The 140,995-nt window shown below is 33.2% G+C and overlaps 17 protein-coding genes and 1 long non-coding RNA gene across 27 annotated transcripts; 12 read left to right on the plus strand and 6 right to left on the minus strand.

Moving 5' to 3' along the window:
* Positions 1–3,237: 3,237 nt before the first annotated feature.
* Positions 3,238–21,335, plus strand: LOC130625439 (receptor-type tyrosine-protein phosphatase F-like). Its single transcript, XM_057440538.1, has 24 exons — positions 3,238–4,317; positions 4,441–4,884; positions 6,741–7,010; positions 8,114–8,395; positions 8,704–9,033; positions 10,654–10,766; positions 10,842–11,076; positions 11,377–11,499; positions 12,024–12,185; positions 12,618–12,827; positions 13,156–13,250; positions 13,327–13,417; positions 14,173–14,384; positions 14,574–14,878; positions 15,358–15,493; positions 16,032–16,181; positions 16,787–16,880; positions 16,986–17,062; positions 17,569–17,703; positions 17,816–17,953; positions 18,298–18,452; positions 18,806–18,944; positions 19,071–19,151; positions 19,326–21,335. The coding sequence occupies exons 1-23, from the start codon at positions 4,269–4,271 to the stop codon at positions 19,140–19,142; spliced, it is 4,017 nt and encodes a 1,338-aa protein (XP_057296521.1). The 5' UTR covers positions 3,238–4,268; the 3' UTR covers positions 19,143–19,151; positions 19,326–21,335.
* A 34-nt stretch (positions 21,336–21,369) lies between these two features.
* LOC130625442 (uncharacterized) lies at positions 21,370–26,673 on the plus strand. 2 transcript variants are annotated; one of them, XM_057440541.1, is made up of 12 exons: positions 21,370–21,412; positions 21,792–22,035; positions 22,257–22,376; positions 22,466–22,609; positions 22,685–23,075; positions 23,252–24,581; positions 24,658–24,822; positions 24,951–25,141; positions 25,230–25,295; positions 25,379–25,825; positions 25,909–25,941; positions 26,029–26,673. In XM_057440541.1, exons 2-12 carry the CDS (start codon positions 21,796–21,798, stop codon positions 26,421–26,423), a joined length of 3,522 nt encoding a protein of 1,173 aa, XP_057296524.1. In that variant the 5' UTR covers positions 21,370–21,412; positions 21,792–21,795; the 3' UTR covers positions 26,424–26,673. The 2 variants fall into 2 exon arrangements, with proteins under 2 accessions (XP_057296524.1, XP_057296523.1); XM_057440540.1 differs by lacking the exon at positions 21,370–21,412 and having other exon boundaries at positions 21,437–22,035; positions 26,029–26,672.
* Positions 26,674–27,557: 884 nt separating this feature from the next.
* Positions 27,558–29,096, plus strand: LOC130625115 (uncharacterized). Its single transcript, XM_057440188.1, has 2 exons — positions 27,558–28,055; positions 28,119–29,096. The coding sequence occupies exons 1-2, from the start codon at positions 27,558–27,560 to the stop codon at positions 29,094–29,096; spliced, it is 1,476 nt and encodes a 491-aa protein (XP_057296171.1).
* A 9-nt stretch (positions 29,097–29,105) lies between these two features.
* On the minus strand, positions 29,106–31,750 carry LOC130625444 (uncharacterized). The gene is made up of 3 exons (XM_057440543.1): positions 31,609–31,750; positions 31,321–31,483; positions 29,106–31,007 (listed from the first exon to the last, which is right to left on the minus strand). Exons 1-3 carry the CDS (start codon positions 31,673–31,675, stop codon positions 29,189–29,191), a joined length of 2,049 nt encoding a protein of 682 aa, XP_057296526.1. The 5' UTR covers positions 31,676–31,750; the 3' UTR covers positions 29,106–29,188.
* Positions 31,751–32,913: 1,163 nt separating this feature from the next.
* Positions 32,914–43,578, plus strand: LOC130625446 (uncharacterized). 4 transcript variants are annotated; one of them, XM_057440547.1, is made up of 4 exons: positions 32,914–34,552; positions 34,651–36,507; positions 37,925–41,830; positions 43,255–43,578. In XM_057440547.1, exons 1-2 carry the CDS (start codon positions 34,042–34,044, stop codon positions 35,070–35,072), a joined length of 933 nt encoding a protein of 310 aa, XP_057296530.1. In that variant the 5' UTR covers positions 32,914–34,041; the 3' UTR covers positions 35,073–36,507; positions 37,925–41,830; positions 43,255–43,578. The 4 variants fall into 4 exon arrangements, with proteins under 4 accessions (XP_057296530.1, XP_057296531.1, XP_057296528.1 ...); XM_057440548.1 differs by having other exon boundaries at positions 32,914–34,356; positions 34,432–34,552; positions 37,925–43,578; XM_057440545.1 differs by having other exon boundaries at positions 37,925–43,578.
* Positions 35,407–35,943, minus strand: LOC130625116 (putative ATP-dependent DNA helicase Q1). The gene has a single exon (XM_057440189.1). It carries the CDS (start codon positions 35,941–35,943, stop codon positions 35,407–35,409), a length of 537 nt encoding a protein of 178 aa, XP_057296172.1.
* A 2,431-nt stretch (positions 43,579–46,009) lies between the features above and the next one.
* LOC130625448 (pituitary tumor-transforming gene 1 protein-interacting protein-like) lies at positions 46,010–49,357 on the plus strand. Its single transcript, XM_057440549.1, has one exon. It carries the CDS (start codon positions 47,101–47,103, stop codon positions 47,596–47,598), a length of 498 nt encoding a protein of 165 aa, XP_057296532.1. The 5' UTR covers positions 46,010–47,100; the 3' UTR covers positions 47,599–49,357.
* Positions 49,358–56,031: 6,674 nt separating this feature from the next.
* LOC130625498 (ras-like GTP-binding protein RHO) lies at positions 56,032–57,049 on the plus strand. The gene has a single exon (XM_057440605.1). It carries the CDS (start codon positions 56,078–56,080, stop codon positions 56,654–56,656), a length of 579 nt encoding a protein of 192 aa, XP_057296588.1. The 5' UTR covers positions 56,032–56,077; the 3' UTR covers positions 56,657–57,049.
* A 1,710-nt stretch (positions 57,050–58,759) lies between these two features.
* On the plus strand, positions 58,760–65,050 carry LOC130626136 (uncharacterized). The gene is made up of 4 exons (XM_057441242.1): positions 58,760–59,490; positions 61,366–62,662; positions 62,802–63,052; positions 63,397–65,050. The coding sequence occupies exons 2-4, from the start codon at positions 61,377–61,379 to the stop codon at positions 65,046–65,048; spliced, it is 3,189 nt and encodes a 1,062-aa protein (XP_057297225.1). The 5' UTR covers positions 58,760–59,490; positions 61,366–61,376; the 3' UTR covers positions 65,049–65,050.
* LOC130626138 (uncharacterized) lies at positions 65,050–68,453 on the plus strand. Its single transcript, XM_057441243.1, has 5 exons — positions 65,050–65,866; positions 66,001–66,267; positions 66,349–66,404; positions 67,055–67,536; positions 67,857–68,453. Exons 1-5 carry the CDS (start codon positions 65,319–65,321, stop codon positions 67,869–67,871), a joined length of 1,368 nt encoding a protein of 455 aa, XP_057297226.1. The 5' UTR covers positions 65,050–65,318; the 3' UTR covers positions 67,872–68,453.
* LOC130626139 (ras-like GTP-binding protein RHO) lies at positions 68,045–69,343 on the minus strand. Its single transcript, XM_057441244.1, has 2 exons — positions 69,201–69,343; positions 68,045–68,912 (listed from the first exon to the last, which is right to left on the minus strand). Exon 2 carries the CDS (start codon positions 68,909–68,911, stop codon positions 68,333–68,335), a length of 579 nt encoding a protein of 192 aa, XP_057297227.1. The 5' UTR covers position 68,912; positions 69,201–69,343; the 3' UTR covers positions 68,045–68,332.
* Positions 69,344–71,829: 2,486 nt separating this feature from the next.
* Positions 71,830–76,593, minus strand: LOC130626142 (ras-like GTP-binding protein RHO). Its single transcript, XM_057441247.1, has 3 exons — positions 76,433–76,593; positions 75,240–75,776; positions 71,830–72,415 (listed from the first exon to the last, which is right to left on the minus strand). The coding sequence occupies exons 2-3, from the start codon at positions 75,773–75,775 to the stop codon at positions 71,989–71,991; spliced, it is 963 nt and encodes a 320-aa protein (XP_057297230.1). The 5' UTR covers position 75,776; positions 76,433–76,593; the 3' UTR covers positions 71,830–71,988.
* A 1,581-nt stretch (positions 76,594–78,174) lies between these two features.
* On the minus strand, positions 78,175–87,842 carry LOC130626140 (mitochondrial-processing peptidase subunit beta-like). Its single transcript, XM_057441245.1, has 15 exons — positions 87,691–87,842; positions 84,358–84,411; positions 84,179–84,268; positions 83,522–83,608; positions 83,166–83,204; positions 82,912–83,002; positions 82,745–82,836; positions 82,130–82,236; positions 80,446–80,635; positions 79,894–80,198; positions 79,635–79,720; positions 79,490–79,520; positions 79,301–79,358; positions 78,720–78,795; positions 78,175–78,317 (listed from the first exon to the last, which is right to left on the minus strand). Exons 1-15 carry the CDS (start codon positions 87,757–87,759, stop codon positions 78,253–78,255), a joined length of 1,440 nt encoding a protein of 479 aa, XP_057297228.1. The 5' UTR covers positions 87,760–87,842; the 3' UTR covers positions 78,175–78,252.
* A 921-nt stretch (positions 87,843–88,763) lies between these two features.
* LOC130626141 (interleukin-1 receptor-associated kinase 1-binding protein 1-like) lies at positions 88,764–96,663 on the plus strand. Its single transcript, XM_057441246.1, has 4 exons — positions 88,764–88,922; positions 90,894–91,081; positions 94,598–94,878; positions 95,655–96,663. The coding sequence occupies exons 1-4, from the start codon at positions 88,901–88,903 to the stop codon at positions 95,914–95,916; spliced, it is 753 nt and encodes a 250-aa protein (XP_057297229.1). The 5' UTR covers positions 88,764–88,900; the 3' UTR covers positions 95,917–96,663.
* Positions 96,664–96,717: 54 nt separating this feature from the next.
* LOC130626192 (uncharacterized) lies at positions 96,718–107,380 on the plus strand. Of its 3 annotated transcripts, none has more exons than XM_057441294.1 (10): positions 96,718–97,080; positions 97,725–97,826; positions 98,138–98,256; positions 99,283–99,403; positions 103,763–103,947; positions 104,141–104,274; positions 104,357–104,394; positions 105,044–105,078; positions 105,761–105,884; positions 106,715–107,380. In XM_057441294.1, exons 1-10 carry the CDS (start codon positions 96,801–96,803, stop codon positions 107,116–107,118), a joined length of 1,542 nt encoding a protein of 513 aa, XP_057297277.1. In that variant the 5' UTR covers positions 96,718–96,800; the 3' UTR covers positions 107,119–107,380. The 3 variants fall into 3 exon arrangements, with proteins under 3 accessions (XP_057297277.1, XP_057297278.1, XP_057297279.1); XM_057441295.1 differs by having other exon boundaries at positions 105,761–105,881; XM_057441296.1 differs by having other exon boundaries at positions 97,069–97,208.
* A 6,771-nt stretch (positions 107,381–114,151) lies between these two features.
* LOC130626191 (supervillin-like) lies at positions 114,152–126,440 on the plus strand. 2 transcript variants are annotated; one of them, XM_057441292.1, is made up of 22 exons: positions 114,152–114,287; positions 114,436–114,521; positions 115,369–115,543; positions 116,549–116,633; positions 117,140–117,313; positions 117,553–117,689; positions 117,898–118,045; positions 118,431–118,603; positions 119,092–119,200; positions 119,648–119,853; positions 119,936–120,038; positions 120,167–120,319; positions 120,478–120,671; positions 120,983–121,059; positions 121,669–121,761; positions 122,501–122,638; positions 123,069–123,184; positions 123,325–123,480; positions 123,722–123,889; positions 124,192–124,369; positions 124,816–124,912; positions 125,095–126,440. In XM_057441292.1, exons 2-22 carry the CDS (start codon positions 114,460–114,462, stop codon positions 125,179–125,181), a joined length of 2,829 nt encoding a protein of 942 aa, XP_057297275.1. In that variant the 5' UTR covers positions 114,152–114,287; positions 114,436–114,459; the 3' UTR covers positions 125,182–126,440. The 2 variants fall into 2 exon arrangements, with proteins under 2 accessions (XP_057297275.1, XP_057297276.1); XM_057441293.1 differs by having other exon boundaries at positions 114,261–114,280.
* Positions 126,441–128,060: 1,620 nt separating this feature from the next.
* LOC130626194 (uncharacterized) lies at positions 128,061–130,324 on the minus strand. 2 transcript variants are annotated; one of them, XR_008981820.1, is made up of 2 exons: positions 129,352–130,324; positions 128,061–128,884 (listed from the first exon to the last, which is right to left on the minus strand). It is a non-coding gene; the product is annotated as an uncharacterized LOC130626194 (long non-coding RNA). The 2 variants fall into 2 exon arrangements; XR_008981821.1 differs by lacking the exon at positions 129,352–130,324 and adding an exon at positions 129,039–129,227.
* A 147-nt stretch (positions 130,325–130,471) lies between these two features.
* Positions 130,472–137,444, plus strand: LOC130626193 (5-hydroxytryptamine receptor 1B-like). 2 transcript variants are annotated; one of them, XM_057441297.1, is made up of 3 exons: positions 130,472–130,931; positions 131,084–131,118; positions 136,170–137,444. In XM_057441297.1, the coding sequence occupies exon 3, from the start codon at positions 136,217–136,219 to the stop codon at positions 137,426–137,428; it is 1,212 nt and encodes a 403-aa protein (XP_057297280.1). In that variant the 5' UTR covers positions 130,472–130,931; positions 131,084–131,118; positions 136,170–136,216; the 3' UTR covers positions 137,429–137,444. The 2 variants fall into 2 exon arrangements, with proteins under 2 accessions (XP_057297280.1, XP_057297281.1); XM_057441298.1 differs by lacking the exons at positions 130,472–130,931; positions 131,084–131,118 and having other exon boundaries at positions 131,197–136,926; positions 137,010–137,165.
* Positions 137,445–140,995: the final 3,551 nt, after the last annotated feature.

A 140,995-nucleotide genomic window follows, 5' to 3' on the forward strand; every position in this document is an offset into this window, starting at 1 on the left:
ACTCTCCATCATTGATGTTACTTCACTACTTCACACATTTTGGGGTCAACATTCCTCTCAAGATCTTCTCCTTTATCTTTCCTTTCTTCCATGTTCAGCTGTAACACCTTTTTTTTATTTGTTGTTGTTGTAAATATTGTTCCTTTGTTATTAAAATAATTGTTTTTAAATTTATACAAATATGTAATATATATAGCTAGCTAGCTAGTTGGCAAAGCAAGCTAGCTTTTTTATAACTTCTTCTGTCAGAGTGGAAAACTGTCCATCAATTTAATGAGGCAACTACTTTTTAAGAAAGAAATACATACAACTATCTGCCTGCAACAGTATATAGCTGGAATTCCTACATGGTATTCCTTTTAAATATAAAATAATTTTGAGGGTAAAGATGCCAAGTTTTAAAACAAACTTAAAAATTCATTTGTTTTACACTACAAAGGTGCTAACTATAGGGCGAGCTTGGACGACTTGGCCACAAAAAAGACAACATTCAAAGTATCACAGAACTATGTGACTTTATTAACTATATTTTTTACCAAGAAAATTGTATCAAAACCTTTTTGAGCACTCTAAAACCTTTCAGCATAGTATGTTTGTTAACCATTGCAGTATTATGTTTGTTTTTAGGCCATTAAATTTGTTGTCAAAGTTTTATGTGCATGACTTTCAAGATACTTAGGAGGCTTGACGGTTTCCATAGGGTTCTAAGATAAAACATTGGTGTTTTACTACAACAAAAGAGTGTTTTTTAATTTTTAAAATAATATGCAGTTTTTTTGAGTGAAACCTTGTGTTTGTTTGGCAAATTGATACCCTCGTTTTAAACTTACCTTTAATCTAAGGAAAATTTTCTTTTTCTTATCCTAGACACATTAAAAAACAGGAAAATTTTTGTATTTTATTTGCAGCCATCTCTTTCAATTTTTTTATTAAAGGAAAATTCAAAACATTTTATTTTTAATTTAGTTCTTTAAATTATAATTTTTAACTTTTTCTGCCTTGTACCTTTACTTCTTTAAAATACCTTTGCTACTTTTGTTATATTAAATCACTTGCAGGATTTTTTTCTGCAGACACAATGTCAGCATGATATCTAACTATAGCTCAATTGCCACATGCAACCATCATCCTTTTACAACTCAGACAACAGTCTGTATTACTCTGTTGCCTGTATATTCAAGTTTTCTTTTCTAATGTTTATATAATTTTGTTATCCTTATATATTTTAGCAATCACAGTGTGTATGATAAAATAAATTGTAGCAATGGGAGGGAAATAGTTGCAATTGCAATTAATAATTAAGTCCCGGCCACTAGGTTGTGAAATAACACCTAGAAAAGATACTTATCATTCTGCTCTATTACTAGAAGTAAATCATTTCAATGTGCTTAATGTTATTGTGAAGCTATAGATTAGATTAGCATAAGACAAAAGGAAAAACGTTGGTCTGGATTGTTTTATGGAGAGAGCATGGAAATATTAATATATGTGTATATATGTGATCTCTTTTTGCAGTTATATTAATGTATGCGTTTAACCCATTGCTACTATTTTCTTTATTAAGAGGCCTGCATTAATGCAGAAATATATTTTTTGTCTTTGATTCACAAAAAGTCTGTTTTATAATTTAACAATTTGAAACAATTTTAAAATTAATTTTTTTATAGGTTTATCTCTCCAAAAAAATTACATAAAAAATATGTTAAAAGCGATTACGTCGTGTTAAGAAACACAAGGTTGTACTTTAAAAAACTTATGTGAGTACACTTATGGTTAAAATAATAATATTCATTGAGAGTACGTTTTGCCAAACATGCAAGTAATATGATTTTAATTTTGCTCACATTGTACTCGCACTCATATTTTAAGTGCTCAACGATTATCTATGTTTCGAAAATCATTTAAAGGCTTGGTTTCAAACCTTCGTTACAACAGAATAGAAGTATCTATTAACCCACACCTGGGTAGTAAAGGTTTATTAGCACCCTACAACCACACCTTACCTAGCACCCTTCATATTCTGAGAGCTTCCCTACTGCCACTTCATTGGGCAAAATTATAAAATTGCTTGCCAAAGGAAATAAGAAAATGTAAGAAATGCGATGTTTCAGTGTTAAGAAGCTGCTTAGATAGTTTTCTGTCTACAATTCCAGATGAACCCCTAATCAGCAAGTAGAAGGCTAACAGTTTTACATATGGCTTGCTGTTTGGAAAGATGAGATTTTGATGATGTGTGTCCCCTTTTGTACTCTTATAGGACGGCATGCTGGTTGATGAAGATGATCAATTTGGATGATCATCTTGAAGCATTGCTCCAAAACCTAATAAAAATCCAAAATCCAGCTTAGTTCAAGGGCATATATTCACTTTTTGCTACATCAAACCAGGTCAAGAATTTCAAAAGTAATGTTTTAATTTGTATAGGCGACTCCAACTTAATTACTTGTTCTACGCGCAAAGTTGATAGTAGCTTACAGTCAGTCGATCAGCGAAATAAAAATAACTTTATTGAGAATGTATGGTCGCAACAACAACACCAACAACAACAAAAATTACAACGGAGGAGGCATTTTATTCTATGTATTTTCACATAACGTACGAAGTTTATATCTTTAGTTGCGAAGGAAAAATAATAATTTGTCTCTACAACAAGAATTATTCTTGTGCTGTTTTGAAAGTTATTAGAATATACTTTGTTGTTTCGAAATTTATACAGCAAGGTAATCTTTTCCCACTTAGAATAATGAAAAAAACAAGTTATTTTCATAAAAAAAATGTTGTTTTTAATGTTTTTTGCAGTCATATGAGAAAATCTAAATTTAAGTGAAAAATCTTTTTACAGACTATAGTTTAGTTGACAATATTTGAAGTCTTTTGCAGCATTAAAATTTTTTAAAATTCATAACGAAGGAGGGTGTCACGACAAGCAAAATCTACCTTGTTTTTGTTATTTTTCCTTAATGGTATCAACTTGCAGTATTACATTTTAGCTAGCGTAATTTTAAACAATATAATAATCTGTTTAGTTATTCACTTGTATTATAACTATAGCAAAAGTAGCTAAATTTTTGTTAAAATCACAGAAAAACTTAAACTTCTGTTTAACCACATAACTATTTTTCTGATTATATACAAAATTATCTCAATGCGCATTTTAGTTTATCGCAACAAATTACCATGAACAAAGAATCAACTGCAAGTGGCCTTACCAATGGTGGTCTAAGTAACGTTATTGATTCACTTTGTTTAGTATAATTGTAGATTGACATTAACCAACAAAAAATAACATCTTGATTTTCTTCTATGCTCATTATATTTTACGAGACGGGATGAGATTTTTTTTTTTTATTTCTTTTTCTTCAAAACTTTTTTGCTTGATATTATTATTTTTTCGTTTTCGTGAAAATTAGGGTCGGTTGAGCCTGTAGAACAACTAATTAAGTTAGAGTCGCCTAATATTTTATTTCAAACGACCTCTATATATATGATTTTGAAACAAATTTTAAATTTAATTTTAACAAATAAATCGTTTCAAATACGTTTCAATTTAATTCAAATCTCTCTTTTGAATATTTCCTAAATGTTTCAAGAAAATTAAAATTAATTCATCACAACACATTGTTTAATTCGCTTCAGTGCAAATCACTTCTAATATAACAAAACAATGTTTATAACACATTGCCAATTTCTAAAGAAATCTAATTACCAAAAAATTATGTAAATATCTTTACTATAGCATTCTTGGTCACAAAACTACTAAACTGGATCATACAGAAAGCGAAAACACCATCAAAATCAATTGTAGAAAGCAATAACATAACTTTAGATCGTAGATTGTTTTAAAACTCTCGCAAACAGAGTGTAGGGTGTAAAAACTTCCCTGTATATTGTTTCAAAAAGTCTTACAATGAGATCTACAATGGAATCAGAAAAAGTTATACCTTTGTCTTGACCGCTTAAAGATCATCAAAACAGTATCATGAAAAAGCAAAATGCTCAGTAAAACATTTAAAAGCTCTCACATCAGGGTTGTAAAATAATAAAATTGACATATATACATAAAACACTGAGTGAGTAATGCAGCTGTATTGACAGCTAAAAAAGGGTTCTGCCACCTAAGTATCAAGTTAATATACTATCAGTATTTTATGTTTTTCTGTTTTATTAATCTAAGCACAATAAAAAATTATTACGAAAATTCAAATCACTTACATTGAACCCATGGTAAAGCAGAAATAATTAAGACAGTTTAACTGACCTGTCAGAGGATGATTCTATCCTGTTGTTTTATCTATTGTATCATATTGGTTATAAATGGTAAGTATGTTCATTTTGTTTATTTTTTAATTTTTATCCGTCTTACGACAATGTTAATTTGTTAATCCAAAGACATTTACCCTAATCTTAATTTAATATCTCCCTTTAAAAATTACGTTTTAGTTTTCCAAGTGTCATTTGCAATTAATGAAACCACTGTTGCTGCTCCTGTGGAAACAACACAATCACCTTTTATCACAACCACTACGACACCTACTACAACCACACCTACTACAACCACAACTACTACTACACCAAAACCTGAACATAAGAGTATAACTGTTACTGCCCCCAATCCAGTGACTTTTGATCTCCGGATTTTAAATAGTGAACAAAACATAAAAGGACTTGAAATTAAAAAAGAGGATACAACATTTTTCAACTTAAAAGTTGTGGTGAGCAAATTTGCATACAACAACAATACATTTAACGTACAATCTTCACAAAATGGTATATCAGTAACATTGAAAGTTACATCATTAGCAGACCAAGGTGAATATGTGGGATATGTCGTTTTAACAAACAATCAACGTAGAAAGGATCGTTCATTTTCTGTAGATGTGATTGGTAAGTTATTTCCTTTCTTTTTTTTTTTTTAAATTTGTTAACAATTTTTTTCCTGTATTTGAAATTTAGCCTAGCAACCCCTAAGCAACAGAAAAATGTAACACCCAGACACGTAACAAGCCGCGTCAGGAAGAAAAATGCTGGCGTGCAAATAATACTTTTCAATCATTTTGAGGCATGGAATGTTTGCACAGCATAATTTTCAATGGTGTACGATGGCATATGCTCATTTTTGTTCCATTTTTTCTCGAGTAATCATAGAACTCGCATACAGCAACAATAATTTTGCCATATTTTAATAAACAGGTAATTTGTTGCGACGAAACTAAAATGTGCGATCTGTTTCATTATTTTCGTAAAAAATTTATATGTTAAGAGTATTTTTTAACTTAAACAAAGAAAGAGCTGCAAGCGAAAAATATTAGACGCCAACTTTGTAATCATAAAAGTAGTTTTATACGTGGTTAAACAAAAGTCCTAAATTTTTATGACGATTTATAAAAAATTTGTTGCTTTTGCTAAAATAGACAGGAAAGAAAGTTTTCGTCTAACACCCTTCTCCATTATAAAAAATGTATACATGTTTAACACAGCAAGGCTTTCCGACAATACCATTCATGAAAAATAATATAAACAGGGTGGGATACGGTTATTGTAACGCCCTCCTTCGTTGTGAATTTAAAAATGTAATTTTAATGCTCCGAAAGACTTTTGAATATTATCAACTAAACTCTAGTCTGTATAAAGATTTTGTACTTACATTTAGATTTTCTTATAAGACTCCACAAAAAACATTAAAATAACACTGAATTTTTTATAAAAATAATTTATAAAAATAATTTCAAGTGGGAGGAGAATAACTTGCTATCAATTTCTAAACAGCGCAAGTATAACTTGCTGTATAACTTTCAAAACAACATTAGTACATTCTGTATAATTTTCGAAACAACAAATTCTTGCTGCATAACTCTTAAAAATAAATAATTACAACTTATTCGTCTAAATATTAGCATGCATGTTTTGCTTGTATATTTTGCAACATACCTGTTTCTTTTTCTTGTCATTTAAAAAATTTTATTTCAAAAGCCACACAAATTCCAATTCAATTTAGGAAGAAAAGAAATCTTTAAAAAAATAGAAAATTAAATAAATAGTCAAAATAAATTATGCTTCCCTACATATACTATTCCCCTACACCTTCATTGAACAGAATATTAGTTATTTTGGTTTGTGATTAGTGCATGACTGAGGTAATTAGTGTTTTTTTTTTTTTGGTGTGCGAAGATCGCACAGGAACATTCAAACATGGTGTGCGTAGGTGTGTGCGCGTGCGATCGCTCACCATTCCTGACGAGGCCTGCTTTTAATATTTGCGCTGCATAGACACATGTTTGCTGACATTCCAAAATTCCAAATTATGTTTTTCTTTCCAAAATGCCATAATCCTCTCATTAAAAATGTTTCTTTTTGTATATCAGGCCCACATTATTAATCTCCTAAAGAAACATAGTGTGACCCCTCCCCCCCCCCTTCCCCTTAATACTAATTGGGGTTAATGATTTTGAATTTAGATTTAATGGAGGTACTTATTCCAAAGGAAAAACTAATAGGTTGGGGTATATACATGATAAATTTGCAAATCGTTTCAGCTTACGAAAATTTAGTAGGAATTTTTTATTATACATGCTTACTCATTTATACTCTGTGTTTTCATTTTGTCCTTAACCTTTCCCATGTGATGGTGAATATTGTCTGATCAAATATTTCTACTACTAAGTGTTTGTTTATCGTTTTTAAACATATATTAATAAATGGAGATACATTGTTCTATTTAAATTTATCTCTTTTCTTTTTAGGATGTCCGAATGTTACTCTCGCAACTAATACTATTTCTTTTAAAAAGTTTCAAGAAGAAACATTGGAAGTTTTATGTACTGTGTCAATGTGGCGACCCTCTGGTGTACTTTCCTGGAATGGAACATTTACTGAAACGCAAAAAGGAGCCATGTTAACAGTTGTTTTAAATACTATTCAAGTTTATGTTTTCACTTGCACAGCCAATAACAGCCAAACAACCTGTCATAATAATGGAATTGACCGCAAATCCATCTCTGTGCAAGTACTTGGTATGTACTAACAAAAGAGGTTTAAGGATGACCCTTTTGAAACATGTTTATTATATTAGAAATATCTCCTTAACATGTCCCTTTTTTAAAAACATTTTTATATATTATTAAACATTGATAAATTCCCCACAAGTATATAAGAAAATAAATTTGTGGAAAAAAACTGGAATAAAGAAAAAAAAATTCCAAACAAAATTTCCAACCAAAAAAAGGCCCTTCCATGTTAAAACTTTGGTAACTCCCCTCCATCAATTTTATTTTCGTTTAAAAATACATTGTAGTATTGCTCTTATTCAGCTCTATAATATCTTACTACATCTTTTTAAAAAAATTATTCCTTCTCAAGTTATAATGCATTCTACATAAATCCACGAATTTACCTCGTTTGATGAATCATTAGGCGATACCTCGATAATTATTTAAATTTCGAAATAAAAAAAAACAAGAATTTGTAGCCAGACGTGTAATTGTATTAAAAAAATTGTTTTCTTGTTTCGAGAAAAAAAGGCTTGAAAATGTTTTTATTTGGTTCCTGTGCAAAAGTGTAGCATTAGAATTTTAACCTTGTTAATAATTAATGAGTCGAATCATTTTCAGTATAAATTAAAGTAAGTTAAACAAACAAAAAGAAATACGACAATAGAAAAATAAATATTAAAAAAGCAGCATGTAAAAGAAAAAGTAAAACTGTATAACTTCACAGTATTTAAAAATTTTGCGGGTTAAAGTTTTGTATAACTGATTTGCTAATAATAGTATAATAATAAAATTATATTTCTAATACTTTAAGGTCTTTAATCTTAATACAGAGTGTGGTTGTTTAAAATTAAATTTAATTTGTGACTCATATTCGGAGCAAGATCAAGGATATTGTTATAAAGAAATACATTTTCCTTGTTTTATTCCACCAAAATAACACTTTTTAGTATACTTTTCCTAAAACTTACTGGAAGCTTAGCGTTAAAGTTACATCCGTGAAAAAAAATTTGAAAAATTTTAACTTTAAGTGTCTACCGCATCTCATATTCTAATAAAATATTTTTATGCATGTGTTTGTTTTGATGCAAAGTTTTATTGTTCCTATCCTTTACATTATTGTTTAGACCCACGACCAAGTCTACCAGGGAAGTTTAAAGCTACCCCTGAAGAAAAAAGCATTATGTTAAATTGGACTTTACAGCAGTCAGGAAGTTCTAATTTAAAAAACTATACTTTGGAAATATTCAATGGGACTAATATCTTAATAGCTACTTTACCACTAATGAAAGAATATTTTAATCACAAAAATTTACAACCATTTCATACGTATACTTACAAACTTAAAGCATGCAATTCAAGATATTGTAGTGAAAAAGTGAATGTGACAGTTCGTACTCTTCGACAGGGTAATTATGCTGCTTTTGGATTGGTTTTATTACTTTCTTGTTTAAATTTGAGTACTTTTTATTAACAGTTATGTTGCTATGATAAACAGAAACAACAGTAATATAAAAGGCTACCTGAATAGGGCAGAAATATTCGCCCATTTTCATTATCTTGTAGTTCCTAATTCTTATTTTTTTAATTCTTGCTGTCATATAACTAATACAGTATTGTTATACTAGTTGGCAGCCTGTAGATGAATCCATCCAATAAGACTTTTTTTTTATCGGTTAAGAGATTTTTATGACTTTGAAACATTTTTTTCTTATAGAACGGCCATCTAAACCAACAAATATTTTATCGACAAAAGTATCACCATACGAAATAAGCATGACGTTCCAACATGGTGCACACTTATCTAATATAAGTATATCATTTACACGTTTCTGTTGGAAATTATTTTTGAGTGGAAAAACAGACAATGTTGACAATCTTATGAAAAACCAAAAACAGTCTTGTGCAGAAGTTAAAGTTAAAGAAAGTTCCTTTATTATGAAGAGTTTACGTCCGTTTAGTAATTACACGCTCACTGCACAAACTTGCATTGATAACATTACATGCAGTAACCTTGCTTCAAAATTGGTCAAAACATCAATGACTGGTAAATATACAGCATTTTTTAATCCTGTGTTTAGCTAATAGCCTTTAGTAGTCTGGGCCTAAAACAATTTATTTCTTCTTTCTACACCTCCCTCCCCCACAAAATCAGGGTTGTCATGCCTCCTTAAAAATCCTTGATTCTCCTCAATTTTAAAGTCCTAAAAAAACTCCTTAAACTCCTCTGAAAGTAGACTTTTTAATAATTTCCCAAATCCTATCAATCTTAATTTTCCAACCTGTCTCGTGTTTTTATTTTCAAAATGCATAGAAATGCTATATATACTTCTGTACTACAGCAATAATTTTTATCGTTAAACAAGGTGGCAAATTCTCATTGAAAGTCCTTGAATCTCCTCAAATTTGAGTGATAACCCTCAAAATATATTAAAAAAAGCCAGTTTGTCTGCACAAGTAATTTTATAGATCTTTGTTCCTGCAATTTGAACTTAGGGTTTCTATTAGGTTACATACAAATTCATAAAATGTGTTAAATGTCGCTGTCATCAGCATGGCCATTTTTCTAATGTGGATTGTTTTAGACATCAGACGTATTAGCAGGTGCAGTTTAAACACTACTTATCGAACCTACCCATTGTGGATGAATTGATGCTTATTTCCAGTTTTGTAAATTTACAGTAAAAATTGCCATTGTCTTGATATTTGGTTGTAGGTTTATCTATTTTACGAACCTATGTAGCATTTCTTATCAAAGCTTTTACTTTAAAAAAGTTCATTTCATATTACTTCCTTTCTTAGCATAAAATTAAAATTACTGTTTTGTTTGCCTAAACATAATAGCACCTAACTAACATAAAATTTGGCCAAAAATGTGTCCTCCTAGAATCTCCTAGAATTGTTTACGCTGACACTTCTTTTGTAAGTTGTACCTTGTTTTTTATGTTTGATGTGATAAAAAGTCACAACCACAAAAAACCACAAAAGTCTTCTAAAATATCATCTGAAAACCCCCTAAAATAAATGTTTTTTAATTGTTTTGTTTTGTTTTAACTGTTTTTTCTTGGCCTTAAACATTCTGCTTCTGCAAAACAAATAAGTCCTGGTTATGCTGAATTGTTTATCTTGATACACAAAATTCAAAAAGTATAATGCTGCCGATTCACACCCCCTCTTCCCTTCCCTAACTTTTGTTTAGCTTCAATTTTCTAGAAAATTGTTTTAAAAAATATGCCGAAGTGTTGCCATTGCAACCAATTTTTTCAAGTTAAGTGATATTTTATAAGCTTTAGGGGAATTCTCACTATATATCGATACATTATTTTTTGTTTGCCTTATCAGTGTGACTAAATACAAAGCAATATATACATATATTTTAAAAATTTTAAATTTAAGCTAATTTTTACCCACTTCAGGAAATTTGATGATGTCATTAGCAAAAATGTTGTCATCAGCAATTTTTTTGACCAAGTTGTTGCATAAACACTGGGCAACACTTGTGGTATGTTTCATGTCTCCTAAACAACAACTTTTGAAATTACAGAGCAGGGAGGTGACTCAGCATCTTCCAGAGTTCAAATAGCCCATTATGAATGGGGTTAAAGAAGTTAGGTAGAGTTTATACAGTATGGTAGAAATTTAACTAAGTTGAATATCTTATGTTTAGCGTCAACTGCAGTTAAAAAATTAAAAGCAACAAATGGTGCAAATAAAAAAATAGAAATTAAAGTTGTATGGCAGCGTCCAGACAAGTTGAACTCACTTATCGTATACTATTGGGTATGTCTAGTTTTTTTTACAAACTCAATGTTTTCTCATACAACACCTTTTTTAATACCCTTGTTATATTTTAAGATAAGTTACAAATGGAAAACAAAGGATGGAAAGGATCAAGATTTCAAAAATGATACTGGATATCAAAGTAACTTTTCTTCTACCTCCCGTTATCGTCGTGATACGAATAATGATTTTATTTACACATTAACCAACTTGTCTGGCAATACACAATATGAGATTAGTGTATATACCATTAATCCTGGTTACGAGAAATCAAGCACATCGACCGTTGAGATTACAACCTACCAAGATGGTATGTGTAAATATTTTTTATGCGTAGATATTTTATTGTGGGGAAATACATTTATAATCATTTATAGAGCATTTTTCATTCCTTAGCCAGTGTTAAAATATTTAATATTCACCATCATGTTGGAAAATGAGTTTTCTGGTTAGGGAAATCATTTTTCTTATCAGCCTCAATAATAAATCTGCCACACTACTTCAATTGTTTTAATTTTATGAAAATAAGAATATGTGTGAAAAAAGATCCTAAACTTGATTATTGATTGCATTTTAATATAAAAGAATTAATTACATCATTCAAATTTAGTTCCATCTCCACCAAAGGATTTGGTGAAGACTAGTTCATCTCATAGTAGTCTTTCGATAAAATGGGAACCACCAGCCGATGATTCTGTTGTACATTCATACCTTGTTGAATATCGAAAAAAAGGTGAGTCATTAAATATTTTGATACTTTTTTTGGATTTGCAGTATTTTGCAGACATTTTATTAATTTTGACTTTTTTAGTCAAATTTTCTATATTTATTGTTTTGTTTGTTTGTTTCACACAAAGTAAAAATAGTAGGGAATTAAACCAATCATGTTCAAAAACACGTCCTGCAAGTAGTGCAATATTTTGTGTATACTAAAACAGGTATGAATGTTGAATTTATGCACACAAAATAGCCTGGATGAAAATTTAATAAAAACTAGTCGTTAGCCCGTGGAAAATCCACGGGTTCGCTCGTACTTTTTATACCGCATTGCGTGCTTCTCGCTATTGCGCAGCTAAGCTACCATTTTGCGTGACAGACAGACAGACGTATACGGGTATTATAATATAGAAGTATTGCTAATATCTTTTTTTTATTGACAAAATACTGTAGCACAATTGTAAACTCGAGATACTGCTGCTCATATAAATTCTTAATCTTATGATTAATATAAAGATTACATTTGTCTTGCTTTTATAGGTCATTCTAATATTGAAAGGATGCAAGTAGAAACTAAAACAGCAATTATAAAAGATCTGACAGAAAGTAGCCGCTATGTTGTTTCTGTGAGAGGACAAATAAAGAGAGAGGAAATCGGGAAAGTATTTGCTGGCGATGAAATCAGTGATACTTTTGCCACTGGTATGTATTGTTTTTTTAGCACTGTACCATTCTTGTAGTCACCCCGTTTCAATTAATTTATTAATTCTTTTTTGAATAATACCATATATTATCAACATTTTTTTTAATCGATTTTTATATTGGGAATTAAAGGTGTTTACCTTGTGCGAAATATAATGTGAGAAATTGTAGTATAAAGCTATAAGAAATACAATACTTAAGTCAGTGTATTGATTAAAAAGAATAAAAAAATATGGTATATAAAGCTGTCGGGAGGAAACCGATGCTTTAGTGGTTGCCATGATACACAAACTAATCAATGAAAAGCTACAGGGAAATGTTGCAAGACAAATTTTATCATTTGTGTAACAACTGTTGCACAACAACCATGGACGTTCTTAGAAACCAAATTGTATTTTTGTTAGTTTTAATGTTCTTATTTTGTTTTCATAGTAAAATATGTACCCCCAGTGAAAGAGACAAGTAAAGCGCTTCTCATCGCCATTACTGTCACCATGTTGATACTTCTTATCCTTGTGATCATCGCTGCTGTGTTGTATTGTCGACGTCATGGCTTGTGTGATGTTACTTTCAAACCAACGTTTTATGGAGATAAGGCTGGAGGAGTCCCTTTGTCTTTGCGTCAAAGCCTTAAAACGATTGGTATGAACGGAATTAGTTATTCTCAATTTTGTTTAATGATTTTTTTAAACAAAAGGTGATGAACAGATGATCGACCTGTCGAATTCGCTAAATAATTGTCAGTGTGAGTGATGATAGGGAAAATATTTTGATAAAGAAACTTTCGTGTCACTCGCTCTGTTTATTAAATATGTCTATTATAGGACTGATACAAAGAAAGAGAATTGAGCAAAGTGTTTGTTGGTGATAAACTCAGTGAAAATTTTGGCACTAGTAATTTAATTCATGAAAATAGATTTAAAAATTGAGTATTTTGGGGTATTTTGCATTTTATTCACTTTAAATTTAGAGACTAAACGTGGACCAATGACTTTAAAACAGCTCGAAGCACACGTAAAAGATATGCATGCAAATTCGGATTATCTCTTCTCAGAAGAGTATGCAGTAAGTAGAACTTCGACCACCTGTCAAACGTCATATTTTGTGTCACCTTTTATATTATCCTCAATTTTTATTCTAGTCTTTGGGCCCAAATCGTCCAGATCGTACTTTTCATTCTGCGCACGCTGCTGAGAACACATCAAAAAATCGTTACCGTGATATTGCAGCCTGTGAGTGTCTTCGAATTGATTGTTGGAACAAGTACTTATATCTGCATATTTCATGAATTTTTCATTTTTTCCATATTAAATTATATTAACTAATTATTTAAATCAGAGAAATGTTCATTTAAAACTTTTTAAAATTTACTGCCTTTATCACAAAACAGTTTGTTGTTGAAATTTTAATAAAAAGGTACTGAAAAAATTTTTATTTACTTTACCTGTAATTTACAGCAAAGCAATTCCACACCCTGTAATTCTACACGTGTTGCAGTAAATTTAATTTAAAATACAATAGCTAACGTTCATTTTATCACATGATTTGTTCCATTTAATTAAAAAATAAACAAAAGTTTTTAAAAATAAAGAATATAGTTTTTTCATACACGCTTTAAAAGAAAATAGGAAAAATCTAATTGACTTTTCCTGTCACAGAAAGAGAGGCTGACGGAACTGCAGAATTAGTAAAAAAGTTGTGTAATCTGTCAATAAAGGGGGGGGATACTATTCCTTGCAAAGCATGGTAAATGTCAAAGCTAACATTCCAGTTCCTTCAAAATTTTCATGTTATTTTGAGCTGATAAAAATTTCCTATGGCCGTCAGTCTGTCTGTCCGTGAGTCAAATGTTAGCTTACTGTGTGTGGACATGCTAATTATTTTAAATACTGAATTGCCTGTCCTGTATAAATACTTAGAAAAAATAATAATGATTATAAATATTCTAAATTATTTTTTTTTCTTAATGTCTTTTTTCTTTTTTTAGATGATCAAACACGTGTTCGTCTAATGTCACTTGACGGTGTTCCTGGCTCGAATTACATCAATGCAAATTTTGTGGACGGCTATCACAAAACTTCAGCTTATATCGCTACTCAAGCCCCATTAAATCATACAATATCTGATTTTTGGCGAATGGTTTGGGAGAATAATAGTCGTATCATTGTAATGCTAACAAACCTGGTGGAGAGAGGGAGGGTGTGTATTATGCAGTTTTTTTTTCTAACGTTATAGGATCTAAGTCTCGTTTTTTGTTTTGCATATTTAATTTAGTTGAAGCATAGGCATATTTTGTAATGTTATTCCTGCGACATAATTATTAAAATGTAACTTTTAATAAAGTGACTTTTAGCTTACGTGTAATTGACATATATATATAATTTGTAGATAAAGTGCGACCAGTATTGGCCATCAGAGAGATTTGCATCTTATAAAGGATTCGATGTTACTCTGGAATCAACACAACAATACGCTACTTACGTTGTGCGGGAGTTCTCTGTAGTTAAAAAAGCTATTACCCTGCCATCTGGCCTACTCACATCAGAGGGCGAGCCACGCACAATATGGCAGTATCATTACACAGAGTGGCCAGATTTTGGCGTGCCGCGAGAACGCACTTCTATTTTATCATTTATATTAAGAACAAGGGAACATGCAGATGATTCCCCTGCACCTCCTATACTACACTGCAGGTAGATGCAAGTTTGTTTGTTTGTTGTTGCTGTGATTTTGTTGTTGGTTTTTTGTTGTGGGTGTTGTTGTTGCTTGTTGTTGTTTTTTGTTGTGGTTGTTGTTGTTACTTTTGCTGTTGTTTTTGTTGTTGTTTTTTGTTGTTGTTTGTTGTTGTCGTTGTTGTTCACGTTGTTGTTGTAATTTTTGTTGTTGTTGTTGTTTTTTGTTGTTTTTTGTTGTTGTTGTAAACGTTATGGGCTCTGTTGATGTTGTTACTGTTGTTTTTTTACTATTTTATTAGCAAAAGCGCATGTTTTTGTGTTATTTTGTCAGTGTATTTGATCATTGTTTGGTCGTCCATCATGAATTGTATTTTGTTGTTGTGCAGAATTGATTTTTTAAATTAGACTTAAAGTTTTGAATTCTGCTTTTCGTTTAATAACAAAAAAGCAATATGGTGGTTTTGATGTTTAAGATTACATGACATCTTACTTTTTAGTGCAGGGGTTGGGAGAACAGGTACATTCGCTGTTCTCGATGCCCAAATGAGACGATTAGACCATCGACAGGATATAGAAATATATAATTTTTTGAAAAATATTCGTCAGCAGCGTAGTTATCTTGTTCAACAAGAGGTAATTTTTCATGAAATTTGTTTGCTTATATATTTTTATCGAAACCGCAGAAACTGCCACGAACTTTAAAAGTTTCTTAGAGTAATTGTAACAAAACATCAAGGCTCTAAATTTGTCTCTGTGATTCAACCTCGAGTAGTTTTACGAGAAAACGTTAAACTGGCCATTTCATCACCATGGAATGTTAAATGTTTTGATTATTTCGCTTGTTTTAACAATGTGTACCTAACAAGACTGTAAGAAGGAAAGGTGCATGAGAGGCAAGCATAACAAGATCCACCTAACTGAGATGCCAGAGTTGCTGTAAATGTAGAATTAGTAGTTTTTTTCGTTTCTATTCCTCAGTTTGAACCAATAGTTTTTATAAAACTCAAGAATCTAATTCAAATTTTCGCCATGAGATTGGAAAGAATCGACTGTGCACTCACATTTAACTAAAAGTAGCTGCGATGTATTTGTCTTATATGCTTAGATAATAGCTCTATTATCTGTTAAAGTTTTTTGTCATAAAATTAACAACCCTATTTCTCTTTCACAGTGTCAATACATCTTTATTCATGACGTTTTGTTGGATTATGCGCGTGCTGGTCAGACGATGATACCTCTCATGGATTTAGAGATGGTTTTAAATCAAGATTATTGGTGTGCGGATGAAGAAGTTGTCACAAAGTTAAAAAGAGAGTGGCAGGTAGGACGATTTGTGTGCATTGATTTCCGGAAATCGAAAGTGTGTTATGCACGAGTGGAAAGTAACCATATTCGTTGTTATTTTTACATGGATAATTTCCAAACTTCAACGAAACCGATTCGATTAATTTTCGCGAATCTCAATTTTCCTATTTTGCCCCGAATTTGCAAAATTCACGTGTAGAATCATCACGTGCGAAAATAAGAATACATTTAATATAATAAACATAATAGTGTCATTTGTTACAAAAAATTCAGTAAGTGCGTGTCAGTCAATTGTCATCCTCTCCTTATGTGAGCTTTGATTATCAGTCTATAGCTAATCGGCTGTCATTCTATACCACTTGATCTTTGCTACACCAACACTTGCCAAGGCGTAGTTCAATGACTTCATAGACTAACAAGACAGTTGATAATTTAACGAAACAGTTAAACAATCTATCAAATGTTTCTACAAGAAGCATACAATTGGGAGAGAAGATTGAGTCTTTAACCTAAATGGTAAAAACCAAATTATACTGTACTTATTTTTTTTGATGAGTTGAGTAGGTCCCATAACAAGCAAGCAACTATTTTTTATATAACGACACTGCTTTTTTTATTCAGTTGCATGACCAGTTCACCACAGCATCGCATTTACAATCAGCTGGCCAACGCCCATGTAACCGCCCTAAAAATAGAGAGCAAAGTATTCTACCAGGTAAATTTTTTTTGAAAAGTTTATATGTTGTAAATATTTTTTTAAGGTTTTCTATTGTTACGGTTATTTTGTTCTTTTTTTTACATTTTTATGTTTCTACTTTAGTGGATTCCACTCGCGTTCATTTGTTGATGAAGGCTGCAATAGAAGGGTCTGATTATATAAACGCTTCGTTTGTTGATGTAAGTTCCTTTGTGTTCGTCTTGTAAGAATAGGGTTGATGTGTCCAGCAGCTATCTAGCCGAGTAGTTACGTATCCCAACTGAGAAGTCCCTTCTCTCTCAACTGAGGGTTCCATCCTCCCTCAACCGAGTACTCCCTTCTCCCACAATTGAGAGCTTCCTCCTCCCTCAACTGAGAGTTCTCTCTTTCCTCAACTGATAGTTCCCTCCTCCCTCCGCTGAAAGTTTCCTCCTCCCTCAACTGAGAGCTTCCTCCTCCCTCAACTGAGAGTTCTCTCTTTCCTCTACTGATAGTTCCCTCCTCCCTCCGCTGAAAGTTTCCTCCTCCCTCAACTGAGAGCTTCCTTCTCCCTCAACTGAGAGCTCCCTCCTCCCTAACTGAGAGTTCCATCCTCCCCCAACTGAGTACTCGCTCCTTCCTATACTAAAAGCTCCTTCCTTTCTTACCTAAGAAATCCCTCCTCTCTAGATAAAGGTTTTGTAATAGTGATGCAATTTTCTTTCAGAGTTACTGCTCAAAGAGAGCGTATATTGTCACACAAACACCGTTGAAATATACGATAGAAGACTTTTGGAGAATGACATGGGAAAATAATGCGCAAATTATTATCAACTTGTTAACATTCGAAGAAATGAATGAGGTAACAGATACGTTTTGTTATTGTTTTGTTATTGTTATAATATGGCAACTTATTTTGAGTGCGATTTAATGTTACATGTAAAACTAATTCACACATCCTTTTAACGTTTCAGGATGATTATTTTGCCTACATGCCAGCCAAGCTGAAGGAGAAAATGAGTTTTGGTAAAATTGATATCGTTCTCGTCGACGAGAAAGCTATGAACAATTACGTTAGAAGAACATTGAATGTGAAACATGCAGAAGATTCTGTAAGTTCTTTTTTTGTGATTTCGAAATAGTGTTTAAAAATACGAGAAGTGTCTTGCGACAGCGTTTTATTGATAGTAAGATGATCCTGGTAGTAGGCTGCGGGCTTATTAGGATTGGGCGTGTATGCAAATGCAGGCTATTTAATGCGGTTAAACACGTTTTTAAGTGTGAAAGACAGAAATACCATTTCATGGTACTGGTTGGTGTATGTGACTTCCCATTTTGTGGTTATTTCTTGCTGGAATGTTATTGATCTTTTATAAACAAACACCTTGCGCTTTAAAAAACACATTTTTGAGTGTGAAAGACAGATGGTGTATGTGACTTCCCATTTTGTTTTTAGCATATAAGTGAACGTCAAATTTATCATTATCACTTTTACAATTGGGCTCACGATTTCTTTCCAAGAACTGCTTTTCTCTTTGAGTTGATGATGGACGTGTTAGAATGTAAAGGAAGTCTTCCAAAACCGACTTCACCGATTGTTATACACTGCAGGTAACTTTTCAGTTTACTTTTTCTAGTGTACGTATTTTATTTTGTTTTATTTTGCGAGGTTGTATTTAAATACAGTAACTATAATTTGTCTAGCCTTTTTTAATTCCATTTATGTCACGTCAGCAAAAAAATTGTCGACGTGCATGCCATTTGTTTTACGTCGACAATTTACATTTTGTTTTGCGATCTCATGCTTTCGTATATGAACAACAGTTAAATTAAGAGAGAAGTATTTGTTTATAACTTTAACTTACATCTAGCTTAAAGAAAAACCACGTCGGCAAGGTCAAGGTTTTTTGTTAACACGTCGGCAATTCTCCATAAATCAGGAAATTGTATTTTTATATTTTTAGGTGTGGTATTGGCCGATCTGGATTAATTTGTGCCCTGTTTAACTTAAAAGAACAAATTGAAGATAGTAAAAAAATCATCGATGTATTTTCCGTTGTTCGTATGTTAACTGCCCAAAGACCCTGCATGATATATAACGAGGTCCGTAACTTGTTTCTGCTCTATGGCCATATTAACCATGCTACAACTTTGTTTCTACTCTGTGGTCACTTTATCATACTTAAATTATCCACACCACGCTAATAATGTTCTTTTATTTTATTCTAGACACAGTATGATTATTTATACAAAGCCGTGGTCGCTCTTAAACATTTTTTGAATGAAGACTCATCTTCCTGAAACAGTTTGGTAATTATGACCATATTCATCCACACACTTCGTTCAAATTTTTTGTAAATATCAGAAATTTAGCATGTTAATGTGCATATTAATGGTTACCCGCATTGAATATATTGGCTAATTTCAACAAATTTTTTCTACAACCTAGTTCCAGGGAAATTTACAAATTGTTTTAAATTTTAGTGCAAAATCAAAAAATTGCTTTGGAAAAAAACGAGAGAACATTTCATCTGTTGAGGCACGTTCCATTCGACAGCATTTTCCGCTATCGCGCAAGAAGCTAACGAGTTTTTTTGTTAGCGCATGCGCACTTAGACGAAATCTCTAATTTTAAAAGTGTGAACGTGCTAACAAACAAATTGTTAGCTTTCTGCACGATAGCGAAAAATGCGGTCGAATTGGAGCGAGCCTTTGGATTTAGTTTCAAGACATCAGACAAATGTTTTTGTGTACATATGTTGAGTAGTCTGTGAATGGGAGATAAGTCAAATTTATTTAAAGTAAAACTTTTGTTTTTAAGAAATTTTAAATATTTTTATAGCTATATATTATATTTTTTATTATTGCAGTTGGTTTTTGTGTACTGTTTAAACTAAAAGTCTAGATATAAAATCTCAGCACGCCCTGAATAGGATTTTCAGCCCCATGTAAACGTTTCACGAAAAACGACACTCGTTATATTTTTAGGCTAATGTAAGAGATATTAGCTGTCTTTATTTTAGTCTTTGTTTTATGTTTGATTATCAGCCTCGCTTCCAAGCGTTATTAAAAACGAAATAATAATTCTTCGAGTATTTTGAGAACTTTTAATCGGGTTAATAATGTATGTTCATTTTGTAGGTAATTTAAACTCTCCCACCCAACTTTCAACCCAACACGTCTAGGTATAAATTTGGGGTGGTTAAGTCTAATTCGACTCAGTGAGACAAATGTCGTTTTGTTTTTAGCGTGCTTATGTGTGTTGCCCACTTTTCTGTGTAGAAATTTTTTTCTTTATTTTTTGTCCATTGTGAATAAATAGTTTTTTAGTCACTTTTTTATTTATGACAATTTTTAATTACATCACAGATTAAATAAATGTCGATTTCTCTTTTTCCACTCTACAGCAGGTAGACAATTTTTACACCCGTTACACATGACTTACTTCCAGTAGCGGAGAAGATGTAACAATCACAAACGATCCACCTCGTTCCCAGCGCCTGTTGTTTCTTTTTTTAATTTCGAAGTCAGAAAAGAAAACTGATTCTTTCGATATTGTATCTCGTATTGCACATAATTATTCGCACTGTATGAATAAGCAAAGGAAAGTATCAGCAGACACGAAACATCATTATTTGGGGCGTTATACTACTGTTAGAGATGCGGTTAGTTCTGCCTGAGGCTAAAGGCTTTTTGGCGCGAAAAATGCAAATTGAAATTGGAAATCGAACGGCGTTCAAATTTTATTTTCTAAAGGAAGAGAAGACGAAAGAGAACGCAAGCAGGAAAAACTGCAAAGGAAACTTATAAATAATAAAGTTTTGTCATTTTAGCATAGCAAAGGGGAAAAAAGAATATTAATAAAGTTTATCACTTTTGTGTGTTTTATAACGGTTTGAATTAATTTCCTAGCTCCCAGACAAGAAAATTTTTTGGAGATATTTTTCACGGGCATGAAAGTTTTAATTCATAACAGCCACCATCTTAAATGCAATGCTTTTCACAATTTCCATCAATGTTTATACCACGTGATGAATTTCACGCATTTTTATTAGCCGAAAAAAAAATTACTGGGAAATCTCTAAAAATGTTGAAATTTTTAACTAACTTAATTTCGTCCAATAGACCTTTTCATAAATTATTGCGCAATAGTATGCCTCGTATTGAAAACGAGACAAGCGGTGCTAAACTTTTTTGTAAACAAAATGTCGGAGGGGAATACGAAGAAAAAACATAAAAGATCTCAAGGAAAGCAATGTGCTGTTCCGTACGATGTCATTCATTGTACGAAGTTGGGCTTTTTTGCCGTAGCGCTGAGAGTGACCATCCTCGTACAAAACTGACCATCTTCGTACAGCGGCGAATATCGTCAAAAAATGAAACTTTTATAATAAAATAATAACTTTTTTGAAATATCTTTTTTTCTTTTAAGTCATTTGCAAAAAAAGACATTTGTTTTACGATTTGGATGCCTCTTTGGAAAAATGCTAATATGTATATATATATTTATACTTTGTTTTATATTAACAGGGAATAAACAATGATGTTTTTGAAAAATGGTACTAGTGCTCGTAAGTATAAATTTGATCTCTTTGATTCAAATAAGGTTATATCAGGTATGATATTGTTATTGATTTCTTTTATTAACCTTATGGTAGTGACCTTTGAATTCTAATGCTATATTGAATTTTCGTGCGAAAAACCTGTAAATCACCCTTGTCCCCAGTGCCTTTGCGTGGCTTGTACGAAACTGTTTTTGTAAACATAGTTTTGTTAATAATTGAGTGAGAACGGAGAAGAACACAAAAAATTTCAATATTATTTTTTCTAACCTTTTAAGTTATTTCGATAAAGGAAAAGGTAGGTAAATTTCGAATCCTTTTTGAGTGCTTTTTCGAACGCACATTTTAAATTTACATTGAAACTTTTAACGCGTGTTTTTATGTTCAGCACAATGGAGACTGAAAAGAGATACATGGAAGAAAAATTTCAGGAATGGTTGGAAGTTGAAAGGACTAAACGGAATTCCGTAATAATGCCCGAACAGACTTATAAAACAATGGTAGATTTTCTATGTGGAAGAATAGACAACGTTCCACGTGCTATGAAAAGAAAATTGCGAAGAAAAAAATTCCAAGTGATGAGTTATCCTACACTTGGTATATCGGATGTTTTGTGCTCTCCATTTCCCGATGTAAGAACATTTTTATATATATCTAATTTTGGAAAAACTAAAGTCACAATTATTTTTTTTATAAACATTTCTACTTTTAAGAAATTTTGTTTCAGGCTCGGCATGGTCATATGGTGTTCTCAATTTTTGGATAGCTTCGGTCTAGATGTTCTTATGAGCTTAAGTTCTTAAGAAAGAAGGTTTATAAAATTGCCAACTCAAATAATTTTACGGCATTTTAGGGCGATTCTCCTCTGGGAAAATATCGTCGCGTAGCAACAGACCGACAGATGTTTCACATTATCAATAGAGTACACCGCCAAGAAGTTGGTCACCAAGGGGTTCATAAAACGTTTGAAAAGGTATTAGATTCTTCGAACAAACCTCGTTTGAAAGTAAGAGTCCACGGAATATGGGTGTGTCACTGATTTTTAATTGCTAACAATTTTAGATAGCACGCACCTATGATAACGTTACTAGAGACGCTGTTGGTGCTTATATAAAGCTTTGCACAACTTGCTGTCTGAAATCCAGTCAAATAAAGAAAGCTCCATTGAAGCCGATTATCACTACAGGATTCTTACAGCGTGTACAGGTATTTTTAATACTTTTTCACTTTGTTTGTGCTAGTTAGTAGTTTTTTTGTTACATTATACATGTCTTTCTTTAGATCGATCTGATTGCTATGTTATCCAAACCAGATGCCGATTACAACTACATTGGCCATGTCGTGGACCATTTTAGCAAATTCAGGATATTATTTCCAATGAAAGGGAAATCAGCAAATGAATTTGCTTCAAACTTTTTTAGAAGTTTTTTAGCGACTTTTGGGTTACCAAAAATTTTGCACTCTGATAACGGTGCCGAATTTATCAATCACGTAATGGATGCTGTAGCCGTGATATGGCCGGGTGAGGTGTCATTTGTTCATGGGAAACCGCGCCACTCGCAATCTCAAGGTCTGGTTGAACAAGGAAATAACACCATCCAAGTGATGATTAGTGCAAGAGAAAAAGAGTCCCAAACTTCAACGTGGTCAGAGTGGCTTCCAGAGATTCAATGTAAATGTAGTTATATATCATTCTCGTCCCCAAATATCTTCAAATTCATCTCAAAGAGCTCTCTCTGGGGTCAAGAATTATATTTATATGTCACGATAGTCTTATTATGCCGTGTTCCCAAATAACTTTTCTTGAATCTTGCAGCTATTTTATTCACGCTATTACTTCTGTTTTAGTTATCATGAATGCTTCAATGGTGAGGAGTGTAAAAAAAACACCTTACGAAATTGTTTTTGGCCAGAAGCCAAATGGTTTGGGTCAAATTTCTTCAAGTGTACGGTCAGTGGAAGAGGATATTGTTCAAGATATCATAGAAGAAATGGAAGAAAATGGTGCACAAGATTTTGAAAATGCTGAAACTGTGGATTTTTTAAAGCACCCAAGTACAAGAAAATTATCGGATTGTTCGGAAGATGAGTTTGAAACAACATGTCCGAAAAGACAAAAACTCAGACAAAATGTTGTGGAGGAGGGTGTAAGAAACGCAGAAATGATGCGTAGAAAGTACAGCAATGGAAAAAGAATTAAAGTTGCTGATTTCCTGGAAGGGGATAATGTTTCTTTGACAATTCCAAAAGGTCTTAGAACATCTTCGGATTTAAAAAGATTGCCATGTGTGATTGTACACAAATCAGGTGGTAACCAACCAACATATAAACTCCTCTGTAGTGAAGGCACAATTCAACGGCGTTACACGGCATCCGCGTTGCAGCTGTACCCTCAACCAGTAAGATGTAAGTATCCTTCGGTTGATGAAATATCTTTGTCAGAAGCTGTTCGGAAAATCAACAAATTTCCAACAGTATTTTGCAGATGTCGAAAAGGACAATGTAAGAACAAGCAGTGCAAATGTTTTTTGGCATCACTGGATTGCACTTCACGTTGTCATCAAGGTGACTATTCAACATGTGTGAATCGCGGCATGCACAACGACAACATATCTGAGGAAAACCAGATACTACACTCAGACGGAAGCAAGTTACGTCAACTTCTACCTAACTTTGGTGGTTCAATTAAATACGAGAACGAAACGATCACATTCCATAACACTTGCGCTTTAGATACGTGGATGGCAGTGTTAAAAGCAGTTATAGTAACGAGACCAAGTATAACAGATGAAGTTACCGACAAAAACATACAACAGCTTTTTACGTTTGTGAAAAACGGTGCTTATGAAGCTGCTAAACTTCATACTGCTATTTATCGAAGAATAACACCAACCAACCAATGCTTGTCATTTTTTGGCGCAGAATACGAATGTATAATAAAAAACTTCGTTGCGCCATTCATGGAACATATTGTGGAGTCAGCTTGCAACAGTCCGCATTGTAGCATGAAACAATCGAGAGCCTGCTTCAACACATTTCCTTCGGCAACGGTGAAAAGTTCATTTGTCCATGATGTCCAAAAGTGGTTTCTTGAAGCAACAACGTCAGTTTGTGGAAAGAAAGTAAATCAGAACATATCTGACGAGTTTTCTTTCGTCGACGAAAACATAACAACAGGGTATATAGTACGCCAATATGTTCGTATTCGATGTTAAAAGTTATTAATTTTTTTAATTATGTTATTGTTTCCATAGGATAAAGAACAGATATTGTAATGGAAACAGAAAATACAAGGCCCGATTTTTTAAAAAGCTTCCTCAACTATTAGTTGTTGATGTTGCAGGCGATATTGACCCAATAGACATGGCTACCATTCCCGAACAATTACACATTCGGTTTTCCACAAATCAAGGAAATAGGTATTATCGAGGCCAAAAAATATCTTAAGTTCGGTTTGGATGTTTTTTAACTTTGAAAGAGGCCTTCTGAACATTTATAGAATGAGACCTATATTGATATATCCTTTAACCACGTAATTTTTTTTAAGATATGAGTTGGTTGCAATCACACTATGGAAGGGATCGCATTACACCGCAAAAATCAGGTTCAATGGCGTATGGTTATTCTATGATGGTATGTTGGATGTTTTAGGAAAAACTTCACTCAAAGAATGTTTTCCGGGTTATACCCCAACATATTGCTTGTTCCTTGCGACACAACAACTCGCAGATATGAAAGGTATCTATCCTAATATCAATATTTTTGAAAGGATTACATTTATTTTTAGTACAATTTATACCTACTATATCCTTTTTTTTAATTTTAGCACCAACAGCACCAACGGACGAGCTTGAAAGTAGCCAAAACGATAACATACAGTTACCCGAAACTGGTAAGACATTTTTTTCCGCAAACAGAGATAAACTACAAAAACAGACGACAATTTCATTATATCCTTTTTTTATATAAAAATAGCTACTGTAATGGCCGACGAATCAGAGGACGGTGCTGAACCAGTTGCGTTTAAAGATATGAATGATGAAGAAAAATCTATCTTCATATTATCATGTTTTACGCAAATTGAAATTGCTAAAGAATCTGTGTATGGAAACAGCTCGGTCCAATTGGATAATCTGAGATCTCCGTCTGAGGTGCCAGAAACTGTGGTGGATGAGTTGGTTGATATAACGCTAGTTAGGGATTTCTGCTCCAAAAAAGCATACAGCAAAATGGCAGCAACGATACAGGAGAAAAAACATGCGCCTTTGTGGAAATGCAGTCATTGCAGACGAAAAATTGGAAAAGGAAGATCAATTGCATGCGATCGCTGTCTTGTCTGGTGTCATTTTAAATGCTCCAAATTGGCTGTAAAACCCTTAGGGGACTGGTTTTGCGATCTATGTTTACATATTGCAAAAAAAGGTCAGTAAAGCTTCCCTGAGTTCCTACACAAAATTGTATAATTAACATGTACTATCAGTTTTCTTTTTTAACTTATATTCCAGATTTCCAGCAGCGTCAACAACAAAGAGAAGCAGGTATTTAAAAATTAATTATAAGCCTGATCGCAAACAATTTCATAATAATAATGAGATAGTTATACAACGATTACTTACCTTTAATAGAGAAAGAAGTAGAAGACGAAGAAGAAAGGGAGAGGCAATGGAGGAGAGAGTTATTGCCATTATTATACAAAAACGGTACCCTGGACTACCTGGTACAACAATCGAAGCTGCCTGAAGTAAATCCACTACTTTTGATTAAACGTTCTGGTAGCAAGTATCAAGCATTTTATAACGAAATACTGGCGAAAAAACATCCTCAATTTTATCAAAAACTGATGCGTCATTCGAACATTGCAGAGCCAACTGGAGTCATCACCAATTACATTCGGATGAAGTACCCGTGCGAATTCGATGTAGGGAGATTATCCTTAAACCGCATTCAGTTTTTGTTGGTGGAAATTATTGATAGAGTAAATAAAAAAAGCGATGTAAAGACCATAAATGATAATATATAGTAGTCTTCATCTGTTTCTTGGTGTTTTAAGTTGTACGGAGTTGGTATGGATAAAAAAAAATTCAAGTTAAGTAGAAGAAGTGAAGTAGGCCCAACCTCGTACACAGTTTTTTAAGTTGTACGAAGTTGGTATGGATAAAAAAAAATTCAAGTTAAGTAGAAGAAGTGAAGTAGGCCCAACCTCGTACACAGTTTTTTAAGTTGTACGAAGTTGGTATGGATAAAAAAAAATTCAAGTTAAGTAGAAGAAGTGAAGTAGGCCCAACCTCGTACACAGTTTTTTAAGTTGTACGAAGTTGGTATGGATCAAAAAATTCAAGTTTAAGTAGAAGAAGTGAAGTAGGCCCAACCTCGTACACAGTTTTTTAAGTTGTACGAAGTTGGTATGGATCAAAAAATTCAAGTTTAAGTAGAAGAAGTGAAGTAGGCCCAACCTCGTACACAGTTTTTTAAGTTGTACGAAGTTGGTATGGATCAAAAAATTCAAGTTTAAGTAGAAGAAGTGAAGTAGGCCCAACCTCGTACACAGTTTTTTAAGTTGTACGAAGTTGGTATGGATCAAGAAATTCAAGTTTAAGTAGAAGAAGTGAAGTAGGCCTAACCTCGTACACAGTTTTTTAAGTTGTACGAAGTTGGTATGGTTAAAAAAAAATTCAACTTAAGTAGAAGAAGTGACGTTGGCCCAATCTCGTACACAGTTATTTAAGTTGTACGAAGTTGGTATGGATAAAAAAAATTCAAGTTAAGTAGAAGAAGTGAAGTAGGCCCAACCTCGTACACAGTTATTTAAGTTGTACGAAGTTGGTATGGTTAAAAAAAATTCAACTTAAGTAGAAGAAGTGACGTTGGCCCAATCTCGTACACAGTTATTTAAGTTGTACGAAGTTGGTATGGATAAAAAAAATTCAAGTTAAGTAGAAGAAGTGAAGTAGGCCCAACCTCGTACACAGTTATTTAAGTTGTACGATGTTGGTACAATCATCAGATAATTGTCAAAAATTAACGTTCAGAGAATATTTAAGATATTATCATGTTTACTGAATGTAATTAACAATGTTTAGATATTCATTTCTAAACCAAATTATTCGTTGCCTAATTTTTGTACAGCAATTGTAATGCCCATTTTCGTACAAAAATGCCCATCTTCGTACAAGCGCGAAAAGTGACCAACCTCGTACAACGGGTCAATTTCGTACGGAACAGTGCTGCCTGGGGATGCAATAATCGTAGCCTGGTTGAATTTGAAAATGAATTAATATCTTCAACCATAAGTTTTTTTAAATTTCCGAAAGATTCAGGAACAAGGAAAGTGTGGTGCAGCCGAATTAAACGTATTGATGGACAAGACAACTTTAGAGTAACCAGCCATACTGTGCTGTGCGAAAAACACTTTGCAAAAAGTGATATAATAAAAGCCCCTGGAGGGACACGCCGCAGATTGAGAGATGGAGCCAAACCTACACTATTTGAAAATGTGGAGGATTTTAGCAAAAGAAAAGCTCCTGTTAACAGACCATCTCCTCGAAAAAAATTTAGAGAAACATCCACTCTAATTCCTGATGAGACTGATATAGGGGATGATTCCACTGAATTTGTAGCTGAGCCAGACTTTATTATGAGGGAGGAACCAGACGCAATTTTTTTGTCAAAAGAAGTTGAAAAGCTTACAGAAGAAAAAAAGAGTTTGTGTAAAGAGATAGAAATGTTGAAACACAAACTCATGGAAAAAATTTCTACAGTTAAAATAAAATTTGTCGAAAATGTTTTGTCATCTGATGCATCATGTAAACATTACACTGGCATACCAAACATCGAAGTGTTTAAAGAATTATTAATTTTTTTAAACCCAGGACAAAATGGAGAAAATGTTATTCTTTACAATAATCAAGATGTCAAAGGTTTTAGTGATAGAGGTAGACCACGTACGCTGTCCCCTCTTGAAAGTTTTTTATTGACCCTTGTTAGAATGCGAAGAAACTTTGATGTTTGCCATTTATCATATTTGTTTGAAGTGTCTGAAGGTACTGTAACAAATACTTTTCAAACGTGGGTAAATTATATGTATGTTAAGCTCGGAACAATATGCATTTGGCCTTCCCGCAGTCAAGTTCAAGAAAATATGCCAGCTAGTATGAAAGAAAGATTTGCAAACGTACGATGCATTATAGATTGTGTAGAGTTTAAAATTGCAGTGCCTTCATCTTTATATTTACACAAAATGATGTACTCAGAATACAAAAGTCACACCACCGTTAAAGTACTTGTTGGCATTGCTCCTGGTGGAGGTTTCACATTTATATCGAGTGCCTACCCCGGTAGCATCTCAGATAAAGATATTGTTGTCAAAAGTGGTTTATTATTTCCAGAACTTTGGCAGGCAGGAGATGCTATTATGGCTGATCGAGGTTTTTTGATAGAGGACTATGTAAAACCTCTTGGTGTGGAATTAATTATGCCATCATTTTTGAAAGGACGCGAGCAATTTTCAGAGTCTGAAGTAGTCAAAAGTCAACAAATAGCATCAGAAAGAATTCATGTGGAAAGAATGATTCAACGACTCAAATGTTTTCGAATATTCGATCGAGTTATTCCAGTAAACATGTTGAACTCCCTGAATCAAATTATTTCGGTATGTGGTATTCTCACAAATTTTCAAGACCCTATTTTAAAGTAAACAAACAACTTTAGACTGAAGCAATGTTTTAAATCAAAAATATTTACAAAAAGAGTGATATATATACATTACAAATATATACAGGTCTTATTTTACATCAATTTGTCCTGATCTTTCTCTATGATTTGTGGTAGCATATATGTAAAGTAAAACCGTAAAATGTTTTTTTGTAGTTCTTGCCAGTATTTCATGTCAAATGGCACTCTGTCGATTACAAGACCTTTTGAGGTATAAAAAATAAAATCACACCATGTTTGACATGTGATAGCCAATTGCATTTGTATCTGATTGTAATATGTGTGATCTTTATTTATTTTGATATTTTCTGTATTGCTGTCATAGAGAATGCAAGGGTTTTTCGCCACAGAACACACTAACTTTGGATCTATGTCTCTGTACAAGTGACTGCATTTTACCTCAAGGATGCCATAAAAGCCATTGCAGTTAACTCTTCCATCTGGTGTAGCTCCAAGCACATAATTATTTTGATCTATTGTTAAACCATTATTTTCCACAACAACTTGGAAACCTGCAATCTTCATGTATCTTTCATAATGTGCAATGGCTATGGGTTCATGATATCGTCCATACTCAAATTTAACTTTTAAAAACTGTTGTGGTACACAACCATGCACTATATTTCGTGCTAAAGTTTTTAAGCCTCTTTCTGTTTTGGGTCCACTGTTTCCAAGTTTGTTGCACAGTGAGGCAGTAAATCTGTTTTCTCTATACTTGAACCAATTTGGATTGTTAGCTTGGTCTCGTGTATTTTTTTCGATGCTGATTGCATCAGCTGCCTGCTCTTTTAAATTTTGTAGTAACATTAGCTTTTTTTGCTCAACTAAATGAATTTCATTGGCATAATTATCGATAACATTGTCATTTTGTTTAAAAAAGTGGTCAGTAAAATCTGAAAACAAAACCCGGTCGCCCTTGTTTCCATCCTCCTTAATGTTACAGTAAACTTTAAAATCTGGTGGCATTAAGGCACATTGGTAGCTCAGAATAGATCCAAATGGCACCGGCCCAAATTGTGTTTGCGTGTATAGCTGAGGATTTGTGTTCATAATTTTTGGTGCATGTGCTTTGCCATGAAAATTAGTGACGTTGTCAAGCAAAATTCTCAAACTGTCACTACGTGTGTCTCTGTTATGTTCAGATCTTGGCTCGTACAATGAAGATGTAATTCCTTTTTTAGAAGCTCCTTCAGTATTTGTGGCATTCCTTTTTGAATCTGGTGATTTAATGGTTAGTTCTGAGACAGGTGGCTTTTGCATATATTCTCTTGCCTGCGGTACATTCCAAACACATGGCATTGATGTGCATGCTTTAGGCTCTGGAATCATACGCAATTCATCAACTACCCATTTAGCTAACAGTTTCATAACGGCATAGCAATGCGAACATGTGCCGGTTTTTCCGGCTGGACATTGACAATGTGCAAATACAACTTCACCATTAATTTTGTTAAGTACAATAAACACCCATCTATTCATTTTTTTTAAACTTGCAGCAGCTATACCTTTTATACAAAATATATTATTGTCTTGTTTGACATATATTGTGCTGGTATCAATGTATTTTTCTTCTACAAATTGTTCACCTCTTGCAAAATGTTTTTTAATTGTTTTAGCCTTTTCAACAAATGTATTGTTTACTTTTGTGTGATAGTCTGTCATTTGCGTAACGGTAAAGACAGGTACACCTTGCAAAGACTTTGACCAGCCAGTGAGGTCCAATGGATTTTTCATATCATTTTGTATTGCTGAGGGTGCTTCAGGTAGTGAGCCTTCTTTCCAAAGCGGTTTTAAAATTTTTCCTAGCTCCATTGCTTTTTTCCTAATCCAAAGCTTATCAGGTGTTGGATCAACAATCTTCTGATTGTTTTTATTCTCAAAGTAGTTCCATACTCTAAAGTGAAGAAAAATACATTGAATACAAATGTGTTGCTTTTTATGCATACAAAATCTTGAATTTAGGAAAATATTTTTTTAGAATATATATTATATATAAATAGCTACATACACATATGATGGTAAAAAAGCATGTAAAATAATTTTCTATGAAAATATTATAAAATCCAAGTTTATTGAGGTTGCTCTGACTTCTGTTGTGAAATTGTAATTACCAACATTCCACTTTTCTTATGTTTCTAGATTTGTGTTTGCAATATAATAAAGCCATAATTCTGTTCAGCTTCTCTCTACAATTTAATATCACTTACCTAACTTGGGCATCTTTTAGTGTGTGAATACCACGTAGAGTGTCTCCTCTAAATACTAACCACTGTTTTAAATGTTCCATAGGATATTTTGAAAGCATTGTAACATTTAATTTTACATATGGGTTGTCAATATCATCTTCTGTGAGAGTAATGGCATCCATATCTACATAAATTTAAAAAACCTATATATATACATTTTTTATAGTTTTCGTTTTCCTAACAATCACTTTTTTCCATTAAAACGTAAATTTCTCTTGCTAGCTAGCTTAAAAGTTTAAGGTTACTTACCAACCATGTTGTTTTTGAAATAATCATCAAAATCTGGTATCTCCAACTCGTGTTTTTTAAAATCCATATTGAGCTGAGATTTAGCTATTAAAATAACTGTTTTTTACAAATTTTAGATATAATATTTCTGAAATAAAGCTTGTCACAAAACCAACACTTCCACAGATCTTGTCTTCAAACTCAGAATGCCAGCGCTTATTAATGTCAAAAGATGCGTAACTTTATAGAGATAAAGCCTTTTATTAAGGAGTTAACTCGTTTTTATGTAAATATCGCCCTCATAATAATGTATCTCCGCAGCATTTTGAATCTGTTGTTAGCGTAAACAAAGAATCATATTGGAAGCAATTAGTAAAGAATTTTAAGCACCGCTTGCCTCGTTTCCGTGCAACGAAGCAAAGTTACGCAATCATTTATGAAAAGGTCTATCCATGAAATAAAATGAAATTTTCTTGTAATGCCGTAAAGTTTTTTTAATGCGCATGTCCATGTTAGAAATTTCTTTTGCTCGGGAACTATTACAACAAGTGGAGATCACCCTATGGATTCACGACTTTTTTATCAAAACTTGCACGGGACGGAGCAAAAAGGGCTCTGCACCTTTACCCCTGTTCTAAAAGGAGATCCTGAAGACCGCCCTAATGAAAAGTCCCTTTCTCTTGTTTGATTACACCTTCGAGTACAAATTCTGTAACCCTTATATCTTTCGCCTGAAAATCGTTATAAAAACTTTGCAAAGAAGTAATTTATTAAACTAGAGACACTAATCGTGTAAAGATAAGAATTAATATATATATTTATTGCGCCCCGCCGAAGGGGCGCACATTTAGTGGACCGCGGGTATATAGTGTTTGTTGCGCCCCGCCGAAGGGGCGCACATTTAGTGGACCGCGGGTATATAGTGTTTGTTGCGCCCCGCCGAAGGGGCGCACATTTAGTGGACCGCGGGTATATAGTGTTTGTTTTGTGTATGGGAGAAGTTTTTTTCTTACTCTCAACTTCGCGGGGGAACTTCGGCTCGAACATTAGTCTAGTAAACTAAACTCATCATTTTTCCCTTTTTGATATTTTTGATAGAGAAGAGAAAAAAGAGAGTTTAGAATAACCTACCTTGACAGTTAACATTCAAACTGACAACTGATTTCAAAATCAAAAATATTAGCCACTTAAATTTCACAGTATTGTTCTTAAATATTCGCATAATTATTTTGGAAGTCACTTTAAAACATGGCGGATTAAAAACAAACATTGATTAGCTTAAGGTAGCTAGCTAGCTATAGCTGCGACTAAAAGACAAAAAATTCTAGCTTTAGTCAAATAAAATCGCTAGAAATGGCTTAAATACTAAAAAAGAATAATGGAGTTACCGCATAATAATTTTTAATATGTTTGAACATTTAAAAGTATCCCACCAAACTCACATTTATTGAAAAATATCAGTCAACGCACATGCAGCTGCCTGCTTGATCAATCGCCATTTAAAACACCTTTTAAGCGATGACATTTAGATAGAACGTTGTTTACAGTTGCTTGGTTGTCTTTTCTAAACAAGAAGGAATAGTATCTTATTCGTGTTAAGCATGGAAAAAGCATCCACATCTCGAAATCTTGATAGATTATTTTTCCTCACAGCACTCTCCTTCTGTGATTAAAAGTTTGAAAAAAATATACAACTGTATACTGTAATAAGGTTTTAACCACCGCGAGTGAGTGGACTAATGTCTTTAAAGTTCAAGCGGGAAATTTAAGAAAACACATGGAGCGCACATGTACAAAAAACAACACTACGATATAAAAAAACCCTTGTGTCTGGAGTTGAAAGAAGTATGACTTCATGTCGTCTTTGTTTGAAAGAATATAAAAACTGAAAGGAAAGTAGACATCTCTTGTGGCCTATGGAGTTGCAGAGGCTGCACAAAATTGGCTTCCAACTCCTTAATCGTGATATTGATAGTGTTAATAATGACGACAGGAAAAAAAAGAGTGTGTAAATGGATCGGTGTGTGACAAGTGCTATAGAGGAATAGGAGTACTGGAGAAAGCAGAAGAACTCAGATTGAGGTGGAAAAACTGTAGATTTAAACGAAAATGTAAAATTGCTGACGATCAGGTAATTCATGAGCGATTTTTTTGTGTTATTCTTTTCTTTGTATCGTTGATACTATATACACTAGTTTTTTTCATAGAATGCTTCAGAACTAGATTCCTTAAATATCGTAGTTGAAAACGAGTGCAAACAGGAAATGGCAAGAGTTGAGCGTGACAATTTAATGACAGACGTCTCTGTCGATGCTTTAGTCAATTTTAACGACGCGAAATTCTTAGAGAGGATGGAAGAACTTTGCCCAATCCTGTCGGCTGCCATAAGAGGTGTAGTAGCTGGAGGGAAAGGGTAAGATCGATGACTCTCCAAGAGATACGGAGAGCAACAAAATGTTACGAATATGTTCTATACGCTTAATATTTTACAGGGTATATATTGGACAACAAGTGGCGTGTTTCGGAATCCTGTTCAAAGCAAGATATCATAAAAGCAGAGCCTGTATAGTCTCGCATCGCAATGACCAGCTGTTCATTGCCGCTGGTGCTAAGAAGCGGGCGTTTAAATGGTTCAATGCCCTTGGTGTAACCAATAGTTATCAAACTGCATTGAACAAAAACAAGAAATTAGCCTGTAATTATGACCAAGACGTTAAAGGTTGGAAAAATATGATAGAATCCAATGATCCGGAGAGTGTTGGGTACCAGGTAATACTTTTTTCTCTAGTAATTCAGAAACGTTGCATTTCAAATATAAGCTGCATATATATTGTATGTTGGCAGATTATTGGCGATAATCTAGACTACGAAGTTAACGTCAGACACCAAGGAATCAACAATCCCAATAGGAGTCATCACTGGTTTCATTACATAGCTGTTAAAGATCGCGTGCACCCCTCTCAAGGTCATTTTCAAATTATTTAATTTTATGTCAAATGCAATAAATGGAATTGGCTTAAATTTTATAATTATGTTTGGGTATATCATGATTGATTGATTTAGATCCTAAAAGTTTTGAAGATTACAGGCGTGCAAGTGTTCTACCAGATAACCACACGCTCGTGATGTTGGCAGATAATTTCAAGCACTTGGTAACAAGAACTATCGTATCCTTCATACCAGCGTTTGAATCTTTCAAGAAACATACGCAGAAACATATAGCACATCCATTCGTCGATGAAATGTCGAAAAAATCAGAGGTTGTTAGTCTTGGACTGTTGTTGGAGTCGGAAAACACGGCATCTGGAATTACCAAGATCTTACGTCATATACAGAAAGAATATGTGCCACAAACGATAAACGAAAACGGAAAATTGGAGGTCAGTAAATTCATAACAAAATTATATGTTTGCCTCGCCGCAAGTTCCGATAACAAGCTGGGTCAAATCAACATCCACAGTGGCACTGAGGGCAAGAATAGGTAAATCTTGACAACAGATAGACCGCATTTCACTGATTCTACCAAATGCTTCTCTGAATGGCTTGTCCTCATTGCTCATTGGTGAGGCACCCCTAAGATAAGGATATATAAACATTATAAAGCTATAAAATAAAACTTGGTTCAAAAAATGGAAAACGTTTTCATCTTTTACAGAGAGTGGCAGAAAATGAGCCTGCATCTGCATGTACAGTAAAGTTCATGCTGTTTTGCATTAAACTACACTCTCTTTTCTCTCCCTAAAAACTAAAGATGCATAGAGGAATATCATGGGGTCAGATTTAGTTATATCTAGCATCATATTATGATGGAGGATGTTATTATACAAAACATACATTCTGAAAATGCTTTCTTTGCAGCTTTGGGGCACCAATAATAAAAACACCATACCATGACACTTTGTGTACTTCATCCACAACAAGGCAAACAGCATTGTCCAGTACAAATTTAGATGAGAGAAACTGTCTCCACCTGGCATTATTAAGCCAAGATTCAGGTGTGCCAATCAAAATATTGAAATTGCCAGATATAATATCCCCATAATCATCGCAATCTAGTTTGGAAGCCTTTAATCCTAACGCACTTAACGAATTTGCAGATGAAACTTGATCTTGGATTAAAGAAATAAGAGGAGAAACGACTAAAACAAGTGGTGAAGGTGCTATATTTAACTCCAAACACACACTTGGTAAAAGTTGGTAGATTAAACTTTTACCATAACACGTTGGAAAAATACACAAGGTATCGACTCCATTTAAAATATTTACCACAGCTTCTAATTGTTTGGGTTTAATTGAAAAAGAAAGTGGAACTAAAATGTTTGAGATGACTTTTGAAACATCCGAAACAGTCGCCATGTTCAATGAAATAAATTAAATCCATAATTTTAATCATCAGCCTCACTATAATATAATTAAAAGGGTGTAGCTTTCTTTATTAGTTTAGTTGATACGGCCACGGATCAACAAAATTGTTGCGCAACTGCCCTGCAAAAATTAGCCAATCAGAAAGTAGCAGTTGCATTCCTACGGTAGGTTAGTCCTGTCTCTCTTTTCAGCGATAGCGCGCTAAAAAAAGCAGGGTTAAAAAAGCAGGACAGCGCGAGAGCAGAAAAGAGAGACAGGTATCCTGTCTACTCGAACATCCAACCTAGGTTTGATATAACACAACCTGTGTGTTTGGTACCATCAAGACAAAAATAACACTGATCGAGCAAAACTTATCTTATCTCGGTTTCTTTGTTGTCTCTGGAGATTTGACTGCCATAAAAAATATTAATCGAGATTCTTTTGTTATGTTAATTTAAAGCTTTGTAATATTGTCTCGTTTAATATGCTTAAATGTCACTGCAGCCCACGTGAATTTATCTTCAAGAAAAGGATTGTTTTTCTTTGTCCAAGTTGTTTCGAAAATTGTTAACAGTAAGTAGAAGGATTACTTATATTTTATATGAAATTAAACTCAGAACGGTGTATGGCGTTGATCCAAAGGCCGCAATTTATAAATGCATCACAATTTAAAGTCAATCAAGAACAGAACATGGCCATGACTAAAACTGCTTGCATTTTGTTGGTCTTCCCTTCCCGATGGTCTGGCTTGTCGTAATAGCTTTAATGATGTAGCTAGGGAGCTAAATACTTATTTTTAAATTCTTGCATTTTATAAGGTAATAGTTGTAAAACTACTCTCACTTGTACTACAGCTATCAAGCTAGAACTGCACAAAATAGTGCTTTCATTAGAGTCCCTTTTTTCAGAAGCAACAAAAAACTTTTATCCTGCCCTGTGTAATTTTATCAACGAGGGTGCTGATAAGCCACATACACCGTAAAAAGTATAGGCGTTTTGGGTGAGTAAAATAACTTCTAAAGGAACCTTTGTGAGGCTGCTATCATGTATTCTTGCGGTCAGAATGTTCTCCTTCGTTGCTATCCGATGGAGAACAAAGTGGCCTTTTCACGGTCAAACCTTCAAAGTAGCAACCTTACTTAAACAGAATTTACAAGTAAAACGTCGTTAAAATGTCGCAAAATGGCAAAAATTAAGCAGTATCTAAAACATATTAAAGATTTGACTAAAAAAAAAAGAATTCCTTGAAAAATCCAGTATTGTATTTATGAAGATTTCACCACAAAAACATTAAGTACGGCATTTGTACCCCATTTCATAATGGCTGCCCGTGATTGGTTGACACGAATCCGACCGCAAGAATATATATAAAAAGATATTTGTTGAATCATGAAAAAATATTGTTGTTCATTGCACGGAACAGTCAAGTTGAACTGATAAATTAACCAATAACATAACATAGTTAGCCCTTGCAGTACAACTAGACGCTACCCACAGTATGTTACAGGTTTCTTTGTTTTCTTCCCTTTTTTATGTTTTTTCTTGAAATTATAAATGATGTTGTTGATTTATCAAATCTGACAAATTTATTAATTGAGTGTCTACCCTTTTTTGTATCAACTTGTTCAATTCAATTCGAAAACAATGACCAATCAATTTCCTCGATAATAAACAATCAAATTTGTAAAATTCAATAAATCGATTTCAACAAAATAAGTCCTGTATTGTCCACAGGTTTGAAAATCTTGTATCGCCTGCTTAATATTATACTTGTTTAACAATGATATCAAAGCCAGCTTGACTAAATTTATATATATATTTTTATTTATATAGTATATCTTTTGTGTATCACATGGCATTGATTTGTATCTTTTTAATAAATTCTAACTTTAAATCAGATAAGTAGACAATAATTAAACAACCTAGTATTAATTCAGTTCTGGTAAATAGTATTCTTCTTTCTCAATTTTAAATATACTTTCTTTTTCAGATCATTTGTTATGAAACCATGCACCATCAGCAGTTTCGAAAAATCTTCAACGAGAGAAATTTTTACGGATTTTATTGGTAACTTAACAGAGTAATAATTCATTGAAATTGAAATTGTTCAGAAGTTATTATATATATTCGAATCGTGAAGTTCATACATAGCAATCCTGCATCCTGGAATTTTCGAGATCAGTTATAAAAAAATCCAGTTAAAGTTTTAACTATTGTTTTAGAATATATACTATATATATGTGAAAAAAAAATTATTTTTTATTTATCAAGTTGTATTTTACGTTAATTACAATAATAATTGAGAATTAGGATACTTATGATGTGTTTATATACCCCATTGTTCTCCGTTTTAAAGTCTACTTCAAATTTCAGAATCTTTTAGGCTAATGACGGAAATCTTCAAGTCGCAGGGCTTTTTATTTAAAAATTTTCCCCTGGGCAATAAGCTTATTCACAAGCCTCTATGCAATTCCGTACTGCATTTCTATCATATTCGTCATATTTGGCGGAAAATGTTTCAGCAGAATAGCTTTCAGACACAATTTGTTATTACAGCACAAGAATTTTTGGAGATTTGATAAGTCAAAAATGTATGCGTAAGTCTTTAAAACGAATTTTAACCAAAAATCAAAAGCAATGATTACGTGAAATTACACAACAAGAAGGCTAGAGGCGTTTAAAGTGTACATATATTTAATCAAGATCTAACTTTATAGATAGAGCCTTAGCCAAATGTGAAAATAACGAAAATAATAAGTTCTAACACTGCAGTTTTTATAGATTTCAAACGTCCACCATTTTCCATTTTAATTTTAAATCCCGTTCTAAATTTGAATGTTTGAAATCGTTATTTGTAATTCGGGGCGCATTAGTGGTAACTATGGCTAGTTTTATGTATGGGAGAAGTTTTTTTCTTACTCTCAACTTCGCGGGGGAACTTCGGCTCGAACATCCAACCTAGGTTTGATATAACACAACCTGTGTGTTTGGTACCATCAAGACAAAAATAACACTGATCGAGCAAAACTTATCTTGTCTCGGTTTCTTTGTTGCCTCTGAAGATTTGACTGCCATAAAAAATATTAATCGAGATTCTTTTGTTATGTTAATTTAAAGCTTTGTAATATTGTCTCGTTTAATATGCTTAAATGTCACTGCAGCCCACGTGAATTTATCTTCAAGAAAAGGTATGTTTTTCTTTGTCCAAGTTGTTTCGAAACTTGTTAACAGTAAGTAGAAGGATTACTTATATTTTATATGAAATTAAACTCAGAACGGTTTATGGCGTTGATCCAAAGGCCGCAATTTATAAATGCATCACAATTTAAAGTCAATCAAGAACAGAACATTCCGTGTATGGCCATGACTAAAACTGCTTGCATTTTGTTGGTCTTCCCTTCCCGATGGTCTGGCTTGTCGTAATAGCTTTAATGATGTAGCTAGGGAGCTAAATACTTATTTTTAAATTCTTGCATTTTATAAGTTAATAGTCGTAAAACTACTCTCACTTGTACTACAGCTATCAAGCTAGAACTGCACAAAATAGTGCTTTCATTAGAGTCCCTTTTTTCAGAAGCAACAAAAAACTTTTATCCTGCCCTGTGTAATTTTATCAACAAGGGTGCTGATAAGCCACATACACTGTAAAAAGTATAGGCGTTTTGGGTGAGTAAAATAACTTCTAAAGGAACCTTTGTGAGGCTGCTATCATGTATTCTTGCGGTCAGAATGTTCTCCTTCGTTGCTATCCGATGGAGAACAAAGTGGACTTTTCACGGTCAAACCTTCAAAGTAGCAACCTTACTTAAACAGAATTTACAAGTAAAACGTCGTTAAAATGTCGCAAAATGGCAAAAATTAAGCAGTATCTAAAACATATTAAAGATTTGACTAAAAAAAAAAGAATTCCTTGAAAAATCCAGTATTGTATTTATGAAGATTTCACCACAAAAACATTAATTACGGCATTTGTACCCCATTTCATAATGGCTGCCCGTGATTGGTTGCCACGAATCCGACCGCAAGAATATATATAAAAAGATATTTGTTGAATCATGAAAAAATATTGTTGTTCATTGCACGGAACAGTCAAGTTGAACTGATAAATTAACCAATAACATAACATAGTTAGCCCTTGCAGTACAACCAGACGCTACCCACAGTATGTTACAGGTTTCTTTGTTTTCTTCCCTTTTTTATGTTTTTTCTTGAAATTATAAATGATGTTGTTGATTTATCAAATCTGACAAATTTATTAATTGAGTGTCTACCCTTTTTTGTATCAACTTGTTCAATTCAATTCGAAAACAATGACCAATCAATTTCCTCGATAATAAACAATCAAATTTGTAAAATTCAATAAATCGATTTCAACAAAATAAGTCCTGTATTGTCCACAGGTTTGAAAATCTTGTATCGCCTGCTTAATATTATACTTGTTTAACAATGATATCAAAGCCAGCTTGACTAAATTTATATATATATTTTTATTTATATAGTATATCTTTTGTGTATCACATGGCATTGATTTGTATCTTTTTAATAAATTCTAACTTTAAATCAGATAAGTAGACAATAATTAAACAACCTAGTATTAATTCAGTTCTGGTAAATAGTATTCTTCTTTCTCAATTTTAAATATACTTTCTTTTTCAGATCATTTGTTATGAAACCATGCACCATCAGCAGTTTCGAAAAATCTTCAACGAGAGAAATTTTTACGGATTTTATTGGTAACTTAACAGAGTAATAATTCATTGAAATTGAAATTGTTCAGAAGTTATTATATATATTCGAATCGTGAAGTTCATACATAGCAATCCTGCATCTTGGAATTTTCGAGATCAGTTATAAAAAAATCCAGTTAAAGTTTTAACTATTGTTTTAGAATATATACTATATATATGTGAAAAAAAAATTATTTTTTATTTATCAAGTTGTATTTTACGTTAATTACAATAATAATTGAGAATTAGGATACTTATGATGTGTTTATATACCCCATTGTTCTCCGTTTTAAAGTCTACTTCAAATTTCAGAATCTTTTAGGCTAATGACGGAAATCTTCAAGTCGCAGGGCTTTTTATTTAAAAATTTTCCCCTGGGCAATAAGCTTATTCACAAGCCTCTATGCAATTCCGTACTGCATTTCTATCATATTCGTCATATTTGGCGGAAAATGTTTCAGCAGAATAGCTTTCAGACACAATTTGTTATTACAGCACAAGAATTTTTGGAGATTTGATAAGTCAAAAATGTATGCGTAAGTCTTTAAAACGAATTTTAACCAAAAATCAAAAGCAATGATTACGTGAAATTACACAACAAGAAGGCTAGAGGCGTTTAAAGTGTACATATATTTAATCAAGATCTAACTTTATAGATAGAGCCTTAGCCAAATGTGAAAATAACGAAAATAATAAGTTCTAACACTGCAGTTTTTATAGATTTCAAACGTCCACCATTTTCCATTTTAATTTTAAATCCCGTTCTAAATTTGAATGTTTGAAATCGTTATTTGTAATTCGGGGCGCATTAGTGGTAACTATGGCTAGTTTTATGTATGGGAGAAGTTTTTTTCTTACTCTCAACTTCGCGGGGGAACTTCGGCTCGAACATCCAACCTAGGTTTGATATAACACAACCTGTGTGTTTGGTACCATCAAGACAAAAATAACACTGATCGAGCAAAACTTATCTTGTCTCGGTTTCTTTGTTGCCTCTGAAGATTTGACTGCCATAAAAAATATTAATCGAGATTCTTTTGTTATGTTAATTTAAAGCTTTGTAATATTGTCTCGTTTAATATGCTTAAATGTCACTGCAGCCCACGTGAATTTATCTTCAAGAAAAGGTTTGTTTTTCTTTGTCCAAGTTGTTTCGAAACTTGTTAACAGTAAGTAGAAGGATTACTTATATTTTATATGAAATTAAACTCAGAACGGTTTATGGCGTTGATCCAAAGGCCGCAATTTATAAATGCATCACAATTTAAAGTCAATCAAGAACAGAACATTCCGTGTATGGCCATGACTAAAACTGCTTGCATTTTGTTGGTCTTCCCTTCCCGATGGTCTGGCTTGTCGTAATAGCTTTAATGATGTAGCTAGGGAGCTAAATACTTATTTTTAAATTCTTGCATTTTATAAGTTAATAGTCGTAAAACTACTCTCACTTGTACTACAGCTATCAAGCTAGAACTGCACAAAATAGTGCTTTCATTAGAGTCCCTTTTTTCAGAGGCAACAAAAAACTTTTATCCTGCCCTGTGTAATTTTATCAACAAGGGTGCTGATAAGCCACATACACTGTAAAAAGTATAGGCGTTTTGGGTGAGTAAAATAACTTCTAAAGGAACCTTTGTGAGGCTGCTATCATGTATTCTTGCGGTCAGAATGTTCTCCTTCGTTGCTATCCGATGGAGAACAAAGTGGACTTTTCACGGTCAAACCTTCAAAGTAGCAACCTTACTTAAACAGAATTTACAAGTAAAACGTCGTTAAAATGTCGCAAAATGGCAAAAATTAAGCAGTATCTAAAACATATTAAAGATTTGACTAAAAAAAAAAAGAATTCCTTGAAAAATCCAGTATTGTATTTATGAAGATTTCACCACAAAAACATTAATTACGGCATTTGTACCCCATTTCATAATGGCTGCCCGTGATTGGTTGCCACGAATCCGACCGCAAGAATATATATAAAAAGATATTTGTTGAATCATGAAAAAATATTGTTGTTCATTGCACGGAACAGTCAAGTTGAACTGATAAATTAACCAATAACATAACATAGTTAGCCCTTGCAGTACAACCAGACGCTACCCACAGTATGTTACAGGTTTCTTTGTTTTCTTCCCTTTTTTATGTTTTTTCTTGAAATTATAAATGATGTTGTTGATTTATCAAATCTGACAAATTTATTATTTGAGTGTCTACCCTTTTTTGTATCAATTTGTTGAATTCAATTCGAAAACAATGACCAATCAATTTCCTCGATAATAAACAATCAAATTTGTAAAATTCAATAAATCGATTTCAACAAAATAAGTCCTGTATTGTCCACAGGTTTGAAAATCTTGTATCGCCTGCTTAATATTATACTTGTTTAACAATGATATCAAAGCCAGCTTGACTAAATTTATATATTTTTATTTATATAGTATACCTTTTGTGTATCACATGGCATTGATTTGTATCTTTTTAATAAATTCTAACTTTAAATCAGATAAGTAGACAATAATTAAACAACCTAGTATTAATTCAGTTCTGGTAAAATTGTATTCTTCTTTCTCAATTTTAAATATACTTTCTTTTTCAGATCATTTGTTATCAAACCATGCACCATCAGCATTTTCGAAAAATCTTCAACGAGAGAAATTTTTAAGGATTTTATTGGTAACTTAACAGAGTAATAATTCATTGAAATTGAAATTGTTCAGAAGTTATTATATATATTCGAATCGTGAAGTTCATACATAGCAATCCTGCATCCTGGAATTTTCGAGATCAGTTATAAAAAAATCCAGTTAAAGTTTTAACTATTGTTTTAGAATATATACTATATATATGTAAAAAAAAAATTATTTTTTATTTATCAAGTTGTATTTTACGTTAATTACAATAATAATTGAGAATTAGGATACTTATGATGTGTTTATATACCCCATTGTTCTCCGTTTTAAAGTCTACTTCAAATTTCAGAATCTTTTAGGCTAATGACGGAAATCTTCAAGTCGCAGGGCTTTTTATTTAAAAATTTTCCCCTGGGCAATAAGCTTATTCACAAGCCTCTATGCAATTCCGTACTGCATTTCTATCATATTCGTCATATTTGGCGGAAAATGTTTCAGCAGAATAGCTTTCAGACACAATTTTTTTATTACAGCACAAGAATTTTTGGAGATTTGATAAGTCAAAAATGTATGCGTAAGTCTTTTGAACGAATTTTAACCAAAAATCAAAAGCAATGATTACGTGAAATTACACAACAAGAAGCCTAGAGGCGTTTAAAGTGTACATATATTTAATCAAGATCTAACTTTATAGATAGAGCCTTAGCCAAATGTGAAAATAACGAAAATAATAAGTTCTAACACTGCAGTTTTTATAGATTTCAAACGTCCACCATTTTCCGTTTTAATTTTAAATCCCGTTCTAAATTTGAATGTTTGAAATCGTTATTAGTAATTCGGGGCGCATTAGTGGTAACTATGGCTAGTTTTATGTATGGGAGAAGTTTTTTTCTTACTCTCAACTTCGCGGGGGAACTTCGGCTCGAACATCCAACCTAGGTTTGATATAACACAACCTGTGTGTTTGGTACCATCAAGACAAAAATAACACTGATCGAGCAAAACTTATCTTGTCTCGGTTTCTTTGTTGTCTCTGAAGATTTGACTGCCATAAAAAATATTAATCGAGATTCTTTTGTTATGTTAATTTAAAGCTTTGTAATATTGTCTCGTTTAATATGCTTAAATGTCACTGCAGCCCACGTGAATTTATCTTCAAGAAAAGGTTTGTTTTTCTTTGTCCAAGTTGTTTCGAAACTTGTTAACAGTAAGTAGAAGGATTACTTATATTTTATATGAAATTAAACTCAGAACGGTTTATGGCGTTGATCCAAAGGCCGCAATTTATAAATGCATCACAATTTAAAGTCAATCAAGAACAGAACATTGCGTGTGTGGCCATGACTAAAACTGCTTGCATTTTGTTGGTCTTCCCTTCCGGATGGTCTGGCTTGTCGTAATAGCTTTAATGATGTAGCTAGGGAGCTAAATACTTATTTTTAAATTCTTGCATTTTATAAGTTAATAGTCGTAAAACTACTCTCACTTGTACTACAGCTATCAAGCTAGAACTGCACAAAATAGTGCTTTCATTAGAGTCCCTTTTTTCAGAAGCAACAAAAAACTTTTATCCTGCCCTGTGTAATTTTATCAACGAGGGTGCTGATAAGCCACATACACCGTAAAAAGTATAGGCGTTTTGGGTGAGTAAAATAACTTCTAAAGGAACCTTTGTGAGGCTGCTATCATGTATTCTTGCGGTCAGAATGTTCTCCTTCGTTGCTATCCGATGGAGAACAAAGTGGACTTTTCACGGTCAAACCTTCAAAGTAGCAACCTTACTTAAACAGAATTTACAAGTAAAACGTCGTTAAAATGTCGCAAAATGGCAAAAATTAAGCAGTATCTAAAACATATTAAAGATTTGACTAAAAAAAAAAAAAAATTCCTTGAAAAATCCAGTATTGTATTTATGAAGATTTCACCACAAAAACATTAATTACGGCATTTGTACCCCATTTCATAATGGTTGCCCGTGATTGGTTGACACGAATCCGACCGCAAGAATATATATAAAAAGATATTTGTTGAATCATAAAAAAATATTGTTGTTCATTGCACGGAACAGTCAAGTTGAACTGATAAATTAACCAATAACATAACATAGTTAGCCCTTGCAGTACAACTAGACGCTACCTACAGTATGTTACAGGTTTCTTTGTTTTCTTCCCTTTTTCATGTTTTTTCTTGAAATTATAAATGATGTTGATTTATCAAATCTGACAAATTTATTAATTGAGTGTCTACCCTTTTTTGTATCAATTTGTTGAATTCAATTCGAAAACAATGACCAATCAATTTCCTCGATAATAAACAATCAAATTTGTAAAATTCAATAAATCGATTTCAACAAAATAAGTCCTGTATTGTCCACAGGTTTGAAAATCTTGTATCGCCTGCTTAATATTATACTTGTTTAACAATGATATCAAAGCCAGCTTGACTAAATTTATATATTTTTATTTATATAGTATACCTTTTGTGTATCACATGGCATTGATTTGTATCTTTTTAATAAATTCTAACTTTAAATCAGATAAGTAGACAATAATTAAACAACCTAGTATTAATTCAGTTCTAGTAAAATTGTATTCTTCTTTCTCAATTTTAAATATACTTTCTTTTTCAGATCATTTGTTATCAAACCATGCACCATCAGCATTTTCGAAAAATCTTCAACGAGAGAAATTTTTAAGGATTTTATTGGTAACTTAACAGAGTAATAATTCAATGAAATTGAAATTGTTCAGAAGTTATTATATATATTCGAATCGTGAAGTTCATACATAGCAATCCTGCATCCTGGAATTTTCGAGATCAGTTATAAAAAAATCCAGTTAAAGTTTTAACTATTGTTTTAGAATATATACTATATATATGTAAAAAAAAATTATTTTTTATTTATCAAGTTGTATTTTACGTTAATTACAATAATAATTGAGAATTAGGATACTTATGATGTGTTTATATACCCCATTGTTCTCCGTTTTAAAGTCTACTTCAAATTTCAGAATCTTTTAGGCTAATGACGGAAATCTTCAAGTCGCAGGGCTTTTTATTTAAAAATTTTCCCCTGGGCAATAAGCTTATTCACAAGCCTCTATGTACTGCATTTCTATCATATTCGTCATATTTGGCGGAAAATGTTTCAGCAGAATAGCTTTCAGACACAATTTTTTTATTACACCACAAGAATTTTTGGAGATTTGATAAGTCAAAAATGTATGCGTAAGTCTTTTGAACGAATTTTAACCAAAAATCAAAAGCAATGATTACGTGAAATTACACAACAAGAAGCCTAGAGGCGTTTAAAGTGTACATATATTTAATCAAGATCTAACTTTATAGATAGAGCCTTAGCCAAATGTGAAAATAACGAAAATAATAAGTTCTAACACTGCAGTTTTTATAGATTTCAAACGTCCACCATTTTCCGTTTTAATTTTAAATCCCGTTCTAAATTTGAATGTTTGAAATCGTTATTAGTAATTCGGGGCGCATTAGTGGTAACTATGGCTAGTATTAACATTACAAAAAAGTAAATATATGGGCAATGTTTTTTCCGCATGGGAAACGCGTACGTCAACTGTTTTTGAAATCGGTGCCGTGTAAAAATTAAAAGAATGGTCCCACTTACATTGGTAAAAATACGGTAAGTTTATAATAAAAAAAGTTCGGTAACTCCAACCATCCCATACGAGATTGCAAATGTACCAAATTTATAGAAAGCACAAGACATTTTTAAGTTTGCTGCTCATTTTGTACTTTATGACTTTTTTTGCATTGTGCTTACGCAAACAAACTTATTAAGCATGATGAGATATTTCCTTATGTTTAGCGTTTCTATCATTTTATTTAATATTTTTGGCTCTGGATCCAATCTTGTAGTAAGTTACGAAACTGAAAGGTGTAATCATAGAAATGCCTCATGTGAGGTTTGCACAGACGATTCTTCTTGCTTCTGGTGCGAACCAACGCAGTCTTGCCACACTTATGACTTCATTCCCAAGGGATGTAACATAAAATGGTATGTAAGACAGTGCACTGTAGCAGGTTATTGGTTTGTAGTAGTAATACCATGTGTTGCTTTTGTTCTGCTTGTTTTATTGGTGTGTTGTTGCTGGTGTTGCTGTTGTCGTAACAACAACGAATCCACAGAAGAAAAATATCTTTTAAAAGAAAGTAGACGTAAATGCGAAAAAGACAAAAGAAGACTTTATCTTGAAGAAAGAAATACAGAAAGGGATGAACCAGATAATAGTGTTATCCGTTCTAAATATGGGCTTTTTAATTCTCCACAATCTCCTTGATTTTTGTTAACATTAATATCTATATGATAGATACTTCTATTTTTTCTCTTAAATCTAAACACTGTCATATAGTTGGCATATCAAAGTTGTTGTTTCTGTCTGATTTTTTTAAAAACCTAAATTATACACTTGTTGTTTAAACATGTTTTAATGATAAAGGACAGCTTTTCTCATTCACATCTGCTGTTAGCATGTTATAAAGCTTGTGCTTAAGTTCACAAAGGTTCATTTCACCAATTATTTACCGTTGTGGCGAAAATAAAATTAAAAAGGTTAAAAGAAAACATGTATGGCAGCATTTTTAGTGGAAAAGCTCATTGTTGCCATAAATTCACAGAGTTGCATATACTTTTTTTTTTTAAGGTTAACAAGTTTTTTGGTTAAATAGGCTGAAGCATATAAGTTTTAATTTGTCCTGTATAGGCAAGATTCTGCATGACTTGAAACTCTTCAAAGAAATCTAGATCAGCAAGGAAACAATTCCTAAGAAAGATTAAACCCAACACCATTTTAGTTTTGCATTCATGTAAATCTATACTTTTGGTTATTTAGTCAATTTGTGTAAAGAACCAAATCTTGTCTACTTTTATTAGATCCAGGATTTCTTTTTTTATTGTTATTTTTATTAAATGAATTTTTTATGTGTTACGTAATCTGTGATTGCTACAGTCATATTACACGATTATTCATTTTTATAATTGTTACCATGGGAAGTAAACATATTTTTTTATTTGTTTGTCAAGGAAATTGCTCGCAAATTGTTTTTTAATCCAGCAGATGTTTTTATAGATATAACAACAACACCTACCTAAAGATTTTTGTTTTCACACATTTAATGCAAAGTAGATGCAGCTTCTTGGTTTAATAAATCTCTAATGTAGCATTTTTTTGAAAAATGTTAACACATGTGTTCTTTCACACTGGTCAGCTTTTCTAGTTAACTTCAACTGGTCGAAATTTCAGCATTTTACTTGTGCTATCATTGCATTAGATTTTTTCTTAAATTTTGTTTGAAATTATAGCAGCTAGTTTTGTATGGATTTAATCTTATTGTGTGTTTCTTTTTGTCATCTTAATTTTTTATTGTTGTTTTTATTGTCTTCAGTTAAACAATGTTCTTCAAAACAATATTTCATGACAACTTATAAGTTCATTTGAGACTTTTTAAAAAATAATTTTATATAAAAAATGATTCTTTTTGAGAAATTATATTTTTGTATTTATATATTCCTAATGTATTGTATTTATTACATGCCTATTTACTAAGGGGTAATCTAGTAAAAAGCAAGAAACTTCTTGTTGTAAAGAAAACTTTTTGGACATACACAGGAACCATAACTTTGAATATTATAGTAAAAAAGAATCCCAAACTTGAACAATTGCCCCTAAAAGTTGTGAAAATTTTAATTGCATGGGTATAAATAAAATGAATACTTTGAATATAAACCAGTCGCTTATATGACCCCAGGTAAACCATGACTAAGTAGCTAAGCAATATTTAGGGTGGGCGAGGTGCAAAAATCAATTGTTCATAAATAATGTGAAAACCTTAAGTAAATATAGTTCCTGTGCCTAAAGTATTTTTTTTACTTGTCATATATGGTTACTGCTTAGAATCTTTCAATGTTCGTTGGCAATTTAATATCTTAAATTTGTTTTTTATTAGACTTTTTTTTAAAAGAAATATTGTGTATGATCTTGGGGGATTATTTGTAATTTTCTGGAATAAATTTTCGACAAAGCTATGTTGACCTTATAACGTAATTTTGTTTATATATTTGTGAACTTCACTTTTGCAAAATCAAAGACTAGAACTAGAAGTTTGAGTTAGAGTAACAGATATTACACAACATTTGACACAAGTTTAATTTTTTGGACCGCGAAGTGGGAAACCAGTAAAATATTTTACTTTCTAGGTATACAAAACAGAGCACATATTCGAAACAATAATATTCAATACATGATGGCTATACACAATGCTCATGCTCAAATTGCTCCATCAAACATTTGCTTATTTGCGTACGGAGAAGCACATTTTTTTATCATCTACTTTTGATCTCCTTTTTTCTATTAGAACCTTTTTAGCAAAGAAGTCAGAATAAATCAAAGGCGTTGTGTCGAAAGGTGACAATCTTGATGACCCCCCTCCTCTTACCAATTGTTAACCCTAGTGCCCTAATACAGAACTAAGAGTGAAAATCTACCAAACTATTGATTTGAAAAACGTTACCATCCCCTCTTCTCAATTTTCAAAGTTTAACAAAAATACAACTCCAACGAATTCACAGGCTAAATGTTTTGCCGGTGATTATTTTGGTGGACGCATTCTTTTCTGAAGTGCATTTTAAGAAAAGTTCTGCTGGGGACGAAAATGCAGTAAACCTCCCAAGTACAACTTCAAAATTACTTTCAAGAGATCAAGACGTCCTTAAATTACGTTTTATCGCCAGTTCTATACGCAGTTAAAAAAGTGGATTTATCTAGAAAGTCTCTCGTCCCCAGAGCTCTTTAAGATTAAATCCTCGAAGGTAGACGGGTCCAGTGCTCGAGTTTATCTCTCAAAGAATGAAAAAGTCTAAATATTTTTAATTTTCAATTCACGATTTTTACGGGTTTTTAGGCACCAAGTTCACCTGGGAATTCGGTAGAACATCTCCAGGTTGGGCGGAAATTATTTTGTACTTTACGTGACGTAGTCAGGCACTCAATTAACAGAAGTAAAATAACACTATGGGAACGGCTACAAATCCGTGCACGTGTATTTCGCAAAAAGACATATTTCTATGTTAATAATAACAACCGAAAATAAATTTTAATCAGTTTTGCCCCACTCTTGTACTATGACATTCCCATCAAATTAACAAAAGTATAATGCAATAGCTTCACTAACTTTAATAATATTCTGACGTCAATCACTGCGCATCGCCAAAGCTTTGTAAATAACAGAACAGTCCATAGGTTATTTTTTACGAAACTGTTGTTAGTTAGAAAAAATTGTGAAAAAATAATCAACATCGCTAAAGTCACAGACTCTGTTAGCGTTTATTATATCCGCCATTTGAATTTTGATGATGGCAGCAATGACCCCAATACACAAATTATATATTTTTTTAATTTGTTTTTATTTGCCTGTTGCCTCTAAAATGTGCAGGACGCTGATCAAAAATGTACTTTTGACGACAGGCGGCTTTAAATATAAGGGTTTGAATTATTTGTGATGACGCAATCAACCCGTCTGTTCTCAAAAGGGTGAGTTGACCCAGCTTTAGAAAATTGGTCGCATTTTGGTCTCAGGTGGTCCCTTAGCTACACACACAGGGACAGTTATTTCCACCAATTTCCAATGCTTCGTTGATCTTATGCCGCATTTACGTGATTACGTAATGTTAAAATAAAAACTTTGATGATTTACAAGTGAGACGATAAAATACCATGTTTGTAAGTTTCAGTATACTTTGTTGGCACCCAATAACATTTTTCCCACGCCATTTGCAAAAATAATCCTTTAAAAAACTGGGAACTAGTTTAGTACTGTTAATTTTAGGTGTTGTTTCCCTATCCAGACATTTTCGCCTCGGACGGGCAAAATGGCAGATGATGAATAGTGGAAAGATATTTTGCGGCATGGTTGTAGCTAATAGTACATGAGGACTCTCAGGCCATGATATAGGTCCATGAATTTACTTTCTATTTAAGGTTTGATCCAATCGAGCCAACAAATTTATAAATAAGATGTGTATAATATATGCTATTATTGTTATTGATTACAGTAAGTTTTCACCTTGTAAACGCAAAGGTTGGGGAGTGGCCTGACTGGTATAAACAACATGAAACCATCAACTTCATTACACTTGTAAAAAGTTTAATTTACAAGTATATAGTTTTTTCGATTTTTACCTACGTTTTATTTTATACACAAGATGTTTATCTAGGCGCAAAATGTGAAGGTTGTTGACACAGGTAGCTAGCTAGATAGATATATAGATTTCCTCCCCCACAAATTGTTCATATTATACTCCATAGATAGTCTTATTAATGGTGCTGTTCTGTGTACAAGAGTGGAAAGAAGTACATGGAATACTGAACAAGGAGACCAACATAATTTTTCTTACCATCAGGTAATCGGCATAATTAAGGTGGGAGAAAATTATACTGTGTTTTAAACAAATTTCTTCTGGCTACTGTTCTTTACTCACTTAAACAAAAATGGACTCCCAACCCAGGCACATAAAATTAATTTTTGGCTGATTTTAATTCAGGGTTTGATCTGAGAAATACTTTTGTGCTAATTGGTGGGTTTTAGGAATTTGTTTCAACACATTTGTGTGTGAGCTTTCAGATGAATAAGAGAATCTGAATTTTGATATCCTTGAACTTGTTGTTCATAGTAGTGTTGAAGGGCAGTGCTCTCACCAAAACCTGCCATATTTCTTCTTTGAGGTGGGTTAATACAGCAATATTGTCATTAACGAGGGTGCTGATAAGCTGCATACGCCGTAAAAAGTGTTGTGTTTTGAAAAAAATTAAAGTGTTTGCCCGAAAAGCCTGCATAGACCCGAACAATGCATGAAAAAGCGGCTTTTTACTGTCGTCTGCATGGTATGTTATGGGAAAGTGCAGGCGGTTTAGAGGACAACTGCCAATTTTATTAAAAAGATTGCACAAACTTGCCCTCTTTTTTATCTATATTATAATACCCATGTACGTCTGTCTGTCTGTCCCGCAAAATGGTACTACAAGTAGTGAGAGGCATGCAGTGTATAAAAAGAATGGGCGAAGCCGTGGATTTTCCACGGATCACCGACTAGTATTGCACATTCTACAACTTATCAAAATGTCTCTACTGATACACCAGTCAAACCTCTATTTTTTCCATGCCCTTGTTAGCTAGCTGAAGACGTTTTTTGAGTCCTTTCTGATTAATGATGGTAATTTTGTCAATCTACTTCGTTTCTCTGACTAGACTGGCTCGATTCCAACTGATAGGTTGATGTGCAGATTTTACATGGCTGGCCTTACAAATATTGAGGGATATGCTCTGTCTTTTTTCCAGGAAGAGTCATGACTTAGATGAGGAGTCCTAGAGTAATTAATGCTCATCTTTGGCCAGGCAACTCCCTGCAACATTTAACGGCCCACACAGTGTGCCATCTTCCCAATTTCCCTTACATGGCTTGTTTTTAGGCAGCGAACTACAGGATGTCCTTATACTTAGTGGTTTCAGTTGCTTTCGTTTTTCGAATGCAACTGATTGCAAAGCTTCCAAAGCCTTTTTGTGCTTGAAGGTATGGACCCCACAACTAATACTGGAATTCTTGAACAACTGACGCTAGAACTCTGGAGCAATTTATCATAAACGACAAATGTTGTTGTTTTTTTGTTACTGTTTTATGCCTTTAAAAAGCTTTCAGCAGAAAATCTTTCAATTTATCAGCATACTTTTTTTATAGTTTGTAGTATTTCTAAGTTAACCATAATAAAAACGTATTTAAAGGTTACCTCCCACCAAAAATAAAGTTAATTGCATATGAAAGAGTTTGAAAGGTTGTCTAGGAATTTGAATATTTTTTTATAATTCTTGATTGGTTTTTTAGAATTTGGACTAGAAAGATTCACTAATTATGCAAGATGTCATGAGTATGCTCTGCGAGGGTGTTATATTTAACGTTTTTGACAAGCCATATAGAGTTAAAAATGTTTTCTGGCCGTCACTTTGACGCATTTTAAACATTTTACATAAATTTTAATATTTAGTTACCGTATTTTCCAGTGTATAACCCACGGGTTATAAGTTGATTTTTACGACTTCCACTTTGGTGTGGGTTATAATGTGGTGCGGGTAATGTGATAAGTTTTATATTTTCTGTCATTTATTGTGAAATTTAAAGTTTATACATTTAATGAAGAAAATAGTACCAACGGGATAAAATGCAAACATTAATATAACTCCATGCCAGATGTTATATCTACGTAATCTTACTTCAAGTACGTGATTTAATTTTTTTTACACAGTAAAATTGCTTTAACTTTCTATTGCTTGCCAGTGCTAATATTACGAGGTCTCTCTGAAACACAATTCTGGAGATCGATTTTCTTTTGTGTTGAATGAATTTATTGCACACATCCTTAAACAAAGAGAACAGTTTCAATTCAAGTGAGATAACTATTACTACCTCATTTGCAACAAGTTTTTGATAAATTCTAGCTGCAGTCTCTTCAGGGTTTTTCCAATGTATAATGTACAATAACTCAGTTTAGATACATATGGCCACCCACTTTCTCTATTTGTAAAAGTTGATAGGCTTAAATTTTTTATTGAATGTATTATCTTTGACACGAAACACTATTTTGTCAGAAATCATCTAATAAATATCAGGCCTAAATGGTAGTTTTTTTTGTAACAAACTGGTAACTCAAAAAGACTTTTGCTGGGAAGGAGGGTATAAAACAGGGTATCAGGCCTTAGACATATTAGATGTTCTGGGTAACTTGTTCTGATGTACCAGGGGTGATTTTTTCTCAATGTTCCATTCACAGTTTTTTTGAATACTTCATACAGATCACACTTAAAAATAGTGTTAACTGGTAGAGATTAAACAGTGTTACCTTTTACCATATCCTGTGGTAATAGGAAAGGTTATGATTTGTGGTTGCCAGAAATGTAAACCACATATCATCAGTCACAGTCTTGAAGAAACGGGTAGGTATGTTAAAGAGATATATAGGATATTACATGATGGTGTTTATATCTTTGCTTCCTCTCTTGGTATAGAATACACCTCCACGATGTTCTATTGTCTAGAGTACTATAAGAACAAAGAGAATCACAATATTAAACATTAACATGTGGCACTTTTCCATGCCCAAAATTCTTCTCTGCTGTCCATGATAAATCTTTAAAGAGTGTGTCCAGGATGTTACCGCAATCAGCATAGAAACTTTTTTCAAAAGTTATGCAATGAGAATTATTGTATAGTGCAGTTTAAAAAATTCAATAACAAAAAACAGCATGAAAACTATTTTTATATAAATTTTTGAGTGGTGTGTTTATGTTTGTTGCCCAGCCTTATTTATAAGAAAATATAGTTTTGTTGCTATATATTTACTTTTTTGCAGCATTCAAATTTTTCCAAATGTATTGAAGAAGGGTGTTACCGCATTGTGCCTTGTTTTTATATTTTTTTTCAAATATGGTAGACTATTTTAGTGATAGTGTTGCAGTAATACATTTTCATTGCATATTTTTCTCGTTTATAATCACACTAAGGAGGGTGTTATAAGAAATATAGTTTGTTTTGTTTTTAACCCAGTGATAAAAATAAGTGATGTTAGTAAGACAGTAGAAAATTGGTGTCATTTACTTGAATTAGGTGGGGATAAAAACGTAGTAATGAATAATAAATAATTGAATTGAAATGTGATACATGCGAAGTTATCTGTGTGTATAACCATGTGTTTGTTTGCATCTCACAGCTAGCAAATGAAGATTAAATCCTAATCACTCCCAGGCTTTGTGTTACAGATGTATACACCTGTTTTATTTTCAACATTCATTTTGTGTTTTTTCCTTAAAGACATTTTGGTAAAAAACATTAGTTTTTCATCTTTATGAGAGCTTCATCATCATCATCATCATCATCATCATTCTCGGCTTAATGTCCGTTTTCCATGCTAGCATGGGTTGGACAGGGTATATTAATGACCCTCTTCCAATCTGATCTGGACTGTGTTTAGATCTAAACTCAACTTTATGAGAGCTTAGCTCCCAAAATAAGTTCAGCAGTTTGTGTATCCCAAAAGTATGTTCTGCTACCATTTTATAATTAAGCCTCTTTTGGGTGCTTTAAGTTTTGTAATGTAAAAGTACTGCTAAAATGCTGTATAATTTCCTAAAACCTGGATGCATTGCTAATTTAATCTTAGTTGGTCCTAGGTGGTCCCTAGCTACCCATGCAGGAGATGATATCAGTTAATTCACCTTTTTCCAAGTTAGACCTCAAAAATTCAAGTACGCTACATAGCTTTAGAAATTTCAGGTCAAATATTAACATTAATATAATATATGTACATAGTGACGTAACATCAAAGTAACTGATTTGTCATTAAGCAACTAAGATGTAGTTTTTCCTTTATTTTTACCATATTTACCATTTCTATTGTTATTAAGGGATCAGTACTGCTAATGCATAGTGAAACCTTTCTCCCTGTTATCAATATAAATAATATTCTTCCTAGCCTGAGATAGCTTAACAAAAAAGACAACAATAATAAATTTCTCAATGAAATTCTACATAAGTAAAAATCATGTCTTTTGCTTGTGAATTCGTCATATGTATTTTTTCTCTTTATAGTTAATCTCTGTGACGTTGTCTTTAGAGAGAGAGATTAGCATGTTTCACCAGATGCACCATGTATGTTACAGTGTTCAATTGTTTATTACTTTAATTTGTTATTTTAGAATAATAAATTGAGCGAAAAAATGGCAGCCATTCGTAAAAAGTTGGTAATTGTTGGTGATGGAGCTTGTGGAAAAACTTGTCTCCTTATTGTGTTTTCTAAAGATCAGTTCCCAGAAGTGTACGTACCAACTGTATTTGAAAACTATGTTGCTGATATAGAAGTAGATGGCAAACAAGTCGAATTGGCATTGTGGGATACAGCTGGACAAGAAGATTACGACAGATTAAGACCGTTATCATATCCTGACACTGATGTTATTCTGATGTGCTTTTCCATAGATTCACCAGACAGTTTAGAAAATATTCCCGAAAAATGGACTCCAGAAGTAAAACACTTCTGTCCTAATGTCCCTATTATTTTAGTTGGAAACAAACGAGATCTTCGCAACGACACCTCGACTATTCACGAGTTAGCAAAAATGAAGCAAGAGCCAGTCAAGATTGAGCAAGGTAAAGAAATGGCAGAAAAAATCAATGCCTTTTCTTATTTAGAATGCTCTGCGAAAACAAAAGATGGTGTGAGGGAGGTTTTTGAAACTGCAACACGTGCTGCTCTTCAGGTAAAGAAAAAGAAGAAGGGAAAATGTGTTTTGCTATAATAGTTCTTTTCACTGTTTGACTGTTGTTAGTAATCGCTCACACATGATATCACCATAAAAACTTTAAATCAATATTATACCTAATTTAATGATCATTTTACCTTTACTATTGTATAAAAATGCACTTTCGGGGAAACTGCCATATATTTTCTCATTTTTTTACAGGCGAAAACAAGTTTTGAAAAATAATTAGTAATCTCCAATTTCGTCTCGTTTGCCGGTTTTAAGGTTCCGTTGTTTTTTGGTTTTTGTTTTTTACTTATTTGACATGGAAACCTGGAGTAAATTTTGTGTGTTTGGTCAGTCTCAATTCAAGAATACTTGTAAAACCTTCATAATGTATTGGATCAGATTTTATTTGTTAGAATACAATTAGAACAAATTTCTATTAGACACGCTTCTGTTTTTTTCTTAGTTTGGAAACAGTAAATTTGCGAATTTTTTTCCCTATCGCTAAAAAAAGGAACTTTATGGACACCAACTTTGGTGAACGGCAAAGAATAAAATGTTTTTTAACAGAAAATTATTTGAGAGTGAAAATTTTTGTCTGAATTTAAAATTTGGTAGATGAATGTCGCGGATAAGAAAGAAGTTGTCGGATAGTGCAAATAATATTTTGTCTGGGTGAACTGATTTTTATCGCAAAAATAATGCACATAAAACTTAATCAGGCAACTTAAATCATGAGAATCTTTTAGTCTCCCATTTGTTCTTATCTCTGCAAAATTAAGCAATATTTTTACAAAGGTCGCCGCGAACCGCTTTTATTTTGAGACCTGGACAAGGGGTTGGCGTTCGAAATGACCCCGGTTTCTCCTACTTTTTTCTGATCGTTATGATTTCGCGCCGCCGAGCAGACAGACACGTATATTACGACCGACACGCACGATGTGATTATTTCCATCTTTGTTGTATGCAATGTATAGCACGCAAAGATTAAAGTACTCTGCTGGAAAAAATCCCACGGTGTGTACCGACTTTTAATATGGAGATATTGTGTTTACTGAAAGACAAAAAAAAAATTCTACAGTATTTAAAAAATGACATTTTTAATTCGCCTATAAAAAAACATCTACTTTTATATCAGAACAGATCTTACTTAATTTTTCGCCAACATTTTAAAAGACATTGCTGGTATTTCTGACCATTTTAACAATAGTACAATCCTTTGAAACCATGCACACGCCACTTCCAGCAGTACATTCACCCGTGTGCATGTTTGCACTAAAGTTAAGATGACTGTTTTTTTTCTTTCATCTTACGTTCTCACTTTATCGTTGTTTTGTTTTTCTTTATTAGCAATGCGACACTGATATTTGTCAGTATTTTTTTAATTCTTGCACTGAAGTTATCACAAAAAAGATGGCACCAACGACAAAACAGCAGTTAAAATCTCCCTGACAACATTTTGTCATTAAATTAGCTGTAGTTTTTTCTATACAAAACTCATTTTATTACTGGTTGGTAAATTTAAAATGCTAATAATATCAAACGCGGTTTAGATATAAAATTAGAAAAGGCAAACAAGAAACCTTGTCCCCAGGACATCTTGTATCTTTTCTGACTTTTTTTTTGCCGTCCCGATATGAAAAGAGACAACAGGCGCTGGGAACGAGGTTAGGCAAACCAGACACCATCGGGTGTTAAAAAGAATGTCTGCTATAAAAAGGCGAGAGAGATTCTTCCCAGATTTGCCTACATTACCTCAAGAACCTTGAGTGTGAGATGAAGTAATATCGAGTTAAGAAAAGGTGTCAAGAGGACAGTTTTGGCGGAAGTAAGATCATACATCATGCTAGTTTCTTTTCCGAAAAGTCAAACAGGCTTGATATCCCTGCGAGGTTTTATCTTTATAAAAGATCTTAAAAAGACATAAAATAAAATAACGAAAGTAAAGGAATCCATAAACAAAAATATGCAAAATACAGTGCTTGGGGAAATTATAGGGTGTGACCCGCTTTAGTGAGGTTAGTTCTAAGAAGTAATGTAAATTGGAACTTTGAAATGACGTGTCCTTATCCATTCTTTGAGTAAAGTGTCTTCTGTCAAGAAGTGTCAGCTATAAAGTGTCCACTTACTACATAGAGGTTTTGTTATGATATTTTGACTGCCATTTTACCTGCTCCTGAAAAAAGTGTTCTTTGTTGAAAGCTGTGCACCCTCGATCCCAGTTTTTTTTTCCTTTCTGATATAAGTGAAGATTTCATCCCACATATAGCGCATTGAAAAGGTAGTGTGCATAAAATTTGACAAAGTATTTAAAGCGATTTCCTGAAAACACGTGGCCACAGAAATCATACAATGATCCTGGTGACGATATTGCATGTAATTCGATCTTATTTTCTGTAGTTAAGAAAGACATTTATTTAATAGACCTTCTTACCCGTGGATGTTTTTGAATGTTTATGCAAAATAATCAGTTTGAAGAAAATTCTAATGTGGAAATATGTTTACTAGAAATAACATGATGTATGGTTGTAAGCTTCGTGAAAAGTTTTAAACTCATCTGACCTTCCCATGCAATGGTCTTTCCTAATTAATAAGCAGATACATGATGATGTGAAGGTTTTATCACGCCAGGAGGAGTGCTCAGGTGATTATGTGGAATCGTTGATCGATAAGCAAGTCATGGTTAAGCGAATAACAACGAAACCCTTTGATGCTGGACATATTCGGTTGACATAAAATTAAGAAGAATACGAAAGAATGTGGTGCGCTGGAAGGAGATCGAAATAAACCATCAACAAAATACTTCAAACTGCAAATCTGATTATATACATTTCTGCAACAAAATTTCTTTAGTGACAAGCCTGTCTGAAGTAAGGAACTGAAGAGTAAGTAGCTACACATCATACAACCATTGTAATTCATTTTCGCGGGGCTCAAACTTTCGTTGATGTCGCAAATTTCTGGTTTTTTAAAATTGATGTTCTTAAAAATTTTGAAAAGCCTTATTCCCGAAGGATTATTCTCGCGCAATATTTCTCTTTTTATTTTGGCAAAAGTTCATGCTGTAAACTTTTACGATTTTCGATGCAAAACTAGAAAACAAACATATGGCAAACAGTAAACCATCGACTTAGAGCTAAGAGTGGTTTTTGTGTAAAGGAATTTTTTGACAAATATATTTTTACCTACACGCAAAAATCTAGCTATACCCAGAAATTTTACGTAGTTTTATCCTTCATTCACGAAAGTTAATGCTTCACTGTATTCTATTTCATTCGCGAAATCAAAACGTTTCTGCCCTCAAAGTATACTTTTCTGTTCGTTCTTATGCCATATTTTCATTATCCGAAATTTATTGTAACATTAGCATAAAAGCACAGGGAGTTTCAATTCCCTTATCTTTATTTTATTAAGATAAAACCGGACTAAAATCTTGACACTTTGGTTACCACAGGAGACAAAAAAATTGTTGGACAATATTTCTTTGATGTAAAAAGCTGTTCGACCTCTTCCTGGCATGAGACTTAATTGGTATTATGTGTTCTCTCGTCCCTTCCACTCATTAATGATGTCAGTATTAGAGACTGTTGCAAAATTTATACAAATATAAAAAAATGTTTTTCTTTTACCCAATCAACAAAATAAACAAAATTTATCAATCTTGTGCCCAGACACAATGGTTTATAGTATTTAGACAGTTAAAAGCAATTTTTTCTGCTATTTTTAAATCACGCATCTACTATTTTCTCACGTTAAACGGAAAGCTGATGTTGTGCTTTCCTAATAGAAAATTAAAGGAACAAGACCTTTACATTTAGCTGTTTTTATTGAAGCATGTCGTTGCTGAATTTTTTTGAGCAAAAATGAAGTGAAATAAAAAAAAATGATTTTAAAACCAACAATTTTAGGATGACTTAAAAGGACGTTTTAAATTTGCGTAATATTTGTTCTGTTTGTAGAGTTCCTCAGACTTTATGCAGGGAAATTTTTCTCTCTTCTTTTCAGCGAAACAAACGAAGCAAACAAACCAATTTTCATTATTTCATTATGTGTAAGAGTCGTAGCTAGGTAATAATTTGTGCGTCGTATAATTTATTGTGTTTTACCGAAACAATGTTGTATTAAAGATACTTAACTCCTATATGTATGGAGGTGAATTAATTGTCTTTAACATATAAACTTCTTGAAAAATAGAAAGTTTATGTTTTGTATTTTTATTTTTTCACATGTGCTCTTACAAAAGTAAAACTCATATTCGGTTTTGCTTTCTTTCTGCATATTTTTTTGAAATAAGCTCTTGCGCGCAGAGGAAAAAGCTTCTACAAAAAAAATTTTGAAAAAAAGCTTTTGTCTGGAGTGATTAAAATGTTTAATAAAATTTTAAAGCATGCAGAAAGTTTGACGACCTCCTTCCTACACATGGCCTTTAAAAAATTCTTGGCTAGTTTATCCCGCCCTCCTCAAATGGAAAATTTTCTGAATATGCAAGTAATGCAATTGGAAACGCGGCTTATTATTTTTTTTATTATTATCTAGATCGGTATCATATTGACATATTTTTTGCAGGAACGCGTAGACTGAATTGTTTTTTTCGTTATGTGTGATATCAAACCGACCGCGGTTTCCAGTTGTTTGCATAAAATAAAAAGGCACGATTCTCCGCAAATCACTTCGCTTTCTTATTCTGTGGTTAAAAAAACCTAGATGGTGTTATTTTGCTGATACCACATACATTGTAAAAATGTTCTTATTTTCTGCAGGGACGAAGATTATGGCAGCAGCACCAGCAGGTTCTACTCATCAAATTTTGATTGATAAGAACGAGTACCAGCTGAAATTGGTCACATTTATCAATGAAGGTGTCGATCATCTGCGGGAAATACTGCATGATCCTGCACGTGGCAACAAACCAAGTGATGGAACAAAATTATATCAAGCACTGTTACCGTATAAGAAAATATTGAGTTATCTTAAAAGAGATCAGCTGGAGATTGTATTTCCACAAAGTCAACAGACAGATTCCAAATTATTTGATATCACTCTTTTATGCAGCATTCTGATAAATTGTTGCCCAAACATACAGGCACCGAATGGAGGATGGAAAATCAAAGAACCACAATCAAATGATATTAGTGAGGGTGCTGATATCATTCGAATACGGAATGCTAGAAATGATGTTATGCATGGAACAGCGTTGAATGTGACGGAATATAATGATTTGTGGAACAACATAGAATCAGCATTGAGAAGGCTTGGCTACGATGTAACTAAAGTAGTAGATTTAAAAACTGGCAGTTTAGAAGACCTAGAGTTGTTTAAGGTTGAGATAACCAAGGCGAAGGTTGAGATACTGAGTCTTAATGTCACACAAAACCAAAACGATATTAAACAGAATCAAATCGGCATCAAGGACAATAAAAAAAATGTGAAACAAAACCATATTAACATAAATAAAAATCAAGGTGACATCTTGCAAAATCGAGTTGATATCGAAGAGAATCAACTTGACATTGAAGACAATAAAGCTGGCATCGAACAAAATCAATTTAAAGTCAAAGAAAATAAAGTTGACATCGAAAACATTCGATATTACATCGAACAGAATCGATATAATGTTGAACAAAATCAAGTTGAAATTGAAGAAAATCAATATAACATGAAAGAAAATCAGTTCAGCATCGAAGAGAATCGAGATGATATTGAGCAGAGTCACCTTGCTATCGAAGAGAATCTAAATTATATTGAACAGAATCAATTTAAAATCGAGGAGAATAAAGTTGATATTAAGGAGAATCAAGATGATATAAAACAGAGTCGTCTTGAACTTCGAGAATGTCAGGATGAAATTGGTTTAAACCAAGTTGAAATCAAAGAAAATCAAACTGTCATCTCAGAGTGTCGAGAAGATATTAAACAGAATGAAGTGTCCATCAAACAAAACAAAAATGATATCAAGTGCATCCAGGAGAACGTTAAACGATTAGAAGATTCTCTTACTTCACACTCGCCTATTCGCGAAACATCTCAGCTAGAACATACTCAAAAGAAACAACCTAGGTATAAGCAAATTATTCTACCTCCTAAATCAATAGTATGTTAATAATGTTATTACAAGGCAGTTTGTTTAATGCAGTACCTAATGTTTTCTGTGTGGAAAAATGATTTTGTCCAACGAAGTTTTTACTTTACTTTTTAGTTTTCTGCTGTTTAAAAATCGCCAAGACAATCTCGTAATACAATTTGAAGATGATTGCCTATCTATACAATGTGTATACGTGAAAGATTTTGTTGGGCAAACAAATCAACTCCATAGAAATGATGACTACATTGTGGAAAAAAGAAAGGCAAGATTAATTTTGATAGTTTATAATCACGAAGATTCTATATGTGATTTACAAATATTAGTAATGGACGATAAACATGAAACTCGATGTGTCGTGATTGAAGGTAGGTTGGTTATACATGTGTATTTTCTTCTTTGTGTTAACCAGAGGAAAGAGAACAAAGAGATATAACACCATATGTGACCCCAGCTTAATATTTTTTTAAAGGAATGAATTTCGTTGAAAAAAAGATTATCCTATGTCTCTAGGCGAGGTCTTAAAACATAATGTTAAAATACTAAAATGAAAAAAGAAGTTTGGATAAGCATGATATCCAACAAAGTGTCTTCAAAACGAATTAAGGCATCCTCAACATTCTGCTTAGTATATCCAGCTTATCAATTAACATTGTTTTGTTCAACGATTGTAAAAAGGTATTGACCAGATATATTTTACAATTTATAATAGATGTTGCAGTGACATGCGCACATGAATGCGTAACAAATCATTTGGATGTCATATCTCACAACAGTGACACGGTGTTCAAACAAATTGAGTCCATTGTAAACACAACAACAGTAGAAACAGCTTTGAAATTTATATGTGGTGGAAAGTTACAGAGAAAGACACCTGAAGAGTATAAAGAATTTGCAAAGGATTACAAGGAACGTTATTTTACACTCAATGACGGACATGTTGAAGATGCACTTCAATTTCCACCGCCGATGTTAAAGCAAGCTTGTTCGTTATTGGCACAGAAGATAAAGAATGTCATGAGTAGATCGAAACATCGTCTACTTACCATATTTACACATTACAACTCTAAAGAACATATCAAATTTAAAAAGCTGGATAAAGAATGTTCTTGGAGTTTGGAAATGGCTCCTGGTGGTACCAACAAAATCCTACTTTTGTACTCCAATTCATTCATAAACATTAGATATACAGAAGCAATTGATGCACTCAATATACAACATGAATTTGGAGCAGGTGAGATTGACTTAAAAGAATTAGCCATCCTTAATAAGAAGTACTTACGAAATGGTAACACTGCATTTTATAACGTGGTAGCTGCGCCTAACTTTGAAGACTTTGAAGATCTATGTATCGATTGCAAGTTATTAGATAAGAAAACACTATCTGTGGATAGAAACATTCGAAGCTTTTTCGGAAATCTTCTGCAGAGGTCTCAAACGAAGAACATTAGCTGCAATAACAAAGAAGAATATAAGAATATCATCAGTGATATTATGTGCTTTATGGCAACACGAAAAGCGCTGTATGCTGTCCCTTCGTTAAGTGATGACATCCACGAGCAAATAAGTTCACTCACATTGACTACACAGCAGCTTCACATTCTACATGATAGTTCAAAGAAAAAGATAATCACCGGTCCGTTAGGTAGTGGTAAGACTGTGTTAGCTTTGTCTCATTTAGAACTGGTCTACGAAAACTCAGAAACCAAATCTGTTATTTATTACGTCATATGGGATGATAAAACATTACTGAAACAAGATGTAATTACCTATGCTACAAAGTTCAATTACAAAGAGAATGTGACAGTCTTGGTTAAAGATATCGTTGAGTTGGCAAAGCATTTGAAAATGTCCAAAGTTCCAACACTTTCCATGTTGATGGTGTCTTTACTTAACAAACACGCTGGTGAAATGCTGCATCTAATCATTGACGAATTAAATGGAGAAATATTTGATATGGAGGAATCTTTATCTTTAAAGCAATACTTTGAAAACGAGACAAAATGGCGAAATTCTGTTGTCGTTTTATTTCCTCAAACTATCGAAAAACATCGAGAATTTGTGTCAGGTTTAACTGTCACAAAGCATGACAGATATAAATATGAAGAAACAGGGATGAAGTTATATAAACTTAACAAAGTGATGAGAACATCTAAGTCAATTTTTCAGTTTTTACGGGCATTTGAAAACGAGATAACAAAATTCAAATCATTAATTAGACATCCAGTTCAACAGAATGAATCAAAAAACGATTCAGGTGATACTGAAGAACATACTGAGATCTCTCAGAATCTGGAACAACATCAGCAAGAGCAACATGAAGTTGTTCTTAAAAAAATCAGGTTAAAGAAGGAAAAGAAATAGGCTTTTGAATTACCATTTGATATTGATGTTGTTGCTGCCGCTATCAATGACGAAGACGATTCCAAAGTTTCCAGAACTGATTTAAAAGTAGAATGCAACTCGGCCGATTCTATTGGTCATAACATCGAAGGGACAAAGCCAAAAATATTACACTTAACAGCAGAGGAAGTATCAGAAGACGAATCTATTGTAATATTGGCTTTGGCATTAGAGGAAATATGTCTGGCTAAGGACACCAAGCGTTTATTTATTTATAACACATTACGTCAGATGCACATACTCCACAAGCTGCTTATTTTATTAGACATGGATTATTTTTGTTATGACGTGTCAACAGATTGGAAGATTTTAGAAAATAATAACACAATAGCTGAAACCCCTCTACAGCGTGTCAGCTACAATATACTCACTACACAGGAGGGAAGTCGTGGTATTGAAGCAGCTGAATGCATCTGCATTATTGATATCTACGACTGCAATTTAAAACATTTAACGTTGGAAGGTATGTCAAGAGCGACGCAAGAATTGCTTCTTGTTTCAACATGCTGCATTACGCAATCAAATATGCCAATATCATCAACTGGGCAAATTATTCGGGAACTATTGTCTGAATATCTCATAGAAAACCGTTTAACACGAGTTGCCAGTCCAAACCCGGAAGAACAATGCACAGTAGATCCAGTAAGTGAAGATAAAATAATTTTAAACGTGAACTCTTTATCTTGGCGTTATAAAGAAATGATGAAGGCTATTGAATGTATAGATGGTCCTCAAGCACCATCCACAGCTACAAACGTGCACGAAATCGTACTGAAAAAGTAGGTAGTTTGCGTTTAAAATGTTGGATTTGTTGCGATAGCAGTTTTGTACACCACAAAATGTTAAATTTTTTGTAACAAAAGTTTAAAAACTACTTAATTAACAAAGAGGAATATTTCTATTTTTATTTTAGTCTTTATCCTCCTAAAAGAGTCAACAATGTGAAGTGTGCGTATTTATCAAACACAACATGTGAAGTAAGCTGGAGAAATGAAGGCTACATTTATACAGTTAAAAAACAAAAAAACAACAGTTCCCTTTGGAAGAATATTGCAAGAAATATAACCTCTGCCAAATATAAAATGGAGGATGTAATAATTGATGAAAACTACAAATTTTGTGTTGTTGCTAGTAATCAAGTTGGTCAATCTGATCACAGCATTGTGTCTTATTGCCACAGGTAAAACAATTTGACATACCTGTCCGTCCGTCCGTTCGTGCGTTTGTGTTTTTAAACGTATGTATGTATTTATTTATTTAGGCCTTTATTTGCGGAAGGAGAAGAAGATGATGAAGATGAAAATATCACTTTTGAAGGTAACATAGCAGTTTACAATATCATTAATTTCGTCACACACACTTTTATCTTAAATCTTAAGGCATCATAACCTCGTCCACGGCGGTTCTTGCCTATCGAAGCAGCAGCGAAGAAGTGCCAGCAGCTTTGACATCAGGCAACAAACCCTGTGAACAAGGTCCCGAATTTAGCAATTTTCGCGAAATCAAGTTCGTGCGCAAATTTTGCGAAATTAAAAAATCATATAGGTGAACGTTTTAATTTTTATTTCAAATAATACAATTTTATAAAAATTTGTATAACGAAGAATTTTAAGTTTTTTGAAATATTTAGCAGTAAAAAAGAAATTGTGAATTATTCGCAATCATTATAATTAGACATTTTGCAAATTGAGCGTAAATTCTGAAAAACTTAAAGCTTGAGGTTTGTAAAAGCAAGTCATCAGTACCATGTACAAGTTAAATAAATTTCTATACGGAAATTCTTTTTTTCATCTATATTATAATACCCGTATACGTCTGTCCGTCCGTCCGTCTGTCACGCAAAATGGTAGCTTAGCTGCGCAGGTAGCGAGACGCACGCAATGCGGTATAAAAAGGACGGGCGAACCCGTGGATTTTTTCACGGGTTAACGACTAGTGTTTTATAATTCTTCAGCTTTGTTTCACAGATATCGAAGAACTGATTTTCAGTGACGATATACGTGAAATGAACCATCTCCTTGCATCTCACCCCAAGATTGTCATTATGAGAGATAACTTCGAACGCACCCCATTGATGTCAATGGTACGTCGCAGCGACAATACAGCAATGGTGGAACTGTTGATCGGATTCGGAAGCGATGTTTGGGCAGAAGATGCAGGGAAAAGTAACAGCTATCATCTGGCATCATGGAGCAGTCATCATAAAGTGCTGAAAATGTTATGCATGTATGATTCATCAAACATCAACCGCGGAGACCTTGAAAATCGCACGCCGTTACATTGGGCGGCATTGTGTGGTAGCTTACAGTGCGTTGATGTGTTGTTACGTCTCCATGATGTTGATACCACTATTAGAGATGCAGATAGACGAACTGCTTCTGATGTTGCTGGAATGTGGAGAAAGAAACATAATCGTCAGAAGATTAGGAAAATGATTACAGAATATGAGGTAAGTAAGATCAACTCTTTCTACATCGAACTTTCAAGACCGGGATATTTTTTGGATATGGAGGATGTTGTGAGGTAGGAAACGATACAGGCAATGAATCAAAGTACTTGTTCGAAATAGAGAGATATTCGAGAGAAGAAGAGTCCACTGTAAAATGTATGGAGGAGTTAGATAATAAAAAGATGAATGTTTATTTCTCCGTTTTTAAGAATTTCCAACATTGCAAACAATCAAATTAGCTACACTTACTCGAACTAAGCTTGACGAACAATGTAATTGTAATGAATAACGTACTGTAAATTTAAACACGTTTTTCTTAGGAAGCGAAGAAATGATGTGATCGGAAAATGAAATAGAATGTTGGAATAGAATGTTGGGTACGCATCATATAAATTTTACTTTATATACAACAATGTAACAAGTATTGTTCTGTTCTTTAGAAGAGGAACGTATGCACATTGTTTTAAACGAAAGTGTTGAATCAACGAGACAAAATACAGATGAAAAATTTGTAGTATTTGTCCATATATTCTCCATATGCTCCATATATTCTATAGTATTTGCTAATGATATACTACTATATATGAAACTTGTAAAAATATTTTTAAAATAATTTGCATAAATATTTGTAACTATTTTTATTTTTCTATTAACAAATATATACAAACAGTTATCTTGTTTTGCAAACTAAACTTTTCTCATGTGGTTGCAGCAGTTGTTCTGTTGACATCGCAACATCATAGGGATTTGTGATGCATACTCAAATGCAGTATGTTGTGGTCAGGAATATATGAAGTTACAGCAGAATACATTTTCCCTTTTTCTTCTTTTTGACCTGAAGTGCAGCCCGTGTTGCAGTTTCAAAAACCTCACGTACACCTTCTTTAGATATAGCAGAACATTCAAGGTATGAAAAAGCTTTAATTTTTTCAGCCATTTCTCTTCCTTGTTCAAATTTCACAGGTCTTTGTCTTATCCTCTGCAATTCTCTTTTTGTAGTTTCGTCATCACGCAAATCTTTTTTATTTCCAACTAAGACAATAGGAACATTAGGACAAAAGTGATTTACTTCTGGAGTCCATTTTTCTGGAATATTTTCTAAACTCTCTGGTGAATCTATGGAAAAGCACATAAGTACCACATCAGTGTCAGGATATGATAAAGGTCTCAATCTGTCGTAGTCTTCTTGACCAGCTGTGTCCCACAATGTTAATTCGACTTGTTTTCCATCTACTTCTATATCAGTAACATAGTTTTCAAATACAGTTGGTACGTAAACTTTTGGAAACTGATCTCTGGAAAACACAAAAAGAAGGCAGGACTTTCCACAAGCTCCATCACCAACAACTACCAACTTCTTACGAATGACCACCATTCTATGTATGAAAAAGAATATAACAACTGACAATTAAACAATGATTAAAATCTTTCAGTCAGTAAACTTTATCTTACAAACATGTGCCACAAATTTACTAGCAGTACTTCAATGGTTATAGCAAGAGATCAAATTATCATTAGCCGAGTCAGTGTAGTTAACGAGCTAGCTAGCTAGCTAATTCTTGCAATTTTGAAGGTCCGACGGTAAAAAAATCTACCATTAATAAAAATTATAGTTCAACCTATAAACTTACTAGCAGTACTTCAATAATTTTAAATTTACATACCTTTGTTAGTTTCACTATGTCGTTACAGTATTTAGCTATGGACCCTCAATAGGTCACCAAAATTTTCATCACACTTTTATGCTTTTTCCGATGTAGATTTCTGATTCCACAACATTACAAATGAAAGTACTTGTTTCAGTTGGACAAGAAAGCGATATTGATTTTTACTCATTATAGTTGTGGCGTTTATATCTTCGGTACAGTTGCTAGCTCGGTGTATCTGAGAATTTTAACTTTAGTAGGCAGAAAGCTATAAATTGATTTGTTGATTTTAAGCCAATTGCATGGTCGTATTTGCTTATGAAGAACTTTTCTTTCGTGTGCAAAAAAAAGCCTATGAAAAAACAATCGAATGTACTTATTCAACACTTCTGATAACAAAACGTAGTGAAATGTTTTTCTGTTTAATTAAAAACAAATGACGTTGTCAGTGTATTTTACTGACTGTGTGCATATTAATATTTGATTGGCTGTTAAAGATAACGAATTGAAATTGTGCTTAATTATGCAATTTTTACATCCGTGACGCGCATAATTACATGAAAGATTATGAATACCATTAAAAGGGCGCAATAAGCAATATTCTTTCTTCTTTACACATCTCTCTAACAATGAATTAGAACAGGAAAAACAACAGTATTGGAGTATTTTGGTATATAGGTACGGGCGGTATATTAGTATGGAGTAAATTGATAGTTGGTACATCGCATGACATATTTTATAGAACATATTTTATATTCATCACAGATCTCTGTACCTGACATTGACTTTTAATCAGTAACTGGATAAAAACCTTTCCCAGTATCCACACGGCCAAACGTGGATTGCATTTTTTGTGCGTATTTTTTAAGAAAAAACCTGTGAAGCTAGTCACTTTACAGTTGTCGATGTCTATTCTGATGCGCATGCGCATAACCCGAAAAGACGGGTTACATTATCGTGCAGAATCCGAGAAGAAACTATGTTTCCAACTTATCGCAGAACGTCGGAAATAGTGCTTCTATTATTTGTTGCGTTAATGCGTTACTTTTCACTGATTCATAAAATTAGAGAATTCAGTTTTACGACGGGACTGATCATGTGGACGAAGTCAACTCTGTGCTGCTACGATATCAAAAAAGCGTAGAAAATTCGTGCGAACAAAGTATATTAAAATTCGTGCGAAAAAAGTATGTTAAAATTCGTGCGAAAAAAGTATATTAAAATTCGTGCGAAAAAAGTAGATTAACAAGCAGCTTAAAAAGCACTGAGAAAACGAAGAAATGAATATCAATATCTAAAAATAAATATCTTTTTCTCCTTCAGATTCTTTTTATCATCTTCAACTCCAAATTATTAATCCATTAAAAAAAAACATTTCGTCACTTAGATAATTTTTACGAGCATCAAATTGTATGTTTTTCTAGGTTTCTGCTTTTTTATTCTGTAAAGCAATTATAATACCCGCACACGCTTGACTGTCATACAAGATGGTAATCGTTATAGCGAAACACACAAAATGTAATAAATAAATGACAGGCGAACCCGTGGTTAAAATAACACAAAACTAGCATGTTTTCTTTTACTATATCTTAGTATTTATTATGAATTTTTAACTCAGTAAATGTTTCAATTCCAATGGAAACCAAAAACAAACATTCATGAACAAAATCCCACAATCGTTTTGATTCGCGAAAAATTCTCGCGAAAAATTCTCGCGAAGTGAAACCTGTTGAGATTCTTTAAAATAAATATCTTTAAAAAGAGGTTAAAAAAGCAGCCTCCGTGCTCACACATTATTAATAACCAGCTACAAACAAGATCACGTATCCTCCACTCAATTTTGCGATGTCTCACGATAAAAGTGCTTGCAGAAAAATGTATCAGCAAAAATTTAATATCAGAAAAGGATCAAAACAGATTACTCATTCTTGACTTCTAATGCTTTTATATTGATTAAATTTGATGCAACTTTATGAATGCAGAAGTTTTTATAAATGTAAAAGTCACGGTTTCAATCAACTCTCATATTTTAAAACCTTTGATATATATATTTAGCGGCCTATTGATACAGCATCTGCTGTGATGCGAGTGAGTAGATAGTTATACCCTATATCACTGACCGACAACGTATTTTATATACTTTTTTCACCGTTTTTTACATAACAATAAACATGAGCTTTGTTGAAGGTAGCTACCTAGACGAAGGCGTTTAGTGCTTACATGACCGTTGTGTAAAAACTTAAGACACATGTAGCGCCCCTTTTGATTTCATTTATCTTATATTCATTTCGAAAAAAGATCACAGGACAGCACAACTTCTCTTTTTTTTTGCTTGAATGGCAGCTCGTAACATAGCTAAACATTTAAGATATGAAAATGGATATCTTTAACTGTTTTTATATAATTTTTATCGTCAGCGGTAACGTACAGGTTGCTGTTACACATTAAGGACTATAAACTTAAGGACTTGATTAAGTAACAATTTGGTAACGCTGAATTGATGCCATTGATGTCCTTCTATATCAAAGATATAATCATAAAATCAAGTTCTTGAACTTGACGTTTTCAAAATGATAAATTCTGAAAACATTGATTATTTCTTGCAATAACTGCTTTACAGAGGAACAAAGAAGCAGTAACCAAAATATTTCGTTATGTGCATAAATTTTTTTTTTCAATAAAAAATATTTTTACATATGAAGATATAAATTATTTAAAAGTATTTTCCAATAATCACAATGCACTTATTACCAGCAAAACATACTTTTTTTAAGCATCGTATAATTCGGATGTTTCATAAACACAATCACAACACAGCGCAACTTCCCTTTTTTTTCTTCTTTGCTTGAATCGCAGCTCGTGTTGCACTTTCGAAAACTTCACGTACACCTTCTCGCAACATAGCTGAACATTCAAGATATGAAAACGCATTAATTTTTTCAGCCATTTCTCTTCCTTGTTCGAATTTTACAGGCTGTTGTTTTGTTTTTTGCAATTCTCTTATTGTATATTCATCATTACGCAAATCTTTTTTATTTCCAACTAAGACAATAGGTACATTAGGACAGAAATGTTTTACTTCTGGAGTCCATTTCTCTGGAATATTTTCAAAACTGTCTGGGGAATCTATGGAAAAGCACATCAGAATAACATCAGTGTCAGGATATGATAACGGTCTTAATCTGTCGTAATCTTCTTGTCCAGCTGTATCCCACAATGCCAATTCGACTTGTTTGCCATCTACTTCTATATCAGCAACATAGTTTTCAAATACAGTTGGTACGTACACTTCTGGAAACTCATCTTGAGAGAACACAAAGAGTAGGCAGGACTTTCCACAAGCTCCATCGCCAACAATGACTAATTTCTTACGAATGGCTGCCATGTCTAAAAATCAAGATATAAAAATACGAGAAAAAATTACAAATTCTAAAAAAAAATCATGCAGTGCTTTCAACTGACAGTATTACTATTTTCATTTGTAGTTTATTTTGCAAATCCACAATCTGACTTTAAAGGGTGGGTAATCGAAACGGTTTGACTATAGATTGTAAAAAAACAGAATACATACTGTGGTTCTAACTATGGCTTCATATTAACGAGTCAGTTTGTATTTATTTTAACAAATTTGCAGACCAAGTCAAGTCAATGTTTGTCCTATTCAGTCAAATTAGGAAATACGGGACTCACAACTTATATGCTTTTCTTTTAATTGAAAATTGAAGAAGAAATTTATTCAGCTTGTTACACAGAATCATATCAATAAGTCTTTATCTTAAGCATTTTAGTGCAACTGCCTGATTATTTGAGAACTAACTATTGTTATTGGAATGTTAATACATTTCCATTCTTTAAGAAGGACATTACACAGAAACAAAGCTGCGAACACAATATATATTCATATACCTTGTTTAATTTCTTTGTTGTCGTTTTGCCTATCCAATGTAGAATATGTTTTATATGACCAATAAATGTGGATGTTCTGGTTGAGAAAGGGAATAAATATGTTTTATAGCTATAAACACGATGAAGATATGTTAGACACGAAATTCAAGCTTTAGTCGGCGGAAATTATCACAACTTTAAAGATGATTGGTTCATTTTAAACCAATCGTGTGCTCCCATAAACAAGAACAATTCGACTTTTGCATACTTTCGTCCTGAAAATACACGACTTTATAATCCGATTCAGCATAAATTGTAACCACATACTTATTAAGAAAAATATAAGAATATTTTGTCAACAGATAAGTAACGCAATTAAAATCAGCGAACGTCAGCAAAATTTGAACGCAGTGTATTTTGAGGACTGTATGTACCACTATCCTGTGATTGGTTGTTATATATATAATTCTAAATATGCGTAAGCTATGCATCTTCTCAGAGGCGAACCGTATTTAAAGGACTCGATTTAACACCACATTTCAATTGATGTGTAAAACGGGAATAGGGGTTTCAGTTTGTTACCGGGGGCAAGTAATTTCGCCTAACATTTAGGAAATTCCATAGAAACAAGCAGTGTACCCAATAATAATTAACTTTCCCGTAAACTTTTTTCTGCGAGGTGCAAAAATGTCTTGCGCGATGATTTGTTGACGAATTAGTCATTTTAAGATATTTGGTGAAAATATTTTTCGCGAATCTGCTGATACTTTTACTACAATTTTATCATTTCTAGCTATTTGTTGAAATAAGACAGCCTTAAATTGAACCTTCGCCTAGATCAGTTTTATGTATTGACCTTTCTGGGAAATTTCGCGCAGACAAATTTTCCCATGGATAAAATTTGCGAAAATTAATCAACGTAAAGTATTTAACTGAGAAACATCTTGTGGCAATTTTTTATAGCGACAGTGAGTGGGACAAGCAATTTTTTGCAAAGAAAGTTTAGTCATCTAGGAAGAATTAGTTTATTGGCACCATCATTTTGTGTTCCAATGATTGCTGTCAACAGGTCTGTTCAAAAGGTTCAACAATAACGGACGTGTTCAGCAACGTTACTCAAGGAAATCCAATTCTCAGCCAGTGTTTAGTGGTTGGCTAAACCACTGACAAAGGATCGCATATATTATAGTTTTCACGGCTCCTCAAGTTAAGGATTTTTCATTTGACTTTCTGAAAGTGTTAAGGTTATCTTTCCAGTATATATAAGGACACACAAAAGGCTTTACTGTCAACCAGCCTCTACTTTCATGTTTTTAGGCTATGTTTGTTTTGGCCTTAAAATGCTTAGCAGCAAGAGCCCTGCAATTTAATGAATTCTTTTTTTTTTAAATTTCTCATTGTTTCGCGAGTTTGCAGTTAAAGGACCTATGATCTTATACTATATCTAAAACATGATTGACTAAAAATCATATTAAAACTGGCAGGCATTTTATCTTTTTTCCGGCAGATTGGAAATTGTTACGTTCGGGAAACTAAAATCTTTCTCCATGTAGGTAATATTTATTTGTTAGCAATGAAGATTGTCCACATTATACAAAAACTGTCGATTAATTTCAGAATACACAAAAATTAGGTATTTATATAGAAAATAAAAATATCTTTACACATCAAGAATATGAAACTTGTACAAATTTTTTTTTCAATAATTTACATAAGAATGCTATTGTTACTTAAATATCACCATGAAAGAAGTAGAGAAACAAAGGATTATTTTCGTGAAATACCACATCAACATTCACAAAATGTCTCTAGGTACACTAGATTACAAAACTTTCACAAATAACTTAACTAGGAGTTTTGAAAATAAGTTGGTTTTCCGTAACATTTTAATTTTTTCCTAAACAAAAAAAAACATACATCTACCTTGAAAAAAGACACAAAGGCATATCAATGTGCTACAAGGAAAAATGTTTCTTTGCCAAAAATGTCATTGTAACAGTTGTTGAAAATGTTAAATATGTTATTCTGTTGGCACCATAACCAAATAGGGATTTCCAATGCATTTTCCAATACAGCATGTTGTTATACAAAGCATTCATAGAATGTTATCAACTCACGAATATATCAAGTTACAGCAGAATGCATTTTCCCTTTTTCTTCTTTTTGACTTGAAGTGCAGCCCGTGTTGCTGTTTCAAAAACCTCACGTACACCTTCTTTAGATTTAGCAGAACATTCAAGATATGAAAAAGCATTAATTTTCTCTGCCATTTCTCTTCCCTGTTCAATTTTTACAGGCTCTTGCTTCATTTTCTGTAATTCCCATTTTGTAGTTTCGTCATTACGCAAATCTTTTTTGTTGCCAACTAAAATAATAGGGACATTTGGGCAGAAGTGTTTTACTTCTGGAGTCCATTTCTCAGGAATATTTTCTAAACTGTCTGGTGAATCTATGGAAAAGCACATAAGAATAACATCAGTGTCAGGATATGATAACGGTCTCAATCTGTCGTAATCTTCTTGTCCAGCTGTATCCCACAATGCCAATTCGACTTGTTTGCCATCTACTTCTATATCAGCAACATAGTTTTCAAATACAGTTGGTACGTACACTTCTGGGAATTGATCTTTGGAAAACACAATAAGGAGACAAGTTTTTCCACAAGCTCCATCACCAACAATTACCAACTTTTTACGAATGGCTGCCATTCTATCAAAGAAAAACAAAATTACAGATTTTAATAAATGAAAAATTAGCCGAAACAGGTACAAATTTACCTTAGCCAGGAATACGGATTTTTTTATGCGTGAAAAGTAATTAGTTACTGCTCCTGATTTTTCATGTTTAACTGCTTAGCTATTTATAGTTACTTGCTGAAGCCTAGACACACCGTATTTTCAACTACTAGCCAGATATAATTGGACTGTTAACGTATTACTATACTTATAACGCTTCTTAAAATTGACGTTACATATGTACAAAGATGTAAAGCTACAAAGATGTATTTTAAAAGGAGAAGTTGTTGCAAGAATTAAAAATATATCTGCATAATTGTATTGTGACATTCAAACGTAGATAAGACAGTTCTGCTAGCTAGTTCATAACATTTTATAAAAATCCCTTTATATTTTACCTCCTTCCTTGTGTAATTAGTTGAAGATAATAGTTGATAGAACTACACTTTGATCTGGTTATAGCAAGAGATCAAATTATCATTAGCCGAGTCAGTGTAGTTAGCTAGCGAGCTAGCTAGCTAATTCTTGCAATTTTGAAGGTCCGACGGTAAAAAAATCTACCATTAATAAAAATTATAATTCAACCTATAAACTTACTAGCAGTACTTCAATAATTTTAAATTTACATACCTTTGTTAGTTTCACTATGTCGTTACAGTATTTAGCTATGCACCCTCAATAGGTCACCAAACTTTTCACCACACCTTTATGCCTTTTCTAATGTCGATTTCTGATTCCACAACATTACAAATGAAAGTCCTTGTTTTAGTCCGTCAATTAAACTGTTATATTCTTTAGCAACGTTAACACGCCTACGGCGCAGTTGTTAATTTGGTGAATATAAACATTGGGTTTTGAACGATGGAGAGTAGCATCATCCTTCGATGCTATTGGTTAATTTTAAGCCAATCGTGTGATCTTATTGGCTAGAACAAAAATTCCACCTCCCGTATGTGCAATACTTTCTGAAACATTCGCGAGTAAAATGTCGTCGTCTTGAGAATACACAATCCGAAAATACAAATCAGCAATATTTAACGAAAAACAACCAGTAATATGGAAGTATTCTAAAACTTTGGTTTAAAGACCTAAGCATGTTTTTTATCAACATCTACTTATCAGCAATTTAAATGTTCGGCGGCAACATAGTGACAGACGCTGTGTATTTTCCAGACCGTGAGTTAAATCAAAATTTGATTGGCTTCTAAAAATAAATTGCCATTGTGTTTATTTACTTAATTCCTGCACCCGCGAATCCAAATTGGACCCGGTATTTTCGGGTACAGTTTCTGTAAGCGCGCATCAAAAAACTGTCCACTCAAATCTTGATTGAAACTTACTTAAAGACCGAACTTAATATTACAATTTTTTCACTATAGCACAAGTGCAGGCGACTTTTCCGCTGAAACGTAATTTAAACTTAATTTCTATAATAATGCACAAAGTTTAAATAAATAAGTGATGCCTGTCGTAAACAAATTACATTTTTAGACAAAGTTCGGATTCTCAGCCCATTCCATTTCATATTTTGGAAAATATCACAAACAAAAAGCGAATGCGAGTTAGGTGTCTGTTGCTGATAATTTTTTGATAAAAGTCTAATGAATTAAATAAAATAGATCTTAGCCGGAATTTTTTTCTCACAAACTAAATTCTGCGAATTTGGGGAAACATTTTTTGCGTGCATAAATTTCGAGAATTCAACCGAAATTCAAAGGTAAATAATTCTTGGTAAAAAATAAAATTTATTTTGGCTAAAATACCACAGGGATGTAAAAGTAAGTACTTTTTCTACAATAAGAGAAAATGTTAAAATATGCGAGATATTTTCAATCAATCATTTAAGTACCTTTCCGACTAGCCATCCCAATAAAACAAAAGACGAAAACGCCATCATGTTGGTTAACATTGTTGTATCAATATTTTGCGTAAATTTCACCCCTGTCCTCAGGGATTTTTGCATTTTTGATATAAGAAAGCATTAAAGAAGTAAAAATCCCTGGGGACGTGGGTGGGACTTTGTTGTAAAATTTCGCAAAACATAAAGGTTCGCAGCTGCAATTGTAACGAGTCCAAAATTCAGTTTAAAAATTTTGCACCTCTGAGAAATTGGAAGAAGCGTGGTCTAGAGTAAGACGGGGGTTTAAACCGTACCGTACCCATTTACGACACTTAAACTTTTTCTGTAAATAAATTTTGGAATAAAAAAAGATTTGAACTATAGAAAAATAACTAATAATTATGCACGGTATTTTGACGTGCGCATATTTTTCTCATTCTCTATTTTTCAGAAAACTGAGAAAAAACATGCGCCAGGATAAATCTTGGAAAATCGTTTGATACTGATGAAAGTAAAGGCAAAACCAAGTAGGTTAATATTCACAAAATAATTTCTTAAGATTGAAAAACTCGTCATAATTTCTACAATGCTTGTTTCAATAACTTTCCGCTTATAAACGTAACCAATACATCGCTCCTCTTACACGATTGTAATCGGGAAGTTGCTCGACAGGACCTAAAAATGAAAGAAAAAAAAACAGGCTTAAAAGCAACACAAACTACGAGCATATTTAACATGGCGAAACTGTAAGATATATCATATATTACTTTATAAGTCGTGGCGGGACAATTGAAATTAGGGTCAACTCAAATATTGTTTTACACAAATCTGGCTATGCGAAGTAAGACGTTAAGGTCGGTTTCCGTTGAAGTCTGTAACTTTTGTGCAATGCTTGTTGTGCAACTGTTGCGACAAGAATGTTTTTGCTCAACAAATAAGGAAACCGACGTTAAGCGCGTTTAACAAACACCTTATTTCAAACGGCGTGCAGATCCGAACTTAAATTAACATTCGAACATTCGAACATTTTTCTTGGATTTTGATTTTGTATAAACATCATTCGTTAAATAAACTCACCAACTGCAGCTACTGCAGGACACTTGTCGTAAATATATTTCGTGCAAACATCTTTAACAGTTTTGGCGTCAATCATCTATATAAAAACTATGTTAATTCTTCCGGCAAAAAAACAAATCTCTTGGAATATTAACATTTTTTATCAAGCGTTAACATACTTTTGTAGAACTGTTGTATTAAACTGTTTAAAAAAACGACAAACCTCTCAGGGTCTGTTGACGTTTTAACATTGAAATAGCTAAACAAACTTCGACTTTACGTCCTACTATTATAAAAAGCCAACAGTCCTTGGGGTTGTACAACAATTTAAAAACCTATTTTTGGAGTAGTTTTAAGAGGATTTTTTAAAATTGAGGAGAATTGAGAAGGGTCAAATTTGAAGAAAAAACACTAAAAACGGACAAAAATTATTTAACATTTATAAACAAGCCTATAGTTTGCATCCAAATTTTAGGTTATTTAAAAGATTTTAGAAGGTGTGGTCACCTAAAGCAGTATCAGAAAACCTTTTCTAAGAGAAAAACGATGTAACAACATAACGGTAAAACATAGAGAATGTGAATGTGAATACTGAAACTTACATCGATTCTCTGGTTAAGTTCTGGCAACGGAATTCGGCGGCCATAAGTCAGCATTTGTCTAAAAATCAAATCATAAAAAATTAAAAAAGGCAATGATAATCAGTAAACACACTAATTGGATGTCAATGAGCCTTACATAACTTCAATAGAGAAATACGACGATACAAAAAACTCGTATGATATACATACCTTCCTATATCTTCGCAAATCGGAGTAGAACCTGTATAATGAAAGAAAATCATGCGTGTATATTTAGATTTAAAGTCTATTATTAGTTGCGTGAATTTTGTCTTGGACAGAAACTAATGTTGCGGAAAACCATGAGAATGCTTACCATCAAATTGCAACAAAATGTTCGTCTTCAATATGTTCTTTGCTCGATTTACTTCGGCTTCCGTTACACTAGTACATAACCTCATCCTGAAAACGAGATACGTAACATAAGAAGAGACATAGAACACCAGCTTCACACCAGGTTTGTTTTTTTGTCCTTAAATTTTCATTCTGATTTTAAGATACAATAAATAATACTGATAAGTATGAACATAGATAATACAAAAAAATTATGGAAACAGAACAATAATACTGCTAACCATTCTCTTTGTGCAACATACACCATGTCATCAATTTTCATGCGATCACACACCATGTAAGCGCCCCACAAACCAGTATCCGTGTAACAGGTATTAAAAGACATGTAACTGTGAGCCAAATTATTTTTGTGAACATCAGCTGCAAGTGGACCTGCAACATTTTTTGCACCACCGAGAGATCTGTCCCAACTGCCAAATATCATGTTGGCTACCATTAAAGTAAAGTAATCAGGACTTGACCACCCACAACCCTCCACCGTTAACGCTATGTGTGCAAGGGGCATATCATCGTCACGAACACGTACCTGTGAAATAAACGAGGTTCTGTCAGCGGGTGGTGCAAATCTTATGAGATTCTGTCAGGGATGATGGCGCAATTCCTAAAAGATTCCGTCAGGGGGGGGGGGGTTGCACAAATCCTATGAGATTCTGTCAGGATAAGGTGGAACAAATCCTACATTCAGGGAAGCACCAAAAACAATAAACATTTACAGTTGACATACTACACTTAAAACATTTACAAGGGATTATTTTACAAGAAATTCATCTTACTTCTGAGCCAGTAAATCGACATGGTTTTAGTTTTTCTTCTTCATTGTAGGTGGTTTTCAATCCACCAAAATTTTCTTCTGCTAATTTAACAAGTTGTTGATGGTCAATACCACCAGCTGCTGCCAACACAATACGTGGTGCGCTGTAATGTGTGTCGATGTAATTTTGTAGATCAGCTTTCGTGATTGATCTAAAACAGTAACAAAAATATATAAAGCTTTAACAGTCATACTGTTTCTACATCATAGTTAACAGGCGTTGACTAATGTTGAAGCCCTATTTAGTGCCCTAAATGCAAAGGCTCACGCACACTAAACTTGTAGTTTTCAAAAATGGTATCATTTTTGATCAGACGTTGAGTGAAAGCAGTTTAATTAGCAGGAAACATGAAATATGCGTATTCCCGTAAATCCCGAACCTGGCCGGTATAGTTAAATGTATACAAAGAGAGTACCCGCAGAGTAAAGTCACTTCAGGACCAATTTTTGATGCACGGTTTTATCACTGGAAATCATTGTACTTATAGTTCTAAAAAATGTTATTATATTAGATCAGATGCCAAATGAAAGTCTTATTGCCTGAAACTGGAAATGCATAGATTCCTGTAAATTCGGACCCAACCAGTGTAGTAAATGTATAGAAAGAAAATAAACGCGAAGTAAATGCACTTCCTGACTAATTTTTGACACATGCTTTTTACCGCTGGAAATAATAAAAGTTATAGTATTCTCAAATAGTAAGTATCACTTCTACAGAAAAAATGTTTTTTCATGAAGAACGTGAATAACTTAACATGTCGCTTATTTAGCTAGCCATTTGATTGGCTGCCACCAAAGTTTTGTCGTAAATGTAAAAGGAGAATCTGCATTCCGTGCCTTACATCACAAATGTAAAAGGAGAATCTGCATTCCGTGGCTCATCATCACAAATAAAAAAATGGTCAAAACAATAAAACATTAATATTATTAAAACTCTGTTATTATATCAGACATAGCTATGAACCGTAAAGTCTCTCGAGAAGATTGCCCAGGTTTTTGTTTTCATTAAGATCAAAACAGTACTTTTTTTAAAAACAATAACAAATGCCAATAGTGCGTGGATTGGTCTAGGTTATATAATTTACCCAACACTCGAGAAGTTAAAAAACTAAAGGGATTAAATGTTAGTTAGAGGGGCCTAATTTTATTACCGTTTATTTGAAAATTACTATTTTTTATATTGTTGGGACAGATTATAAAATTAAATTTATAATAGCTACTATAAACAGGTAAAATAAAGTCTTATTTATAGTAAAAACCTACCATAATCAGGTCAAAGTCTGAATACTGTCAAATTCCCTCTTGCTGCTTAGTTGATTCAGTTACTCAGTGAAAAAAGATATAAATATGTTCAAACCTTCCTCATAGAATGTATTTATTACTTTTTGAGGTGATTAAAAGATAACCAGTCATTAGCCCATGGAATATTCCACAGCAAATTCACCTGTCAGAATTATTTCTCACGTTGCTATTTCGTGCATTCTTGCTTTACTCTTAGCATAAAGTAACGACATTTAGGAAAGGATTACAATGACGTTTTCAATTAGAAAACTTCTAGGTTTTAAACAGACAGACAGTGAGTTTTATTATAATATAGGTGATTTTTTAAAAAACAACAATATAAACAGGAGGAAATTAATACTAACTTGACATTCTTTGATGGTCCAAGAATAGTCATTCCTAATGGTGTTCCTTGATATGCAGTAGCATGCAAGTGATCGAAAACTACTTCTTCTAATTGGGTGTCAACTTCCTGAAACAACAACAATAATATGATTAAGTTAGGAAAAACAATTAACCCCTCTCTTTATAGTGGGCTGACTATTGCTGTGACACTTTATATTGTAGTGACAACCTTGTCAATCGTGTCAACCTTGACAGGGGTGAATGATTTACAAAATCACAAATATGTTTGGAGATACATTGGTAGAAGTTAAACTAAAAAAATCATAGGTGTATTCTGAAAATGTCTTCTTATCCACATCTCGTTTTGTTGTTTCCTGTTACATATTTTTTAATATGCTTCCATAAACTCAAAGTTGTTATTATTTTTACATTTCTTAGCAAATGCGTATTATCTGTTGGCAGCAATTTTATTCTACACATTTTTCCTCTAAAGTGGGAATTAATTTCCATAGTTTAATCTTGAAACATGCAAAAAATGCTCACTAGCTATTTTTACTACAGTGGAAATAACAGTCTTATAGAAACCTATTTTGATCATTTTACATTTTAGCTTTGATAAATTAAGAATATCAAACCTGCATTTCACGCAAAATAACACCCCTTTCTCTTTCGATTGCACCTTCATCCAGTACAGGGTGCTGTATGATATCAGCAAGAATATTTACAGCTATAAAACAAAATTATTTGCAATTGTAAAATAACAAAACAAATACAAAAAAAGGAAATTATATATTTTTGATACCTTTTGGTAAGTCCTTCTTGAAGCATTTAGCATAGTAAACAGTTTGTTCACGTGATGTATAAGCATTTAAGTGTGCTCCCATATTTTCCACCTAAAGCATGGAAGATATCCCGTAACTGACCAGTGTGCAAAGTTTGTTATAATAGAAAAAAAACACGAAACCGCTTTTGCATAAATTTTTAACTGAACATTTTGCACGCATGCATTCAAGTTCAAAAGCTGCATACACAGTTGTTTGGAGATTAAGAACTTACTTCAAGCTCTAACTGCAATTGTGACCTATTTTTTGTTCCCTATAAAATTAATCAAAAGTTTACATTCACACAATTATACAAAAAATGTAAAAAAGTTAGCATAGTTCAGTTAACAGTATCTTGTCGTACTACTCTGATGTTTTATCCAACTATATTCTTATAAAAAAAGGTTTTAAAAAATTAGGTGCATGTGCATAAAATACCGAGGTACACACTTGTCCAACTAAGAAACATTTGCATAAAAATATGAGGTACACACTTGTGCAACTAAGAAACTTACAAAGCACATGTATCAAGATTACAACTTTTACAAACTTTTCATTGTTTACATTTTACTTATATAAAACTTTTTAAACCTTAAATGCCATGTGCTCCAAAAAATGTGCGACTCCATTGTTACTTTCATTTTCAAAACGACTTCCAGCATCAATCCAAACACCAACCTAAATTGTAAATTTTGAAAATCATTTACTATTCATTCTCTATGTAATCCACACAGGGGCTTGTTTTTCATGTGTGATGCAAATTTGTTTAATTGTTCGGCAAGTAATAAGCCTATACATTTTCAATTTATAAAAGAAAAATTACCAACATTTGTGTAAAGCTTTCTGAAAAGAAATTCTTTAATGCAAACTTTAATTTAAAATGTATAACAAAACATTTTTTTGTAAAATTAAAAGAGATTTGTAAAATTAAAGATATTAATATCCTATATACAATTTTTTTGCATTTTTAATCTTACTACTGGACTGAAAAATGTTTTGGAAGGTTAAGCAGCAGAGCACACATCAAGCATTTTAAACATGATCTTAGGTGTGCCACTTTAGTCAAGTTTTTATGTGTCATAGAATGTGCTGTCAATAGGACTCCTTAATTAATTTCCATGTTTGCAAGGAGTGTGTTTATACTGCCACCTCTTCTGAAGAGGTCTGCATTTTCCCCTTTGAGAAAATAAGATAACAAACACTGGATTAAACTTTTATTATTTGGACCTTATTAAAAATGATACAGACCGTACAAGTATCAATACCAGAATCTTCTGATGCAATTCGAAGTCCACTAGGTAAGGCACTGACTACTGTTTCAGGTACATTATATAATGACTAAAATAAAACAATAATCACATAAAAACAGAAATTAAAATCGAAATGTTAATAGCAGCTTGTTAAAGATATATTTGTTAAGCACATACCTCTTCATATGCTGACAATGTACTTTGTGATCTGTTGACTGAATACAAAGAAATCTAGAAACACAGTAATTCTAATTAGATTCTTAAGCACACTTTGAATTATATCACAAAATTTTCAGAAGCATTGATTTTATGGAAGAAACAAAATACGTCGGCAAAAAATTGCCGACGTATTTTGTTGTGAAATTTTTAAATAACAATATTTTGGTTTTGTTTGAGCTACTCCTACTTCTTGTGACTACAAAATAATTACATTCGATTTTTAGTAAGGTAGGCCATTATCATTAACTAAAATCATTTAGGCTACAGAAATACTGTGGCAGGCCTCGTCAGGAAGAAAAATGCTGGCGTGCGAGCTTCGCACGTCATGGTACTTCTTAAAAATTTTGAGGCGTGCGTTGTTCGCACGGCATAAATTTCAATGGCGTGCGATGGCGTGTGCTCATTTTTGTTCCATTTTTTTTTTCGAATAATCATAGAACTCGCATACAGCAACACTTATTTTGCCATGTTTTGAAAAGCAGGTAATTTGTTGCAACGAAACTAAAATGTGCGATGCGTTCATTATTCATTATTTTTGAAAAAAAAAGTATACGACTAGCAACAGAACGAAGAAAAATTATAAAACATGCAAGTTACAGTCATAAAACTCTTTCAGTTAATAACTTTTGTAAATATTTTTTATTTTTATATTTTTCACAAAAAATAACAAGCTTTGTGACGTCCTGTTTCTATGGCGATGTTTTAAAACTATACAGATTGTTGTCTGAGTTGTAAAGCAACGTTTGTTGAAAAATATTCGCATGTGGCAATTGATCACCAAAACTATAATTAGATATCATGCTGACTTTGTGCTTGCGAAAGAACATGCTGGAAGTGATTTCTGCGAAAGAACATGCTGGAAGTGATTTGTGCGAAAGAACATGCCGGAAGTGATTTCATACAACAAAAGTAGCGAAAGCATTTAAAGAAGTAAAAGACGGCAAAGTTGAACTTTAAAATTTATTTATTAATTTCAAAAGAGCAACTAAATTAAAAAAAAATTAAATGGTGAATTAAAATTAATGTCTTTGTTTTTCTTTAATATAACTCGCGAGTAACATGATTTTTAAAGATTTACTTGCGAGTAGTTTAATTATTGATTACTCTTATTTAATTTACTCGCACTCGCATTGTACTCTCACTCTGAATTATTTTACTCACATTTATTTGTACTCGTACTCTCAAAGATGTGTAGCTTTACTCGCGATCGGCACTTTATATTGTTCCCGTAGGCCTTCATTTAACAGAACATTATTTAATTTGGTGTGCGATTAGCGCACGCCTGAGGTATTTAGTGTTTTTTTTTGCGTGCGAAGATCGCACAGGAACATTTAAACATGACGTGTGTGGGCGTGTGCGCGTGCGATCGCACGCCATTCCTGACGAGGCCTGCTGTGGTGCTATTCGATTTTTAATAATAATCTTAAAAATTGTATATCGTATAAAAAAGAAGTCCAGAAGTTCTTTCTCTCACACGACACAGCAGGCAATAAGTCATCCCTGCCCTCGGTTTTGTGAGAAGAAATGTTCTGTGAAGACTCTCGAACGAACGACGTTCTAAGTATCCACGGTGGAGCGTTCATCTTTATTTAAAAAACACAGTAAAATTAGCTACATGCGACATTCATTGAAAGATGGCCTCTGCTTCAAAAAAAACAAAAAATATTTCCAGAGAAGTATCTACATTCTTATCTTGGAAAAAAGAAAGTATCATAGGCCATGAAGTTGAGAACGTAGATGGAAAATCAATGGTAACAAAAATTTGGTGTAAGATGTGCACCAAATATAAAGAGCAACTTCTAGCTAATCCAGTAAATAAGGGCTGCTCTGTGAGTTCTCTAAAAGCGTTTACGGAAGGCACAAATGTGGTCACGAAACATCAGGTAACTGGTGCTTTGTCTTTCCAGCTCAAATTCATCCGTGGAGCGTGTGTTTAGTACACTAACGATTTTATTGTCGGATCGTCGAATGAAACACAACACGATGGAGGAGTCATTGTTAATTGCTGGGAATAACTCCCTGTAGAGTGATGGAGAGAAAGAAGAAATTTTGAACAGCGCAGTCAATTCATACATGCAGAAGAGGAGGTTTGTCAGCATGGAGACACCTGTTCTAGTAACAGGTATGGATCACGATACACACAACAGCGACAACGAAGAGAGTAACGAGAGTAGTGATAGTTATGAAACAGACAGCGATGTATAGATAATCTTTAAGTTCGTTAAAAATATATACAAAACTTTGTATATTTATAGGGACAATAGCACGTGGGTTTCGTTTTTAAAGTTGTTTAAATAACACTTGCATCCATTAAATCCATGATAAAATGTCTATTCTGCCTGTAAGTGCATATTTACAGACTTGCTTCATCCGTGCTCCGTTGGCGTTCATCTCCGCATGGCTGGATTTCTTGGTAAGACCTGGTACCAACAACGAAGGGGCCAGGTAAAAGAGATTTATGTCTACGTAGTTCTTTTAACTAAGTCAGGAGTCGGTGAATTAGCTAGGATGGGGAGGTTGGCTCTGAATAGACTTGCTTGTGGATTAAAAAGGCCAGGATTATTCAATAATTCTTAGATCTAAAAGTAATCTGTTAACAGAGGTACTAGGTTTTTCCCGTATATACCTCACGTAATTTAGGTACACGATAGGGCGTAGGAACGCGATCGCGTACCTCAAAATGAGAAGCTTGCATTTACTACTTGGTTGTTTGGGGTCTGAATCAAAGTTGGTTATTCATTTTTCACATGCTTCATTCAATACGGCAGCTTATTGTGAACATGGATTGTAAACATTTTGTTGCTGAAATAAATAAGTCAACAAACGAAAATGAAGCAAAAAAAAGTAAAAAACAATGCTTTAAAAACTCTGCGCTGCCGCTCTCCTTTATTTTATAATTGCACGCCTAAATCATAAGCTAGGCGTGCGATACTGATCGCACGCCTGTATTAGTGTAGGCGTACGTACAACCGTACGCGGGTGCAAATATTCATGACCAAGACTGCTTTTGTAAAATCATTAATCAAAAGTAGATTACATGCAAAGGCACATAACTCCATAGCTAGCTAGGGTTCGAAATTGAAAAGGCTTTTTTTGCATTTCAGGAATATTTGGGCAAGTTCTGTGTAACATTTTAAATCGTTTTAAAATTGATTGTAAATTCAAATTAAACCTGTGTTGGAATTTTGTCTAGGTAATCACGGCTTCTTCAAATGTTTTAAATAAAAATATCAGAAATTAATTCCTCGTAAATTAAAAAAATTCCACTAAAAAATAAGAGAAAATGGCTACCTGTGGTCGACATAGCTTGCTCCAAAACGTACGACCTCTGAACATACAACTCGCCACCTTAGACGCCATTTTGTTCGTGCTCGAGGGGCATGAGCGAAGTAATCGAAGCGGAGCTGTTGTGATTTCGTCACGCCAACTAGCCAACCTCGAACCTAGCCTTGTCTAAGAAAGATAACAGCAGCAGAAAATCAGAGTTCAAAATTTGTTCCGTGGAGAGTTTGACTTATCCTTTCTCCTTTCTTTTCCTTTTCCCAGTTTACTTTTGTTTTTAGAATTTCGCTTTTAGTCCAACCTCGTGCCTGGGTATTTTATCGTGTGTTTATGAAGTTGATAACGACGATTGTTGATGGCCATTCTGTGATAACGGCCTCCAGGGGCTACAAGACCCTTTGGGAACGAGGTTGGCTTTTAGTCATTTCGACTGTATTTTGTGTATTTGAATACAGTAGTGTGTGCAGAATGATGTAGTGTGTCTTTGGCCAAATGTGTAGGCGTGTTGATGCATCAGCAGCAATATCATCTATGCAAAAAAAAAAAAAAAAAAAAAAAAAAACACACACACACACACACGGTTGATTCAGAATAACGGCACATGCTTAATCACCAGCCAAGAATTTTAAATACATAGTTTGAGCTTTTTTTACACCAAGTGTTTGATCAGATCTAAAATGTTAACCTTCTTAGCAGCATCGGATAAGTGCAGAAATTTAGTGATTTTTCCTAACTCAACCTTGTCCCTAATGCTTCCAGTTCGCATCGCCATCCCGATATAGGTCGAGAAAAATATGCAAGACACCCTTCTTGAGGGGTGGAATAATGCTTTTAAAAGTAATTCGGACTCAATTTTTTTTCTTTGAATTACAAGATCGTAAAAAAATATTTCGAAAAATGGAATTAAAGTTCCTGTTAATCGGCGCTTTGTATATGTATTACAATCTCTTCACCAGGTCATCTTGTATCTCTTTTCCGACTTCCGGCCGGTGATGATCCAGCCGTCTTGATGATAAAAAGAGACAACTAAAGCTGGGAACGAAGTTGTGTGAATTATAAAAAGATGTCGATGCCAGATGGCGGTGACACAGGGTCGAGCGAACTTGGGGAGCCCAGACATAAAAATAACATTTTAAGTAAACTCATAAACAAAGTTTTTTAAAAAAATTGTGCTGCTCGTCTGCACCAATACTAGAAGTCAATCAGTGTGTCTGTGTCAATGTGCCTAGATGTTTTAACATGTAAGCAGGAACACATTTACAAGAAGTTAATTTGAAGCCTTTTTTATTATCTTTAATATTGTTTGATAAAGTGAAGTAAAAAGTAAAGTAAATATATTTTACCCAATAGCTAAGTAGTTTGCATGAAAACCTCTTCAGTTCCTTTCCTGTTGGTATCAACCAGGGCCTGCGAAGGGGGCCGAGTGTATTTAAAACTTCCATTTAAGCTACAAAAGTCATGCAAGCACAGCAATCGATCAACTAGACAACGTTAAGCACAAAGGATAGATTACCATTTTTATAGTCTCTGGCATGACTCCATTAGTGTTAAAAAGGCATTATATCCTCAACCTGAGGTTGGTTTCCATTAAAGACTGTATATAATTGTTCTGCAACATCTCTTGTGTTGCTATTTATGCAAATGTGCCCATGAAAACGATATTATATTGTTGAATAATTTTTTGCGATTGATTGTATATGCAACTGTTGTTGCAACAATTGCAATTCTCATGGTAAACTAACCTGTGGCATAAAAAAACTTTTAGTGCAATTGACTGTTTAAGAGTTTTTAGAGCCGTTGTCAGCTGTTTTTTAATATACATAGGTAAGAAAGCTACAAAAGGAGATTAAAAGTTTGGAGCAACTTTAGACTCAACACTGTTTTTTTCTGGGTGTGGTTTCATTGCTACAGGATAGCTGCATGGCTGCAGGACTTTGTGGTTGCATGACTGCAGGGCTTTATGGCTGCAAACCCTAACCCTGCAGCCATGCAGCTGCATATTCGCAACAAGTTTAGCTCAAGGGTTTTGTAATTTATTGTGCATTATTAAAAGGACTGCCTAGTAAAAAATGATTTTAAAGTATAAATTTTTTGTAATTTAAAACTATCACATAAAAAATACCTTTTGTGGTGCCGTAGATTAGTGGTTATAGCTCTTGTACTCTATGTCGGAGACCGGAGTTGATTCGTCTTGACGGTGATTCAACATGGGCGAGTGAATGTTACCATAGCCCTGGGTTAACTCAAGGCATGTGAAGGAAATTGGGAAGATGGGACACTGTGTGGGCGGTTGGATCTTGCCGGGAGTTGTCTAGTAGAGTGCAGGCTCTAATTGGGTCTGTAGGACTCTCCATCTAAGCCATGGCCCCTCCTAGAAATAATAGACAGGTTATATCCCTTGATATTTAGGCTAGCCATGTAAAATATGCACATCTATCTATCTATCTATCTTTCTTTTTTGATATTATTCACATAGGCATGGGTTCATCTTATTGCTGCAAATGCTGGAAAACAGCTTGAGTTAAAAATTTAGTATATGTAATTATGCATGTGATGTAAAGCAGTGGTGAAAAACAGACTAATGCAGCGAAAGTGTGTAGCATATTCAGTAAATATATAAACACCCCCAGAAGACTTTCAATTATAATTATAATATGTCTTCATAGAACAAAAAATTCACAGTATTAAGTTTTCATTATGAACTAGAAAGATCAGACTTTGAAATAGCTCCACAGCCTAGACAGACTTTTGCAAGCTCTTTCATATGAGCTCAAATTTTTCACGGGAGGTAACCTTTAAATAAAACTTCAAAAATCATTTAGAAAGTTCAGCTACACTTTAACAAAATTTTTACAGAAAAAACATTATACCGCATGTGTGTTTCGTTTTTACAGGCATAAAGAAAAAATCCATTAAATTCAGACCTGCTATAGTTTCCAATTGTTTTGTCAAATGAAGAAATTATCTACAGTTAAACCCATGATAAAATGTCTATTCCGCCTGTAAGTGTAGTTTTGCAGAAAAAAAAACAAAGAAACATTACAACATCCATTTTTACCCATTGAATTTCACACATTCTGGTCTTTAAAATTACATTAATCAAAACACATGTAGTAAAATATTCCAGATATTGACTTTATGTAGTAAAAGATTGATGAGTTTATTATTCGAAAGTGTTTTTTTAGTAGTATTGCTTTTCTTTCCTTTTGTAGGCCAATTAATAATGAGTTATTATCAAGATTCAAAAGTTTTTGCTCAGTTACTCGGGGAAGATGACAAGAAGTTGCATACTACAAAGAAAGAAGCAAATGTTAGCAGACAAATTGATTTACATGAGACTGGTGAAGCAAGTTTAGCACCTGATATTATCAGATGTACTATGACATGCAGTAATGTTAAAGTGAGTCTTCGCTTTATTGCATTTTTATTAGTTGGTTTGTTCCAAACCAATTTCATGAAGAACTACGTTTATATGTGCAAAACATTAATTAAGATGTAATTGTGACTTAAAAGTTTCTGTTCATTTCCTAAACAAGTCAAAAAGAAAGGAAAAATCTAATCCTTGAAGCACTTTTTAAGCTGCATGCAAAATTTTTACAAGTTTTCACTTAGTTGTTTAAAATATATGTAATCTTTTTCATGTCGTCTTTGTTGTTTTGACAAACAAGGGGTATCTTATTTTCTGAATATTTTGGTGCAAGAAATGATAAAATAAAGATATTTTTTTAAACCTTATTTTTTCTTCTCTTTTCCCTATTTATTTTCCCATTCATGTTTTTCTTTTTTCGTTTGTTTATATTTTGTTTTTTTAACTGTTAATGCCTCTCTTTCCATGTATTCTTTTGTTTCCATGTTTGTGCTCTTTCCAGGTGTTATTGTCAACTTTCTCTCAACCCTTTTTAAACGTGCTTAAATGTTCCATAACCTCTTCATCTCCACATTCCCTCATCCTTTCTTTCCCTTGATTGTTTAAGATGTTATTCATTTCCACCCTCGTCCTTATTATTTTTGTATATACCTGCACTTATTTTGATTTCTTTTAAATTTTTACTTTGTTTTGTTGTCCTACGTTTTTCCATCTTTTTTCTTATTCATCACTTTGGTATGCTGTACTTCATCCCTTTAAAAAATAAATTCAATGAATGCTCAGAATAAACTTGTAAACCAATGTTTTTCGTCCCTCAATTAAAATTTGGTATTCTTTTTTAGAAAATTATACTCCGAAAGTACATTTTATGATTGAAAAAATATTGTATATTATATCCTTAAAATTTAAATAAATTGAGCTTTTTATTATCAACTACATTTTTTAACCCAAACCTGAAAGAAAAGATGTGCTTATATTTATAAATGCTATGATCCATATTGTTAGAAAAAGTATGATCCTATCCTATTTGTTGTCAATTTTTTAAGCAAAACTGTGTTAAGGTAATGTTCTAAAGGTGCTGTTTATTCTTGGAGATTTAACAGCCTGAATAATTTTCTTAAAAACTAGGTTCTAACAAAAAAGACGTTGAAAGTGGGTAAACAAGTTATTGCGTTTCTTTTCATGCAGCAACCTGTTTGCTTAAAAAAAGCAAATTATAAACGCTCGAAAACTGATAAAAATTATTGCGCCTTCACTTTACGCAATTAAAGAGAGATTATTGTAACTCAAAATGAAATTAAACAAAACGAAATAAATACGATAGGTGTAGACTGTGAAACAAAAAGAATGATCAGTGTGCTAAAACGGTCGTCATCAGGAGCAAGTGCCATTTCTTCCCTGTTTCTGTAAATCATGTTTCACCTACATGACAGTGAACAAACTCCTTGCAATTAAGGAAGATCCTGTTTGTTTTTCTTAGAAAATATGAAGTGTGATTAATGATTAGTGTTGTGAATCAGGATACATCGATGCTTTCCCTAAATGGAAAATAGTTTAAGAATCAGTTGATGTTAACATGAACAGCCAATGTGTATACTCTTGATATTTTAACTTATAGACACATATGTGATTCTCTTTCTTGCTTGTTTTTTTTTGTTATTTTCAGCATATTAAACAAAGTCATCATACACATATGGTTTCTATAACTAGACTTATTACCCCACTGTTGAGTATTTTCAAATGTTTACCTTTACTTGAACGTTCTGGGAAAATTTGATTTTTTTTTCTTTACGTGACCAGTCTATATGATGCTGCATTAACCGACATCAAAACAAAAACAAAACAAGTTATTTAAAGTGTTAGAAAAATGTCAATTACTACTTTTTTGTCTGGTAGATGATAGTTTATTTTACCATTTAAATGAAATAGACGAATTCTTAGCAGGACAACAGTCAAAAGATACAAAATATAGGCAGAAAAGTGGCCAATCATTCGGTAAGAAAAACATTGATTGGAAAGCTTTTGGATGCAAATGTCCCCTAAGTTTATGTAGCCCAACACAGTGTTCACAAAAATGTTGATTCGTGCAGAAATTACAAATGGCCAAATGATTAATAAGCCATTATTAAATAACTTAAATGGTTTTATGAATTTTTCTTCTCCACTCAAATTGTCCGGTTTGAACATGATACAGTATTACACCACAATCAGTCTGTGCTAAGAACCATTTAAATCGGTTTAAATTGACAGTTTAAAGGTAAAGAGGAACAACTTATAAATTTTGTTTATAATTTGTAATTCCTTTCGTAAATTAAGTAAATTAAAGTGCACGCGACTTTAAGTTTTATATAAAAAAGATTATTTACAACATTTGAGAATAAAGAAATAATGCACCAAACGTTTCAATAATTGCAATGTATTAGCTTTTATCATATAAAATTAGAAATTTTTGCGAATTGACACACAAAATACATGCACATTACCTTGACAACCTACTCACTCTCTTGTACACCTTTGGTCCCCTTTTAATTCCTGTGAATGCCTCCCTTGCAACATATTTGTTTTTTAAGTATTTTTTTGACACTTCTTCCTGCCACTCTAATTAATTACTACATGTATTGACAGTATAGACAATAAATGTTTCTTAAATTTCAAATATACACCGAAATTGACTGCATAAGTTTAGACACATCAAGAGTTAACTTTTTACTCATAAAAAAAACATACATTCAGGTTTAAGTGTTTTAAAATCGTAACTTGATTGAATTGGTGTGTATGTTCAGACTTTTGGAACTAAAAACGAACACAACTCTTTAACGACGTTTCGGCCGTACGACGGCCATTTTCAAGTATAGCTATTTACAATTGACAAATTCAACACTATACACAAAATATCGTACGATATATCATCGTACGATCAAATATTCCGTAGGGGCAAGTCAATTATCTGAAAATAGAAATAATGGCATTGATGCAATATTTCTATTAAGAATTGGCTTATCCCTACGGATTAACAAGCTTTCCTTCAATTCCAAATCAAAATTATTAGATGCGGAGGAGATAATAGAAAAATTATCTAAAGATGGTCTATTTTTACAGAAAACAACATGCTCCAAAACCGCACTAGGGTTAATAGAAAAATCCGTCAAATCTATTAACCCTAGTGCGGTTTTGGAGCATGTTGTTATCTGTAAAAATAGACCATCTTTAGATAATTTTTCTATTATCTCCTCCGCATCTAATAATTTTGATTTGGAATTGAAGGAAAGCTTGTTAATCCGTAGGGATAAGCCAATTCTTAATAGAAATATTGCATCAATGCCATTATTTCTATTTTCAGATAATTGACTTGCCCCTACGGAATATTTGATCGTACGATGATATATCGTACGATATTTTGTATATAGTGTTGAATTTGTCAATTGTAAATAGCTATACTTGAAAATGGCTGTCGTACGGCCGAAACGTCGTTAAAGAGTTGTGTTCGTTTTTAAAATCGTGATTGACTTTATGTGCTTTTTCTTTTTATATCATGTGAATTAATTATAGGACTCAGTTGAGGATGTCAAACAGAGTGTGACACGTCGATTAGATTACGTCTTACAGACACTGCGAAATAATAGTGTAAAGGATAAGCAACATACCGTCCATAAGTTATTGTCAACAACAGAAGATGGACTGTATCAAATGAAAGCTGAAGTTGTTGTTGATTTCCAAGATGCAAATACATATGAAAAAACTGTTAACTTCTTAGTGGAAAAACTTGAAAAAAGTATCAAAATTTCCAAGCCTGTGTTTATGCATTCTTCTGGAAAACTAAGCAGCCTCAGGTTGGTTTAATCTTTTGTGAAGCAACAGCGTAATTGCTTTATGTATGAGCTACAACATTATAAATAACACAGAGAGCACTGTGTATGTTTTTACATTTTTTCAACTATAATTCGTGAGTAAGAGATGTTTGTAAAAATACACGTAGGATATCAGAAATATCATGTTAACCCCACAAATAGCACAGTGTGTTGAGATGCTTATTTTTATATTACTTGTTTAGTAACCATATTCTATTATTTCTTAACTGATCCCTTTCTACCTGTTTGCATAAAAGGATAATATAAGAACAACCATCCAAATTGTAGTATGATATGGTTTTGTTCCGTTTCTCTTTTGGGGTAAAAATGCGTAACAAGCTACAAAAAATCTGTTTCAAGGAATATTTTCAATATTTGCAATAATTATAATGTCTCACTTACCTTATTTTCTTATTAATTCTTAATTTTTTAATATTAATGTAAATCATCTGGGTAAAGTTTTTGTGTCAATATCACTGACATTGAAATATGTATGGTGTTTCATTGTTTATTCATTCTTGCTTTGTTTTGTGTAACAGCATTGCGATGTTGACAGATAATACTCCTGTTACTGTTGATACTACAGGATACCACAATCTAGAGGAGGTACACAACAATCATGTTATACCACAGAACAAAGCAAAAATGAAAAGGAGTTCTTGTTTACATGCAATTCAAATATAACTTAAAAACAGTCCAACTCTTTGTTATGAATAGTAAATTTCATGCTAGATACTCTTTTTCCATTTTTTCCCTAGACGTCAAGCATGTTTGAATGCTGTTCAAAACTGTCGAACGAAAGCAACTGCGATCGCACAATTGTTGAATCAAAACCTTGGTTCCCCTCTTCTAATCACGGAAGAAGATACAATAGAATATACAGGAAATGGAATGTCGAATGTCAGCAAAGAAATAAATTCTTTTCAAGAGCACATTGAAAATAATACCTATACTGTCAGTGTGAAAGTTCATGTTGTTTTTGAATGCAAAGAAAGGACGAAAAACTCAAGACATAAATAAAATATACCTTGTTCGTATTAATTTTCATGTGTCCTAATTTCCGAGCAGTTGTGCAAAATAGTTAAGTTACAGAAATTACAGGTTTTGTGTGAAGATGAATATCTGCAAAAATATGCTTTTTAAGAAGCAGTGGAAATGATGCTACAATCTGTTTAAAACTCTGACTTTTGCTATATTTTTCTTGTTGGTTGTAGGGAAATTTGAAATTTGAACCATAATATTAATGCACACAAAATACGTTCTTAATTGTATCAAAAAGCGCAAAATAGATATTTTTTCACTATCCGAAAATTAATATGCATGAAAATTTGTACCAATAAAAGGTCATATTGTTTTGAATAAAATTAGGTAAATAAAAAAACTTTCTGAACTTACTAAACAAGAATTGTTCTTTTTGTATATTTTGGCTTTTTTAGAACAAACATTTTAACACAACTAAGAAATTAGTCTCTCAGATGAGGATAGAAATTTTTGGTAAAGGAAGTCTTGAAGCAAGACACTTTATTTTTTGTTTACTTTATGGTGACAATCACTTTCCTATCAAAATTTTGCTTTAGACAAGCAATGAAAAACGTTCTTTTTGCTGTGAGAACATTTTTTATCTTATAAAAATATTCTGATGTAGATTTTAATATATATTGTGTCGTATTTATTTTATGTAACGCTATGTAAATATGATATTTTAAAGAGAAAGTCAATATTTTGTAAACAAATATTGCGTTTTATTGAGAAAAAAGTTTGGATGTTGACATATGAAAATAACTTGTTATTTCACATTTTGTTTTAATCAATGCGCTAAAAATCACAAAAATCTGAAACTCTTATATGTTGAAAGAATTTTTTATAAGACATGATTTATTTTTATTTTTAAAGTACCTTCATTGATGTTTAATCTTTTACCAGTGCTGCTGTTCTGTCTTATTGTTGGTGAAATTAGAAACTGCAAATTTAAAAGTGAATTTAAAAATGTTGAAATTGTGAGAAGGTATAATGATCCAGACTTAATAATATACAACGACATGCACGATGGAGAGCAATGTCCATCCTTATGCTTCGCTAAAGATGCTGTATTACTTCAAAAGGAACCATGTACTTGTGAATGCAAAGCAAGCAAAGAAATTTACGATTCTTTGAATGAACGTTGTGAAAGCATGGGAAACAAGGGTAGTTGATTATTTCATTATCTTATGAGTCATTATGTTTGTGAAATTATGCAGGTATTTAAGTGTAATTTCAATGTCTGGTTGATTGATAAAATTAAAGTGGCTTTTAAGGACTCTGTAAATAAAGAGGTGAGCTGATAAAGTAGTTTGTTGAAATTTATTTTTTATACTTTTTTTCATAATATTTATGGTATAAACGTCATTTTTTATTTAAGAAACATGTAGAAGTAAGCAAGCTCAATGTTTCTTAAGTTTTGTCCTATTTCAGGCTCAAATATTTGTTAGGTAATATTATTGTTCAAAAAGTTCAAAATACACCTTCACTGCCACTCTGTATTGAATTGAATAAAAAAGAAGACATTTCATTGCGATAAACAATGTGTTGTTTATTTGTGCAAACACGAAATTTCAAGAGCACACATCAGATGATGTATTGTTCCCTGTTCCTAAGATTTCGTGTTTTTCTATAATGCAAAAAATGTTTCATCTTGATTTCTCGTTTTCAGCCTGCCCATGTTTCTTAGCTTTTTTCGTTCCTAAGCCTCATGTTTCTTATAAACGTTTTTCTAAAACAAAAAAAGATGTATATTCATAATTGTACAATTATATTGTGTGTTTCTAAATTTTAATCATGTTATTTTTCAGCCTGTGAAATTTGTGTAATGAATTCCAAAATTTTAACACTCCATGCCAATCAACAGAATTTAGCATTATGTGGGAAAGAAAATTTACGAGAAACTATTAGAGGTATATTTCTTTGTTTTGATGGAAGTATATGTTTGTTTCAATATTCATTCAAAAGCATTCTGCAAATGTTTTTGAGCTCAATTTAACCATTAACTATAATATTATTTTGCTTTGAAATATTATTTCATTTCCAAGAAAGTACGGAAGTATTCTTCCTATCACAATCTATGCTTTTTGCTACAATAATTTGTTGGCCCACGTTGTGTAAGCCTAGTTCCTGGTTTGTGGTCTGTTGGTAGCTATTTAAAAGCTAATGTAAAGAGGGATAAGTAGACGTCTTTTAATACTGTTTATAAGATTTAATTTTTTAGATGTTGATGAAAAAAGAAACTGTGCTGTAACTGGATTCCATTTTGAACATTATGGTTGGAAACAAATTTCAAATCTTGTTACGAGACAAATATTCACATCTAATGGTAGCACTGTGGAGGTTTGTTTTCAAGTTTTTCTTAGAATTGTAAGAAGTATGGTGAAAGTTATTAGGCTGAGTCAGCACATTTTGTGATTTAACAGGGGAATATCTCTTCAATGACAAGTCGTACCGTAGAAAACCATACCATTTTCCAAAACAACTTCCTGCCCTTTTTGAAATTATTACATATATGCTGACATCAGTATAAAAATGTAATAGACTAAATACTATATTTGTTGGAACCTAAAAATACTAATTAAACATTTTTCCAGTTCAATGTTGAGTAGTTGGTATTTTCTGGCACAGCCATGTAATGTTCTAGTGGTGTCTGATTTTAATTAATGTTCTGTGCAAAGTTTATCTGTCAAAATTCACCTCGTAACAACAAGTGTCTCTTGAAATGTAACCATTGTAAACAAGACAGCGACGTACTTGGGTAAACCACGTCACGTTTTGAGGTCTTCCAAAATCAATCTCGTGACAACGTTTCAGTAACTGTGGTTTGGTGAAAACATAACATTTCATTGTCACAGATAATAGATTTTTTTTCTTCCCGATATTAACCAGGTTATAAAAAAGACATAAGCAAGTCGACAAATCCAATTTATTTAACGAAAGCTTTTGGTCGTAACTTCAGCCATCTTCAGTCATAACATTTAACGCGTAATTTATAGAAAATGTAACATAGAATGATTTCCTAATATGAACAAGTCATTATCACACTTCAGCATACGCACGAAAGCTGTATTCCTAGAAGAGTGATTAATGAAACTTATAAAAAAGTACAATAGAGCTGAAGATACATTTCTATTGGGGCTGGTCTATCCCTATAGATCATAAGACTCTTCTTAATTTCCGAAAGAAAATTGTTTTATGCCGATGTTATGACACTAAAGATGGCCAAAGTTTGCATTTGCCGACTCGGTTGTCGTTTTATGTCTACTTTTTGCACGAGTTATATTTTTCATCAACCAGATACAAGTTAATTGCAACTTAGTTACCAGTTTGCTTCAATATTGTTCACATTGTATTGATTGTATTTAGTGGACTGGCGCCAAATGTCATCTTCACCTACTGTCGGGTTTGTTGATCAAATTAGATATGGTATGTAAACAGCCGCTTTCAGAGTCGTGTTTACTTGTGAAGATTCCTGGAAAACTGAAAGGTATTATTTTGTTGACTGAAGGATTTAAGAAGGTTTGATGTGTGTTAAGTGATAGTAGAGATATTATAGCTACTGTACTATGTAAAAATAAAATTACTTTAAAAAGGGGTAGTAGTTGACTGACTACATGAAGCCTTGATGAAGTTTTTGTTATAGTACCATAATTTTTATTCCTAGCTCTTTGATCCATCCTCCTAGCTATGATGCTGGGATTTGAATATTTGTGCTTAAATTTATTTTTCTCGCAGCTGCAATGGTATTTATGGACATGATAGTAGATGTTTTTATAAGTGTTTTTTTGGAATAAAGCTGTGTGAATTGTAACCACTAGTCGTTAGCCCGTGAAAGAATCCACGGATTCGCCCGTCCTTTTTTACCGCATTTCGTGCGTCCCGCTACTTGCGCAGCTAAGCTACTATTTTGCGTGAAAGACAGACAGACGTATACGGGTGTTTTAATTGGAAAGGGTTAAGTTGTAAAAATTTATCCCAAAGGGAAAATATTAGACAGTTTATACTACCCCCAAGTTTGGTAGTGAGTTTAATTTCAACCTCTACATGTAGCTAGAGAGACCAAACTGCAGAGGAGGGAATATTTATGTTTATGTAGCATTTTGGTGCGACTGCCCTGACGAAAATATGAGGATAACAGTAAAGAAATTGGAAGACAAATAAACCTATCCTTTTAAATATGCCGGCTGAGTCTAACAAAATATTATATTAAAATATTATATAAAATATTTGCACTGGGTGAGACGTTGAAAATTAAAGAATCATGGGTAAGGGTCATATGAAATAATGAACGACCAGTGTATGGATTTTATAACTTGATGAACGCCTAGGGTGAGGATCCTTAGAACTTATAAACGTCCTGGGTAAGATCTTATGAACTAATGAACGCTCTGAGTAAGAACCATAAGAACTAATAAATGACCAGTGTAAGGATCTTATAAGCTAATGAGCGTTAAGTGTAAGCACCGTAAAAACTGATGAACTAATAAACGCCCAAGCGTAAATTTGGAGAAAATTTAAACTTAGCCATCTATTTATAAAAAATTGGAAGTTTCTTTAGTAGCAGTATGTAATGTAAAATCTTTCGTGTGTACTGAGGTCCACAAGTTACAATTCCAGAGATCAATGCTGTACACCAAAGTTAGCACTGTTGCAGGTCGTGTCAATGTTCTTGGTAATATGGTTAGGTATATGGTAATATGGTATTATGGTATTATGGTTGTGGTTAGGAGGCTAATTTTGGTGACAGTTTTAGTTTCAGTCACTTCACTAATTGTCATCATTCTGGAAGTAGTGACGAGAAATCATGCTTTTACACGAACGATGTTTTTAAATGTTAAGCCATTGTGTTGTTTAAGCAATAATCTGTTTTTTTGTTTAACCTTATGTCATTAATTGATGTATAATTAAAAACCTAATTAAGATGATGCTTTAAAAAGACCTTTCATCAATGACCCTTTAGATGAGTTTGTCTTTTCAAATTTTTTATGAATTTCATTGCATGTTCAATAGATTGTCATGAATTTCACATATAGAAATTAATCTATTGTAATCCGATTGTATAGTTCATACAACCATTCATTGGTAACGATTTATTATCAAATGATTGGAATACGAATAAGTTATAAATAACAGGGAAATATGTCTTACAGTGTAAACATTTGTGTTGTGAAGGTTTGTAGAAGTAAATGTTAAAGATATTTTTCTGTATGATAAGGCGGATGATTTAAACTTGAGAATTTCTTTCAGGTGATAGATTTAGGTTTGTTTGATTTCAGGATTATGTGAAACTTTAAAAACTTCTTTTCCACTTAAGTAAGAAACGAATGGAGTGGAATAAATACTGCAATTTGATTGGTTGGTTACTAATACACGCTTATTTTATGAGAATGTCAAAATTCTAACCAGGTTGGTCGTTATTTTTATTTCTCTATTTTTATAAACAATAGACCTATTGTTTTTACCTTAAGTCCCAGCCGATATTCTTATAAACCATATTCTTTATAAAGAAAAAGCGTGTATTCATTTGTTATGCTGAACACTATTCCTGTTCATAAAAAAGTGGATTTTTTTTCACATTCTCAAACCGAGAAAATGTTTATCAACCAATCAAGATAGAGTAATAGCAGTCACTTTCGTTTCTGAATGAACTTTAAGGGTACGTTAAACTCCGTTCCCAGGACTTGTTAGGCTTTTTATATGTGAACGGCCTAAGCAAGGCCTGTTCTGGCCGTCCAAATATAAAAAAGCCTAACAAGTCCTAGGGACGAGGTTGGGGTATGTTGTTAATACCTGTTAGCTGCACACTGGAATTGAAAAGCATAACAAGTAGATAAATACACTGAAATCTTTTTAATTTAAGTGTCAGTCAGAAAACTTTCACATTTGATTTTGCTACCCACTCATTAACATGCACTTAGTGTGATAACAAACCTTAAAAGTAATAGGCTCACTTAAAACGTTAGTGTAAATGTACCTTTAGAGAGCTTACTCCTGCTTGTCACTTTGTTTTTAATTGACAGAGTTTTGTGACAAGATAAAAATAAATACTACCCACGCTTGATTTGCTGATTGACAACCAACATCTGGGAGTCAGTTCAAAACAAATCCAGACAGTGGATATTAGTGTAACAGTTTAGTTTGCGCTGTGTGTTGTGAATTCCATTCTCACGTTCGTATTTTTCTCTATAGTTAAATAAAAACTGTTAGTTTTTCGTTTTACTTGTAAAATTCATGGAATGTGTGCTATCCAAAAAATGTTATTCGATTAATAAGCTTGATTTTAACATTACGTCTATATGGTTTCTGTGTTGAATGATACCTGACCCCTTGTGTCGTATTACCTTGCTGCAAATTTTAGGTAGCTATACACCAAAAATGTAGGGAAGGTGGAAGGAGGAGGTGCTTTGGAAACATAAATTGGCCTTTTAATTCTCTTCACAAATCCTGATTCATTTTTTTTTGGCATTCACGTTTTTATAATAAAATGAATGTTGTGCTTTCGAATTTTAAAGAGTTAGAAAGAGATAAAAAATATAGATAAATTTTGATATGGAATTGTAGTTGTTTTGCCATAAAAGTTGTAGGCTTGTACTACTAAGAAGATGGCTAAATTAAGATGTATTAAGGTCGTCTGTTTGTCTGATTACACGTTGTAACAGAATTTAAATTTTATTGTTTGATACATTTTTTGGAAACGATATCAACTGAAACGTTAAAAGATTGTTTCCGTATCTAGGATCTAGTGTATAACTTTTAATGAACAATTTGTGTTCAATGAATTGTTACAATACATTATTTTTCAAGCGTTTAAACATGGCTCGCAGGACCTAATTACAATTGGTTTCTATCTTATGCATTCAATTTGCACCCTATCCCCCCTTCGATTATATGCACAACCTTCGAATATACGCATAATCTTCGATTATACACACAATCTTCGAACATACGCATAACTTTCGATTATACGCATAGCCTTCAAACGTACGCATAACCTTCGAATATACGCATAACCTTCGAATATACGCACAACCTTCGAACATACGCACAACCTTCGAATATACACACAATCTTCGAACATACGCATAACTTTCGATTATACGCATAACCTTCGAACATACGCATAACCTTCGATTATACACACAATCTTCGAACATACGCATAACTTTCGATCATACGCATAGCCTTCGAACGTACGCATAACCTTCGAATATACACATACCTTCGAATATACGCACAACCTTCGAACATACGCACAACCTTCGAATATACACACAATCTTCGAACATACGCATAACTTTCGATTATACGCATAACCTTCGAACATACGCACAACCTTCGAATATACACACAATCTTCGAACATACGCATAACCTTCGATTATACGCATAACCTTCGAACGTACGCATAACCTTCGAACATACGCATAACCTTCGATTATACGCATAACCTTAAATGAATAAATAAGCCCCAAAATTAAGAAGTATAATGCTGTAGATTGAACACCGGTTTTAAAAATTACTTGCACAAAAATCAGCGGTAATCTCAATGAGTTCTTTTGACTGGAATTATGTTTTGAGCTGAGAGTGAAAGTTTAAGTTAGGTATCTCTTATCAAGTTCTCCCTTAAAGCTTCGTCATCTAGCTTCATTTCGTGAAAGAGTGTGAGTAAATCAAGGTACTACCAGAAGGTGGGCATGTTGTGGACATATAAATGTTGTATCCTTAGCAGAGTGACAGCACCCTCCATGTTTTTTCTGATTTATGAATTTGAAGTTCACGATCATAACCTCAATATATGGAGAAAAAAAATTATCAGTAAAATTATAGTATTTCAATCTCAATTTTAGTTGGAAATGAGAATGCACACCGCCTAGAATCAGAACTTACTAAATGCATACCGTCACAAAATATTAAACATGAAGACGCCGTGGTTGTGGTACCATCTTTAAAACCGCTTACAACTGAACCTGTCCACCTGAAAGAAGGATCAAGCAAACTGATTACTGCAGGAAAGATTTTACCAACAAACAAGGTTCACATTCGGTGTTTGTTTTTTAAAATATTTTTGTTCTATCTATCTTATACTCTCTACCGTTCAATTCTCCTTGCTTTTTTGTGTTATCTGAAATCCAACTTGTGAGAATTTCGTGTTTCACTGCTTCGTTTTATAACAATTGGTTCTTTTGACCAGTATTTTTTGTACCTCTATTCGAATTTTTTTGTAGATGCCGCACGACAGATTGGAGAAGTCGTCTGAAGGTAACAACGCAAGATTGATTATTATCGCCAGTGTAACTGCTGCTATCTGTTTCGTTATGATTGTTGTGACGATCTTGTTAATATACAGAAGGAATCAGAGGTAGGTTTTATCCGCCCCTGCCGCCCATCTGGCCACGCATTTAGTCAGTTTATTTATATGGTGAAATCTACTGTTTATTTAGAGAGGAAGAAGAAAGACGAGAGTCAGAGTTTAATACAGGTAGTTAAGACATTAACCCTTAAATTTTTTGAAAAACCCCAAATTTCCATTATTATTTATCGACTATTTTTCCACTTTCAACCAGATTTCTGGTCTCCTTCTGCCTTAAGGTTGATGAACCTGAGTAAATCCGGATGGGAAATTTAATTCTCTTTTGTACGAGCCTGTCTGTATTTCAGCTTTTCTGGGACGCCAAAGTATTTTTTATACACAACTAATTACTTTCTGATTTTTTTTTCTGGGAGAGTTCGTGGTAAAACGAATTAATATTGATCAAAATTACGATGTGATAAAAGCAAAAATGAGCCATTAGGTATACGAAAAATATTTCTACCACGAATGCAGAAGTTGATAGACTCACTTTACAGTTAGTTGCGTTACACCTTACCTGTGACACGTAATAAAGCGAACTATCGACTTAAAATGTCAAACTGTAGCCAATCTCCAGCTTTATAATCCGTATGAACGATACATATGCATCGATTTGTAGTGGCTACCAGTTGTTCATTTTTCAGCTCACGGAAATTTACCAGTCGAGAAATTCCACGGGATTTCGCCCGCCGCTGCTCGCAGCTACCATATTTGGCTTACAGACAGAAGTTGGATATTGATGGAATAACGTCTGATAATTTTGTTGCTTTTCTTATAGAATACACATACACTGAGGAGAAAAGCCGATCTGACGTATGTATCCGGCCTTATTGAATTGCCTCGTTTTGAAATTAACATTGTGTTTACGTATTTTCTTTTTGGTTGAGCAGTTTTTTTTCACTGCGCAAGTTCTATGTTACCTTAACTTAAAACTTTGAAATGCTTTTCAAAATTGTTTAGAAGAAGTTCGAATTTTTAAACGGAAGTTTTGTAGTGTGAGATCGATTTCATCCTTAGTTATAGGTAGAAATGTAATCTCAGTATTTTTCAAAATTTACTCATGACATCATCAGTTTCCGGATTTTGAATATTTAAAACTTGGATAAATTGAAAACGAAAAAAGATTTTTAAGCAATACCAAAAGAGTTTACAGTTCGGAAATCCCTTTTAACAGGAAGCTCTTTCAACAGGAACCTCTTGCAACAGAAGCCCCTTTCAACAGAAACCTCTTGCAACAGAAGCCCCTTTCAACAGGAACCCCTTGCAACAGAAGCCCCTTTCAACAGGAATCCCTAGCAACAGAAGCCCCTTTCAACAGAAGCCCCTTTCAACAGAAATCCCTTTCAACCTGAATCTCTTCCAACAGGAATCCCTTTCGACAGGAACCTTTTCAACAGGAACCCTTCGCAACAGAAATCCCTTTTCAACATTAATTGACGCGTCACCACAAACCCATCATTGCAGTAACGTGTGATTTATGTGTCTTCTTTACTAGAGTTTTTTCGACAATCAGCTTCGGCATGCTGTTTATCCTAATGCCCAAGGTTACCGAAATAAAGCTTTTGTTATCCCCACTAAAGCGGAGACTGGAACGAGTTCACCAAGAATTGCTGAAGGTGGTAATTAAGTTTTTTTCTATTGAAAATTGACAGGGACTTACACGTGAATAGCGCAACAGAGACACTGTCTAACATGGGTGCATTGTAGAACAGCCCATATTACGGTTCGTATAGGGTGTGGAATTTGAAAAAAACCTGGGCTAATGGTTTAACTCTGCGAATCTATCCGAATAGTCAAAGATTTAACTTCGCCTTTATAACAACTTGTGGGGACCACCTTTGAAATTTGTTCTCTTGCCTAAAAATAATTTCTCCAAAATTATGATTTAACCTTATCGGTAATATACGGTTAAAAAAAAGGACTAAATTTTAGATTTTTTACCGACTAAAATCGTTTCACCGCCATCCCTTTACCGAGCGGGCATTTTTACTGCCTTTTTTGCCGACTAATATTTTTAACTGATCTCATCTCAGTTTTGCTAGAATGAGGTTGGATTTTTTTAGTTTACGTTTAGAGTTGTTATACAAGATGTATTTTTAAACTTCCTTTGTTAGTTTGATTGTTTATTATCCATTTTTATTTCAAATATCGACTACTTTGAGACTGTTTGCTTTACATAAATTCTTTCAAAAAATAATCAGCAAAAAACGTAATTGTCTTGTCAATAAAATGTGAATAAATTCTGGACAAGTGACTTTTAATTTTTCCGACTAAAAAGTGTGCCCAACATTTGTTAGCCGACGTTTTTTTGTACCGATGAGAAGGTTCATGGTTGTAGCTAATTGCTAGTGACGTGTTATGATGGAAAAAATGTAAACTTTATTGCTAGCTTCAACCTTACACTTCTTTTTACTTTTTTTTTCATCACAACTTTCTCTTACTTTTATAGTTCAAACAGAAAAGAACAACACAAACAAAAACAGGCTTAATATCGGTAACTATGGTAACAGTGATGCACGAAATAATAACAACACGGTGGAAAGCGATAAATTGGCTTGGCTTTCACCGCTACATGTTGCCATGGAAAAAGTTTCTCCTTCTCTACATCGACGTAGAAGAACATGGACGGTATTCGATCGAAAGGAGAGAAGAAACACAAACACATCCATACCTAAGAGTTCTTCTCATACATACGTGACGGGGGTAAATAATCCGGAGTTAGGCGAAGACAATGTTTCGTATGAAAACTCAAGTATTCCGTTGCCGTTGCCGTTGCCGTTGCCGTTGCCGTCGCCGTCGCCGTCGCCGTTGCAAGGTTCATGTCAAACTGGTGATGACGCTGCGATTAGCTGATGTTTAGTGTTTGTGCTGTTAAGTACTCGCGCATGAAGGTGTTAACGACGTGGAACATTATATAACGCAGGTAATACCGCAGACGACAATCACCTCCAATAAACATGTTCACTCACCGCTGGAGTCAACTGTCCAGTTACAACAGGTTATGTTGATCAGTTGTATTTATTTAGCAGATAGAATGTCTTTCCGTTTATGACGTCAAGATTTTAAAATGTTTTCAGTTTTTATATGGAACTATTAAGAAAACAGTATCCTTAGTTACCTAGCTTCCTCTCTACTTTCCATTTTTCAAATCAGATTTCCCCGTATTAGTAAAAATAAAGGAGGCGCACCTTGGCGTTAAACGATGGAAAAAATGTGAGGCCGATAAGTGGGATGATGAGTGCGTATATTATTCACGGTAATTTTATGTAGGATGACATGACATGACACATATTATCATTTAAAAAGTAAAAATGGAGATTAACCTCCCGATACTTCTCTTCATTTCCAGAGGTTTTTTTTAATACCATTTGATATGCAGACTGACAAACAAAAAATTTATATGCGTCTACTCAGCCTCATCCTCTTTGACTCCCGTCAGAAGATCATATCATAAGCATAAGCGTAGAAGATCACTAGGGGTGTGGTTGGGCGTGTACTTTAACATAAGTAAATTTATATTGCGGAGGAAGATGTTGTTTACATTATCGTCATTATGACCATTTTTGCTCAAGAACATATACCATCTTCAAGTTTAGTTCTTAAAACCACCTGACGTATATTGTTGAGGCAGGCTGCCCTTGTGTTTTCCGAGGCCTTCCTATTCTTCTGGCGTCATTTACTTCAAGATTTTTCAGGCTAAGTTCTTGTTGTGTCCCAAGTGTGTTTTAGGATCTTTCTATCACTAGGCTAACATTGCATATCATAAAGAAATAGAAATATAGAAACTTTAAGGTAGTAGTAGTGGTGTGTATTTTTTTTCGTCAAAGAGAGTTATAAAATCCTAAGAAGTCCTGGAGACGAGGTTGGTCCTTCCACGAGGTTGGTCCCTCCTACCGGATACGTGACTGGCGAAGGTTTTAGAAAAAAAATGCTTGATTTAAATACAATCCATATTAGTTACCTCAAATGCCACGAGTTCAAAAACAAATAGAGGGAGAAGTGGATAAAAAAGGCGGCACCATATATATGTAAAATCCTACGAAACTTAAAACCTTGCCCAAGCTTTGATGTTCCACGCAACAAATTTAAGGTGAAAAAAATTAAGGCCGATAAAAAGTTAAAGCCTACAACAACCTCGTCCCCAGAAACGTTTCTACGACTATGATATACTCACAGCACGGAGCCATCCCGTCAGAATGCAATCATAGAAGGGCCTTTAGGACGAGGTTGAGCCGCAATATTATCGATTCAGACAGCCGGGGAAACTGCTGCCAATTAACAGGATATCGAAGTAAATTTGGGTAACGAGCTCTTGGTTAAACTAAGATAAAGCCAAAACTGAATGCTCTTTGAAGGTTGTACATAGGAAGAAATAAATAAAGGTCAAAAGTAAAAGAATTCAGCTGATGTCGATATCAGTAAACAAGTATTTTCTAATGTAACTTAATTTTACTAGAGGAATCCGAATTCGGCGAATTTTATCATTCTCTCTCTGCCATTTGAAAAACAACAGGATATTATTACGCCAAAAATTGCTACATTAGGCGTTGAGAAAAACCTATGGTATTGAAACAAAAGAAAGCTTTCGCGCTGTTTTTCACCTGCGTGAATACAGACCTTAGATTCAACTAGAGTTTGTTAAATTTTAAAAAAGCTCTACAAAAATTGATTCAGCCTTGACATGACGCCTTTGAAGAATCGCTTAATTAACAGTAGTCGTTAGTAATGACGAGAATACTATAAAGACCTTGGAGTTGATGACAGAGGATGCAAGATTTTTTTTACGTATCACCAACAGTCTTTTAGACGACGAATTTTTCGTCAGTCCCCCCCGTCGTAGGATCCGACGAAAGTTTTGGCCGGATATATTTCGGGCACGGCAATGTCAACTTGCGCTTGTTTACTTTTTTTAGAGGAAAGCAGCATTGCTTGAAGTGTTGAAAGAAGGGGAGGCGTTACCTGGTTGCTGTGATTTGGTTTTGCTTTATTAATATTTTTCTTATTTTAGTTATGTTATTATTTGTTATTATTATGTTATGAGTCTAACCGTTATTTTTTAAAGTTAACTGACTTTTCCACCCTGTCAGTTGTTTCCAGCAGGGCCCACAAAAGCTGTTCTTATCTGGAGTGTTTAAAGCTCCCATTTGAGCTACAGAAATCTCCGAAATTTCTGCCCAATAGCGTCTTCCGTCAATATACATGGCGCCGTAGTTTAGTGGTTATCACTCTCGTACTGCAGTAGTCGATGTCTCTGATTTTATTCTTACTGAGCTCGACCAACATAACTTTGTTTGTGCTGTGCTCATTGACCTTAAAAAAGCTTTTGACACTGTTGATCATAAAATTTTGTTAAAAAAACTATGGTGTTTTGGCATCAGAGATGCTGCCTTTGACTGGTTCGAGTCCTACTTAACGGACCGAATACAGCTGACTCTTGTAAACGACACAGGATCAGATCTGCTTCATGAAGACGCTTTTGGGGTGCCGCAGGGATCTGTGTTGGGGCCCCTGCTCTTTCTTTTGTATATTGATGACTTAAAATCTGTCATCAATTCAAACTACCACCATCTATATGCGGATGATACAATAATTATTTCGTCTCATAAAAACTTGGATACCCTTGTCTCCCAGGTCGAGTTAGAACTTTCGCAAGTCGACCTCTGGCTGAATAATAACAAAATGACTATTAATACGGACAAAACTGAAACAATCTTTTTCGGCAACCACAGCCAGTTAAAAAAAGTTGAGAACAAAACTATCAACTATATGGGTATTCCTTTGAAGAGGAGCGAAAAAGTTAAATATCTTGGGGTAACATTTGATCAAAAAATGCAATGGGAAAAGCACATTAATGACATAAATAGAAAAATACTAATTAAATATTCTAAAATTAGAACCATTGCATCCTGTTTAACACCTCACACAAAAAACCTTTTAATTAATGCACTTGTCATGCCATATTTCAACTACTGCTCCTCGGCATGGGCTTGTGCCACCCAAGGTAGATTGGGAAAACTAGAAAAACGATTAAAATGTGTCCGTACCTTTCTTGGGAAAGAGAGGGAATATTCAATGAATAATTTACTCATCAAAAACGATGCCATATTAGTTTTCAAAGCCATGAATCACATTGCTCCTGATTACATGCGCTCAAAATTCCTTTTGACAAAAAACTGTCATAATCATCAAACAAGAGGAGCTTCAAAAAACAGGTTCACACTTCCCTTGGTCAACACGGAATTTGGCAAAAAAGCCTTCCCATTTAGAGCTGCAAAAGTGTGGAATAATCTTCCAGACCAAGTGACCTGTGATGGAAGTCTGCTTTCGTTTAAGACTTCCATCTCTAATGTATTTGGCAAATTCTAATGGAGATCACTTTTGAATTTTTTAATTTTTGTTTTTTATTCTTTTTCTTTTCAATTTTCACAGATTATAAATGTTACTATGTTTGATTGAGCTGAGGCAGTCTAAGGTTTATCATTTTTTGTTTCTTTTTTGTTCTAGTGGCCCCCAGTGGAAACAATCCACTAACTATAGGTTTTTGTGATTTTCTGGGCTAGCCACTTTAAATATTTATTATTATTATTATTATTATTATTATTACTGACTTATGCAGGAAACCGGGGTTTGATTCCCCTTGGCGACGATTCAATATGGGCAATTGAATATTACCATAGCCCCGGGTTAACACAAGCCATGTAAGGGAAGTTGGGAAATTGACACACTGTGTGGGCCGTTGAATGTTTTAGTATTTATAGACTGCAGTGCCAACATTGGTTACAATGAAAATCCATCATAACTAGCTAACAGAAAAATATATATATCTGGCATGTTGTAATGTCAGTACAACACTTTAGACGGGTTGGGTGACTCGCGTAACATCGCTTAATTGTTATTACCTGATTAATTAATTCTGCCCTGACTAATCAAGAAAGCATATACTGCAGCCCTGTTTTACCTTGCTACACTATAAACGAGGATACCCACTTGGACATTCTCTTCATATGTAAAAACATGCACCTGTCTGTGTCCTATATACCTTCCTTAATGTGTTTTGAAGTTTTGAAGAAAATTAATTACAGGAGAAATTTATAATAGAACTATATACCTTCTTTAATGTGTTTTGAAGTTTGGAAGAAAATTAATTACAGGAGAAATTTATAATAGAACTATCAAGAATAGAACAAAATGTAAAGTTTTTTGATGTGGTTTGTAAGTAGATAGGCAATGAGGTTGGAAGATATATCTAGCTGTATCTAGATCAGTGCCCAACCAACCTACCAGGAGAAGCCATGGCTTTGATAAAGAATCCTAGAGTATTTAATGCTCTTTTTGAGCTATGCAGAGCCAATTAGGGCCCGCGCTGTACTAGACAACTCCTAGCAACATCCAATGGCCCACATAATGTGCCATCTCCCCAATTTCCCTCACATGGCTTGGTTACTCGCCCATGTCAAGAGGAATCGAAAACCCGGTCTCCCGCACAGAGTAGGAGAGCTATAACCACTAATCTATGGCGCCACTAAGCTAAGCTACTAAGCACAAACAATAGGAGTGCAACTCATGCTGAGAATCAAAACCAAGAAACCATCCATATCGCACTGTAACAATTGTTTTTGATCGGTGAACTGATGCGAAATATAATAGTAATCATGCGTAAACAATAATTGGAGTTCCAGCGGCTTGCCCCCACATGAAGCAGAAAAAGTACCCGTTCAATTGAGGCATGTCTTGCTCTATTTGGATGTTGTGGACTCACTTGATCAGGTAATGTTACCCAATCGGGTAATACTTACCTGATTTACCTGAAGTGCATTTACATTTATCAAGCTTAATGTTACGGTTCATCATTCAAAGTATATGTTGACTAAAGTGTATGCAAATTCCAAACAATCTGATTGTAAAACACCTGATTTGGTATGGTTAAATCTACTAAGATACTGTAGCGGAACAAAAAACTGTCTCTGACCGGGATGCCTGGTTTGGGAGGGGGGGGGCTGATATCTAGATCATGGGTTATTTATTATGTTAACATTTAAACATGCCTTACCCACTGTCAAGTATTTATTAATGATTAGACATCAAGCCTTGTAATTGTCTTACACATAACTTTTATCAAGTTTGATTTTACATGAAAATATCAGCGTCGTAGATTAGTGGTTATAGCTCTCGTACTCTGTGCGGGAGACCGGGGTTCGATTCCTCTTGACGGCGATTCAACATGGGCGAGTGAATGTTACCATAGCCCGGTGTTAACCCAAGCCATGTGAGGGAATTTGGGGAGATGGCACACTGTGTGGGCCGTTGGATGTTGCCGGGAGTTGTCTGGTAGAGCGTGGGCCCTAATTGCGTCTGCGTAGCTCAAAATGAGCATTAAATACTCTAGGACTCTCCATCTAATCCATGGCCCATGGTATATCCCTCGATATTTGTGAGGCTAGCGATGTAAAATATGCACATCTAATCTATATCTCTCATTCAGACTTGTAATAGAGAACAGGTATATATGTCTAATTGCACATAAAGTAAAATAATTTTGGGTAGATTTAAGCAAAATACATATAAAACCACCTTTTGTTGGACATTCTAACAACAGGTTTCTTCCCTTATAAAGTTGTGAGCCAAGCTGAGGACTCAATTTTTTATTTAATAACAAGTCAGCAGAGCGGTGTGTGCATAATGCCTGAGCCAATTGTTCATCTAATAAAAGATGTTTATATGTTTAATTGCTTTTAATTTTATTTACATCTGTCATTTCAATGTCTATTTAATGGGACAATACATTCATGTTTGTTTCATTTATTTTATTACTGATCATAATTGTCTATTTCTTTTTAATATCCTAAGGATTAAATTTCTTCAAATCTGATTTCCATTTCAATAAAATTAATCTGCAAATGTAAAAGTGTTTGACAATACTGGTAATAAAATTGTTGAAACCAGATGTTTTTTGAATAGGGTCAAAGTTTTATATTTATTATACTTCTTGTAAATACATAAGGTATTAAAAATGCATTTAATTTTCAACAAATGTCACAAATTGCAGATAAATTTAAACTTGTTTTTGGAATCAAATACCAAGTATATACTTCTTTACAATCAAAATACACCCATTCTTGAGGTATATTCAACCATGTGTCATATGTTATTCATGCCATGACTTAGTCGTTAAAGTTGTCTAATATATATCCACTTCAGTTTGTTTATTTTTGTTAAGGTAAATCAACAAATCATAACTGTGAGAAGAGAGGGTCTAATGAGTTTGCAACAAGCATGAGAAAATTTAATAAATAATTTATTTAAAACCTGTAATAATTTACAACATTTTTAATTTACTTTACTACATATTATTAAAACCATAAACTGAATACTCTATTCATTATGTCATATATATCATTAAAATTTTGGTAATAGATAGCTTCATTTCAAAAGAAGATTGTTCACTTTCTTTCTACATTTCTTTTAATAAAATCATTAATTTTTAATGAACTTTTTCTTACCAAGACATAATTTTTTTTAAAAAAAAAAACAACCTTATCTAAACAGTATTAAGTGATAACAAACTTTGTATTTATTATATGTTAACCAAGGAATAACAAAGCATTATGTTTAACAAGTTTTAAAAAGTTAAATTCCTAAGTTGAGTTGTTCAATACAAAAAATACAGTTATATGTAGGGATGGGCAGGAAACTAATGATATTTAAAAGAAAATGAAACATCCGTTTATAATTGTAAACTTCATAAACTGGCAATTATTTAAGTTGACTTAAGAAGCTTGTGGTTTCTTAATTCGTTTTTGTATAAACATAATTGTGTTACCAATGAAGCAGTCTGTATCTATTTTTGAATGAAGATTATAATATCAGTATTATTACTTGTTAATATTTTATTTCTAGCACAGTTGTTAAATAGTTTTGTTGTTTTCATTTTTATGTAAAGATATAAGAATATTGTTTGCACGTACATGCTAAGAAACACAACAGCAGCACTGTCATGAATACACAGAAGCTCTAAGTAAGCTGTAAGTACGTACTGCCTGCAAATTTTATACTTGCTTTTTTGAGCTGTAGCTTTTAATCAATTCTTTTTGTTGTTGCTATACATAGAATAGGTGTTCTCTCATGAAAAAAGTATGTTATTTATATATATATATATTTTTAAATTTTTAGCAACAGCCAACTAAAATATAAAACATGGCTGATGTTTTTGATTTTGATGATTTGGAAGTACATAACAGTCAAAGCCAAAACAGAAGGTATTTAAAAATATTTTTTGTACTAAATATTTGTGTACGGTTATTCATTATTAATTCTATTTTAACATCTGTTATTTTTGCTTGTAGTGTATGTTCTATATCATGGATCCATATGATTGTGTTTCAAAATAATGACACTAATGCTACCTCTAGTTGAGACATCAGTCTTCTTCATTTTCTCTCAAACTTCAATGTGGCTTACACTTATTATTAACCATTTCAGGAAATAATTTTTGTTTTAACTGGAAGCACGTATACACATATATACGCTAAAATTAAAGTATATTATATGTTACTATGATTTCCAACGATGAACTTTTTGAGAAGGAAAAAGTATAAAAATGTTTGAACTTTATTTTATCTTGAATGTTTTTAAATAAACAGAGCAATGTTCTGGCCATTTACAGTTATGTAAGATCGTTCAGAACTTAAGTTTTATTACTGGTCGCATGGATGAGCGAGCTTCATTTTCAAAAGGATTTTGAAATGTTACACTTGCCTAAAATTGAATACGAAGGACATGCTTGTTATTCTGTGTACCTTGTTAGATTGCCAAGTGCACATTGCATGTATGCTCGTCACTGTGCATCCAATTTACAAAAGTTTGCCCTTCATCAGGTTATAAATGTTCCAAAAATTCAATTCAATTTTTTATATCTATCTCAGGGAGCAATTTATTTTGTAACTTAAACCAAATATATTAAGTATATTGATATCACAAATTCTCAAAACCAGATCCCTACCGTCAGTCTACTTAATTCAGTTGGCCTAAATAATGCAACTATTTCTTGGTATAACTTCAATTATGTTACAGAATAAAAAAACTTGTTTTGATTTTGTGTTTTAGTGTAAAAGCATTTGCAGACCAACGTCGGAAGGTGAAACCTAATAGAAAGCACATTGCCAGTCGTAATCCAGTAAAAGTTTTACAATCTCGTGACAATGTGAAGAATGACATGTTTGAAGGGGATAGTGATGATGATGACGATGATGACGATGAAGATGGACATGAGGAAAAGACGGTAGTAATGCTCAATTTTTTCTTTCTGAATGACTGCACCACAGAAAAATAAAAACTCTCCTAAAATCTCCTGAATTACCTAAAATCTTGACCCAAAATATTTATTTCTTTTAAAATGGAATATTGTTTATGCTGGCATAAAAAATTTTAGATCCAATTTATATTATTTTTCAAATAGAACTTTTTGTTGTTACGTTCTATGTGAAAAAGCATATTTTTATCTTGCAACAGGATGTAAATCATATTCACATTGTTACTGTAATTTGACTCCTAAAGTTTTTGCAAAAAATAAGGAATGGTTCTTATATGTGCTAGCGTTTCCTCTAAAACTTAGTATTGAAACCTCAAAATCTCCTACAGTTATAAAGTTGAAATCTGTAGCCAATCTGCAGTCCTTCTTTGCATACCTTCTTTTATTTTGATCCAATTATAATAATTTCTTTATTATTATTCATGATTTTAATTTTTTAAAAAACCTTAGTGCTGATAGTCTGGAGCTGTAATTTCTTTGATGCAGAACCTGGCCTGTGTTTTTTATTATTTTTACTTTTAGTTGGCTTTTTTTGTATACCTAGTTTTTAAAAGCGTTCTTTACTTTGAGAAACAGTTTTTACGCATTCAGGCCATCCTTGAGTATTTTTTTTGTTGCCATAACCCAACTAATCTAACAGTAAATATTATACTAAAAAAAATTGGGAAAAGTGGAAAAAAATTTAATGTTCCCAACCTCCCACTAAAAATGTCCATGTTTTACACACACATTGCTTTTTTGTAATTAAAAAACTTTGATCAGAAAACAATTGATTTGAGTGTGCAATGAATCTTTGTCATCATGGTAGAATACAATTTTTTTGTCAAACAAAATATAAAAATATGTATATATTTTTTTATATAACTTTGGTTTGAAGCCCATAATTTAGGATTGCCTTGTTCTATTATATGTAATTTTAAAAAGAATTTACTAATTGTTAGCCACAATTATGACTGTTTTATGTTGTTATTGTAGAAAAATCAGGTTAATGGAATTAAAAGTGCGAAACAACCTCAGTTGATTGGAAGACATGGAGGAATTAACATTGGCAAAGTGAAAGGTAATTGTTTCTTTAAATTGATAATTTACAAAAATATAATGAGATCTTTATATTGCTTAATTGTGTGGGTTACCAAGTCATGATTCAACCAATCTAATCACTATACATAGTCACTAACTTAAGTTATTTTATTTAGGGCCGATCCAGATCTATTTAGCCAACTGTATTTCAATTTTAATGATATCTAATTTGTGTGCGTCTAATTTGTGTGCCCAAAATAAAGAGACATTTTAATGGTTGTAGCTGTATATATGTTTTTAAATAAACACAGACAGATTAAGCTATTCATGTATTTTTGCTTACGTTTTCAAACCACAACCAATCATATGGCAACAAGACAACTATACACAGATGATTATTAGAACTACCGATGCCCAAATAATTTTCTGGATCAGCCCCTGTTCACCTTAAGTGTATTGAGTTAAAATGCATGCCACAAGGTCACTACTTTTTCAACAAAATGTTTTAATATCATAACATATGATTGGTATTGTAATTTTTCATAGAAAGAGAAGTCTCACTAGCAACTGATGCAAAAAGAGGCCTGGAAAGTAAAGAAGACATTCATGGTGCAAGTCGTTCTTTACGTGTTACTGAAAAAGACAACAAGACCGGAGTTGGAACTGAAAAAACAAACCCGTACGATGGTGTTAAGGATGTTATGTTTTTTCACATTAAAGGTGAGTGTTTTTTTGGTGAAATAAATGTTTGGACAAAGTGGGTAGCTCAAGGAGTCTCAATCTTGGAAATCTCTCTATCTCCAAAAAAGCTATTGGTACCGTAGCGGTTCTGTCCTCACATCTCTTCTCTACCTTGGGGGTTCACAATCTCAGAACAAATGTACTGGTACCTTGCAAAAAAACGATTTTATAATTGTGAATCAGAGCAGAAGTTTAGTAGCATGCATGTATGTTTTTAGGAGCACGACATATACAAACCCGTTTAATTGAGCCGAAAACAGCATCAATGAATTCTGGTGATGTATTTGTTCTTGTTACACCTAAATATGTGCATCAATGGAATGGAAAGAATTGCAGTATTATGGAGAAAGCTAGGGTAGGAAATTTTTACTGTGTTTGTATTTTTTTTTTTTTTTAAAAGGGCTTTACAAGGAATTGGAATCAACATGTCTAGAGAAATTTATCAATGGTGAAGAATAAAGTACATAATTATGCAAACTTTAGCTCACTTCTGATAATATTAATTTAGCACCATAATCTCTAAATTTTGATTGTTATTTTATTTATATTATTTTCATTATAAGGGCTCTGAAGTATCTGCAGTTATCCAGCAATGGAAGGAACTCGGCTGTCAAGCTGTGACAGTGAATGTGATGGACGAAAACAGAGAAAAACCTGGTGTGATGACCAAACAGTTTTGGAAGATTCTTGGTGATAAAAAAGACATAAAAAGTAACTAATATTTTCTTGCAAAATAAATGTTTGACAAAATTTATATCTATATTTAATTTCAGAAACCTGCTGTGTCAGCTCAATTAACTAACAGCTTGCTGATGGCGTTATAACAGTTAAAAAATTAAGTTGTTTCTCATCAAATGAATAGTATCAAAGATATAATAAAAAATTCAGTTCTTATATATTTTAATTCCAAATTTATCTGCATTTCTCAATTAATCTCCACAAAAAGTTTTTGTTATATCAACTTTTTTGAGATACTTGGTCAGAATCATATGTCATGACTTGTCATGAATTACGAATTACAAATGTTAATTTTTACTGACATGCCAATAAAGATGTTGAAGAATATTTTCGACTTGTTTAACGTTATTTAATTTAGAAATAGATGATGTTTTGGATGACAAAGGTTTTGAGAAAAGTATCTTGACGTCAAATAAATTCTATGAAATAAAATGTGACATGCCTGATGATGAGGATTCAGAGTGCTGGCTTGAAGTAATAGATGAATATTCTGGAAAAGTGCCATCAAAAAATTGGCTGGACTCTTCCAAAGTAAGCTTTTGTCCAACAAATAATCAACATGTTTGTATATAAGCATTTACCGCTAATCTAGTCACTTTTGTTCAAAAAATTAGTGTATGCTAAGCAAATTATTGAGCCTGATTTTACATGAGTTGTACTTTTAATGTTTTATTGATGTTTGACTATTTCGGTGCATATTGAAAATGAGATATCAATTCAAACAGACTTCCAAAGATGTCACATTATTAGGATGTTATTTTTTAGCATTGTAACAATGAAAAGTGCACCTATGATAAAGAAATTGTTTGACAACTTTTTGCAAAAATAAATATATTCCATAAAAGTAATTGAATTTAAAAAATAAGGAATTCAATTGTCAGCAAATTCGCAAGCACTAATTTTATCTTCCTTTCTTTAAAATATTTCTTTTCCCAATTAGGGGAACCCTGTTACCTGCTTAACAACCCTTTTTATATGTATATTATAGTGAGAACGCAAAATAAACTTAACTACTTTAGGCATATGTACTTGATTTTGGTACAGAAGTCTACTCATGGATAGGCAGGCATACAAAAGGTGCACCCAGAAAGAATGCTGCTGATATTGGCTTGGAACATTACAACAAAGGTTTGTTTATTAGAAGTATTATGAAAATAGTTGTTGTTTATTGTTGTTGTTTATTATTGTTGCTTATGCTTGGTTTTATTGATTTTTTTTGATAATTAGTAAGTGAGTAAGTAAATTGCCAGAAGTTTTGACGTCCCTGGGGATTCCATTCTAATGGTTGGCTCTTCCTCCCATCTGACTGTAACTATGTTACATTACAGCCAGAGATATGTTTAGTATTGCTCCAACTTGCTTACCTGCCACACAAGCCTGTTAGCTGTTAGTAGAGGGCACCAAATAGGCTGACAGCACTATATTTAAAGAGTGCCAGAGTGGGGATTTGAACTTGAAACCTTATGATTACAAACCGAATGCGCTACCACTACACCATCTCAGCTAATTATAGTGTAAAGAATCATTAAACTAAGATATATCTTGTACAACGTCCACTTTACGACATTTTTTTAGGTTACAAAACAGATGCAAAGGTTCACCCTTTCAATCTGAATGAAGAAAATTCTCAAGTTTCTAAAAAATCGAAAAGACCTGAATGGTCAGTTTATGGACGAATGGCTGAAAAAACTGAAAATGTTGCTTTTCGTAGAAAATTCTATGATTGGCCAGATCCAGTTGATTTAAAAGTGAAAACAGTCGAAGCCAAAGTTCATGCTCAAGTAGGTGATTGTAAGACACAAGTCTACTTTTATAAACTTCTTTTTTGTCTATATGTTTAAAGATACAAAAATTTCTTTGCAGTTGACGAAAGAATACAGTAATGAACCAACTACTGCTAGCTTATTACCTGTATCAGGGAAAACGCTTGTACAACCCACTGAAGAACCGTTAATGATCTTAGATGGTGAGTTTTATATTTTGATTTTTACAAAATGGAAGCAAAGTATAGTGTATGTAATGTGAAAATTGACTTTCAATGTTCTTTGAATTCTTTATCACGTAAATTAAACGTAAATTTGTATTGTGTTTAAGGATCATTTATTGGTCGTGGTAAAGGTATGCGCGATGAAGAAACGTTATTTAAATATGGTGTAACTTTGAATGAATTACAAATTTGGCAGGTGTCTGGGAGTGCTTTTGAAGAACTTCCTAAAAACCGATACGGTGTATTTTACTCTTCAGAAGGTATATTTCTATTTTACTGGTGCTGTTTTATTGTTTTCTTGTTCCCCGATTAGTCTCTAAGTATTGGACCTACAATGATCACAATAGGGGTCCATGTACATTTATATTTTTTTACTTGTTTTTTTTTCTTTACGAATTTTGTTAAATTGCATTCATAGCTTACATCATCAAGTGGAACTTTCAAATCTTTCGAACTGGTATTCGACATTTAAAAGGAGGGAAATCAAAACAAGATGATGTTGGTAAAGATCGTATATTCTTTTTCTTCTGGCAAGGTAAAGATTGTTCAGCGAGTGATAAAGGTACAGCGGCATTGATGACAGTTGAAATGGATACTGAGGAAGGACCACAGGTAAATAAGTTGGAGTTATCTTTTTTACTGTAAACCAGTTTGTGTGGCTAGTAAGGAAGTTAGATCTATGCAATACTAAACTCGGGTGGCAGTGTAGCACTGTTACAGAGAGAAAGTACGAGTTGTTAGGATGAATCCCCCTTGAATGTTAAAATTTCCCTTACATTTGAGCTTTCATTCAATTTCTGTTATTTCTGAAAAAATCGTCAAGATGTATTTTTTATTATAATTTCAAAGTTAACTCGTATTGAGCTGTTTTAAGCAGGATGACTATGTTTTTTGTGCAAGCATGTAAATTTTTTTATTTTTAGATACCAGTTAACCAAGGTAGAGAACCACCTGCATTTTATCAATTGTTTGATGGAAAAATGGTGGTGCATGCTGGAAAGTAAGTCTTTTCAATATTTATATTGTATGTATTTTAAAATTTCAGCGAGACTTAGCCAAAAACCAAAATCAATTCACCTGTCTGTTGTATAAGGTTTTTTTTGTTAATAGCCAGCGTAGTTGTAGTATAAGCATATTTCAAGGAGAAATCCACATCTTTTTTTCTTCAATGGAGAGCTAAGTATGAAATAATATTAATGTGGGATCAGCTATGCAGACAATTTAGTTTACTCATAATGTTAAGATGTGTGGAAAGTCTGTATAAAACAAAATATTGCTCTGTGATAACCTGTTTCTTTACAAGTTGTAACTGGCTTGTTACTTTGCTTGTCTGTAAAAGTCGTGTCCAAGAATTTTTTACATGTTATAGTTGTTACATATATACCAATAATAAGGTTTTATAAAAATGTATAAGGATATTAAGACAGGTGAACAATCAATTTGGTTCACTCTAATCATGGGTTAAATTAGAAGTATACCTTTTTCGCCTGTATTCAGTTCTTGATAAATATTTTTTTGTAAGCTGTAGTAAAATTATCATTTATTTCTTGTATTATTTATTCCTATATGTTATATATTTATGTGTCGATGTGTTTATATTTATATTCAGGCTTTGTGACGATGATAAATATTCGAAAACACGTATATATCAAGTTCGAAATGAAGTGGATGTTGAAACAGTGTTAATGGAGGTACCATTATCGTGAGTCATACTATCCAACTTTTATTTACAATCGACTTAATGTAGTTTGCTTTTTTGTTATTTTTAGTTTCTAAACATGATTGTTTACTATTCTGTATAATCTCTACAGAGAAAAAAAAACCTTACAGAACTAGTACAAATCAGAGATATTTTTTTGTTCTACAAAAAGAAAAATTAAGAAAAAATGTGCAGGAATTAGGTATAGAAATGTGATATTGAGTATCTTTTTTTAAATATTACATGTATGTAATTCTAAGTAGAATCTTATACAAGTTTTTTTTATAAGAATATGTTTTTAAGAACATGAGGCTGTACAACAATAGGTCTATTGTTTAAAACAAGCCATTTTAAATAAGAAGCTAATATCTTTTGAATGTCCAAGAAATGGGAACTGGTGTGCCGTTCATGCTGAGTCCTTATGTATCATGTTGAGTCCCTTATGTATCATTTTGACTCCTTATGTGTCATGTTAAGTCCCTTGTGTATCATGTTGAGTCCTTATGCATCATGTTGAGTCCTTATGTATCATGTTGAGTCCTTATATATCATGTTGAGTCCCTTATGTATCATTTTGACTCCTTATGTATCATGTTGAGTCCTTATGTATCATGTGGAGTCCTTATGTATCATATTGAGATCGTGTGAATCATGTTGTATCGCTGTCAACCAATTCAGAATTATTAAATACATAAACGTTTATGTATTAAATTTGTATTTTACAATACTGACGTTTCTCTAGTTCTGCTTCACTGCGTTCACGAGGTTCATTTCTTCTTGCTGACGTAACAAATAAAGTATTATATGCATGGCATGGTAACAAAGCAACATCTACCACGCAAGAGAGAGCTGTTGAAGCTGCAAAACATTTTCGTGACAGGTGTGTTTTTCGTTTTTACTTGAAAACTGATTTTTGCATTGTGCTTAAATTGGGTGTCTTCTTGATAAGAAAACAGTCAGAAGAATGTTCAAAATTTAATTTAGTCAGAAATTTAATGGCTTTCCGAATTTATTCTTAAATGTTTGTGTCAGTAAATTCGTTTCCGTAATAATGCTAGATGTCCACCGTAAATATTTCGTGCATTGTCACACGACTATGACAAAGGAATTTTTTAATGTGTGGAATTTTAAGTCCTCTATCTTTGTAATATAGTTACTTGTGCTATGTTTTACTGTGGCACCCCCTGTGAAGTGTGGAGCAAAAGATTTTTAAAAACTTTAATAAAACTACTTGTAAAATAGACCGTAAATTGAAAAGCTAGCTCATTAGCCTTGTTTTAATTTTTTCTTATTTATACTTTTTCTTTAAGGATATCTGAGCTACATTCACGCAGATTAAAGATACGTGAATTGTGTGAAGGTGACGAAGATGACGATTTCTGGGATGCTCTTGGTGATGATTTCGACTATATGTCATACTTGGGAGGTAAGTAGTTTATAACGAACCTTCACCGTCTTAGTGTGTACAGAAAAGAGTTAGATGAGACGTGAATTTGTCTATTTTCATCTCTAAGACGAAGAGTACAAGTCTGGATTCTCCTTCTTGTAGACATTTTTTATGTTTAGTATCAAAACCGTTCGACTTTACACCGCGATGTTTTGCTTTTGACAGTCTCCATGGATACTTCCAACACACTGAGATCACCAGCACGGCGTACCACCCAGATTATATTTGTCCCTTTCCAATTATCCAGCAAGACCTTCACGAACTTTCGCAACCAGGTACACTTAAGGGCATCACGAAGCAGCGGGTGTCACATTTCCACTCTGCGTACTCCTCCTCCTTCTTCTTTAAATTTTTAAAGATCATGGTCCGCATTTTATTCATCACCTTAGTATATTAGGGTAATTCTTTAAGTGAGTTAAGTCGTCTTTTTGCACGTTTATTCTCAACGCAATCTTTTCTGGGTAATAATTCCCATAAATATTCGCAGCTTGTGTATCCCCATCTACGTTTATTTAGGACTGGTTTTTATTGACGCAAAACACAAAATGTTTTTATGGCAGGGATGGTGGCCGGCTAGTGATGACGAAACGATCGATGCTACAGGTCCAAACACACGGGCAGAAAAACATAGATTTGATGTGAATAGAAAGTTGGCAATGCAGTCGATCAAAAATTACGCAGAAGGTAGTTTGTTTTGAAGATGTACATGAAGTTATTTTTTGTTTAAAATTTTAGGTTAATGTTTTAGCATTGATCATAATTTTAAGATTGATGGAAATAGAACCTTATCTTTAAAAATACCTCATCACTCCGCCTGCATGCTTGTTTTCATTGTAGGGTTCGTAATGTTTGCTAAAAGTGACCGCTTCATAATTTTTGGTCGTTTTAAACTGTTTCTAGCTTCTAAAATATTTGAAGCGTATTCTTTAATTTTACAACAAAACATCATTTTTTCTCCCAAACTTCAATTTATATTTATTTCTCAGAAAAAGGCCGATCGTTGTCACGAGCTTTTATCGTATTCGCTGGTTGTGAACCGTTAGAATTTAAAAATCTCTTTCCGTGGTGGGAGGAGAGCGAAGATATTACGCAACGTCAACTTGAAGCAGGTCACAAGCAAGGCGAAAAACAAAAACTTAATGTAGTTCTCTCACAGCTGGAAAAGTAAGTGAACACGTTATACAATTAGTTAACAAAAATATTTTTTTCACTGTCTATGATGGTTACTATATTTATCTTCGTCATACTTGTCGCAATTCAAATGTCCATAGCTTAACGAATTTTATGTCTTATCGTCTACGGCATAGTGTTCTCTATAGTTTTGTTTGCGCCAGCGCTTCGTCGTCTGCGCCAGCGCTTCGTCGTCTGCGCCAGCGCTTCGTCGTTTGCGCCAGCGTTTCGTCGTCTGCGCCAGCGTTTCGTCTGTGCCAACGTTTCGTCTGCGCTATGTCTGCGCCATCGTGTCGTCTCCAGAGTCGTGTCGTCTGCAGCCTCGTGTCGTCTGCAGCCTTGTGTCGTGTGGATGCTTTTCACTACCTTCCCATATTATCAGATCAAAACCAAGGGTGACGACTGTTCAATCAGTAAATTATTTATTGTTTTTTTTATAGAGACGAGTACACGTTAGCTGAGCTTACTGCTACTCCTCTACCGGAAGGTGTTGATCCAACTCGATTGGAACAATATCTGAATAAACCTGAATTCAAGGTGATAAATTTTCGTCAGCATTAGACAATTTAATTTTTTTTTGACATCATTTTAAGAACATTAAAACATAAGCAAAATAAATAAAGTTTTTAGGCCAATTCACCTACCGGACATACCTCCTACTCGGTTACCGGCAATTTATAATTTTCAACTTAAAAATTTTTAGTGTTTCTCCTTTCTAGAAATTATTTGGAGTATCTAAAGATGAATTTCCCAAACTACCGCGCTGGAAACAAATCGAATTGAAGAAAAAGACGTGCCTCTTTTGAATAACTGTCTTAAGGCGTAGTTTACACGGTGTTGCTATTCTGAAGAAGAAGGCGTAGTTTACACGGTATAAAGGTTTTTATTGTTGAAAAACCAAAGCTTGTTTACCGTGGAGAGTTCAGTTGCGTCAAAAAATTGCAGTTCAATTATGGTAGTCATATCTCTTGTTCAATTTCGTGTTTATACAACACGACTCCATCTAACTACTTGATTGATGTTTAGCTGATCGAGAAATATATTAGACTTTGTATAAATAAAAAAACCCTTATTGAATAAAGGGATATATTTTTATACGAACTTCGGAAGCTGTCCATGCTTTTTTTTACAAGCAACTATGTATAAGCTACATGAAGCTCATCTTTTCTAAAACAACTAATTACCTGATAAGCTAGTAAAATGAGGACAACAAGAATTATAAAATGCTAAAATGTTTCAAAAGTAGCATGTTTAAAACAGAAGTCTGATCTTGACTGAGCAAGCAAACACATGAATTTGGTCTTCCCAGTAAGTCAACAAGCAAGTAACAGTTGGGTCTGTTAATACAGAAACTGAACTATCATTGAGCCTTATGCATAATTTGTGTTGCTTGTAAAAAAAACCGTGCATACATTCTTTCAATTTTTGCCACCTCGAATCCTGTTCGAATGATTACCACAAGATACGAGTAATTTTACGTGACCGACAAGTAATTTTACGTGGCCGACCAGAGTAAGTTACTTATTTCTACAGAGTTTGTTCTCCATAATTTTCTCGTCATTTGAAGTTTGACGATAGATTTTTTTAAATGTTCAAAATAGACGTTATTGTTGTATACTTTGTATATACTTACAATTTTATGAAAAATCAACGAATATTTTTTGCTTGGGAATATTTACACTTTTCAGAGGGATGGTTAAAAATGAATATTTATAAGATGATTTCATGATTCTCTATTTATTGTTTATCTATGTTCAAATTCACCAGAATAAAAATCCAATTTTACTCTATTAATTTACGAATGTAAAAAAAAAAAAAATTCAAAGAACGCTTATATTTCTCAACTTTCTTCGTAGATTTCCCCAAAGTTGTGTTTAATCTCCTTACAGCTGCTTTCCCTAACATGTTCCCCTTAAACGATAAAAGTATTTACATTGCACCCAAGGTGGAGTGCTTTATATATCGTTCTGTAAATTCTTCTATTTTGCTTTCGTTGATTTTATTTATAAATTATTTCAAGTAGTCTTGTAGGAGGCTTTTTTTCAAGAAAATTATTGTTCTTTTACATTTCTACAAATTTTTGATAACCATTGTTCGAAATGAAAGTCCTTTTTCCCGAAAACAATTTTTGGATGTAAACAGGTTATATTTTGAGCTCAAAAAGTTATCACAGGACATTTCTTTCTCTACAAACTTTTGCACATTATTTTGAGTTTTTTGTGCTTGGCGAAAATCGGTCTTAGCGAATATGTGTTTTAGCGAATATGTGTTTTAAACCGTTTTTGCATTCAAAAATAAACAAAAATTTATTTTTCAATTTCTTAAAAACAGTGGGAAATTTCTAACATCTGCAAAACTATTTGAGAACATGCTTACGTCATTTGAGGATAGTAATACCCGGATATTTTATTGTTATTTTCTTTTGATCCACAAAATTAAATCCATGCGAAAAGAAGTGCTAACACCCTCAGGCAGCATCATAACAACCTCGTACCCAGAGAAGGATTAAATCGATTGTGGCGATAAAATTATTGGCTGCCGGATAATAATGGTTTGGGAGTCAAAAGACCCTTGAGGATAATAATAAAGGAAGCAAATTTTTAAAGGAATATTCAATGTCAAAAGCATATGAAAATAATCGCCAACCTCGTCCTCAGGGTTTGTTGCCTACGTCAAAGCCGCTAGCGCTTACTTGACGGCTAAACAGGTCTTGATGTCAAAAAGGCAAAATCCCCTGGGGACAAAGTTGGAATAGTCGCAAGCTCTTTCATAGCATTAACGATCATCTTGTTTCTGTTGAAAATATGACGCAAGCGCATTTTCGTTTCAAAAATAGAGATAAAAGAAGCAAAAATAATCCTTTTAAGGCCTGTTTATCAGATGTAAACTTGGCATGAAATATATGTTAAATTATTAAAAACTTAATGCTGGCTAAGAAGGTAAAAACGCAGTTTTTTTAAAAAAAGATTCGCAAATACTCAGTGGGTTGGAAAATCTGATGATATCAATTTTTTTTTTGTATTGAAGTAAAACACTTCGATGCAAGAAAATGAAAAAATGAATTTGCAGACGAGAAGTGTGAAATACGAAATGGTGAACTAGGACGGGTGTCAACTCAACTCAAGATATTTGGACCTATGACACGCAGGAATAAAAATGTAAGAGTCATATAGTTGCGTAGGTGTTTTTAACAATAGTTTGATCGCATGAGAAACTTTTTGAACTGTCAGAACAACCTCCTCCCCAGGACTTTTTCTCTCTCGTTCTGCATTTTTTAGAAAGCTGTTTGTCTCCCTGTGCGATATACAATAGGAGACAACTCCGCGCCCCAATTTTACGTAGCTCAGAACGAGGTTGAGAACGAGGCTTTTCTATATCAAGCATTTGGATTTCTTGTTAACTTTTAATTTTACTCAAAAGGGGCACCTCTGCTCTCTTTGCTTCCACGGTTGGATACACAATCCTGGATGATATTTTTATATTTCTTGGCGCGAATATAGAAGATATCAACTGGAAATCCCAAGGTTTTAGCCTGTTCTTTGCTACTGCGGACTTATACCCCGGGCACTAGTTAGCACAGGAATGGCGCATACGTCACATTCTATCAGAGCGCAACCTTGATTATCGGTAACAAACTATAAATATGTCATTTCACCAGTGGTTAAAATAAAACTACGAATCATAGTTGTCCATTTTTTTTAACTCGTGTAAGATTGCACGGCCTTATTATTGCTTCAAGTAACTAACTTGTGCGGTTCCTTTTTATGTTTTGTGTAACACACTTGTTACAGTTATTAAAAGGGTACATGTTCGCCATTTTTGTAGGTACGGTTTCAATTAACCTAAAGTCATCTAGAAATAGAAATCATGACTTTAGTTGTTAGAATTGTTTTTCAAAAAATTGATAAATAAAAATAAAATGTTGAAAGATGTGACAAGTCGTCAACCTCGTTTCCAGGGCATTTTGCCTTGTTGATAAGTTGATAGCGGCGAAAAAAAATTGTTAGCCACTCCGTAATAACGGCTCAGGGGCCACAAGACCCTGGGGACGAGGTTGACAAGTCGTATTTTTTGCACTGTAACGAATTGTCTTTTTGAGGTATCTAGCAGAATTACAACCTTTTTTCCCACGTCATTTTGCTTTTTCGATTAATTTGGTGGTGGTGAAGATTGCAGATATATTTAACGAGGATTGCAGGTATATTCATGACACATTTGAATATGCCTAAAAATACAGAGAGAAGAACTAATATAATCAAAATTTATGAAACAAATATGGTATTACATACCTGTTAGTCGTTAGTCTGTGAAAAATCCATGGTTCACCCATTACATTCCAATCCTTAGATTATAACCCGTCGTACGTATCCTAACTTCGTGCATCCTTTATACAATTTAGAGATTTAGCTCCCACTTTGAACAAAATGATAGCTGAATGGTAGGTGGTTACCATTATAGAGATAGCTAGGTGGTTTTTTAGGAGGCTCCCTCGAAATTTATGTTTGTAGCCTAAAATCATAAAATTGGTGAGTTCAAGATTTGTTTGTGGCTGAAAAACGTGATGATATATATTCACCTAAACATGTAAAAAGATGCAAATAAAAATATTTCTACACATATACACTATTTATAAGAGAAAAAGGTTAATAGGAGACCTACAGACCTGGCACCAACACTTCCAAACCAAAATGCGATCCTCATTCATATACCTCCTCTTTTAAAAAGAGCCTGGAATCGAAGTTAACATATACCAAGAACTTTATCCAGCCTTCGTCTTTTTCTTAACAATTTTTTAATAACAAAATACGGGCTTATCGTTGTAGACGCGGCTTTTGCTTTTGTTTGCTGAAATTATAACGAACAATTAGGGATAATTTTTTTTACGTTTTAGCTAAACACCCGAACACTTTACTATAACCATATTTTAACGGAATATGTCAACATGGAAAAACGATGGAAGGTAAAACCTAACTTACAAGAATAAATGACGTAATTCACTAGCTATCATGACGTCACGTTGCCAGTACGTCATGCCATAACGTCATCATATTCACCATAACGTCACCATATGTTATTACGCCACAACGTGGAAATCATCAGTATTAAAAAAGAAAATTTTGTGTTACAATTAAAGAAATGTGGGTACTGGAGGATACCTTTAGAGGATAAAATTTTTGAAGACTTAAACTTTGCGATTGATATATGCAAAATTGTCGGATTTCGCAAAATTTAATTCCCTTTTTTTTTTAAAATTTCGCGAAATTTTAAGTTTTTATAAAAATATAAAAATTAAAATAGAACGATTTTTGTTGACCTTTACTTTGAGTACCAGAAATATTCATAATTTTTCGCGGAATTTAAATTTGCCACTCAACCAAGATCGTATTTAATTTAGTTTAAAAAGGGATTTAATTTCGAGATTCAAGGTTCGTGAAATTAAATTCCGCAAAAAATTCCTCTGTGAAGATAGCAACCCATTACTTGATCTATCTACAATTGTCTAAAATCTTTCATGCAAATACTGTTACAAATGTGTGTCGTGATGAGAAAATTATTCCTTCGATACTCACTTAAAGTTTTGGATGCGACAAGCTTTTAAAAATCGATCATATAGCATTGAAAAGGAAAGGAAATGAACAAAAGAATGCAGGAATTATATCTATAATAATTTTTGTTTATTGTTAGGGGCTGATAAAGTTTGACTAGAAAATCATGCCGATCTCTGTAATAATAGCCCTGTTCTGTCTGTCTCTGCGCAAAATGGTCCTACAAGTAAGGATACACATCAAATACGGTGTACAAAGGAAGGGCGAACCCGTGGATTTATCCACAGGCTACCGACTAGTATATATATATTATATGATCCGTGTCACTGTCATAGAATGCACTATGAAATGAAAAAAACGTACAATGTGCCTGGAGTTTTTGCCTTCATATTGTGTTGAATGAATGAATAAATGAATAAATGAATGAATGAATGAATGAATAAAATACTAAATAAGAAAATTAAATTCCTCCAGAAAAAAGTCGAAGAAGCAAAAATATAAACAGCAAATAAAAAATATAGGAATAATAATAAAGTAAAACTAAAAAACAAAAACAAACATTTAACAAACAACAAAAGAAGATGAAATAAATAGTAAATGAGAAAAGAAAACAAAAAAAGTTTTAAACGAAATTTGCAAACATTTCAGTTTGCACTTTTTAACAAATCTCTCATTTTCGTTTGTACAAGCACCCGTATATTCATGTTACAATAACATCGTGACATCTGCCAATATTTTAATGCTTAACTGATAAAATAAACAAAAATTCAAGGGGTTGCAACTTCTCTTCTTTAATAGACAAATGTAAAAGACATTTTGTTTTCACGTCACTTCTTCCAAATTATTCTTGCTTATTATTGGAATACTAATATTTCGATTAGCATGTTTCTCTCATATATTTACAAGTTTCGTTTATAATTCACAAGTAGTTCAGTGAGGAGCTACGTTCACACATGAATAAGATCATTCTTCTTTCAACATTGTTGTTTTATCATAGTGAAGCAGTTCAGGTAAGGTAAAACTTTTCTTGGCTTTTTTTCTGCATGACGAGAGGCTTTTTAAAGTTACAGGGAAACTAAAATTTTCGAAATAGGATCCAAGGCAATTGAATATAAAAGCAGAAGAGTTTAAAGAATATTATTGGTGAGTTTTTTATTTTAAGATTCAGTGAATATAACAAGAATTGATGCAAAAAAGGTGAGTAAAATAAACCTGCATTCTCTTACAAATAATAGGCTGCAAACAAAAAGCCATCCGTTAGTATGATGACTCTTCCCATCCCTCTCCCACCCCCTTCTTTCCCTACTGTAATCACGAAACACGCTGAACTTGTGTACATTAACAACGTCAACATCAAAAATAAGGAGAAAAGAAGACGGGTTTTTTTTCACACATTGTGGCTAAACAAACAATCATTCTCAAACCAGTAAAAGAATAAAAATTCAGGATTCTGGTAGGTGAAGTCATTTTTATTTCCTTCACAAATAAACAGCCCCTTTTACCATGTTTATCGGCTGCATCGTCTTTGGGCTCCTATCCAAAATGAGCGGTTATTTAATATGGGCGCATATTTAAAGTAGGCGTTGATTCAAAAAGATTGCACTTTATATTGAAAACATCAATATCATCATAACATATACTGCCATATAATCACAAGCTGTAAAAATTTCAAATTTCGATAATTTTCTTTTATTCTTTATTAAACACTACAGAGTACAGAATGGCAAAAAAATATTTTTTTAAACTGTTTATGTTCTGCTGATGCGCCCTTCGTAATGACTTGGCAGATTTAAAACATGGACGCGTGAATATCGAGAATCTTTAGCGTGTTTTCATCATATTTATACGCCAATCGTTGGCGTATAAAAATTCAATTTTGCCTAGTAACAGTAACCATAGCAACAAATTAAATAATATGAAAGAAGTTGGAAAAAGGTATTTTTATATATTATATATATATATTTAGTACTGCTAGTCTTTTAAGTTGATCCTTGTATTCAAACCACGCTACATGCTGAAAAAATTCTAACTGTAGATTCATATGTCAACTGTAGATTCATACACAGTTCACAACATTTGCTACTAACACCCACCCACGCCCTAGGGCGTTAATAGTTTTTCAAAATTACGTCCATTAATTATGCTTGAAACTTTTTTTTTCATGCTTCGGAGTTTCAAAAAACGTTTTGCATTTTTGGCTTAATTGGCGCCTAAATAAATTGGTCGATCAAAGCTAAGTAAAAATATGGAAATATCTAAATATCAAAATAGTAATCACTTTTTTACAAACAGATACAATCAATAACGTACGTTTCACAAGCTGTATTTTTTAAAAAAAAAACAAGAGAATGATACGTTGGAAAGTTATTTGCTTATGTTTCTACCTCTGTCACTAGATTGCCTGAAAACACTGCCTCTTTGTTTGCTTTTTGTAATTTCTTGGTCAAACTAAGCTTTGAAGTTTCACACAAACACAACAAGTGGCAAGTTAGACTGTGGTTTTTGTTAGATTGTTATGGATGTGAGAATATCTGTTGTTTAACTGCTTATCGATATTACATTCATTCAAGTTGTACAAATATATGTTATCAATGTGGTATTGAATAGTTCTGTCAAATTGATATTGAAGAAGAAAACAAAGAACGAAAAATAACAATTTTAAGAGTTTGCTATCAAACTGTGAAATATTCAACTTAAGTCCCTTAAAAATTCTGCATCTCAGTACTCTAAATTAACCTTACGATCTTAACATTGGAAGTTATTCGTCAAGGTGAATAGTAAAAAAAGGTTGTCAACCTGTTAGCAATTACAACTTACAGCATTTTAATGTGCTTTCAAAATTATTGACCAACATTACTAACACCCTCTCAAACAAAGGAAAGCAGAATTGAGATATTATTACATAAAAAAAAATCAAAATTAGTTGTTGGATAACACAGTCTCACAGTTTCTTACAAAAACATTATAGACTGATTTATTTCGGGAGATTCTCGAAAAATCAAAACAGTGTCACACTACTTTTCAAGATGATGGTAAAAAGCACTCGCAAAATCAAATTATTATGTTTTGTTTTTTGTTTTACGTGTGTTGAGAGAATGATTAAACATATCCAGCTATAGTGACTCGTTAAGGCACAAACAAAATAATATGTTGAATCAAGACATAACACATCCCTCAATCTCTAAGACTTCATCCCGCAATCTCCAAGGTTTCATCCACCAAATATCCAAGATTTTATCCACCAATCTCAAGGATTTCTTCCACAATTCTCTAAAATTTTATGCTCCAATCTCCAAGGTTTCACGCCGCAATCTCCAAGACTTCACATCCAACAATTCCCAAGGTTTCATCCTCGACCCTTAAAAATTTCGACCAATCTGTAAGCAATCTAGTCATCATGCAATATTGAAATGATGCAGCTTGACTTGGCTCTAATGATTTTTCTGAATGTATTTTTTTACATTTCATCTTATTCTTTAAAAGCAATAGTGCACCACGTGGTATTTAATAAAAAAATTTAACGTTGCGGGGCACTGACTTGTACATAACATAAATGAACTGAATGAAGAATAAAATATTTATGTTTTATGATGTCATAGAAAATATCTGATAGAAATCTCGTGTCAAATAGATATACAAATATTATGTTCATGAATATTTTACGGAAGAGGAAAGGTAAACTGCGGTGGGCTTAGGAAAATATAAAAATGGAAAAACAAGAAGAAACAGTTGAGATACATAAACGGTTCAGTAGTTAATCGCAGTGAAAGTTGGATTGTGGAATTTGGTAAAAATTAGGAGGTAATCGTTTTTCACTTGGTATCAAGTGGTTAACATTCCTAGCAACTAAAATTTCGTCTTTAGCCTATCTCTTTTACCCATGCCTTTTTTACGGATCCTTTTTTTAGGCGACCTCTTTTTAACCCGATTTTTTTACCGACCTTTCTTTTAACCGACCTATTTTTTTACCACCCTCTTTTTTGGCCGACTTGTTGTTGGTAAGGTAGATACTTGACACGTGCTTCAACTTTTGTTCAATGGAAATGATGTTACCACCAACAAAATAGAATGTCTGCTGGCTCTCCAAATCCGTTCCTCCAAAGCAGAACCTGTTCACTTCTCAATCCATTTCTTCATTTGAAACAGCCCATTAAAATTTGAGAAGCATGGAGCAATTGTATAGAAGCAGTAGGATTTTATTTCATAACAAACTCAGTGATCTTTTTTCCAAGATGTCACCAAAACTTATTTTTTTTGTTTTTCGTGTTCTTTTATTTTTAGAAGCAACGAGGTAGTCAGTTAGTCTTCGATATTATTGAAATTGACGCGATTGTAAAGCAACCTACTGAGCTCATCATTATTTTCCCCAACTGTCTTGTCTAGTTCGTTAATTAAAAAAAGTGAATTTTGTTTCTGTTCATTTTTTCACAGCTTTAATTTATACTTATGATGTGTACCGCTGTTTTTATTTTATTGTAAAAGCTAGAACCGCCATCTTTCATTTAGGATATTAACTAAATTGATGAACCTATTTTTTGTAAACACGACAAAAGAAAGTCTTTGTTTTTCTGCTTTAAACTTTCATATGATTTCTGTGACCTTTGAATCAAACTTGAAAAAAGATGCAATAAAATAGGCGTTTATTTCGGTTTCTTTTTATAAATTTATATGGCGCATTTTTTCCTGATTGGAAAAATTTTTTTTGTTGATGTACGAAATGCATGGAACAAAAAGAAGAGCTGTCATCATTGATGGATTCAATACTTCTTAGTATTTGATAAAGTTTTTATTTATTTTATTCCAATTAATGCTTAACAGATAGACAAAGATTCCAAAATGTATAAAGTTATTTTACATTAGATTTTGCATTAAATTGTCAGTTTAGAAGTAAACACAAATGCTATCATAATTTCAAATTTGGTCATCGAAAGTGATTATATTGGTTGTTTCTATATTAGAGTCGCGCATTTTATCTCAGCTTATCTGGCTAAATCCATATTGTTAAAACATGCTAATTGTTGTTAACGTCAGCATGACCATTTGTTCCGAATTTTGCGACCTATGTGGGGCTTGTTGTGAATTATTTCGTCGATCCGGTGAGCTAGAGAATGCCAACAACAAATTGTAAACGTTTCTCCCTGGCCAACGTGCGCCCAAAAGTAGCGACCTTGATTTAAACCTTTTGGTCAAGCTTGAAAAATGACGAGAGGCTTTGTTTCGTTATTTTGTCTACGATTGTAGTTTTCACTGGTGGTACACTGCTCTCAGTGAAGTTCTGTTTAACACATCTATTTCAAGTAAGTTGTGGCCTCTTTACCACTTTAAGTTAATATCAGAGAAAGAGTTTTGTGGGTAAATGATGCCCGTCTTAATATAGAAAAAAAATTGAATTATTTTATACTATTTTGTCGTGAAGGTTTTTGTTCCAGCTTTTCATGCGCAGGAGATTGCTTAGCTAACAACATTTGAAGCTCGTTCGAACAAATCGTAGAAAGAAATGAAAAGTTACCAGTTGTTTGTTTTTCTTTTTCTATAACAATCGCCTTCTCCTGCGATGTATTTAAAAATTTAATTTGATAAAACTTTTCATTGCTGCGTGTTGTAAGGATTCAGACGTGTTGGTTGAATGCGTCCAAAAAACAATTTTTTTTAAGAACTAAAAGTAGCTATAACAAATGTAATTTCTTTTGCAGTTATTTCTTTAAAATTCTCCTCAATAATTAGTTTTAGCAAATTAACTCAAACTGAGTTAAGAAATAGAAAGGAAATAAAGAAAAAAATTTGGCAAAACAGATAAGCAAATGAAATTTGTGAAAGCAAAAGTGTATAAAGTTGTTTAAGGGAGAAATGTGATAGTTTTGAAAAATTAGAATTTTATTTTTTTAAATTTCTCTACGTTTTTATTCTTAATTTTTTTTCTTGTGCATTTATTTATTTATTTAACTTTTTTGTCTTATTATATACTTCATTAATTTATATTTCTCTACACTTTTTCCCATCTTCATTTTGTTTGATTTATTTATTTTATTTGCCTTATTTATTTTTTACGTATTGTCTCATTTGTATAATTTCATCCTTTTATTCAAGCAGCTAGCTACTATTTATTTTCTTGCGTTAGATTTCAATGAGTCAGCATTCAAATTACGTGTACACAAACCCTATATGGTAAACTATGAAAGAATCAGGCGAATGACCAAGCGAAAAATGAAATTTGCTGTAATTTTCTTTTTCTTTTTTTTCCTTCTTAGTTAGAAAAAACAAAAACAAAAGCATACAGAAACTGAATTGAACCACTATGTCATGCAATAACACAACATTAGGCATGCAACAAAACTGTACATCAGGAACATACATAAAACCTGAAGCAGCAATCAAGGAATTTATTATCCTCAATGTTATCATTGCTACCCTGGCCATCATAATGAACTCGTTTGTTGTATTTTTATTCTATTACAAACGCACATTACTTAATACTCCATCCAATCGGTTGCTACTTAGCTTATGCATTTGCGACTTTCTCGCTGGAGTTATCGTAACATGTCATTGCTTAATTGAATTCGAAATTTTCAATCATTGTTTAGCGTTTCGCATCGTGTTGGATATCTTTACAACAATGCTGGTCGAATCTGTAATAATCCATTTATGTGGAATAACTTTGGATCGATTTTTATCGTTGTTTTACGCGTTACGTTATAAAGATATCGTTACGAGAAAGAAATCGTTAAAATTTATCGCTAGTGCATGGATTATCCCCTTCTTCGCGTCATCAATACAACTGACATGGTTATATCGAGTGCTGGATGGAGATCCGACCGAAAATGATTACAATAAAATTGATAAAATCGAACCGTGGTATTCCGCATCATCATTTATTATATTTTTCACAGTTCCAATGTTTCTTCTTGGGGTCATATTTGTTGGTATGTTCATTGAGATTCGAAGACTGCTTTTAAAAACACCAAGCAGGCGAATGAGAGATGTTTCTGGCGTATCTGTCCAACAAAGGCGAGTGTTTTATATATTCGGAGCGATGTATCTTTGTTTTGTTTTGCTTTCTATGCCATTTTTTACCATGCGGTTCATGTTAGATTTGGATCGTTCTGTGAATCATAACATACTTCCAAACAAACATCTACTGGATATTGGGTACGCTTTGAAAGCGTTGAACTCGTTGTTCGATCCTATAATATATACGGCGATTAATCGCGAATTCCGCTCCCTCATTGGACATTTATTCTCAACACCACAAAACAAATTTCGCTTTCCGTTCCGTAAATTATCATCCGCTGCCAGTCTGAACGTCAGTATGAGAAGACGTTCCATGCCAATCTCGTCGGTAGCTGATCCTAGTATTCATGACTCAGGAATTTATGAAATATGCTTGGGTGACACGACATCAGAGATTGACACTAATTCTTCTGCGACGTCTAGTTTGCAGAATGCAAGACAAAGCAAACTTTTACTGGGTGTAAAAATAATGAATAATAATTTATTTTCCTCCTTGTAATACAAATATGCAAGTACTTTCTTGTGATTATTTCGTTATTCCCTGCGTTCTTTTCAAGAAAATCCAAACTGAACATGTTTTCATGCAACTTATAGTAAATGTTGTGCTAGGAATTAAAAAATAAAAAAAATCGGTAATTTTTTGGATACACACATTTTTTAAAAGAATACTACAACTTCCAACCGGGGTTGGTCATTATTCTTATCTCTCTATTGTTCTAAACAATAGATTCTTATATTTATATTCTTTTATTTATTACTATAAATCATATTTTTATAAAAAGCGTGTACTTATTCTGGCACATTGTTAGATACACCAAGAACACATCGACAGTGTTTTTTCTTTAAATTTGTGAGTTTTATCAGTTTTGTGAGTTTTGCAAACAAAATCTACAACTAGCTAATTTTAAAAAAAACATTTTCGTATACTACATTCTAACATTTGAAAGAATCTGGCAAAATTGGTTTGTCGTCTTAAGGTGTAAACAGGCTTAAAGGTTTATTTATTAGGATGTAACGAAAACAAAGGGAACTACCCCGCTGTATAGTCTGTTGCCGACAAAGTAGACTAAGTTGTTAATTTGATAAAAGCAGACGCAAGCGCTGTGCTTACTTACGAGCCCAAAAAACTCAAAATAGAAAGTCTCACTTATTCAGAGTCCTAATTAAGAATCGTTCTAGTTGAAATTAATGAAGAAGTTCAAGAGAATGAGAATTGCGGTCCCACTTAGCTAGGGTTCCACTTTAGCGGGTATACTGTACCGATTGAACCTGTCCTAGCAGACACATACAGTTCCTTGACAAAGTACCCACTAAAACCATGTGTCCGTTATATAGATGTTAATACGTCAACACATAGCATAAATATTTGTGGAAATGTCTGTTTTATATTTTGTCGAAAATATAGTTTTATTCAGACTATTGATTGAAAAAGGTTCCTCAAGCTTTACTTTACAATATGCCCGCTTTATAGAGACTTTCTAATAAGAGTTTAACCAAAGACCTGCCCGTTCCAAGTACCAGTGTCCGTCTTATAAAACTGTTTGTTGTAGACGGTGACCGATTGAATGGGATTCCAAGGTATAACAAATACACTGATTTGACTTACTTTAAAAGGAAGGAACCTTATTTTTTTGGCCAAAATCCTAAAACCGTTTCGCCAAAAAATCGCCTCTTTATCATTTCACAAAATTACATCCTACTTTACTTACCCGCGTTTAACCTGACTAAAATTCCTTGCCTGCGTGTGACCGCGTTTACATGTATCACAAATATAATTGCAGATTTCGAACTATTTTAAGCCCTGTCACTGGACAATCCATGTTTACGGGGGAAAAAAATTAAAGAAGTGCGGAAAGCAGAACAGAAAACACAACTTATTTTGATTAAAATATTTTCTCCCAACTAATTATCTACACTGACAATGAGTAGCGCGAAAAATATTTATCTTGTTAGTCTGAGCACCTTCTGGACAATCCAAATCAAATTGCTTGTATTCTCCGCCTGCTTGTAAGCAATTCTTGCCTGAGCAACTTCCATGGCAAAACCGTAGCTCTACCATTTTAGAGCATAGTCCAGACGCAAGTTTGACTTTAAATGACTTCATTTTACAAGTAGATTTGTAGATAAGTTTGCCATAATCAGACATTTCATCGCGGCCGATCCTATCATCGCTTGATCCGTCTTCCATTTCCATGTCACCCGATTGCTCCAACCCGCTTTTTTGTTCGGCTACGTTCTCTTCTCCTTCCTCTCCGCCGATATTTGTAAACTTCTTCTTCGCTGCTTTTGCGAGCCTTTGTTGATTAATCTTGTTCCAACACTCCATCGTCGTGAAAAGATGAAGCAGGACAAACAACGACAACAGCATGTTGAACATTTTAAACATCATGATGAACTGCACGATCCTATGAATATCACGAAAATAAATTGTGATGCCTCACGAGTGGTAACTCTTCTTACAAAATCTCTTTTCACTTTACATAAATGCCTCTGAATGAGTGCAAGGTTTATATATCAATGAATCTACGGTTCCTGTTAAAAGCATTTTTAAAATAACCTAGTTCATAAAAAAACGCTATGACAGAGATTTTGTTAAAAATTATAAACATACTTAGCTTAAATTTGGAGAAAGGCTTAAATTACTTTACACATAAACTAAACTCAGAAGTATGGCAGTTTTCGTCACAACACGGCCAAAATTTCGACATGCTATCTATCAACTATAACTTGTTATTACTTAATGTTGAGATTTTAAAATAAAAAAAAAAACATACGAAGGCGAAGCTTTGAATATTCCTCTGTGAAAGTTTATGTTTTGGAAAGAAAATAAAAATATCGTGAAAGATTTTCTTACTTTTTTTTCTCTCCCCAAAGTCGTATTCACGATAAACATTACGATAAATTGAAATACTGGGACAAATAATTGACTTGTTCAATTATCGTATTTGGATCTGTTTATAAAAATTTGAATCTGTATTAAAATTTGATTCTTTTTCCTATTAAATTTTTCAAGTGAAAATAAAAAAATCACTCGCGAAAATTTATGTCCTAAATTTCGCCGTTCGTTTTTCTCGCGAAATAATTGGCTTGGTTTCGTATAAGAAAAACACGTGTAAGATAACATCAACACATATTTCTCCTAATTCTAGAAAATCTTAACACATACTTCGCTAAAAACATAAATAAGAACGTTCGGGACTAAATAAGGAGTACAAAAACACCTCAGGGAAAATTTAGACGTTTTTATAAAAAATAGTGACGTCAGAGAGATAAAAAACTTCAAAATAATTGAACATACCTTTTTCATTTAGTTCCCTTGCCAGCTTAACCTAAAATGATTCATCAACAAAAACAATCGCTTAATTGTGTTACCTCGAACAGAACATATAGCGCAAACATAACATTTAAACTCGTGTGCCCTTCGAACTTTATTCCTATTCTGTATAACCAAATGCGTGAAGTCAGAATATTCATCAGAGCGTAGCCAGGACCTGTTTATTGAAGAACTTAGGTGGTTCCACAGTAGAGCTTGAAAAAAGAATCAACAAGAAAAGAAGGTATTAGATGATATTTCGTATTTTTTTGCCTCTGCTTTGTTTTGATTTGTTTCTTTACTTTCTTGTGTTGTCGAATTTACACTTTGAAATAAAGCAAGCATAATAGAAAATATAATATATTGCGCTCAAAAAAACCTTTTTTTGCTGTATAAGCAGGTACGTTGGGTTTTTGGTTCCGCGTTCGAAAAGTTCCTTAATAATACAGTGTCCTGAAAAAGTTTAAGAAGTTCTGCAGCGTGAACAGATTGTTTGAATTTTTAGTAAAACAGTTTGATCATCTTGTAACAAAGAAATGGATTTGAGAAGTGTGATTCTTTTGTTATCATTGGTGACAATGACAGAATGCGATCTGAATGATGACAAGCAAGTGAATCCACAGGAGAACAACGACAATATTGATTCAAGACTATCTGAACTGGATAAAGACGATATTGAAAATCACATCAACGTAGATTATGCTTCTGTCTTTCCAAGTATGTCAGAAGAAGAAGCGTCATTGTTGCATCAAA

Source organism: Hydractinia symbiolongicarpus, chromosome 14 (assembly GCF_029227915.1).
Source record: "Hydractinia symbiolongicarpus strain clone_291-10 chromosome 14, HSymV2.1, whole genome shotgun sequence".
Lineage (NCBI taxonomy): Eukaryota > Metazoa > Cnidaria > Hydrozoa > Anthoathecata > Hydractiniidae > Hydractinia > Hydractinia symbiolongicarpus.

Coding starts and splice junctions, on each gene's coding strand:
- LOC130626191 (XM_057441292.1), top strand. CDS start 114,460: ATGGCTGATGTTTTTGATTTTGATGATTTGGAAGTACATAACAGTCAA. Junction 118,604..119,091: donor ATTGGCTGGACTCTTCCAAA/GTAAGCTTTTGT, acceptor TAACTACTTTAG/GCATATGTACTTGATTTTGG. Junction 119,201..119,647: donor CTTGGAACATTACAACAAAG/GTTTGTTTATTA, acceptor ACATTTTTTTAG/GTTACAAAACAGATGCAAAG.
- LOC130626193 (XM_057441297.1), top strand. CDS start 136,217: ATGTCATGCAATAACACAACATTAGGCATGCAACAAAACTGTACATCA.
- LOC130626141 (XM_057441246.1), top strand. CDS start 88,901: ATGTGCCTAGATGTTTTAACAT. Junction 88,923..90,893: donor GTGCCTAGATGTTTTAACAT/GTAAGCAGGAAC, acceptor TTCCTTTTGTAG/GCCAATTAATAATGAGTTAT. Junction 94,879..95,654: donor GGAAAACTAAGCAGCCTCAG/GTTGGTTTAATC, acceptor TTTTTTCCCTAG/ACGTCAAGCATGTTTGAATG.
- LOC130626192 (XM_057441294.1), top strand. CDS start 96,801: ATGTTTAATCTTTTACCAGTGCTGCTGTTCTGTCTTATTGTTGGTGAA. Junction 103,948..104,140: donor AGATTTTACCAACAAACAAG/GTTCACATTCGG, acceptor ATTTTTTTGTAG/ATGCCGCACGACAGATTGGA. Junction 105,885..106,714: donor ACCAAGAATTGCTGAAGGTG/GTAATTAAGTTT, acceptor TTACTTTTATAG/TTCAAACAGAAAAGAACAAC.
- LOC130626138 (XM_057441243.1), top strand. CDS start 65,319: ATGCACATACTCCACAAGCTGCTTATTTTATTAGACATGGATTATTTT. Junction 65,867..66,000: donor CACGAAATCGTACTGAAAAA/GTAGGTAGTTTG, acceptor TTTTTATTTTAG/TCTTTATCCTCCTAAAAGAG. Junction 66,405..67,054: donor TGAAAATATCACTTTTGAAG/GTAACATAGCAG, acceptor TTTGTTTCACAG/ATATCGAAGAACTGATTTTC.
- LOC130625498 (XM_057440605.1), top strand. CDS start 56,078: ATGGCAGCCATTCGTAAAAAGTTGGTAATTGTTGGTGATGGAGCTTGT.
- LOC130625442 (XM_057440540.1), top strand. CDS start 21,784: ATGTTCAGCACAATGGAGACTGAAAAGAGATACATGGAAGAAAAATTT. Junction 24,582..24,657: donor GACGAAAACATAACAACAGG/GTATATAGTACG, acceptor TTGTTTCCATAG/GATAAAGAACAGATATTGTA. Junction 25,942..26,028: donor TCAACAACAAAGAGAAGCAG/GTATTTAAAAAT, acceptor TACCTTTAATAG/AGAAAGAAGTAGAAGACGAA.
- LOC130626142 (XM_057441247.1), bottom strand. CDS start 75,775: ATGGCAGCCATTCGTAAAAAGTTGGTAATTGTTGGTGATGGAGCTTGT. Junction 72,416..75,239: donor ACAGCAACACGGGCTGCACT/TCAAGTCAAAAA, acceptor AGTAGATGGCAA/ACAAGTCGAATTGGCATTGT.
- LOC130626139 (XM_057441244.1), bottom strand. CDS start 68,911: ATGGTGGTCATTCGTAAGAAGTTGGTAGTTGTTGGTGATGGAGCTTGT.
- LOC130626140 (XM_057441245.1), bottom strand. CDS start 87,759: ATGGCGTCTAAGGTGGCGAGTTGTATGTTCAGAGGTCGTACGTTTTGG. Junction 80,199..80,445: donor GTCGATTTACTGGCTCAGAA/GTAAGATGAATT, acceptor TTTATTTCACAG/GTACGTGTTCGTGACGATGA. Junction 79,359..79,489: donor ATTTGCGAAGATATAGGAAG/GTATGTATATCA, acceptor TTTGATTTTTAG/ACAAATGCTGACTTATGGCC.
- LOC130626136 (XM_057441242.1), top strand. CDS start 61,377: ATGGCAGCAGCACCAGCAGGTTCTACTCATCAAATTTTGATTGATAAG. Junction 62,663..62,801: donor ACTCAAAAGAAACAACCTAG/GTATAAGCAAAT, acceptor TTTACTTTTTAG/TTTTCTGCTGTTTAAAAATC. Junction 63,053..63,396: donor TCGATGTGTCGTGATTGAAG/GTAGGTTGGTTA, acceptor AATTTATAATAG/ATGTTGCAGTGACATGCGCA.
- LOC130625115 (XM_057440188.1), top strand. CDS start 27,558: ATGCCCATCTTCGTACAAGCGCGAAAAGTGACCAACCTCGTACAACGG. Junction 28,056..28,118: donor TTATGAGGGAGGAACCAGAC/GCAATTTTTTTG, acceptor TTGTGTAAAGAG/ATAGAAATGTTGAAACACAA.
- LOC130625446 (XM_057440546.1), top strand. CDS start 34,042: ATGTTACGAATATGTTCTATACGCTTAATATTTTACAGGGTATATATT. Junction 34,553..34,650: donor TCGCGTGCACCCCTCTCAAG/GTCATTTTCAAA, acceptor TGATTGATTTAG/ATCCTAAAAGTTTTGAAGAT.
- LOC130625116 (XM_057440189.1), bottom strand. CDS start 35,943: ATGGCGACTGTTTCGGATGTTTCAAAAGTCATCTCAAACATTTTAGTT.
- LOC130625439 (XM_057440538.1), top strand. CDS start 4,269: ATGATTCTATCCTGTTGTTTTATCTATTGTATCATATTGGTTATAAAT. Junction 9,034..10,653: donor GGTCAAAACATCAATGACTG/GTAAATATACAG, acceptor TCTTATGTTTAG/CGTCAACTGCAGTTAAAAAA. Junction 12,828..13,155: donor TCAAAGCCTTAAAACGATTG/GTATGAACGGAA, acceptor CTTTAAATTTAG/AGACTAAACGTGGACCAATG.
- LOC130625444 (XM_057440543.1), bottom strand. CDS start 31,675: ATGGATTTTAAAAAACACGAGTTGGAGATACCAGATTTTGATGATTAT. Junction 31,484..31,608: donor TTTCAAAAACAACATGGTTG/GTAAGTAACCTT, acceptor AAATTTATGTAG/ATATGGATGCCATTACTCTC. Junction 31,008..31,320: donor CTAAAAGATGCCCAAGTTAG/GTAAGTGATATT, acceptor TCTTCACTTTAG/AGTATGGAACTACTTTGAGA.
- LOC130625448 (XM_057440549.1), top strand. CDS start 47,101: ATGATGAGATATTTCCTTATGTTTAGCGTTTCTATCATTTTATTTAAT.